The sequence below is a fragment of the Trematomus bernacchii genome, unplaced genomic scaffold (genome assembly GCF_902827165.1).
Source record: "Trematomus bernacchii unplaced genomic scaffold, fTreBer1.1, whole genome shotgun sequence".
Lineage (NCBI taxonomy): Eukaryota > Metazoa > Chordata > Actinopteri > Perciformes > Nototheniidae > Trematomus > Trematomus bernacchii.
Window position 1 is genome coordinate 13843234 of NW_022987727.1, and position 102842 is coordinate 13946075.

A 102842-nucleotide genomic window follows, 5' to 3' on the forward strand; every position below is an offset into this window, starting at 1 on the left:
CTTTTTTCTTATTCAAAAGAAGACCTTAACCTAAAGTATTCTTTAATGTTTAAATAAAGCCTAATTAGTTTGTCTGTTTTGCACATCCTCCTATTAATATCTTTGGACGTCCTGCACTAAACTGTTTTATTGTAGAGATCACTTACAGTATCTTATTGATATGTTCTATTCTATATTTCTATCATTGACCTTCTACTTTCCCCCTATGAAAGTATGTACTCTTAATATTTTTATGTTTTCATCAAATATAACGTATCAACAAAAAAATTCAATAACATGCTTTAACCACTAGACAGTTAAAGCAGGTTTACAGTGTTAACACAATAAAATATGCTGCTGTTTCCAGTTTAGTTTATGATGGATGTATTTTGTTATCCACACATACAGTATATTGTTTTTATATTTGTAACACCAAACCGACAGAAAAGATGGTCTTAACATGACCCAGTGGTCTAGTTAATAAAAAATATATTATCAAACATAATATTAAAATGAACTCTTATTTTGAAAATACAGCTTCCTGTGTTCGAATGAGCTGCTCCGACCCTTGGTCCTGACGGACTCCAACTTGTGTGTTTATTAATCAAACAAATAAATACACACAAGGATAATTGTGTTTTATTGTTGAGTAAATAACAGAGTGTAGTTTAGAAAAGAATACAAAATTAGAAGGAAAAAACGATGAAACAATACAGATTTCAGTATTCTGAGCCCGTACTCTCCCCATAACTGACGGCAACAAAAGTCCTACATTATTCAATTAAAATAAAGAAGTAAAAACAATAAGTTTGGCTTGATATTGAGTAAGAAAAAGGTTGATAAATGCTGTGAGAATGGATCTGCGGAGAGCATTTCGCCGCGATCACAACTCATCTATTACCAACGTTCAGGGAGCTCTATGCAAGTCAATGGGACTCCCTGATAGTTGAAACTCGACGCTAAAGGGCCCCCCCTTGCATTGGAAAGGGACAACAGGGACCCTGACATAACGTCAACATAGGCCGAGTTGGGAGTGAGAATGTGTTGAACAAGAAAAAGCAAAAAAAAGTGCAAGTTTCAGTATACAAATAAGGAACTCTAACATTTTGAATAATTAACTGTAGTACAAAGTTAAAAACAAACCACAAACAGTACCACACACACTCAGGTGGCCTTATTATCTATAATGACTGATGTCAAACAAAAAGGTTTCATCAAGCTGTAAAACTAAAAACAATGTCTTGAAAATATTACAAAATAAATCATAAGAAAGTGTTTCTAGGGCGCATAGCAATTGAAATATATATGCCAATAGCTTCCGTTATTTATTTTAGTCTCTCGGCTTTCATGTCTATTGGCTTCTTAAAAACAGCGGGGATAAGCTGTTGAACTGCTGTTGTCTTTTGCCGGGCTCCGGTGATTGGCAAATCTGGGTGATGCCATATGATTTAGCATGTTTGGCGTGTGTTACCATTAGCGTACCGCACCAACGCCGACACACCGTCCTCGTCCGATCCACCACTCACACTCCATCGTTATTGTAATCCACAGGGAACCCGAAATGTTCCCACACAGCTGATTTAAACGAAGCAGGTGGGTCTAGAGATGGGTGAGTCCTGATTCATCCGGATCATTAACCCGGATCCTAGTAATGAGCTGGTCGTAACGAGTCTCCCCTCTCCATTAACCCGAGTCTTTTGAGTCCTACACCTGGTGACGTACAAATTAAAACTATAAATTGCGTCACTCGCTACTCTCCTTATAACATGTAAAATCACATTACAACGTACCCCAGTCCATCTGCCTAGCCTTTAGCAAGTAGGATAGCTGCCAGAAGTTATCGTTTGGCTCAGGGGAAGCGGATCAGTGAAAATTCCTGCAGACTCGTGCGGACAGAGCCGTAACCGTAGCAGATCCAGAGATCCAGAGATCCAGGCAGACTCGTCATGCACGAGTCAACAGCAGACACAGATTCGCAAATCCTGACTCACTGAATCAAGGGAACTTCCTTTACTTCCTGCAGACTCGTGGGGACTCAGAGCCGTAACCGTATAGCAGATCCAGAGATCCAGACTCGTCATGCACGAGCATAGCCGCGGGAACTGGGAAGTCATTTTATTTAGGGGGTGCGGACAAAAGTGGGGAGAGATTTCAACAACAGTAACATGAAGTTTTTCAAATGACCATTCGCAGCCCCGCCTCCAGCACCCCTACTTCCCGCGGCTATTGTGCACGAGTCAACAGCAGACTCAGAGATTCGCAAATCCTGACTCACTATGCAAAACATAGCAGACTCGTGCGGACTTAGAGCCGTAACCGTATAGCAGCAGATCCAGAGATCCAGCAGACTCGTTGTTATGCACGATTCAACAGCAGACTCAGATTCGCTAAATCGCAAAATAACCCTTTTTGTTGTGATCAACATTTTTTATTAGGGCTGTCAGTCGATTAAAATATGTAATCGCGATTCATCGCATGATTGTCCATAGTTAATCGCGATTAATCGCAAATTAATCGCACATTTTTTATCTGTTCTAAATGTACCTTAGAGGGATATTTTTCAAGTTTTTAATACTCTTATCAACATATGAGTGGACAACTATGCTTTATATGTTTGTTTATTATCATTTGAACAATGACAAATATTCTCATGAATATTGAACACAACAACCTCTGAACATTACAAATATTCGCCTCAATTCAACCTGGAACCTCTCTCATACAATAATACAATACTGTGTGTGTGTGTGTGTGTGTGTGTGTGTGTGTGTGTGTGTGTGTGTGTGTGTGTGTGTGTGTGTGTGTGTGTGTGTGTGTGTGTGTGTGTGTGTGTGTGTGTGTGTGTGTGTGTGTGTGTGTGTGTGTGTGTGTGTGTGTGTGTGTGTGTGTGTGTGTGTGTGTGTGTGTGTGTGTGTGTGTGTGTGTGTGTGTGTGTGTGTGTGTGTGTGTGTGTGTGTGTGTGTGTGTGTGTGTGTGTGTGTGTGTGTGTGTGTGGACACTGTGATGGATCGTTGGAGCTATGTGCAGCTCAAGGCATATATGCTCGAACGGGAGCTGCCTGGACGCTGCAATCATGTTGCGCGCACTATCCGTGCTGAGTGTGCTGACTTTTCGTACAATGTCCCACTGTCTGGCTACCTGCATCAAGTCAAGTGCTCGGCGCAGTTGTCGGCGAAATGTCGCTCCTCTGTTTTCATTTGAAACTGCTCCTTATATCCGTTAGCGCAGCTAGCTAGCACCAGATGCTAACAACAACAACAACAACAACAACACGTAAGGTGTGCCTCGCTCGCCCCACACATACACACACCCTCCCGGTCCTCCCGATGGCCAGTCCGGGCCTGCCGGTGAGCGTGGAAGTGTGGTCTGCCACAAGCGGGCGGCAGGAGCGGGGCTGTCAGCATCAGCTTGTAGATGGTATTTTAAACTCGATGCGCTCTGAAACTACGGCGGCCGAGGACAAAAAATACACATGCGTTAATCGCGTTAATCTTTTTTTGCGTTAACGCGTTATTAACGCGTTAACTTGACAGCCCTATTTTTTATTAAAGCAAAAGACACTATGTAGCGGAGGTTAATGTTACGTTAGTTTAATATGCTCGTGAAATGCAACAAGTTTTCGGTTTCACCGGTAGGATTTCTACGCTCTTGGTGATGCTGACTCATATGACTCAAAGGACTCGTATGATGGTTACTTTGGTTGGTTATTGGCTAATGGTTGCCCATAAAGAGGCCAAAATCTGATCAGCCCATTTTCAGACATGTTTTTATATAAATGGATCAGGACAAAAAGTGAGTGAATCTTTGTTCCTGAAACTTTCAGAATCTCTTTACACAGAGGGGACACATGTTTATGTATAAAAGACATGAAAAAGTGGATTTTGCATAATAGGTGACCTTTAAAGTATATGAAACTATCAATGTGCATTTTGCTACAATGAATAGTGTCTCTTTGTTTCTCTGTCTGTTGCTGTTTTGCCTTATCTTTGCAAGTTTAACCAAATGAGTGTTGCAGTGATGATATATTTTTGTAGGCCGACCCGGAAGCTAGCATCGCAAGGGCTCCCTTGACAAAAAGCGATGGGATTTCCTCATTGGTTTTTCGGTATATTGCAGAAAATAAGCTTTGTGGCCTCCATACATATACAGTAGACCACTCAGTGATTTTTTTTAAGGGTAAATGCAATTGGCAGAGATAAAAAGCTAACGTAATGCTATAAATGAACTACATAACTGAAGCACGGCTGCGCGTCACCACTGCTAAGCTAAAGGCAGACTCATGTTGGTGCAAAAACGTTTAATCGTTTATTTAGCCACTTATTAGCAATCTCCGTTTTTACGACACAAAGAAGTGGAGTATTTACTGATGTAATTTATGTCGCAGAACAAAACATGAAAATGTCGTAATCTTGTTTTAACCACACTTTATTTCAGGCTTTACCACCACAAACACATTTTACAAAACGTTGACATGACGTTGACCGGAATTGGTAAAATGCTAAGTAATTTCCAGGTTTAAGCACCACTTAATTCAGCTGAGGAAATTAACCTATTCTGTTTTGTATTTTTGTGTATGTCTGTGAGCACAATGTATAACTGCTTTTATTGGCCGTATCACCTTCGAAAAGGGGATTTCATCATGATCACTGATTTTGACGATTATTCTGATTATTCTTGTCTGCGCTTAAGTGTGTAGATCTGGATTTAAACTGTTAGTACAATTTAACATAGCTTTGCTGACTTGTATGAATACGTTTTGTTGACAAATATGCTGTTGCTATATCTAACTTTGTGTCCAGATTTTAGAGGCGGCCTGACTGCATACAAGGAAGTTCAACAAAGAGATGCAGTGAGTCATGAAATGTATCTGCTCCCCAGGGGCTTTATGGATCTGCAACATACATGTACAGAGACTAGAAGGAAAAGGTGAGAGACTCGAGGGAAAAGACTGAGAATCGGTTTCAGTTGAGTTCTATCAGAGTATAAACTTACCACAAACACACAGTCACACTTCTTTAAACACCAGTTTTTACGGTGGCCGACAAGTGCAAACATGCACGCTACAATTGCCCAAAACACTTCCATAGGAGAAACATGCTGCACTTCCAAATTTGATGCAATTATCTTTATATTCATCTAAAGTAACAGACAGAGAATCAGCACTTTTGAAACAGGGCTGAAACAGAGGGGATTATGGGATGCTGCAATGATCTGTTTGGTATTTCGAGCCAAACACTTCAGAGACACGTTTGTATATATCTGAGAACTATAATATATTGATGAAAAACAGTATAATAGGGGACCTTTATGTAAAATGTGTGAATGTTTTCTAAATGCTGCGCAAGTCTTGTCAAGTTTGGCCCATTTGTGTTTTTTTCCCGCATTGTTTTTTAAACTGCTGCACGTTTCTCCTAATCGAAATGTTGTTGGCTGTTAAATCTGTTGTACCTGTTGGCCACCGTAAATGTGTCTGTTGCTAGCTACTGTAGCTTAAACATAAAAAAGCATTATCAAATCATGATTGCAGTCAGCCGTCTGAATGTTTACGCTGTGCTTTCCGAATAATCTAATAAATGCTTAATGAAGCTGTCATGTCATTTTATCGTACTCAACCATCTTTGCTTAATGTACATTGGTAGAGCATGACATGGAAAATAGCAAATGGAGGTTGTGTATTTCGCAAAAGTATCAGTGGTGAGCATATAGAAACACAATAGAGAAGTGCATAATGCTGCAAGAGGTAAATGCCTTATACAATCTACCTTTTAATTACATTTTAAGTGAAGACTAAAGTGTTGGCAGTATATCAACATTGTTTCAATATTTCTTAGAACAAAAGGTCCATTGGAACAGATGCTTCGAGGCACCATATGCTCCTCTCCTGTTCGATATAAGTTAACAAATCACAGTGCTGAAATGCCTGCGTATTCTTATACTCGTGCTCATACATTTGGTGTGTCCTAATTTGCCTTTGTTTCTCCTCAATGATTTGACAAATGATGCAAATTAACTGTAACAAATTCTCCACCTGTTCCAGTAAAACTATGCTTATATGGAAACTTTTTGATCGGGCATAATTAACTAAAACAAACAAACTAAATTAAATATGCAGAGGTAGCTTGTGAAAAATATGAGCAGGATTTGAGTTTTATTTCTAGGTGCCCTTGAGCAAGACACTGAATCCCACCAGACCTCTGGTTCAGGTTTGGTTGACCTGGACCTATGGCGTCCCTCCCTAGAGTCCACATGGCTAAACTTCAGCTAAAAATCCCACTTATACACATATCAACTTTGCCTACAACAGCAAATGTTTCTGCTTACCTGCAAAATGTGGAAACACAATAGGCATTTCATGTTCTGTAGTACAAAGCAGCTGAAAAAAGGCTGCGGGGTGGAAAAGTGTCAACAGAAACAATGAACAGTGAATATCACTTTACTTCATTACAGTACCTCTGCTCACTTGTTATTTACTTTGTGCCCAAAACAACATAAAATGTAATTCTGGAATTTGATTGTGCACGTTTTCCCATGTTATACTCTTTGCATCTTTATCAATGGATGATGTACATGCAAGCTTGAACCTCTTTCAAGCACCTGCAACCTTGTGGCACTTATTATTTAAGGCTTTTTCTGATTCTGCCATGGCTCGGAGTGTGCCTAATTTGTACTTCACTTTGGACAAAAGCACCTGACAAATTAGTAAATGTAAAATGTAATAGGGTCACAGAAACACTTAGTCATCTGCCCTGTTGTTCTTGTTTTTATTACTTGAAGTTGTTCAGTCCATTGTCACATGATAACTCCCCCTGAACTGCTGTCACCAAACTTACATTTGTCTTCATCCATCTGGAAGTGCTGCAGCCTAAAACTGCCTCACTTAATACTAGAATACAATTAAGCTTTGGCTTAAAAATTATGTTATGATGTATTTGTTTGCCTGTGTAGTACATGTATTCTAGGCCTCTCTAGAGTGGCTCTTCGCTTTGCCTGTCTCTCTGGAAGGCACACACCTGTAGGCCATTGTCTCATTAAGAGCTAACAGGTAGCAGACAGGATTTCACTCTTGGTGCATGATGTCCAGTGTGGAATGGAGAACAGGTATGTGTTAAAGCTGAGCTCATTTCCCCCTTATATATGTTTAAATATTTTAATGGAAAAGTTTTAAAGTTGAACTCTTAAAGCTTTTACCTAAAGTCAAGTCACACCCCCTCTCTGTGTATTGTTTAACCGGGACGGCTGCACGTCCATGTTAGCGCATGTCGCTAGTGAAGAAACACACTCCTCAATGTCAGTTTCAGTGTTTTAATGACAAAGATGACGACACCCTGAAACAGAGTAATACAGCGAGGTAAGCTGACAAAGTATTACATACATGCATGTCATCATTAACACAACACAAATATATGCTACGACACCACGTATATATACACCAACAATAGTGGGAACAGTCTTACATGTGTGAGTGGATGAACGTCTCGACACGAGGCGGAGTGAATGAACAATGTTTGAACTAAAATGGCTGCTCAGTTCTACCGGGTCAGAGCACGGCATATCCTGTGCGACAGCAGTGACACGCTGCCCTCTAGTGGCCGGCGATAAACTCTTCATCCCCCCCAGACCGGAAAGCTATAGGCTGGAATAGATTAACGGTCTAAATCCCGTATCCAGCTGCCGGACTCGGGCTCGTATCGTGCCGGCGGCTTCCTCACGCGGCCTGGCCGAGTGGGCTGGGGCAGCGCCGGCGGCGACTGCGGCACCGGGAGCGGTGCGCCCAGGAAGGCACCCGTAGGAACGGCGAGGTCAGAGGACGCCTCATCAGCAAGCGCCGGTGGGGAAGCGCCCATAGCCGAGTCGCGGGGACCATCAGCCGGCCGCTGAGCAAGCCCCTGGGGCGTCGCCCAGCCCGGGCGGATAGGTGGGGGCTGATGTCCCAGGGCAGCGGGCGGCGGCGACGGCGTGGCCGACTGCTCATGGGTGCAGGGTGTGGCCGGCGTGTAGGCACGGAGGAACCGCCGGTTGCGCAGTGTCAGACGTCCCGAACCGTCAACCCTGATCCGATACTGGTCATGGTCCAGCGACTCCACCACGATCCCTGACCTGTCCCATTTGCGGGGGCTCGGGCCTTGCTGGTTCTGGAGGAATACCCTTTCGCCGAGTGCCAATGGGCGGAGCGGTCTTGAGTGAGTCCCCAGAGACTCGGTGGTACGGGACATACGGGTCCGAAGGGCGTCCTCCTTCGCCGCCCATGCCTCGCGCCATAGCGGGCGGATATGCGGGTTCGAGAACTTCTCGAGGCGGTTCACGAAGGAGAGCGAGCCACGAAGGGGGCGGCCGAAGATGATCTGCGCCGGCGAGAGGTTGCAGTCGGGGTCAGGCGTGTTCCGCAACTGCAGCATAGCACGCAGGAAGCGGTCCTGATCAAGGCTGCCCGACGGGCCGGTGTTGGACATCAGGAGGCGCTTAGCAGTCTTAACCGCAACTTCCGCCCTCCCATTCGACTGCGGAAAGCTAACGGAGGACACACGGTGTTTGACGTGTCATAAGCGGAGGAAGTCCTCAGTGTGGCTCGCCTTGAATTCCGGACCACCGTCGCTCGAGAGCTCCTCCGGTACGCCGAAGGTAGCGAAGAACGAGCGGAGGTGTTGGACCAGGCCAGCTGAGCCCGCCAGGGCAGTACCCGCCGTAGAACTCAGGACCTCTACCCAGCCCGAAAGCCGATCCCCGACAACTAGGTAGTGGCGGCCCCCATAGTCGAAGAAGTCAGCAAACACCGCCTCGAATGGCATGGACGGGGGTGGTGACGGAAGGGGGGGTGTAGCCGCCTGTGACGGAGCATTGCGGTTGCAGTCTGCACACCCGTCCCTGGTGGCCTGAATGTCCCCGGACATCCCGGGCCAGTAAACTATGGCTCGGGCATGCTGCCCCATCGCTGAGGTCCCCTGGTGAGCGGCATGGAGATGCCGAAGGACTCTCCCACGGAGGGATGGGGGGACCACGACGCGGTCCCGATAGAGCAGGACGCCGTCCTGTGCGTAGACGGACTCACAGACCGATGACAGACTCGCCAGGGCAGGGTCGTTAACGTCAATCCCACCCTCCTGCTCGATGAGTTGGAGGAGGTGGCCGAGGCATCCGTCAGCCGCTGTCTCCCGTGCGAGGAGGGGCCAAGAGACGGCTCCGAGCTCCCATGCGTCGTCGCGGATGGAGGCCATGAGTGCTGACTCCACGGCGTCAGGCCCGCTCGGCAGCCCCAGTGAGAGGCCGTTCGCTGAGCCCGAGGGGGAAGGATGCCTTGACGTGGCATCAGCGGCATAGTTGCTCTTGCCAGGCAGATGCACAATGTCGAAGCGCCATGGGAGGGTGCGCTGCTTGAGTCTAAACAGACGCGAGTTTGTTATCTCATCCAGCGTACGGTCACGGCCAGCGTATCTTCACCAATGGCTTATGGTCGGTGACCACGACGAGGTTGTCGGACCCCTGCGTGAAGTACCGCGTCTGTTCCAGACCCCAGGCCACAGCTAGGGCCTCTCCTTCGACAGCCGCATAGCGCTGCTCCGCAGGGGACAGGAAACGCGAACCCGCGAGGGTGATCCTCCATCCTCCTGGACAGCAGTCCGGTATGCCCGAGGCACAGTGACAATGTTGCTGGAGCAGGAAGTAGCCAATGCCACGCATGGACCAGTCAGGGCGGAGGCAGGTACGCTTCTGCATGTCATAGATCTCCACGCCCTCGCGGATGGCCTCCATTATGGCTTGCTTGGACGTCTGGAAGGCCTCCTCCAGAACGGGGGACCATAGGAACACACAGCGCGGGCTGAGGAACGGCTTAAATGGGGCCATCGTGTCACGCAGCTGGGCGTAGTTAGCCACCTGGTTGACGAGGCCAAACCAACTCCTGATGTCCGTCGTGGAGCCTGGGGTGGGGAAGTCCCGGATGGCGTCCAAGTATTTCGGGAGCGATTCGATGGTAGATTCCGACACCCTGAAGCCGGCGAAGTCGACGCACCTCTCCGCGAACTGAAGCTTGTCCGGGTTCAACACGATGCCCGACCGGCCGACACGCGTCAGGAAGTCGATGGTCCTCCACCAGTGTTGCTCCAGGTCGGTGTCATAGTGGATGGTGTCATCCACACAACGTTCCTTGCGTTCATAGTCCGAGAGGACGGCGTCAAACCGACGGTTGTAGCCATCCCCTGATGACAGGAAACCCTGTGGTGCCCTGGTGTAGCGCCAACGGCCGAAGGGCGTGATGAAGGTAGTGAGGTGGCGATCCGACTCACGCAGGGGGACGCTGTGGTAGCCGTTCCAGGCATCCGTGACGGTCTTCCAGGTGCCCTTCGGGACGCGGCGTGCAAGGTGGAACGGGGACTCAGTGGCGAAGGTCTCACGTTGGCAGAACTTGTTGAGGGGGGAGAGGTCCACGGTCCTGCGGGGGGAACCGTCGTGCTTCCGAGTGACTACCATGCGATGGCACCACGCCACTGACTCGCCGTATGGTACGCGTTCAATGACCCCGAGGGCTTCGTCCCGCAGGAGGTCATCGTGGACCCTCCGCTGCCAGTGTAGAGGCACTGTAGCCGCGGTGTGGCATGCCTTAGGTGTAGCTGCGGGGTCCACGTGCATCTCGATAGGTGGCCCCTCCATGCATGGTAGTGCCCGATGGGGGCAAGTATTGAATGTCGACGAGGCATATCTCCCGAGCAGCCAACTTTTCATCCGGCTGTTGTTCTCTGGCGTACAAGGGAACGGCAGAGCTGCGGGGCGCGCCGGGGGGACCGTGCGCTGAGGACATGAGCACTGGGCGTCCTGGGGGTCACCTGGCCCCACGCAGCCGCCGTTGGTTGACCTCGTCGCATTGACGGATAAGGGCTGGTCTGGCGTGTCAGCCGTGTCAGGGCCACACCCGTCCTGGGGCCCCCCTGCAATGTCGTCCGACGGGAAGCCCACGGGCAAGAGGCCGAGGTTGAGCAACGACTCGTAGGATAGGTACATGGCCCGGACTGAGCTGCTCACGTATACCATGGAACGGCAGGATGTAACACGCCCCCCGCTGCAGGTCGTCGAGAGCCTGGCGAAGAACGCTCCCTCGATGGCTATAGGGGAGCGGTTGGCGGCCGACAGGCTGAGGCTGACGGGTCGCAAGTCGTCCCGCGCGAAACCGCAGGCCAGGAACTCCTCCAGAGACCAAAGGTCCGACTGCGCGCCAGTGTCCGCAACGGCGGATATCCGAGCTCCGTCGGCCGAGCCCCGGTTGCTGGTGCCATCCCTCAGCCCGACTGGCGAGTCCATCGAGATGGTGATCAATGCTCGGGGGTGGTCTCTCATCCTGGCTCGTCTCCATTCGCCTTTGGAGAAGATGTGGTGCTCGAGTCTGATAGGTGCAGGCTTGTTGAGACAGCCGTGCGACGTAGGGGCGCGGCGTCGGCGATGGCTCCCGTGACGTCGGCCAGGGCGGGCTCCAGCTCGCACCGACGAGACCTGGGAGACCAGCTCCGACCCCATGGCGGCATGTTGACTGTCGGATGACGGCTGTGGACGCCTCTGTCGTCGGCGGGCCCTGTAGCAGCCGATGCACACCAGGTGAGGCTTCGGATTCCACCCGCGAGGCCCCTCCGTGAAGACGTTGAAGACACTCTTACATTCCGGGCACGAGGCACGTTTAGCCCCGGCCGCAGGGCTCGGGGCGGGGCTCGTCTGTGGAGTCGTCTGCAGGCGCCGGAATGACAACATGGCTGATAGGGAGGACGACGGGAGAGCGTTACGGGCCATCTCTTTGTTCTCAACGAGTGCAATTACATCGTTAACTGGCTTGACCAGGACATCAGATGTCCCCAGCGTCTCGCGGCGTATGTCCGAGTCATAGATGCCATTGAGCAGAACATCACGGATAATGTGGTCGGTATAGTCCACGTCTTTACCACACTCGCATACCGCATTATATGCGCATGTCTCTGCTTTACCCCGCACTCTGGCAGCGAATGCGCGGAATGTCTCGTCGCGTTCCTGGCGTAACTGGAGTAGCTCGGTGCGCAGGACGCATGTAGCGACTGGGATGACAGCTAGGGAACGCATGACGGCGATCAGATCTGGCAAGGGTCCGGAAGCGGCGTCGGGGACGGCTTTCAACAGGCTGTCTCCAAGTACAGGCCCAGCGCACTGAAACAGCTGGAATGGGGCCTGGGCATTCCCTATGCCTGAGCCGGCGCGGAATACATTCCAACGGCGGATGAACACGTTCCATTCCTCTATCGATACGCCCACATCAACTTTGGGCCGATCGAGTCTCGGGCCGTGAGGGGCTGGGGCCTGGGCTGGCGCGGCCATGACAGGCGCTGCGTGCTGGTGGCTAAATCCATGAATCGTCAATAGGGCAATGACGAGTGCTTCAGATACGTCTTCGGATTTGAACTCGCAGCCGGGGGCAGGGCATCCAACAACGACCATGGTGTCGTCATGAAGAAACACACTCCTCAATGTCAGTTTCAGTGTTTTAATGACAAAGATGACGACACCCTGAAACAGAGTAATACAGCGAGGTAAGCTGACAAAGTATTACATACATGCATGTCATCATTAACACAACACAAATATATGCTACGACACCACGTATATATACACCAACAATAGTGGGAACAGTCTTACATGTGTGAGTGGATGAACGTCTCGACACGAGGCGGAGTGAATGAACAATGTTTGAACTAAAATGGCTGCTCAGTTCTACCGGGTCAGAGCACGGCATATCCTGTGCGACAGCAGTGACACGCTGCCCTCTAGTGGCCGGCGATAAACTCTTCAGCTAGCTAATGGCCACACTCTGCACTGCACTCATACGGCCTTTACTGCTGATAACTAACCTAAGTAACTGCAGCGTAGCAGAAAAGTGACGTCCATCCTCTACTACTCACACCGCAGGTTCTCTTTATACATCCAAAAAAGTCAACACTGTTAGCTGTTGTAGTTGTTAGCCCTGCTACAGTAGCTGCCAGCTAGGCCTTTACCATAGTGATAGCAGTGTGGCGGCAATGAATATGAATATCTAATTTACAAAACTTAAAGCAACATGTTGCACAGTTCATGTAGGCTTGATATAATATATTAGTTGTTGTCTTAATGCAGTGTTTCTCAAAGTGGGGGGGTGCCCCCCTGGGGGGAGCTGAGGCATGACAGGGGAGACCAGCAGGAAAAATGGTTATGACAAATCATAATTTGGAAAATTATTGATTCGAAAATAATATGATACAGTACAGTACAAGTACGTCTGGGTCTCTGTGTTTCATTAAAGCTCGGCTCTGTGTGTGTGTGGAACGAGCCATTTTGTGTGCGAGCGAGAGAGAGAGCGCACCGGTACCGGAGATCGTTGTTGTTAGCTTCTGGTGCTAGCGAGCTACGCTAACGGATATAAGGAGCTGTTTCCACAACAAGGTGGAGGAGAGTCCTCTCCTGTCAGTGAACTAAAGGACTCTCTGGGTGTTTAGATAGTTAACTTTAGTCTAAGTTATTTCAGTGGGTCTCAAACGGTTTGGTCACGATTTATGTAAACAATTTTTTCCGAGGCACACATTTATATGATCATTATAGTTATAAAAAAATAAGAGAATAAATGAAAAACAGGTATGAAATACTATATGACAGTAAAAAAAGAATAAAGTTTAAAAGGGTGATTTGTAAAATATCCATAAAGAAAAAGTTAATCTGTTTACAGTTCTGTTTCATATGGGTGTTGAGAGATGTATTCATAGATCTCTTCATTTTGCTCTCTAAGTGCACCAGATTGATGCTTTTAACTTCAATATTTAAAAAACAAATCTTCCCGGGGGAGCATGCCCCCGGATCCCCTATGTGAGGTCCACACACCACCTACTGTATAAAAATAGCACTTTACCTCTGCTTACACCTATATGCCGTGAGCTGATTATCGAGCCTTCATTGTAACTGTCACACTGTGTATTTGCGTGGGGATTGTTGCAGTAGAAGATTCCACTGTAGCGACCGGTACCTTAATGGGAAACCCTAAATGTTTGAGCACCCTCTATGAAACGTCAAGCTACCCCACAGCACCCCCAAAAGAAAAACTCTGCACCGCCACTGAGCCTGCAACCCCGTTTTGAAGAAATGTGCAGTGCAAAACAGGCTCATTGCAGCCACTAATGATAAGACACTCTTTTTTGCCAAATATCAGCATTTTCTTTCTTTTCATTTTTTTGCACAGATTGCAAAGTGGCAAAGTATTATAACTTATTGTTCTAGCAAAGGGATTGCACAATTGTATTATGTATTTATTTTTTTGACCACACAGACTTATGGAGCATTGTTTTATTATCACTGTTCTAGCAAAGTGATTTTTTTATTTTTTTGAAAGGAATGCTCACGTTCATATTGATGTATTTTAATAAATGTTAACTTGGCCCATTACGTGACTATTTGTGTTCAGCCTGACAGAAAAAGTTTGAGAATCACTGTCTTAATGGTAGCTTTGGGTGTATATAACATACATTTTAAAAATTTAGCCTAAATTGGCCACTATATTGGTAACTGTTGCTGGAGCGCACCCAGTGATACTGTTGCTATCTCTGTGTGTGTATATATATTGCCTTATTTGAGACAAATATACCTGCTCTTTTATTGTTGTTCTTAGTTTATATCTTTATTGTTTATTGCACTAATTCTAAGTTGCTTTGGATAAAAGCTTCAGCTAAATGTAATGTTATAAGGTAAGGTAATGTGATATATCATCTTACAACAGTTGCCTTGAATGTCCTGTGCTTGCTTACTGTAACATTGACTGTGAAGCCAGATATGGATTACTGGATATACTGCATTAGATTGGTTTTCATAGCCGTTGCTGTTTTGCTTGTTTTATATTGTACCGAATTCTGTTTGAACTTGCTTTCATACTAGACTCTCACTCTGTTAATATAACAGTTGGATGGGCCAGGTCTTGGTGCCAAGTGTTAGGGTTTGCTATGTTTTGCAGGTTTGTATTTGGTAATGCTACCTATGCCCTCTTGCCTTTTTTACTTTTGTTACATAAAAAGTTTTTAACTTTAGGCTCACTAGAAATACAACTTTATTTCGGTCACATATAATTTTTCAACCAAAAACGAAAAGCATTGACGCATAATTAATAAGCCATCAATAACTTTTGACAAGTTTCAAATATCTGGCCGAGCAGGATCACACACAAAGTAAAATTATTCACAAAACAAGGACTCTTTACTCAAAAAAAAAAAGATCACAAAATTGGCCTTTTGCCCGGAACACATTTGTCTTTTCATGGCAGGATAAACAAATGTTTTGATAACATTTAAGAATAGAATTCAGCCACCAGTGATCAACAATGAGTTTTTAGCTGTGCCCTTCCTACACAGTAAATTTCTCTGAGTAAAATTGACTCAAATTGAAGAAAATTTTACTCTAAAAATATAACATTTGGTCCCAACCTATATAGAGTAAAATGTACTCTTTGTTCAGAGTTGTATTTTTAGAGTTCATTTTACTCTATTATGTGCTTAGATTTGACTCTGCTTAATGGTTATTTACTCTATGTAGTGTATATTAAAAACAACTCTACTGCCATTTTACTCATAATAGAAGGTAATTTTACTCCCAATAGAAGGTCATTTTACTCAGAATAGAATAAATGAACCATAATGATCTTTACAATAAAAAAGGTCAATAAACCAAAGTGCTTAAGGAACATGAGTGGGCGTGTGTGAAGCTGACCATTGAGCGGCCCGACCAAGCAAGGAGGCAGAGAGTTCAAATACAACCCGGTGTGGGCATTTATTCCTCTTTGTGGTACAGGATACACAGCCTCAATATGACTGTCTCACGTGAACACAGTCACCAGCCACCAGGACCTCACACACACACTAACAGGAAAACAGAACCTAAATACACACAGGACTAATCAAACCAACAAGACACAGGTGAGGAGGGAGGAGAAACACAGGGCACTAGGTGAACGCAATCACCAGCAACAGACAAGACGGGAGGGGGAACACTTTTCAAACTAAAACAGGAAACAGAGACAGACAAACTAAAACATAGACAGATTGTGACAAATATATGCATAAATGACATATAATCACATGCTTCCTGTGCAATGTTTTAGCGTGGAACAAATGATTATACTTCGCCAATAATGAAGCTATATAATCCGTAACGGAGACCGAGATCAATGGCCCCAGAGATCACCTCCGTTACAGCGTGGTCATGGTTTAACTCCAATAGAATTGACTGCATTTTTGATCGCACTCTAGAAGCTATGAGTAATAAATACACTCCAAAATGATTAAATATCACTATTTCAGAGCAAAATAGTAATTACTCTGGAAAAAATACTGACCAATATTTCCTGTGTACTGTGGCACAACGCAATTACGTTTTTGCCAAAAACCCTCTTTCAAACAAGCACACTGAGGCACGACAGGAGTTAACAATCAACTTCACACCTGCAAAACCAAACAAGCAAGTCAATATGTATTTGTGAAAATGACTCAGTCCAGCTTCATGTTGAGTGCTGGAATTGAACAACTGTGCAGGCAGCCAATCGCACACGTTACCAGCATAGTGCACAAAACTACAATAAAAGAGCATATCACACAGAGCAATATTTTAAAGTAGAATAGCAATAAATCAGTGTAATAATAATCTTACCTAACCCGTAACAACTGTTTTTTGTTTGCCTATTTGATGCAGGAACAAGGTCATTACATATCCAACAGCTCAGGAGCAACATTGGTGCTGATTTGGATTATGTCCCTGGCACCCTGATGAATGCAAGTCATGTGTGCAAATATTCACCCTTTGTTTGCCAGTTTGTTTGGTTGTCAAAGATACCTCAGAATATATGTTTTTTTTCCTACTGGCTAGATACACCTTTACCAGCTAGTTGCCAACTAGTTTGGTCTGTTCCTTGGTGCTGGCCAGTTAGCAAAAGTAGAAACGATGCTATCAAGCTCTGTCCTGTAAAATATGTGCGTTCATGTGATCCCATGTTAATATACAAAATGCTCTACATTGCAGCATTAAGTCGAAAGTCATTTGTGTTGGATAGAAAAAGTGTATATAATATAGCCATGCTTTTTTTATAGGCTGATCATAATGTTTTGTATGTCAACATATTGTATAACAAAAAATGTAAGTAGGTGTGGAAAGTAAACATACTTCAAAATGTATCAAATCTGAAAAATAAGCAATGTGCCCATTTAGTTCCATACACTTGCGCAAATCCACACAGTGATAAATGATGAATGCCAAATAACACAGTCGCATTAATAATGACTACCGGTATCTTTAGTAAAACATAATAATCACATGTAGACAGTAATAGTGTGCATAATGAGTGAATCATAATTAATATTTTTTTCAATTATTTTGTTGTTACTGCAGAGCTTCTTCTAAAGTGCACACACTGGCATTATTATAGCGTAATAAAAAAACAAGTCTTTATATTATTGCTGAACATTAAAGTTTATTGTGTAAAAAATGTTAATAAATAAACTAGCAGAATTGTTCTCAACCCTGTCAGTCACAGTGATGGATTATGATTAATTACACTGCAACCCCTGCTGGGGCGCCACTCTGATAGACTGAAACGTGGTTCTCCAGACTCCGATAGCTGGCTGAGCCAAGCCGTAGACGCGAGAAGAAAACCAATCACACCCTCCCTGTTGTTGCTCAACGCCCAAGTAAAATAGGCTGCTACGGCTGGTTACAGAAATGCAGAAAAACATCCGCATGTTGGAAGAAGCTGCAAAAGTCCCCCTTTAATACTTGACTAATTCTGTGCAGTGTATGGCCCAGTCATTTGTCATACATTACAGTGATGATGTGACAGGCCATGGCCCGGGCCAATACGTCATCATAAAAGCCATTCAGTGAGAGGCTGATGGCAAAGCAGCACACAGGGGGAACTTCTCCATCTGCTAATAAAGTGCACATCCTGTGGTCTTGGAATGGTGTGTGTGTGTGTGTGTGTGTGTGTGTGTGTGTGTGTGTGTGTGTGTGTGTGTGTGTGTGTGTGTGTGTGTGTGTGTGTGTGTGTGTGTGTGTGTGTGTGTGTGTGTGTGTGTGTGTGTGTGTGTGTGTGTGTGTGTGTGTGTGTGTGTGTGTGTGTGTGTGTGTGTGTGTGTGTGTGTGTGTGTGTGTGTGTGTGTGTGTGTGTGTGTGTGTGTGGTTATAGTAATGATCCTCCAGTGGCGAGGGAGTCTTAAATCGTGCTCTTTCAGAAGATAGACTGGCATCTGGGCTTTAGCCAACACACACACACACACACACACACACACACACACACACACACACACACACACACTGGGGGAAGCATGTCCCCCTGCGTGTGCACACCCGATGTGATATTAGCCAGTATATCAAAATGTAACTTCTGCCTTAAAGAGCTCTAAGGCACTGCACATGTTCCTCTGCCATCCCGCTGAAGGAACAGACCTCTCCCATTTCCCCAGAATGCCAGTGTGTGTTAAATGTTAAGTGTAGTCTCTGTGCAACCCTCCAGGGCGTGTTCCACCTATGAAAGAGGGCATAAAGACGGGGAGAAAAGTAACATGTCGCACTGTGGGGGAGGCTGGTACTGCTTTGTGTCTCCCTGTGGGCTGAGACGGGACATCTAAATGTGTATAAATAAGCAGCATCATCTACAGATTGGGATTTATAGCCTGGGAGCTCAAAGTTTTTTGCGGAAGGAATTGGGACACTGTGTGTATTCGTGTGTGTGGAGGAGAGAGAGAGAGCATATGGAAACATTGTAACTCAAGGGGGGCAAGCAGCAGCGTTTTCTTCCATGGATTGAAGGGAGGAAATCCTCTTCTTGTTCTTGCGTCGCCTGCATGCAAATGTGGCCGGCTGGGGCAGAATGAGGCTGGGTTAAAACACTCACATCAGCATCCGACACTTGACTTTGCGAGGAGGGAGAGCTCTTTCTGGCAAATCTGAGGTGCAAGGCACTGTCCATCTTTGCAGATCATTCTCAAAGGCTCATACAGGTGACAAGTGTGACCAACTTCACTGCATTGACGCGCGCATATTGTCCATAGGCAGTGCGTAAACGCGCCAATCTTTTGACATTTCACCTGCAGTGTTGTGGTCGCATGTGACGCACCGACGCCTTCAGCTTTTTTTAGCCATATTTTTGGATAAAGGAGTGTTGCGTTTTTCGGACAAGTTTCTGCGCTGATTGCTATGTTCGTCATGTCCGCCTGGGTGAACTTGCGCGTTTTCTCCGTAGAGTCACACAGAGCCGCGCTGTGTGCAGAAGTTGGTTGGGAATCATCATAACAACAGTGCGGGGAGCAGAGGAGGGAAAAGGAAGGGACAGCGGTGTAGAGGGGATGATGAGAGGCTGAATTTATTTTTTAAGGTTCACTACCAGCTTCATCAGCATGAGGATCAAAACTGCGGAGGACTGCTGCTCTCCATCTACATAGTAACAGTTTTTGCAGAAGCCTGCCAGTGAGTCCTGCAACCACAGCTGCGTAAACTTGGCCAGATCTGGTGACATTGTACCCTCTGCGTGTGTGTGAGTGCGTGCCTGGATGGATATGCAGCTCACCGAGGGAATTTGAAAAGCACGGGGGGATTACTATCAGTCGCTCTCCCTATTATAACCTCAAAATGGATGCCGATTACAGGCTGTGGAGACGCCACTGGATTAGCCACTCTCCCGCTGATCTGCTTGACATCTGAGCGCCACGAGCTTTCAAAGTTTGGATAATCTACAAAAAAGGAAAAGGGGAAAGGGCTGAAGGTGTAGGATGCAGTCTGGGGCGAAGACACTCTCCGCAGGTGGAGGTGCGTCACTGTGCTGCCTGCTGCTCCTGTGGCTCATCTACTCCCATCTGCTCAGAGAGGGTAAGGACACTTCTGGCTGTGTGTCACTTTTGTCAGCATTGTCTCAGCGCTTCTTATTGGGATGCACATGGTGTGATCCCGTAATAAAACAGTCCCTATAATGTCCCATAAAACCCCCCTGCAGACTTGTAATGTGCCTCTGCTCATCTCCAGTCAATTCATGGTGACCTTGTTGTAAGGTATTATTTTCTAATCTGATTTCTATAATAATAGTCCTATACTAAGTGTATGATACTGGACAGCCAGTGTCTAGTGACATTACTGAACTTACTACAGTCTTTATTTCATATGGTAGCACTATAGGAGCGTTTAATGTATTGCAATGATCATATTCTCACAATAACATACAATATAACCTTGTTGATAAACTAACCTCATGGTTTTCCTTATTCTGATGTAGTCTCTCTGCACCCTTGTGAATTGACAATTTAGTGAAGCCATAATTAAGCTCCGGGTGAAAAAGAGACACATTGTCTGCTTGTTTTAATTCCCAGTGAAGGCCTGACTTCTGCCTTCTAAAGCTTTTATAATTTCACTCAGGTTAAGGCTATATCCATCCCTGCCATGCTTTCCTCTTGAATAATACATCTGCTGGTGCAATTACACCTTCACCCTGACACAAAATAGAAAGCAAAAGGATGTCATCCACGCACTCCATTGGCTGCTGTCCATGACAAAACATTTTGGATCCCAACGACACAGAGCGGGCTTAAAGCATGGGAACTTGTTGGGAGATGTTGAACACTAAATTTGCAGATTAGATCTTTTAATCAAGCATTGGCCAGCAGCATAATTACCGCTGTGGAGGAGGGATAGTGCCTACATAAATGTCTTTGGCAGCTTGCCGGGAACAAAAGTAGACACTGATGTGAAAAATGAACTGCCTGTACACTGAAATGTGCTCCCTTTGCCTCTAATTTGGAGTGTTTTCTCTCTAAAAGCTGTTTTCACCAGCCTCTTATTGCCGCCTCTGAAGCTTCTGTATATTATCTGAGGAGTTACAGCCATCCTCCTCTTCCCCTCAGCCATTTATCATTGACTCAATTTCATCTGAAAATGATCTCATTACAGTGTTATTGTACACAATTGTTCAATCAATCTCTTGTGAACTTTACTCCCCTTGAAATTCTTCCAGTAAATAGATCCTGGTGGATTTGGCCTAGTTAAAACCTCTAGATGTGAATTGAGCTTTGGCAGTCTTTGTATGTTGATCACTCGTTTTTCCAGCTCTGAGCTGAATTTTAAGAATGAATCCTCATTTGAAACTGGCAGCTGTGACTTGTCAGTGCTGTTGTTAGAGTATTTCTGACCACCACTGCTCTTTATCGTTTCATCAGCTACCTTACAGTATTATTTGACTGCTCACCACTGATGGAGTCAAAGTACTCACTTTGCATGACCATCTTCCTACCACTTGCACCCCGATGGCCCCTGACGGCCCCCTGGCGGCCCTTAAGCCTTGGCGGCCCGTAAGCCTTGACGAGTGTGGTTAAAGTGGTGGGCAGAGAGGTGAAGCCTTGTGGTGGTGAGAGGCTGCAACGCCTCCACCCTCTCCGTAGCTCATCTGTCATGGCGGCTTAGACAGGAAATCAAAGTGCAGCAGCCCTGTCCGCTCATGCCATTGGGCCAGCGCCCACCACGATGAATGGCCTGTCAGCCGCTCTCGACGTTGCCAGTTTATTCAACGATAAATTTGGAAATGTCTGGATTTCCTCGCTGGACAACATTCCGGTTCAGTGGTGCAGTCAGAGAGCGAGGGCAACTCCTCCTTGCTTTGTCAACCACATTGCTTTGGGTTACGGGGTGTGTGTGTGTGAAGAAGAGGAGGGAATGGAGCATTTTTATCCTCATCTGTAAGCTGGGGGTGGACAGACAGTTGGCCTTTTGCGCCAACGAAACTCAAGCAACTCAAAGGCCAAGAATACATTTCAACTTCAAATTGGAACATACAAATTCCCACTTCTAACATATTGTGATCAAATGAGGCCATTTTGCATCTTAGAAGTGGCAATCCTTGAGATCTTTGAGCATAAGGTAAGCACTCATTGCTCTGGTGTTTCTGCACTTCACTTAAACTTCCAAGAGTTTGCATCGAAGGGTCACTATTTTTTCCAGTTGAAGAAGTCGCAATGTGTGAAACTGCTGTGGCATCATCTTACCTACAGCACTTTGCAACATAGTGTACACCTTAGTTTGAGGGCAATTTAAAAATAGTATGTTTGTAAAGGATGACCTGTTGCAAAAGGACAGTTCTGAGAATACTCTTTGACCGATAAGTGGCTTAAGGTATTTTAACTCAACTCTTCTATCGGCTGAGCTTGCTTGGAACCACAACTGAGGTGATGCCAAATAAATACCTGTACTATTCACAATTTTTGCTAATGGAAAACCGCGGGACTTGTCTAGCTATGTGGTACCATGAATTGGAAATGTAGCATTAGATGTATTATGTGGGCATAAATCCAAATCCAAAATGATACTAATGTGCTCGTGTCTGCTGGTTGTGTAAGGCATTTGTTTGATATTGTAATATTTGTTACAAGTTTTTAATTGCAAAGGTGATTGTCTTTTTTCAGGCTGTTCTGCCCCCAAGTGGCCAAAAAAGTGGACCTATCATGCTATATTTGAATAATATATTGTAGGGCCATACCTATACAAAACATGTCTGTGAAGTTTTTTTTTCAAAATACCAAACAGATCATGCATTTTAGCCATGCCTCATTTCGCTCTATTTGCTGTATTTCAGCCCTGTTTTTGCAAGGGCTGATTCTGTGGCAAATGAGCTGCAGCTGACCACGCCCCCCTGCAAAGGAGGGGGGCAAGGCACAAGTGTCATATTACCATGCTGTTACCATGCCACGGCAACCTCTCATTCCCCTGATAGGTGGAGAGTTGCCCATATAGGCGGAGCTCCCTGTTTCTGACGTCAGAACAATTTCAAATCTGTATCAGTTTGTATCAGCTCCGTTGCAGCCCCGTTTTTAGAGATTTGGGTATGGAGGAAAAGAGAGAGGGTTGTGTTTTCTGACACTTGGTGAGTTCCCTGGAACACCGGGGACACATATTCATGTATAAAAGACGTACAAAAGTGCATTTTGCATGATAGGTACCCTTTAAGGTACCTTTCTGGTGGTTGGTGCCGTTTTGTTTGTAGTCTCAACTATCACTTCTTATGCCAACTACCTAGCGTTTTCTCTGCTTTTTACAATAACCTAGAATTTATGAATATTACTTAATTTTCATCAAAACAGATTTTATTAAACATTGCAAATTTGATAAAAATAACAAAGTACGTTTGATGAACCAAAGAGCTGAACACTAACCTGTATGTGTGCAGAGACCAGTGCTGCGTTTACAGCCAATGTCACATGTCAGTATTAACGTGTCACTTTGATTTGTTTGAATAATTAAATCAGTGCTCCTGAACACAAATAACAATAGTGTCCTGAAGCAACGATCTATCCAGGCTTGCTGCTCTGCAGTACAAACTGTCGATGGGAATGACGGCCCACATTTTATGAGATGCTTCTACAGGCTGTGTCACTACATTTTAAAGCGAGTCACTGTGGCTCTATCAGTACAGAGGTCCATTGATGACTGACTCTCACAGTCAGTCCACTCTTTGAGATGTGGACTCTATGATGTCTTATGTCCAAATGACATTCACAAACTAGACAAATTATTCCAGATGCTATTACGTTCTTTTTTCTTTTAAAACACCTCTTGTGTGGCAGACAGTGTGTGTTCATGGGGCACCAGAATGATGAATTTAGAAAGTCTTGGTTTTCTCTTTTAACTCAGGGAGCATGGCCTATCCATCCAAGCATTAAACTAATCAAAGTAGCAGAGAGTTACTGACTTTTTGAAGTGAAAAGGATGATTTCCATTCCGGTTTTCTTCAAGGCGGCATTAAGCATGCAAAAGGAGACCGGCTTTGATTACGACCTTGGCTGTGCATTCTAAGCAAATCATCAAGGCCTGCTTCTATAGGTGGCGGAGCTGTAAAAGTATGAGCATCTTTATGGAACAAAATGAAAATAATTTTTACAGCTAAATCAATTTGACAGCACACAAAGCTCATATTTCATAGCCCCCTGAATATGAATTATTTCTAGCCTTCAGCTTTGACCTCCCTTGTGGTTGAGTGTAGTGCTCCGCTCTGTGTGTTTCTGCATTGTTATTTTCTCTGCACAAAGCTCTGGGCTTGAAACTGCTCCATCATTGGCAGAGTGCTGTAGATGATTTGAGTTATGTTCCTTCAGTCTTTTGTCCCGTTCTATTTTCTGACTCATGTCATGAACGTATTTTATGAGAGGTCTGTTCTTGAATATTAAATCCGCAATCACACATTACCGCACAGTGCTTGTGAGGTCATAATAGCCTTCTGATGCTCACTATTTTCTCTGGGTTTGCATTAAAGAAGACTCTAGGACCTAGAGGGATATGAAATGTGACGTGACCCACTGTGGCTTTACCATCCTTTCTGCATTACATTCAGCAGAGCCACTGTTTACTGTTACTGCTTTTGTGAGGCATATTGTACACTCACTCTTTATGCCTCGAGCCTGTTTTCATCCACGGCCAATTGTCTGAGTGTACTCTACATTGTAATATCTCTGCAGCCCAGACTGTGCTGCATCGCTGCAACAGAAATGTATCAGAAGCCACCTCCATCATGTCTACTGTGCAGGACCGGAACCACAGTGTCAGTCTTAGCACTGGGCGTGTGCAAGGAGAATATTTTCAGCCCTCTGCAATGTCAAACAATACAGCACTGAATGTTAGAGAGTGTTAACTGTTTTGAAAAAGACAGCAAACACCTGGAAGTCCTTCCTTTCTACTACTTTCCAGTGAGAAAGGAAGCAATCTAATCTAATCTTACACTCGGGGCCGGCCCTGACCAATTTGCCCCCCCCCCCCTCCCGCAGCCGCTTGTATCACAGTAAATTCCAATGTTCATAAAAGCACACAGAAGCTGTATACGTTTTTTGGGAGTTTGATTTATTTTAAATTAACACAAATACAAAATTAAAACCTATAATTGCACACTAAAACCATTATTTCAAAAAAAGAACTATTTCACATAAACCTCTGGTTTTTACTGGGGCTGGGGCAGTTGATTTGGGGGGGGTGTGCCATAGTTTATGGGCGCTGTACGCAATATAGGCGTAGTTCTGTTAGTATAAGATAAGATGTACTTTGTTGATCCAAAATCGGGAAATTGTTTTGTTATGAAATTTAAATAAACATTTTTTATATTAATTTTTTATTTTACATTTTTACATTTTCGGCGCCCCCGATGGGTTGATGCGCCCTTAGCATTCGCCTATACTGCCTATGCCAAGGGCCGGCCCAACACTGTTGAGTCCGGCTTTATCCCGAGGGAGCTCCATCCTACTGCTGCTATACTAGAACTTTCAATTTGTCATTCCCCGTGGGGGAAAATGGAGCACATCTCCTGTTTCTCGGTTGGTGGGAATGCTTTTCTCTCTTTTTCCTGCGGCCTCACTGGATGCTTGTGAATGCGTGAAAAATCATGCTCGGTGCAGCTTAAAAAAAAAAATCCCACATTTTAATACAATGCAGGTACGCATTTGTGGATATGTAGAGTTTTCTGGAGTAGAAAATTCCAACATGTATTGTCACCAGGGTGTGAGAGCTGGAACTTCTCCCCAGAACATTAACTGGTGACCTGTCTGTGGGCCAACACTGTGCTTATTTGACTGCCTACAGATAAATGAGCTTCATGCTGTAATAGCATAACACACCCCTCATCTCCAGAAGTCACCCCGGCTGCTCCCACACTTCCCTTTGCCATCGTTCCTGATTAATTTCTGTAAGCCTCAGATTAAATTGCATACTTACGTACCATTACAGGTCCTCCGACTTCAGCACTGAGTTGTTCACTTGCATAAATATTGATCGGACTTGCTGTTGAGTATTCAAATAGCAGCGGCGATATTCCCTTTTAAACCGAGCACATTAATATAAAGCGCATGTTTCGCTCCACTGCTCTGCTGCCCTACTTGTTTAGCAGCAGAAGATCAGTGCGGTGTCAGGAAGCGTGTAGCACAGGGTCAGCCAAACATCTGCCTCTCACCTGGTGTCCCATTGCCGGCTACCTACTGTCCATCTCATTACCAAACTCTGTTGAGCTAATGAGATGCTCTTGGCTGTGTCTGGCTATATCAGCATATGCTCCTTCGATAGGATTTCTGTTTGATGTCATCTTGAGTTTTCAATTACAGAGCTGTGAGATCAGAACAGGACTGAAGGAAAGGTCAAGTCTTGGCACTGTTGAGTTAAAAAGATCAATTCCCTTACATGACGTTAATAAGCCTTTTTATTTAGCAAATGTAAAAGTAACAGTCGACTTGGTGAACTGATATATGTCATAATTATCTCTGAATTTCTCATTACATTAATTAATAGTTGATAGTCAGAAAATAAATTGTGAATAATTTTGTTTATTGGTAAACAATAAATCCAAACAATGGGCCTCATGTAGCAAATGATAGGTCGTCAACAGAAAATGGGAACGATTACTATAAGTAATGGGTTTATGTCATTTTAGGCAAATGTATTCTAGTAAACTTAATTTTTTTGGATTTGGTTGTTAAAAGAAAAAGTAATGTTAATATTATTCTCTTAGGATTTGGTGATCATGATGGCAATTTGTACCTGACATTTTAAAGATCATGCAACTCAATTGAAAAAAAAATTAACTATTAGTTGCAGTCCAAATTCTCAAAAACTAAAAGTCCTTTTTGCTTATAAAAGTAATCCAATCAAGTTCAGCAAACCCAAACCTGATATAAATTGCGAATTTTAACTCGAACACCACCTGTTCATGAGTGGGTGCCCATTTAGCTTATTCGACACCTACTCAAATTTGGCAAGCATGAACAGAATGTAACAGAATGTTTATTTTACAACTCAAAATGTATTAAAAGAAAGGCATTATATTGTTTAGATCAAAAAAGTATCACCGCCTGCAGAGAATGGACTTGTGAATTCAAAGTGGTTCTCATAACACATTTCCTGCAGACATGAACAAGAGAAAAGCATCAATCCAAGCAGTATGAGGTAGCTGTATGGATATAAGATTTGTGGTGGTGTGGGCCGGGGGTTTAGTCGGTGCTCATTACATTTACATTTTAGAGTAACTGCAGCCACCAAAGAATCAATTCTGACTGATTACCTGTCCCATTAATATTTAAAATGTGTCTCAAAATGCTTTAAATCTTCCATAAAAGATCAGTTGAATTCATATCTGATGTAATTCACTTTAACACGATTGTCATGCTCTCTAAATTAGCGCGTTGTTGGCAGCCCTATTTTCATCCTTGAGAACGGCACTTCTATCAAGAAAGGAACATACAATGGAATGAAGATAATCACTAGTATGCCCGTGTAGTGATTAGAGTCTGATTAGCTCTCTCAGGGAACACTGGTTAGATTCAATGCCAGGACGTTTGCTATAGCTGCGTATTTGCTGGGGATAATACCAAATACAATGCATATTGTCATGAATAATGAACTAAACTAGCTTTACAAGAAAAGGAATTTAAAATATATAATTCAAAACTGTAGTTTGCAGAGGCGCTTTGCAGTAAAACATTGTAACACCTCACTCCCATCCTAAGCAGACCACAAGTAATTACAATCTATAAAGGAATATTGTTTTAATATGGAAATGGAATCCTCGTCATAGTTCACTCAGTGCAGCCTGTCATATAATTTTATGGCAAAATTCCTGAGGGAGAAGCCGAGGCTTTCTCTCTGCTGGCAGCCTGGTTTCAGTTGAGTGGGAGCAGTGAGTCTGATGTGTTTGTCTGTTAAATCTGATAACAGTATTTGATCAGTTAGCACTAACTACTGATGTATCTGCACAGTCTTAATTAAAGAGACTACCATGGACAGATAAGCCAGAACGATGGGAATGTTTCATTGATAAGTACATCTGCCTAAATAAGGAACCAATTGTGATGTTAACAGGAAAGATAATTACTAGTTTTTGGCCAACGTTATGTATCTAGAGATTAATAACCTCATCATGCCCAACAGTTCTCAGTCCTGCAATGACGCACTTTGAATCAGGGTAACATTGTGGAAGCGTATAGACTCCTTGCAGTCTATTTCAGGCAGAGATACTAAGATATTTGTGCTCCAGTACTTTGTCTGATCAAAGTGCCGATATGTAGAGCACAGACTCGCGTCTCTGCTCTAAGCTGTGTGGGTTTGAGCCCCTGCGCTGCCACTTTGCACTAGTATAGTGTTGTGATTCAGTGATAAGGTCATCAGGCTGCCAGTCAGGGCCGAGAGCCATGTCTGTGTTCTGTATCGTCTTCCTGTAGCCCTCTAGATGTCTGACAGGATCCAGAGCCCGGACGGCAGTGTGGCACCATCCTTCACTTGGCAAGCTCGCCATATGCACATTTCATCATGTGAAATAGAGACGAGACCAAGAGTCTCCGAGCCGGCGGGTGACGGAAAGCCCCTGTCACATGAATTAACTCCTGTATGTATGATGGAGCGCTAGCCGTGGCTGAGGGCACTTTACAAACCCCACCTCCCCCCTACTTCGCCTTACTATTATCCTCCTTCAGGCTTATTGCATGGAGCCCATTCATCTGTTCAGTGTTGAAACATGGCAGAGAGCAATGATATCTGATGGCACCTCCGAGCATCCACCAAGTATACAAGGACCCGCCTCGGCAAAGAGAGAGAGTGGAGGGTGGGCTGAGTGGTGAGTGGTGGGTAGTGGGTGGGGGGACGGTGGGCAGCATGGCTAAAGCCTTGAATGTGCATAGCAGGTCTTTGTGGTGGTCATTGTGTTTTATGACTTCGAAGACAAGACTAGGTAATTATTTGATGTGGAAATACACCAATCTTAACAACGTAAATAGAAAAGTGAAGCAGCCACTGGGATAGAAAACCAATCCACCATGCCATTCATTGAGATGCAGATTTGATGTAGGTCCTGTAATATTATTGATAGGGAAAAATACATAAACAACAGTTTTATCCTAGAGGTTGCAATGTTGAGGTGGTAGGACTGGAAGAAAAGCTCATGAAGCGTTAAATGAAAATGGTTCATCGTCTGGGGACCTTGAAGGTGTCATTTCATGCCAATCAGATCTTTTGATTCGATTTACTACTTGGGTTAAAATGAGAAACTGCAACTAATTGAGTTGCTCGGTAAATGGCAAGGATTCTCCAGTCAGTATTTCTTATATTTGAACAGTGTAGTATATGTTGCTTTTTTCCTTACATTTCTTGTCATATGATGACATTCAGGAAGAATGTTATTGTCTTTCTTATCGTTTCAGCACTGCAATGAGCATTTAAGAGAAAAGTAGGCCTATTGGAAAGATAATTAGAGCAAAACAACTTTCTTTCTGGAGTAGAAAGTAAAATGCACATGAGCGGGAATCAGGTCAAAAATAAAATTTTGATTTGAAATATGCCCAGAATAGATACATAGCTTTGCAATTTGCCCAGGCAATCTGTGATATATATGAATTATTCAGTCTGCGACAACATTTTATCTGTCACTCTCTACTGCAAGAACAAAACACAATAAAAAAGGAATATTTTAATAAATAGTGCAACTGAGATTTATAGAGAAAGTCTAGCTTTATCTGTCATGACTTGACTATATTGTTACTTTCAGATGTTAGTTAAATGGCCATTTTCGTGCCATACCTCCCCTTGCCTGCCACTAATCTTGCACTCCCACTGTTAACTATAATGTTCTAGAGACCAAGGAAACTCAGCCTTAATACTGACCAAAGTGTTGGCCAAGGTAAAATGTGTCATAGCGGTGACACTGAAGTAAAGGCCACTAGATTACAGAAATGGGATCCATTATCTCCATTTTCCAATTGGCGGCAGTGCCCAGAAGATACTTTGACCCTATGATGTCGCTAAAAGAAAGGTCACGTGGGAACCATTATTAACAAAACTACACTCATCATCTAGAATATTTCCAAGATGTCCTCTGCTCCAAAAAAGAGTTTCTGGAACATCTCATCAGTCATTTGTGTTGATCAGCAACCCTTTTGAACCTTTTCCATTATTACCGTAATGTCATGGTACAGAGCAGTTAGCGTCTGACTGGATGAACCTTGACGGTGTAGGGAAGCGCCTGGAAGCAGCAGCGTAAAGGAGTGATGATTGGTGAACTCCAGGGGATTGACCTAACACGAACTGCAGCACACGTTCTTCTCTAATCTCCCTTAGCCGAGCTGCTCTTATTTCAGTGTCAGCCTGAATGGCTTTCACTGCAGCTTTCCATTCAAGAAAAGAAGCAAGAAACTATGTGACTTTTTCAGATCATCACAAAGGATCTTTCCCTGAACTTTACTATTCAGGCAGATAAGTTGATATCTGACTTCACGTGCATTTATATTGCACTTTATTATGAAATGTGCTCAGTTGAAGCCGAGTCCGATGTAATATTCTCAATCATTAATATTGTTCAGCCGCTTATTGATTGTTTTTTTATGTTCTTATTTGAGGCTGCAACAAACCTCCCTTTGATTCTAACTGACAAAGGTGCTATGGAAAATGTGTCTTCCACATACTGTATATTGAATTAGTTCTTCCAAATGAGTTTTTGAAAGCAGCAAACACCCTTGAGCACTTTACTGCATTTTTGTGTTATTAACAGTTAATAATTCCCTCAAACGCACCGGGATGGCCTCACTAAAAGACAATTAAATATGTTCCCTCTGGTTTCCAAATGATTTACCCAAACAAAACTGCTGCCTCAACATTAAGCGCTCAATGAGACTGTCAGCATACAAAAGGCCACACAGAGGGTTCATTTTTTAAATCATGACATTAAAACATCATTGTTACAGCTCTTTTGTTCGCCCATGGCTGCTGGGAAGGGTTCAATGTTATTCATTAACAACAATCATGGCAGCCATCAAAGAGCTACAGCTGCGCTTCTGGGAACAAAGCTCATCTCTTCCCTTTGACAATAGCTCGACACAGGTGTACTGTATGCTAACATTATACACCGCTCTTGCTGCTAGACATTCATTTACCTTTTAGTGTTGCAAATACTTGATTTCATCCAAACTCACTCACTGGAAATCTTTTCATTGACGTTCATCTCATATGAAGTAAAAAGGGATTACCTTCTTAACTTGCCTGACATGGAAAAGTTGAGATGATGAAGAACATTTATGTATTAATGATTTCCCCTCCCAAGTAGTCCATTTGCAGTGAAAAACACCCTGGTGGATTCTAAGTTTCCCCAGTTTGTGTAATTAATTTAGAGATCACATTCTGACAAACTTGAAAGTAAAAAAAAACTAGCTTAGCCGCAGCTCCCCGGCCATGGAGTCATCCATCAATTTGTAATGCCTGGAGAACTCTGAAGCAATTCTCTGTGCTTGAAAGAAAGTGTAAAAATAGCACGCACGCACGCACGCACACACACGCACGCGCACACAAACACACACACACACACGCACACGCACACGCACACGCACACGCACACACACACAGCACTGAGATTTCTGAGCAAGGTAATCATGACTTTAAGACATTCTCTCCATTTGTCGTTCAGTAGAGCTTAACTTGGCTTGAAAATGGGTCTGTTGAAGGACCACAGTGCCCAGCAGCTACTGCCATGTCGACTGAACGCACATTATTTCAGCCAGTGGTCCATGTTGCATTAACTAGTTCAACAGTCAAATCAGAAAATGTATCTTTTAATATTTTAAATATAATTGTGTAGCCTCTGGGACGAATGTATAACATATAGTACCTGATCTCAAACACTATTCTATTTCAGGGTATTAACTGTATTGTATTGGGTTTAACTAAATACAAATTCATTCTAACTAAGGTATCTTTCTACAATGCTGTTGTTTTTCTGTTGAACAGTTGTTGAACAGAAAATATATATCATAATGTCAGGGTCTAAATTCTATAAAATGTGACTACATCCATGCCAATAAAAAAAAAAACGGTCAGTATGTTTTTACTTCCCTTTCGCATTCATATCTTAGAGCTTTATACTTGTACTGTAGGCTTGTTAACTATGCAGTTATGATTCACAAAATAGAAAATGTGCTTTTAACAGATTCTTGAAGGACCTTTGTTTTCCACAGCATCACTGCAAGTCACTTTATAGTGCAGGCAGGCATACTGTATTTAAACTGAATAATCACTCCAACCTGCTGCTTTAAAAGCTTTGAAATCAGTTTCTCATATTTATATTTGAAAATGTAAATAAGCGTATTAAACTGGTCAGTGCTTTAAAACCGAGCCTTGTGTCACACTGCCTGTTTAAACCTTTAGAAGACCAGTTGCTCCTCTAATATGTTCATTACAGTCTCATCATACTTTGTTCCTGGCTGTTGTGTTTGGCAGGCCAGTTGGCGGTGGGAACCTGTGAGATCGTGATGCTCAACAGAGACAGCAGCGTTCCCAGACGGACCATCGCCAGGCAGACGGCCCGCTGCGCCTGCCGGAGAGGCCAGATCGCCGGGACCACCAGGGCCAGGCCGGCGTGTGTGGAAGGTGAGTTCAAAGACCTTTCTAGCCTAGGGGAAAGGAAATTGTTTTAACAGATTTTAGTTGTGAAGTCAAAACAAGATGCCCAATGGCATAAATCAAACCGGGTTGAGAGGGTTACTTTAACAAAACATCCTGTTACAGTTCTTAATTACCTGTAAAAAAATAAATAAAGAACCAATTCCAAATCATTTAACTTAATGTAGGTGTATGACAGAACCATGTAACCATAGAAAAGAAGAAACCAAGATATTACGTTTTAAAATAGTGTCCTCTGTGTCCTCCTTTTCCAAGAAACCAAATATGCTCTTCTTTTATAAAAGCCACTGAAATGTAAAAAAGAGAAGAAATCTCCAGCCAAAACAAGCCTATGGATTCCAGATTACATTTTAAGATAGGCTAACTAATGTATTGTATCATTTCACTAAGGTTGTTTTAGTCAAAGAAATAAAATATAAGTATACACAGTTTTTTTTTCAACTAATCCATTGTTCACCTATAGTGCATTTGATATAGCAATGGTGAATATGAAGTTGATGATGTACTGTGAAGTCAAGTTATGAATATTTAGTTAAGACATAGTTTAGCACATAAGCCCCTGTAAAATGGTAAATTGTATTTCTTAAACTCAAACAGACCTTAATAAGAGCTTCAGATGCTCATGGGCAAATTGGGCAATAGACAGAGCTACATTAGCTGTTTTTGCTTATTTCTTGTCTTTATGCTAAGCTTAGGTAATCAGCTGCTTACAGTCGCTTCATGTTAAACCAACAGAAATGAGCGTGGTAATTGGAAGCTCTTTAACATATAACATATAAACACATTTACCAACTCAAACAAAATCCAATCCCAGTTGGAGACACTTTTTGTTAATCCTCTTTATAATGTATTACATGAAATAACATTAAAGTTAAATACAGCAGGGACTAAAAATACACAAAATAAATAGTGGTAATGACATGTAGTATCATTAACTCTGCTACAACAGAATCCACAAGCCTTTTAGTCTGACATTTTGACGTAACGGGAACATTGTGAAAAATCCGAACAGGAAAAGCCCAGGTGTAACTATTACCATTATTGATGGATCTATTCCATTATATGTACCATTCTTCTGAACCTGTGTGCATAATACAAAGGCCCTACATTGGGCACAGCGGAGTGCAATGCAGTCGTTTTAAATTTCATATCAGTCGCAACCATTTATAGTCACCTATTATCCCTGCTCAAATACACACATAAATTTTTTTTTTTGTCTTACTTGAACAAAGAACATACATAACAATACTACTCCAAACGAGAAGAGATCATATAGCCAGACTTTAGCTAATTGCTCTTTTCAATCTGCAGGTACACACAAAACAATCACTTACACAAAACATTACTCAGAGTCGACCACACTATTATTAAGCCGATTACAGTTAGAAGTACAGATATATAAAATATTAATACCAGCACATTTATCTGTACCATTATAACATTTCAACTCATTTCAAAACACAAATCACACTCAAATTAGGGTTGGAAAGACTGATGGCTCAATATTCACTTTTTGGGAGAAAAGAGTGAAAGTCTGTGTGAAAAAGCAGATTGTGCCTCAGTGGGATGTTTAAATATACATATAGGACAGATCTTAAGGTTCTGCCCATTTGCTTGGCTGGAAAAAGCTCCTCAATGGCTGAGAAGCAGCGCTTTAAATGGTCTTGAATACCAATCATACTTATAAAACAGAGTGAGATTTTCAAAATGTAGGAGGTTGTATTGAGCAATATATTGGAATGATGGTGATTGAATGATTTCTTAACAAAAACGTTTAAGGCTTGTTTAAAAAGAACATCAATTGGTTTCAGCACAGTCTGACTTGCCTGGGACTTGCCTGGGACTGGCAGGTTATACAATACTGAAGATATGAGTGTCATGGCTTGCAAAAAAGGTTTTGGAGACTTCTATTGTCAACTAGTTCCTATTATGTTTGAGTTTAAAAATCGGATATTTCAATTTTCCGACTATGTTTTTAACATTTGGAATAAATAATAAATAATTTAAATCGACAAAAAAGATATATCCCATAAGGATGAGGCTGACACGATTGTCAAGCGTAACAGCGCTTAGTGTCTGAGCTGTACAGCTGCATGAATATGATTGGGTATAACTAGCTACACAACTTTGAATGAGCCGTCCATTGTAAAGCATGCTGCAAAGAGCTGATGAAATCAGCTAACACAGGCACAACTTCAGCCTTCTACCTGAACCAAGGCAACAATTCATCAATTACATGTGTGCTTTTCCTGCTGTGAGAAATATAAAATGTCCCTTGTCAGATGTTCCTTTCCTACCCATTCATGAATAGTGGGCCAGTAGTTGTATTATATTAGTCTGTTGATACTGGACCTTTCATTTGTAGGGAGTAGGGAGGTTACATGTGTTACATGATATCAGTGATTTTGTTACATACAATGTTTATGTAAGGACTACTCTTAATTGCAACAGGCTAAAAGTCATAGTAGCTTTGCTAAAGGCTCAAATAAATGCTCCACACTTTAAAAATGGAGCATCTTCAATAGTATGGAAGTTGTTTGGTAACAAAAGGATCCATCTAAAGCAGATCATGTAACGTGTACAGTTAGCAGTGTAATGAGATGGGAATAACAACACTTATTTCAACATTTTACAAAGGAGCATGATGTGGAGTATAACCAGAGCCAAAAACATGTGACGATAACCCTACATTCAAACACTGGCATGGCCCAGCATGGCCCAGCATGGCCCAGTTTGGCCCAGCATGGCCCAGCATAGCTGAACCTCTGACAGGCTGCTTTAATGATGCAGAGAATTAACAATAAAATCACAACGTTAAAGTACAAAATAATGACGTGCATCCAGGTCCTGATTCGGATCTACTTGGATACTCTTCCTCACTCGATGATGCTACACCTTTTCAAGTTCAGTGACAGTCTGGCTGGTACTTTTTCCGTTCTCCTTCTAACAAACAGACAAACAAACCTAGGAACAAACTGAACCGAAAACAAATGAAGTCTGGCAGAAGTCATCAGACTGTGATTTAAGAAATACCCTAATTTAAGGACATATCGCCTATCCCCATCCTAGACATCGAATAAAAGTCAGCCTCAAGGAAAGAGCTAAATGTATAGTCTTCCTTCTTTCTCCATTAAAAGCAACTGGCAATGTCATTTGGTAGTTTAACCAGCGAATCAATAGTCACTTTGCTTGTCTCCCTTCTTGATGCCGTTAAGACTCTTTGACTCCTAACTATGTGATTGGTGTTCTGTGTTAAAACTCCTCCAGTCAGCCAGGGTGGCATCAGCAGTTTAGTTATCTCTTTTACCTCTTTTGTTTCTTTCATGTTGAATGTTCCTCTTCCTGTGATGCTTTCATATAATCCAGGTGCATAAAGATCTCTTGTAATAGAGTAGTAGTCTGATTCTCATCCACTTTCTAAGATAAGAATGTAGACTTGAGAGCCCCCTCTGTGTTATTGGACAATATCTAAAGTAGGGTGATAAGACAGATGAGTCCATGTAGGACGCTGATTGGATCGCACAATCGCATGCATCAGATGCACTATTAGTTCCATCACGCCATGACTCATGTTAGCCTTAATCTAATAGCCCTGACATGAGAGCGCAGTCCCACAGCCGGTGTCACGCTCCCCCCCCACACTGCCTTCAACCAGCACTGCAGACGCCTCTCTGTAACACTCAACAGATGCTAATTAACTTACAGAGAGCTATGATTACAGCAGCATGGAAATTGATTATTACTGGCTTCCCGCCGCAGCACACCCTACACTCCATTAATAGCCAGTGCATTAAAGATGGAACCTGTTGCTCGCAGGCTCGTTGAAAGGCTTTCTGCTGACAAGTGAAAACGGTATCCATCATCACAAGGCTTTAAAGTGGAAGTTTTGCATATCACATTAAACGCAGTAGCGCTGCCTCTGTTCAGATATCCTCCATGACCTTAAGCTCGGGATATATTCACTTGCACTTGCTTTTCATGTGAATTCCAATAAATGCCTCTTTGCCCTTCTAAGCACATAAACTAATTTACTGACATGTTTATTCATTTGTATCTCCAACTGAGGCTCGGGCATACTCCAGTCTTTTGTATACTGAGCTGTTATTAACACAGCAAGGGCTCGATGTCCTCTGGGTCAATTTAATATAGCTCATCCACAGAAGCAGCGGGGATGGATCACTGCCTTTTTGAGACGAGTGGTGGTGGAGCGGTGACCTTTTAAGGAAAGTTGCACCATCGCTGACTGAATGTTGTGAGTAAGCAAAGGTCAGGAACTCTGTCCGAATGTTGAACTCTCTTGTTCCTCACTTTCAACACATCAGACGCAATATTGCTTTCCAGTGAGTTGATATTAATAAATTAGTTGAGAGTAAGATAATTACCATCACCTTGTTCTGGTCAATGGTCTGGTCATTTCAATGCTTTCGCTTTCACCCGATGATATCAATTATTGCTGTTCTTTCTGTACTTCCAGTCAAAAAAATAAAACCTGCACATTGGAGGTTTGTCTTGCTCCCCACATGAGAAAGTTCAAAGTCATGTACATTCACTGTGATGTGGGCGATGCCCCCTATCAAGACACATAAAAGGAGAAATCTCTCAGCAGTGTCTGACTGCCAGACACAAACAACCTGGTATTACACATGATTTTAGTGATTCATAGGATTCTAGATAAATATGTAACTGTTGTTTGGCGTTTTTCCTTAAAAGAGGTAGAAACAGGAATGCATAAAAAGAAATGGGAATGGAGAAAACGTTTCAGTTAAGAACCGGTTCCAAATGTTCCAATCCATCAGAACTGCACGTCTCTTAAGGTTGTAAATTCCTTTTAATTATGTTGGCATGTCTCTCAGAATGGCAGTGCAAGAGTCATAATTGAGTGTATTTTATTTTGGCTTATTGCCTTTGACAAGAAACATTGTGATTTATTTCAATATATCTAGGCATGCATGTCTTTTTTTTTCTTAAGAATTATTGAGTCACTTATATTTGTTATCCAAGTTTGATCCTTTAAAGAAAAGAAACCTTGTAATATATTATAACATTCTAATGTTATGAGGCCGACCTATTTACATTATGTTTAGATAATACACAGATAGGGAGAAGGGGTGGGATTAAATAAGTGTAAACTTCTTCCCACCCCATTTCGGATGTGTAATTAAGTAGATTATTTGTTTATATATAATTTAGAATCAGTAATGTTTTTGTATATAAATTTGACACTGATTAATTTTGTATTGTATAATAATTCTCATGTTACATTTTTGTATTATTGTTTTACACATTCTAAATAAATCTAATCAAATCAAATCCAAAGATCAATAATCAAACACCTGTGTTGATGCTAAAAACCTATGCAGGCCTCCTTTTTTTCCACGCAGAAAATGTATCATGAATCAATGAAGACCGATAAGAGTCAATGATGACATTTTAATCAGCAGCGTCCCTGGTTCAGTTCCGGGCGTTTTTCACTCTAACGGCCCGTCCACACAGCGGCATGCGTTGAAAGCTTCGCCATTCACTTTGAATGGGGTGACGTCACTTTTCGCCGAACTGCATTGTGGGAAGCGAAGCGGAGCTTTGCTGGCGTGGCTCGCTGCAAAAGTTGAGCAATGTTCAACTTTTGAAGCCTCGGCAGAAGCGTCAGCCAGTCGAATCATATGCCAGTACAAGCTCTAGCCAATCAAACCGCTGCTTGTGTGTCAGGGGCGGGAGATTCATGTGATTGGTTGTTGGTCGAGTTTCAGATACGCCCGCCGACGAGCTTCAACGCACGCCGCTGTGTGGACGGGCCGTAAATCTGTCCTGGCTGTGTTTACACATGTTGGACTTAAGGCAGTGTTTTTTACAAATGTAATTCACAGGTGAAGTGTCAGAAGTACGGCAGTACTACTACTACTAGTCAGTAGGGGCTTGGACTGGGAGCCGTAGGTTCGCCGGTTCAAGTCCCCGACCAGACCTAAATATGGAGTGTGGACTGCTACTTGGAGAGCTCCCAGTTCACCTCCTGCCCTGCCGTGGTGCCCTTGAGCAAGGCACCAGACAACCCCCCCAACCGTGGGCAGTGGGCGCTGTACAATAGCTGCCCACTGCTCCTACTACTAGGATGGGTTAAATGTGTGCTGTGTGCTCTGCATCAGTGTTCATTTTGGCAGCTGTTTTTGATTTAGTCTTAGTCTTAGTCTTTAGACGAAAATGGTAATTAGTTTTAGTCACATTTTAGTCATTTCTATCCTTCATAGTTTTAGTCTAGTTTTAGTCGACGAAAACTCAAAACGTGTTAGTCTAGTTTTAGTCGACGAAAACTCAAAACGTTTTAGTCTACTTTTAGTCGATGAAAAATTACATTTTAGTCAACTTTTAGTCAAAATGTTTTCTCTCTTTAAACCAATTCAGTTAGGCAAATACAGGTATCTGAAATTGTAATCAAGGTGACAGCATCAAGTGTTGAAATTCGTAAAGCAACATTTCACTCTCTTAACACTTTACTTGTGTAATATCTAGGGATGGGTATCATTAAGGTTTTCTACGGTACTGCTAGTCTTATCAATACTGCTTATCGATCCGGTACTTTAACGGTATTCTTGTATTTACTTTTTGTTATTTTTTAAAGGAAAAAACTAACAAATTGTTAACCGAATTAATAGCTTTATTTAAAATGTGAAATAAATTAAATATATATAATTATGTTAAAATATTGTACTGTACTTGAGTAAAATGTTGAGGTACTTGTACTTTACTGGAGTATTTAAATGTTTTGCTACTGTGTACTTCTACTCCACTACAGTTCATAGTTAAATGGTGTACTTCTACTCCACTACATGTATTTAATACCTTTAGTTACTTTACAGATGTGGATGAATGATGTGAAATATAATCAAGTGTTAACTCAGACTTTAGTAAATTCACAAGCTACCCTGCAGTATACAGATATATAATATATCATTCAAACTAGCTGCACCTTTACCAGCTTTGAGAACACTTTAATGATCAATCATTATAAAACATATCATATATATTATTCTGAAATGGAACAATCTGCACAATCACTACTTTTACTGTCGCTACTTTAAATATATTTTGATGATCATACTTTGACTTGAGGAACTCTTCCTACACTATGGTATTTTTTTACTTAGCTACAAGATCTGAGTACTTCTCCCACCTCTGCACACCTGATGTGATAACGTTACTCGTAATTGGGGCAACAGAGCTACGAGTTAAGGAAGTCGAAAATTGTGCATTTCTCCGACTGAATATGACGCCTTTTGGCCGGCTGTTTGGACAGACTACTCTACTCGTGTCAACGCGCTAACGCGAAAACATGGCAAACGAGCTTTGTCCACATCGAGCCTTGTAGAGTGTCTCTATACTCTCTGAACGCTCCGTCCCCGGCAGATCGAGAGAGAGAGGGAGATCGCTCTTCTGGAGTGAAGAGAGCGGAAATAATGATATTACAAGTTAGAAATGTAAGATGCATTTTGACAGACAAGACGGGCAATTGGGGGAAAATATGCTGCATTTTGAATGTCCGATAGTCCACCATTAATACCTTAGTCCCGTCTCGTCTCGTCAACGAAAACTAAATATACATTTCGTCAAATTTTCGTTATCAAGAATCTATTTTTAGCTCGTTATCGTCTCGTCTTAGTCATGTAAAAAAGGTCGTTGACGAACATTTTTCGTCATAGTTTTCGTTGACGAAATTAACAATGCTCTGCATGTGTGACCATTAAAGAGGAAAAGAGACAATAACAACTTCACAATCTGTTCTTAACTGCCCATCTTGGTTTGCAGTGTGTAGTGGGATGAATGATGATAATGACATCAGATTTTTGTATGGATGTGAAATCAGAGAAAGATACTGTTCCATTGCTAAATAGAACCCAGGAAGGTGAAGTAGAAGCTGCCAACGAGCTTCTGTTGGGGAAAAAACATCTTCCAGCTAAAAATCACAAAACTGTCAGATAATCTGCTTGGTGTGCCATCTTTAAGTCTCTGCCTCTAGAATCCTGATCAATAAGAGTTTAGCAGGTGAGGCAATATGCTGATGCTGATATGATATACTGTATTCAGCATTCCTCCACTTTAGTGGGATTGCAGCCTGCCAACACCCTCGACAGCTGCAGAATAAGCCCTGTGGACCGCGGTCAAGACATATTAGTTTGAAGTCATTTTCAAGGTAAAGGAGGATGTGTCCCACTAACATGTTACATACTCTAACTAGGTTTACTTGTGTTTTGAGGTAATGCTGGAAAAATTACACAATTACCTAAAGGTGTCAGTACATACAATCATTGTTTTTCTGAATGTAGTTTTAAAGGACACTTGGTCCACATTGTATATATATGTACAATGTAATACATTACAACACATTGTAAAAGGTTACCAGACAGCTCCAGCAACATCTTTTAAGAAGTATAAGTATTTAGCACTTCGGGATTTGAAATCAAATATGAAGTGCTTTATAAATGAAACCCATTATTATAAAGCTAGCCTGTCGATTTACAGGATAATAGAAAATTCATATAAACTAATTATAGAATGTAATATTACTGTTGCACAAGAAGACAAGACCCACATTATGTATTGAATTGATTGCCTTTTTTTAGATGTAAAAAAAAGGCCTCCCACATCAAGTCAGCTGCTAATTCCTTCTCCCTAAAGGACTTTGAGGATATATCGAGCCGGTCCTGTAACATTGTTGCACTTGATGATGTCATTTTACACAATTCTATCATTTCTGTGAGTACAAAAAGGAACATTAATGTCTAAAACGAACTGAGCTCTACTATATAGGTTGGTATGTAGTCTATCCCTGTAGTATTAGTAATGTGAGCTGGGATGCAGCATTAATTTGGCTCCTGGATGACTTTTCTGTATTATTAATTAAACGAGTGGGCAGTAATGGATGGGCCTGTTTGTGTGCCTGTTTATACATTAGTCACGTGCGGTATCTCAGGTGCTGCAGCCTGGATGTTTAACGATATCAACAGAAATTACACATCTTAACACGCTTCTCAAGCACTCCCACTGCCAGTTATTGTGATTGGCAGGGGGGATTACAACTTTGAATAACACCTTCTCCTACCCTGTAGGTTTGACTGAGTCATTCCTTCAATACAAACTTCAAAGACCATCAGTTAACTGTATGTTACTCTGGATTTTGCCCCATGCTAAGGTAGGGAACAGAACATAGGATATATACATGTTCATGTTCTTCTTCTCTGTGTACAGAACGGTGTTTGACCATGTGTGCAGTTGACCTTTCAGAGTGCATCCATGCAGCAAAGTTAAGATGGCAGAAACTCATCTGCACATTAACAATCAGCAGCAACATCTCATGGATTTGAATGACTTTGCTGTTTCCTGTAATGAATAGAAACAAAAATTCTGACGTAGCCTTTGGAACAACAGTCTGCAGCTGGAGCTTAAAGGGGACTATTGGCAGTATTTCCACACTTCCATAATGAAATACCAACAAGCTTATAAGCCCCTCAGTGAATAAAGTTTGTTATATGTGACTTACCTAGGAATCGGTTGACTGATTGGCACAGATGGTGGTTCTTGCGGCGTGACATGTTTACTCTGTTATTCCTTCTTTGTCTTAATTCACTGAACAATCCCCCACTATGCGACAACTGCAGCGTTTTTTTTCAACCAAAACTTCTTTTGTTAGCGTTTTTCAGGACATTTCAAGCTTTTCTGCCCTCTTTTTGTGCTGCTGTGTGTCACCGTTGTGCAGGTTTAGTCTGCTCACTGTACACAGGAGGATTATGTGCTTTTCCTTGCTTGTCTCCCTGCTCTCCCTCTCCCCTTCTCTCTGCTCGGCCTGTTGTTGCCATGCCACCACATCACACTGTAATCGTATGAGACTTGATGGCCACCCTGATAAGAGTCTGCAGGCTGCGGGGAGACTGTTTATTCACTGGCTGCAAGCTTCTGCTTTCACACCGTGATTATTGACACTAAATTAGCCACAATGTGATGATTGAAGGAGATTTAGCTTTCTTCAGATTTATAATTCAGACACACACTTGTTGTTGAACTTGTTATTTACCTCAGCTGCAGACCTTGATTTGAAAGAAGCTCTTTCATGACAAATAATAAATAAAAACCAATTACATTACATTTCCCTATTTGCTGGATCGGCTCTCATTTTATTTTGCTGTTGATGATGTTTGCTGGTAACAGAAACTCATCACACCAATGTTCACCTGTTGTTTTGATATATTATGCATCTAACAGAACACTGTCAGGTCATAACTACATGTAACTAACTTGTTGCTCTATTTCCTTTCTCTAACAGCAATAATGTTTTCATAGATTGATTTGTCTGTAATACTGTTAAGCCAATATCAATGACAACACTTGGTGACCATATGTAGAGTTCCATTGACAGTAGGCGACTTTGACTACTCAGAAAAGAGCTATATAAATGTAATGTATTATTAATAGTAGTAGCTAAAAAGCAATTACAATAAAGTGTAAAGGAAAAAATGATAACGGATATTTTATGGAAGTTATTTTAAATGATTCTTGTGAGTTCTCCTGCAACAGTTTGGTTAGTTTACTAACCCTAACCCTGTATGATCAGTTGGTTAAGTTTTGGTAAAATTACGTATATGACATGCAGTTAATTTGGAGGGGCCCTATTATGCTTTTTGGGGTTCCCTTTTCTCTGCAAAGTCTAAAATCCCAAAGTCCCCTCAGAGGGAGTTTCCCTCCCACACACTCCCCCCCTTGCCTGAAACGCTTCCATTGTAGTCCTTTGTTTTCTTTCGCAACAGTGTGACATCACAACGTAACACTCACGATTCTATTGGCTAGCGCTCCAACACATTGTATCTGTAATGCCAAGGGGCGGGACATCTCTAAGCAGTTGACCAATCAGAGCAAACTGGGCTCTGGTTTTCAGACAGAGGGTGAAAAGAGGTGCTGCAGAACAGGCAGTATGAAAATAAAACACTTTTTAAACATTAAAGCATGTAAAAATGCAGCAGCACAAATTATGAACCTGAACATTTGCTAAATAGGACCCTTTAATTAAATCAATGTTTACTTTTGGTATTGAATGGGACACAGCTTCTATTTCTCCTTAAATTATGACTCATCCATTTATCAAACACTGCCTCCAACCTATACTGACTTTATAACTATGTATACTACATCACCAGTTTTCCTTAGAGGCAGCCCTGCTTGTCCTAGCTTCCAATTACATGTGCTATAAACAAATTATAGGGAATCACTTTTTTGTAGGAATTAGTACAAACGGTGAATGAGAACAGTCTTATTACTTGAATACTGGCTTTAATTTGTGACTCTACAGAACAACTAAATGGCTTCTCAGTTTCTAATCAATGGAGCCAAAATGTTCTATCAAAGTCAGAAGCAGTAAAACCAAGCAATTACATATTTCAGATGAAAGTGGTAGGGTTTTTCAGCCCAAAACTCATTTCTGCAAACAGTTACATTTATTTGAAATATCAGAAAAATCAATATCTCTCGCAGGGTGTGTGTGAGTGGGATTGTGCATGTGTGTGTGTGTGTTTAGTTTTCCACAGCGCAACATTTTTAAGTCAGCTGCAAAATGAAAATGAATTACCTTGTTAGGATTTCGTTACTGGCAAACCTTACTACAGTATGACTGAATCGCTTGTTCGAGAGTCCGTTCTAGATTTAGCTTGTTGATGTAAAGATGCTGCCAGATGGGCGTTATTATATCTGGCTAACTTCTTGATGAACCAGCCAGAAGTACAGATAAAAGACAGTAATTTTGAAAACAAGTCTACAAAAAATGCAATATAGAAATCACAGCAATTGAACAGCCTGCTAAACTAAACACAGTTTGTCATGAAGGATTTATAGCTTGGCTGCTGGTTTAAAATGTGTTTAATGTGGGATCTTTCTGTTGTCCTAATTAGAACTGAATGACCATCAGGCATCTGGTAGCAGGTTGTGTTGCGTAGCAGGACAGAGGGCTGCAAATCTGGCCGCTACAATTTCATCCATTGTTGAAGCTTAATTAAGATCAGCCAGAAAGCCTGTAAAAACCTGTTGGTGTTTCTGGAGCCTGGCTAAGCTGGTTGGCTAATCTTGTTTTTGGGACCATTATCACATTTCCAGAAGATACTTTATTCTGTCTTTTAGTTCAATGAGCATACTTCTAGTGTGTCTTTCTGCTCTTTGTTCCTCATGTAAATGCATTTTACATGAGTGCCTGTGGCTTCAGTAAAAATTTGATGCTATTTTTTTGCTTCTGCAGAGGCAGAGTTACATCAGACAAGCAGTGTGTCTGCACGAGGACTCACTGTGGAGCCTCCTGCTCCGAGTCTCGTCTGGCAGCGCTGTGTTGTGCTGGGCAGGGCCGGGTTTGGCACTGTGCGCGGGGGGACAGATGGTGTTACATGTGATCTAGTTGGAGGTCCAGAACCGTAGCCCAGCAGGGACCCTGGCAGCTGACGAGCTTGGCCCGGGCCCCTGGGCTCCCAACAGGGCCGGCAACAGGACGGGGCCACCCAGGTGTCAAACCAGACGGACAGACGCCCGCTCCCTCTATCCACCATCACAGCCAGCTGTTTCACCTCTGCTGCTGCTGCACATCAGGAGAGCATTACACAACAGGCCTGAAATCATGTTCAAACAGAACATAATAAAACCGCAATAATTCTCAGCCATTCACATAATAGCAGCATGTAACAGGTACTGTAAAATGAAATATTGCAGCAGACAGCTTCAGCTCAGAAAATTGTGTGTGTGTGGGTGGTTCTACCAAATATGCTTTTTAATTGCGTCCACAATTTTGCGTGCCAGCATTTTAGACAGGACAGGTTTGACGGATGGAGACAAGCTCATAGCCAAAATGCATGGTTTTGTAGCTGCTCGTGTTATTCACAATGTCCTTGTTGATGAAGTTATCATGGCGATGCTCTAATCCCGACCAACTCTGTGAGACAGCCGCATGGCTTACCAGGAAATGCATCAAGTCATCATAGATCAAGTCACACTGTCATGGATGGCATTGAAGAAGTAACAAGGGCAAGCGATCGAGTGCCTGGATGCCATGGCAGCAGCTGAAAAATGCATTTATTTTAGCCAAGCTCCGCGACTTTCGGCTGGCTGGGTCTGATGCACTCCGCGGTTAGTCAGCACTCCTGCCGCTCTGCCAGCTCAGCTTTTATTCCGTGCCCTGAAAATTGAGTTTTGCTGGGCCTGTAATGTACTCAAAACTACATCTGCGACTGACTGATAAATCTACGCTTTGTCGCGCCTGAGGGATGGCTGTGAAAGTGAATATTCACCATGCCATGTGCCGTGTTGAGAGGAAGGTCACTTTAGATTTGCTCTAGCTCACAGAGGAACCTCTGCTCAGGGTGAAGTCAAAAATACCATTCTGTCTCAGATTGGGTATTTTCTTAAGCTTTCTTTGTTCAGTAACATGACAGATTCCTGGAGTGTTTATTCCACTGTGTTGTCTCCTGCTGCCTCACTACACTGTGAGGGGGAAAAAAACACTGCTCCTGTTGCGATGTGTCAACAATATCTATTATTTGCTGAGAGAATGGCTTTATGTCCACAGAGCGGTAATTGTGTATATGTTGCGTATAAAGGTGTCTTGATAAATACCAGAAGAAGACAGATCTTTATTGCAGAGCAGCAGTCGGGGTATGACACTCTGAAGACCAATTTCAGACTGTTAACAAGGCTTGGACCAGAAATACCTCTCAGCAATAATGTCATATACCTCCCTTTCTACACCTCCCTACTTCTCCCTCTCAGCTCTCCTGTGGACTTTCAACAAATTGTAGTTCCTCTCTTTCAATTTTCCGACCGTGTTGCGTGGTTCCACAATGTGCTGCCCCTGGGGGAATCACGGGGAGGCAGGAGCAGCGGCCCGGGCCAGGTCCGCAGAGAGCTGATAACCTTTCAGTGTTGCTTTAGCACACTGTGTAAAGAACAATCAGAGCTTATCAGCATCGACTACAGGCGAATGCTAATTCAATGTCATGCAGACAGACTGCAGACTCTGCAGAGGGAGAATGAGAGCAGCTCTGGCGTTCACTCTGCCACCCGGATTCCTCCAGCAGACACAAGTTTTAGTAATCTGAAGATTGTTGGCTTTGTATTGCGTTTCAAATCTGTGATCCACCTTTCTAATCTACATATAGAACTATAAATGAATCATGCCATAATAATTTGTACACTAGAATGAAGAGAATACAGGATTAAAGACTGTTATTTTATTTTATTTGACAGCAACAAATTATTAGGAATACTCATTAAAAAACTCATTTTATTTTGGCGGAGATGTTGACACCTGCCGGGCTCTGTACATGTTCATATCTAAATCTTAAAATTCAAACATTGGTAATTGAACATTTTCGGCAATTGTCACATGGGTGTAGTTTATTGTATTTCGGGCTGCTGTTGTGTGTCGGGGTTTTTCGGAAGGACAATGAAACTTAACTTTAGTACAGACTTTTATTATTGATACTCGTAACAGCTATGAGCCATGTGTAATCTCTTCTTAAGGAATTCAGTCACTATATCGCCATTAATGGTGCGTTAACTTTAGCATCTCCATTTTGCATCCAATGAAGGAGTTTTGATTCCCCATTTCTTGGTATTTTCTCATTTCCTCTTCTCCTTACTGACCCTGACATTTACTCTTCTTAAAAAGTACGTAACGTATATCTATATAATAAATGTTTTTATTGAATCCAATACTTTTGTAAATGTATCATTCATATAACATTGGAAATAGAAATACATGATCATTAGCAAACAAATGAACATTTCATGCAATCGTCTGTACGAATTCATTGCAATAACAATAACAGAAAAACTGAAAAGAAAAACACTTTTAAAACCCATTCCTTATAAGGTGTCTCTGGCTTTTACAGCCGTTGTTGCTAACCAACAATGAACCTGCACCTTTGCTATTCCTGCTATGTAACTCTATTGACCTTACAAGCTTCAAGAGGAGCGATGCTCAGGATTCTTTTGACTTACTGCACAATATAAGTGGCCTTGATGGTGAAAGGCAGCATCCAACTACTCGAAAACCATGCAGGTAAACTATTTGGTACATCGTCCATCGAGTGGAGCAAATGTTCTTTGCTGCTTAATGAAATGAAATCAAGCGTTATCTTGTAAAATGGTTCATCTTACTTTTAACCTAAAACCTTTTACATAGAATCACCTGAACTGAAAATGGAAGTAAAATGTCAACAACAAAAAAACACGATCTTTCTGTGCAGCTGCAGTGAAACTAGCATTATGAGAGAGTAATTTATGGACCGCCAGCTGGTCTGTAAAGGTTACAACTACAGGCAATTCCGACACAGTGGTTAAACAAGAGCCTAATTAAAAGTCTACAGGCTTGTAGATCCCAACATATGAAGATGCTTTTCTGTCTGGTGAGCATAAAATGGACAGTTTTGTTGTATGTGCAAGAAAATGTTGACATTTGGAAGTCTCTCTCTGGATCTGTGAATCTGTCGGTCTAATTTGCCCTCTTGTCTCTCGCCCTCTCAGCGCGGATCGTGCGGAGCCGTCAGTGGTGTGAGATGGCCCCCTGCCTGGAGGGGGAGGTCTGCAGCCTCCTGTTCAATCGCTCCGGCTGGACCTGCACCAGAGGCAGCGGGCGCATCAAGACTGTCACGGTAATGTACAAGACATGACATTAATATAGGCCATATGCACTTAACAGCATCACGTCGGTGGTTCAGCACGGGTAACCCCCCCACCCCCCCCCCCCCCCGTAAGCTGAGTGAGTGTGAAGCAAAGGCTAGAGGCAGAAGGTTTTAAGGACCGCCTCAATACTGGATCTCAAAGTGTACAAATGTCTCCCTAAAGGTTCACTACTACAATACTACTAATTACATCCACAAATTAACCGTGCGACATCCCATCGGGTCAAACTAAGGGCAACCAAACTTCTGGGTATAACTTCCTCAGTACTACAAAGTGTTCTGAAAATACGCTTTAATAGGTTTAACCAACCATACTGTTTTTGCTCTGCAGAAAAGCTGCTAAGGAGCTCTGCGCTACCAATATATCGTTGACAAAATCCATACCAAACCATTCTGGTTTCCAAACTTCTACTTCGTTTTTAGCTTCTTTATCATGAAATATATTTTACCAAGTAACCCTGAATACTAGGCCAAAATAACTGCCTCTTTCTAGGAATTAAAAGGTCCCCTAACACTAATGGACCTCCGCAAATGCCCTTCACATTATTGAAAAGTAATTTGGGTACCTTGGCTTTTGATTTTGATTTTTACAACATTTGATGGGTTTATTATTGGCTCATGTTTAACCCTTCCACCAAGTATCAAGAAATACGGGTAGTTATTTGTTCCGTTATCCTGACAAACATACAAATCAACAAACCAAACAGCAAACATAACTTTATTGGCGAAGGCGAATTGAAGTATCTCATCCCAAACAAAAAATAAATAATTTGAAAGCTTTCCTTGCAGAACCTCTTTGAGCCAAGTCACATCAAATACAGCTTGATCCCTAGCTATTGCTAATATGGATCATGTAAACAACTTGAAGGGTATTCAGAGAATGCAGACCTCTGCAAAGGCCAAATGTCTTATCTAGCACTTCTAACAAAAGTGAAAAATGATGTGTATATCTGACCTTTGATTCTGTAGACAAATAAACCCAAAACAGTAGCTTCTTGGCACAAGTAGCAAGCAGTAGCTAGGCAACATGCTTGAGCAGTTTAACCAAAAGGAAGAAGTTCAGCCGCTTGTCCCCTTTGATTCCATGTTTATTCACCCAACAAAACTAAGGTGGGTGGGCAATTATCAGATGTTTTACTTGAAACGTACTTTAATGCTAACACTGACAAATTGTTGTTTGAAATATGAATGAATGATGATTCAATAATTTGCTCAAACAAGAGATTAGACGTTCGAGGTATCAGTGTCGTGCTGAGAACAAAAATAGCCCATGACCTCTCCCTGACTTTGTGAGAGATTTAAATGAATACAAAACATGTTACATATTTAAAGCCTTCAATATGGTGTCATCTGGTCCTCTGTGGGCTCCTCTCCTCTCACAATGCAACATGCACTCATTGCCTCAGAGCTGCCAATGCTGCAGTGCTGACTGAGGCTTCGCTCTGTGATTAACTCTTACACCATTCACAATGAGCACAAAGCCAGTGAAGTGAAGATTAACATGATCTGTTTGTCTTTTGTGCCATTATAAAGAAAGAATCATTATGAGTGTTCGAAACCCATGTGAGAAAAAATAGGTCTGAATGTAACATCATGAAACATTATGTTCTCTGCAGGCTAGTTTTCTCACTAGGTGACCATCATCCTTCAATTATCTGACATACGTTTGCAATGTCCGCTAAACATAAATATACTATCTTTACAGTTCTACTGGCCTTATCCCTTAAAAGTGCAATGTGTACGATTTTACACATTGCGAATTGTACTTTTAGACAGTAATAAACGATGTCTCATTGTTGTTTCATAGGGGAGCTACTGTAATGAGCATGCTAACTAGCTAGCCCCGATCCACCCTGTCTTGAAATGCCACGTTTTCCTCAAGAGGAAATAGTGAGCAGCAGCTTCCCTGACAGGTTGTCAATAATATACTGTATCCTTATTCTGTGCACAGCTTGACACATATCGTCAGATTTTTGGACTAAATTCCGACACCTAGCCACACGATGGACCAGAAGAAGTTGCATGTCATTTACTCCACTTTGGATTCAGTCCAACAGACTACCTGCTTGCTAATGTTCACTATAGGCCGGAGACACAATTCATCGATAAGATAGCAGTGATATAAAAACCAGTTCTGTCAAATGATTTCGTATTCTTGCCCTATTGTTAGTATCTAGCATATTTTATTAACTTTTTATGGAACATTTAGATTGTATGGACCCAGTAGTACAGCTGTCCTCTATTTCTTTGGAGCAGGTGGCTGGGCACTACTCATTGCTCCTTTAACTGGCTTCACTAGTATTTGTATGTATACAGTATGTTTCCGTTCAGCTGTCGCCAGCCTTTTTCGATACCGGTCTAAACTCTTGTCCATTGAGGGATGTAATTTGCAGAGACAGGGCGAGTGAAACAGCACAATACAGCATGTTGATGTCAGCAAGAGATGACAGGACGGAGCGAGCAGGAGACACTGCTGTCCTCATCGTCAGGTACACAAGTCCAAAGGTCAAGCAGTGACTGGATCTCTTGGTTTTCTCTCTCTTTCTTTTATCCTCCTCACTTGCTGATCTCTCTCATCCCGCTCCCCTGCTCTCCTCCGTCCAGCAGCCCTGGGCAGCTGCGTCACATTTCATGCACGCATTCCCCATTGTGCTTTAATCTTCCCTGACAGCACGCTTAGGTTGGTGTTTTGCCTTTGTACATACATTAACAAAACAAATGCAGATTACGTGTTCCGATGCATATTCTTAATTAGCTGTTGCAGGGGAGAGTTTTAATGCAGAAGTGATGCTGGAGAAGGAGGGATAGGGAGGGATAGGGAGGATTTGGCAGCAGAAGAGAGCAGGGATCCAAAGGTATTTTGTTGTAAAACCTGAAATGGGAGGAAAGCACATTGTGGAAGATAAATGAAAATGAGAAATCTATAAAATGTATTGATCAGGCTTCAGCGTGGCGAGAAGAGAGGGATCGGGATAGAGGGCCGGGCTGAATCTCAGACACTGGCCAACCTCTGTGCAAGCGTCTGAGCATACAGAGGGAGTTTTAATTGTGAGAGAATTTTCCTTCACATGTTCATAATCATATTATATAGGAGCACTCTGTGTGACAATGTGCGCCTGTGAAAGCTGATAGTGGCTGCACTCATTATTCATGCAGCTGCGAGTAGGATTGACGTAGGTTGAGTTTGACGCTGAAATAAACGGACAAAATGCACCTGATAGTAGCAGACCATGCATCTAATATAACATATTATACTGCTAATATCAATTAAAGATAGGATGCAATAGCTTATTATCAAATATAGATCCAGTACTAAATTATGGCTTATTATTCACAAGTACGTCGGTACGCAAATGCGCTTTGTGACACAAGTGACGGTACGCATTTCAGATTGTTGCCGCGCAGTTATGTGCACCCCTGCTTATAACATCTATTGAAACGAATTCTTACCCACAAAATGATCATTCTTGTGCTGTTGATATTCTGGCCCCTGCTTACTTAAATTCATCAAGACTGTTCTATGTTTTTATCTTCCTTAACTGTGGAGGCAGGCAAGAATGCTTTTTACTATAATTCAAGGTTTCATGAGGTGAGTTACTAATGAACAAATTATAATGTTGTGGTTTAACTTTCAATAATTGTAATGTAACTAAACATACACATATCCTAATTAAAATCAGTTGTTGACTGGCAGCTTAATTAATGCTCACAACCTAAAGCTCCAACCTGACAATGAGACGTTGATCAAATGAAAAAAAGGATGTCGCCTACTCATGTTAACACCTTGTCTTTCCCAAGCTAATTCAGATGTATAAAATCAATTAAAAAGTATATATTTTTGAAAGTTCAGCTGGAAAAAATGAAACAGTAGACATCAAGTTAAAAGAAGTTCAGACTTTGAAAACATCTGAACATACTATTTAGTGTAAGAAGAGAGATGAAAAGATGTGCTTGTACATTCTTAAACAGCATTTCCTAATGTAGCAGCCATGGTTTTATACTGTATGTATCTTCCAGTGCAGGGATGGGCAAATGGGGGCCCACATTTATTTTTTACTTGTAGTACTGATACCGTCCACTAGACTCCTAGTTACGTCGCGAGCTGCGTACATGATTTCGTTCGGCAGCCAAATACCGCGAAATAATCTGTGACGCGTTTGTGTGTATTGTGTTTGTTTCCCAGGGAAACACTCACAAGAAACACCGGCTGTTGTTATGCCTGCTGTGACGTTAAGTTACCTCTTGTAATTATGCCTTTACAAGCTTAAAGGTTGTATTTATCATCTGAATTTGGCGAAACACGTTTAATATTCTAAAAACCAAGACTTTGTTTATTATACACTTTTCATTCATAATTTCAGCGGGAGGGAGGGGGAGCGGCGCTGAGGAACAGCAGAGTGCGGGTTGACAGGTGCCTGTGTTGACATTCCCTTATTGTGCGTCAGCAGAGGCTACAAGTGTCTTAGGTTCAAGTTAGACAACTAATGTCTGGGTTAGTGTTCATGACTTCATGTTTATGTCATCTTAATGGTTAATCTTAATGCACACACATTTTCCGTGCTTTCCAATCATTTAAAATAGTTTTATTCCACTGTTAAATAACCTGTTCAATACAAACATGCCACTTGTAAAAGTTAAATAACATCTCTGTGAACTGATATTTGTTTAGTGAGCTTATTAGAGGATGCTCCCTGAAAGATTGTAAAATGTCAATGAAGATGTCAGACTTAGTATATTTGTTAATAATTACATACAATACATGGAATTTGTGTGTGTGTGTGTTTTCCAAGTGAATCTGCGGCCCCCTGGTGGCCAGTACATACATTATGTGGCCCCCACCACCATCCAAGTTGCCCATCCCTATTCCAGTGTAGGCTGTGTTTGTGCTGCTGGACTCCAAGAGGGCATATTATGCTCATTTTCAGATTCACATTTGTATTTTGTTTCTCTACTGTGACATGTTTAAATGCTTTAATTTTAATTGGGCTCTGGTTTCAGACAGAAACCAGAGCCCAGTCTGCTCTGATTGGTTAGCTGGCCGGCCGTTGTAATTGGTCAACCGCTTAGATCTGTCCCGCCTTGTAGCCTTTCTCTTAAGTTGTGTTCGAACGCTAGCCAATAGAAGTGTGAGTGTTACAGTGTGATGTCACTATGTTACGGAAAACAAAGAGTCCAATGGTGGTGTTTCAGGTGGGGGGAGTGTGTGGGAGAGAAACTCCCTCCGGAGGGAAACTTGGGATTTTAGCCTTTGCAGACCATTTACATGCACACAAACCTATATAACACACTACAGGAAAGGGAAAACCCCAAAAAAGCCAAATAGGTGATTTTTAATGCCGACTCATATATCTTGAAAACAACTAGTTTCCATTACATTTTCTTTAAATATTCACACTCCTTTTTAAGGGTGATTCAGTTTTGTCCTTGACCCCCTCTCGTGACCTAGTCTAAAATGTTAATAGGAAATATAAAAATGTAAAAGACAGGCTGCCATGAGATTTACCAAGTGCAGTTTTTTCTCCTCAGACGAGAAACTCTTTGCATTTCAGAGACAGCATGAGCCACCCTCAGGCCATAAACACAAACTTTGCACACCAGGAATCTAAAAATCAAATAGGCAGATTTCCATGATTTTGATGAAGCACAGTCATGCCAGCAATGGGATGAACCCCTCTGATTTAAACAGCCCCATGACCTTTTTTCAATCATCACAGACTTTATTTTTTGCGGCCAACTTGCTGTGAGAATGGTAAGTAAAATTAGTAAGTCGTAGAGATCGTCCAACAATTGTTGCAAAATTGGCCTCACACTTAATGATTAGTTTTCGCTGCTGACTTACTTTTAACCTTTAACTGCCCACTACTTCACCCACTGGAAGTGAGAAATATGTATAACTTTCACAAGCTGCATGATTTAAAAAAAACATGAATATGAACGAGGAACTAAAGAGTCAATGGGTCAGGAGGCTCTGTTAAGAAATCCCAATTATAATATATGGCTAACTGTGCAACTGGAACTTTAACAAAATAGTGTTTGATTGCCTTGAAAGCACTGGCTATCAAACTATGTGAAATCCAAGATATGTAATAATAAAATCTGTTGTTTGACATATGGTGGATTGCGTTAAATGGTAAAACTGAGGCTGTGAATGATAAATGAAGTTGATTTTTTTTTTTTACAAGCTTTCTGAAGAAGGTATGTTTAAATATGCAAATGAGAGATCTTAAGCTAACTTTGGGTGAATATAAGATATTCTATTGATTAATGTCAATTGAAAAAAACACTCACTAACATTTTTGAAGATATAACTAATATTTGAGTACCTAATGATGAAGAGAACTCTGAACGTGAGTCAAGCTATAAGCTTGTTTTTTTACATGGAGGAGGAGGAAGACCGTTCATATATAAAAACGCCTACAGTATGGATACACCTGCTTTTTGTTCATATATTGTTTATAGAGGTTCAAGCTACCTCAATCAAACTTTTACATTATCATATAGACATCCCAGGTATATATTTCCAGCTTTCAAAATGTTTCGTCGTGCAAAGTTATGAATGCGGAATAGCCTAAACTCTCTAAAATGACCAGTGCATTCAAAACATTGATGTGTTTGCCTGTAGTGGCTTGCTTGCAGAATATTATAACAAATGTCTTAATAGAAACACCAACCAGTAGATTTACCTCATCTCACTCCACCAAACAAATAATCCCACTGTAGTCCTTTTCCACCTGCAACTCTTCCTCAACAAGCCCCCCCCCAACCCCCTCATCTGTGTGTGCAGCTCACGGTGGCACTGCCAGGTCACACACTCCAGCCTAACCTGCTAATGGAGTTTGCATATGCAACCCGCTCTCGGATGCCAGCTAGCCATTAATATGAATCACTCTCTAGAGGCCCCCCCCCAAACAAGCGGGCAATTTGTCTTCACTAGTGAGCCGCTGAAAGGTCTACATATGATATTCTCCGAGGTGGAAAGCTCAATTCGGGAGGGGCGGGGTGTTATGAGGTTGGTTTCATACACTTGACAGGAGGGGGTGTGAATGTGAATTTTTAGGTTACACAAGAGTGTGTGTGTGTGTGTGTGTGTGTGTGTGTGTGTGTGTGTGTGTGTGTGTGTGTGTGTGTGTGTGTGTGTGTGTGTGTGTGTGTGTGTGTGTGTGTGTGTGTGTGTGTGTGTGTGTGTGTGTGTGTGTGTGTGTGTGTGTGTGTGTGTGTGTGTGTGTGTGTGTGTGTGTGTGTGTGTGTGTGTGTGTGTGTGTGTGTGTGTGTGTGTGTGTGTGTGTGTGTGTGTGTGTGGGAAATGGCCGTCAGGTGGAAAATTGACAAGACAGACAGACTGAATTCAGGGCAGTTTAGTCGAGCAAGAGGCCTGCTGGATTGCATCACTTGCTCCCTGCTTGGTGAGAGCTCTGTTGAGAGCACTTCTGAGCTCTATTATCAGCCTTTGTTAATCAAGTAGTGGGCTCAAATTTAAATTGTGTATAGAAATGCTTTAACAGTGCGAAGAGAACAGAGTTTTCGACCAAATATTATGTTCTGGGTTTCAAATGTTACTTCACAATCTAGAGAGAGCTGATTTTCAAAAGTATAAGCACTTGATTTGATTATATTCAGACTGTGGTTTCATATGCGCGCCATCCTTCAGACAACACTACACAGTTGCAGCCAGGAAATAAATCTTCCTACTCCCACACAACAAATGCTCAGCTAGTGTGTGGCCTGGAGAGAAAGAAACAGAACAGTTTTTGAGCAGAGTTGTGAAATAAAAAACACAGATACAGAAGTATACACACATATACAGTAGGTCAGAAAGACTTGCATAATTTATTATTTTTTTTGCTCTGGTGGCCCTCCTCCAGCTATGTGCTCTTTGTTCAAGCATCAGCCAGGGTGAAGAGCTAGCGGTGTGTGTAGGCCATTTGAAAGGATGGCATATGACAACAAATCTTGATTTGTACAAAAAAATAAGATGTTAAAGCAGTACCTTTTCTGAGACGTAGAAAAAAGTAGAAAGAAAATGTGAAGCAAGCAAAAAGCAAATCTGATTAAGGGAGTACTATTCGACATGAGTTTTGTGTTTGGAGCAAAGTACATGTTAAGACAATGAATACAATATAAAAGTTTAAAAAAGAAAGACATTTTGAAGCAGATGGGCCAAACAAACAGAAAATGTTGATTTAGGACAACACAAATGTTCCTGTCCCATTATGAAGGAGTTATGAAATGTTTCTCACCTCTTTCATAAGAGGTGAGAAAGCTCCACAGTGTGGTTATGTAACTCTCGCTAGCACCTCCATTATAAAGGCTTCAATGTCTACGACAAACAAGCAGACCAGCCAAGTCATGTGTCGCCATGGTCACTGCCGTGCTGGCAACCCATCTGACCAGAGACAGACTTCTAATGAGCTCGCTCCTCAAAGGCTACACACTCGCAGGTTCTGTCGGCTGTGTGTGTGTGTGTTTGTGTGTGCGTGCGTGCGTGCGTGCGTGCGTGCGTGCGTGCGTGCGTGCGTGCGTGCGTGCGTGCGTGCGTGCGTGCGTGTCCTTGAAAACAATAGATCAGTTGGACAGCGCAGAAGACGGTTTCTGGTTGGCTTGAAATCATTAGTGTAAATGATGTATCTGCACTGTATCTGCCAAACAGAAGCATATATAGCTTTTTCAATATGCTGCTAAATATGATGCGAGAACTATCGCAATTCTCATACATATTGCTCACACAGTATGCTGCTGATGCAACACAAGCAGTTTAGACCAAATACAATATAAGTGAACCAGGAACAGAGAACCTTTGCTATGCTGAAATATTAACTTAGCTGCTCTGTCTCTGTAAAAGAATGCTCAGATGTTATATGAATCCACTGCATGGGTGGTTCTTGGAGGGGGCTAACCTGGGCCAGACCCCCTTTAACATTGAGCTCCCTGTGGCCCCCCTCCAAAAGAAGAGTCTATGATAATACCATTTGTGATTGTGTTGCAGCAAAGATTGTGCTGTAAATTGAGGCAAAGATAACGTTCCGCATTAAATGTGCCCCTCTCATTAAATAACTGGCGCCAGCACGGCCCCCTAATATATTTGGCCCCTTTGTGACAGTAAATAGCATTTCACACATACTTTTGTACAAAATACATGTTTTGATCATTAACTATAAGGCTAGTTATGTTTAGTTTTCAGGGTATTTTGTCAATGTTATTTGATGATGTGTTAGTATATTTGAAATACTTTCTGTCTTGTGTCTCGGTGCCTATTTTCAAGCTTCGTATAGCTTATGGGGGGTGTCCCATTTCCTATATCGCCACATCTCCACAGCTCTTAACCATTAAATGGTTTCTGTATCCTGAGGGATACAATAACAGTGTAATAACGATGTAATATTTGTGTTACATTGGTTTAACATGTGTCTAATAACAGTCTCTTATGTGTGTTACAACGTTGTAACATGGATATAATATGGGTGTAATATGGTTGAATTAATGGTGTAACAAGGTTATGAAATAGGGGTGTAATAATGTGTAATATTGGTATAATAACAGTGTAATTTGGGTGTAATGTAGAAAATAGCTTTTAATTTTCCAAAATATTTATATCTGAATCAAAACAACCTGTTACCATCGTGGATAAAAATAATCCTGCAGACGTACAAGCAGGTTCATCTGATTTAATTATTTTACAGAATTCCACCAAAGCTACATTATCCAACCAGCTCATCCCGCTAACAATATATAATGACAATATTAGAGGTCCCTCAGTGTCCTTCTGGCTTTCAGCCTAATTGACATTTGCATTAGCCTGTATGTGATTTTGCTCTTATCTTTTACGAGTACAATGTATGTTGTTAGGTTATGTAAATTGCTTTTTGTTCTTACAGCTCTTGTATCTGAAGAGCTGGCTTCTGAACCTCTTTACATGTATATGCTCACTGGGATGCCATCTTTAGATGAAGGGGGTCCATGATAGTGGAATCCTTCTCATTTGACAATGTGATCAGCAGCATTCATTAAGACGAGAACAAAATAATACCAACCACCTAAAGTATAGGATTTCTTGAATGGAAAGGTTCAAACGGTAAAAATGGGCAGTTAGTTCAAGGAAGTGTTACAATGGTTTTGTTTTAAACACAGCAGGAAAATATAAGCAAGGAAATTAGAGCTGAAAATCAGAGAAATGTTTGCATCTCCAACATGAATTTGGAAAAAAATAAGCCAGAGCAATTTCAAATATTAGATATGCTCGCTGTGCACAGTGTCCTTCAATGCTCTGCTGGCTTTCAGACTCTTTAATTCATGAAAATATTTAATTCTGCGCACCAGCAAGTACAATTCTTACATTATAATTACTATTTCATCAATGTTGGGTTAAAATAAATTCAAGCCAAGAAGAGAGATGCAAATCTGCAATTAACTGAGAATTCAATTTTTTGCTCGTTCTTAATTTAATGACTTGAATGCACCACCATTTTGTCTGATACATACATCAGACAAAAGAGCACAAGTCCAGCGTTTATGTTGAACTGGCTCACCTCCAGGCTTTCACTCACTGACGGTGCTCCTGTCATATCGCATGTGACAGCCTCTCTCCGGCTCCGCAGGGATAACATATTGTAGCTTCGCCTTTGGATGTACATTTATTAAATGACTGACGTTCGAACCAAACGCAAACCCCGGAATGACACAGAGGTTACGCCTGATAAGCAAATGTACTCGGTTTCATTTACAGGTCTTCTATTTATCAAGCAGAAAAAAGAGGGATGCACTCATTTGGTTTCGGCTCATGTGTTTGTCAGATGCTGCCGCGCGATCATCCGTCTTGGGGTGATAGCTTGTGGACTGATGCGGAAAATGTATTGAAAGATAGAGATGTTGGGAAAGAGGGAGAATCCAGCTTCCCCTGTTTTCATTGGTGTTATCATACAGTAGGTGTTACATGCATGGAGCCTAGTGATTACATTTACAGTGTCTTCCTCTGGGGCTCATTCACGGCACATAAAAGAAGCAACACATTGTTTTTGTTTCCTGCATCATCTATTAAAATACTTTTTTCTTCAGCTTGCCTTCCTGCACCTTTTTTCCCTCTGTGTCTGAGACCCAGTGAACGCGGTACCTTCTGCTGTCACTTTCCCCCGCTCCCTTTTTTGAAGTTCTGTCATCGGCAGGCTTTGAACTGCCATGTGAGTTTTACCCCGCACAATGCTCGTCTCCAGAGCTTCGCCTGGTGTGAAATCGTCAGAGCCATAGGCCACGTTTCTTGTACCCTGTATAATGCAGGAAGCCTGTCAATGGATTGGACACATTCGAACATGCTCAACATCGTCCCTTTCCATTGTTTAGTGCTGCTACCTTCAATCCAGCCAGCCACAACCTGCCTTTTTGTCCCATTTATGATGCCGCTGTCACCCTAAAAACATACAGTATATATCCAGCGATATAAAGCTAAATATAATTGTATGCTTATAATATAATACATATAATAATATACTCTGCATAATGAGCATTGCATTTTGCATATGTATTGACATTTTGCTGATAACAGTTTAATTTAAAATGACAATAGCAGGGATTGTGTATGATTTTAGCCACAAATCATTTACACAATTACAGCTAACCATTTTACAAACTATCCCACTGTTTTTTTCACATTTGATTGGTAGCGTTTCTACGGAGCCCCTAAAGGGTCATGGAAACAAAAAATTAAAGAGAGAAAAAAATAAAGTCAGTAAAACGTTTTCCTGACTTAATTTTTTTTCTCATATTTTTTTTTATGTCTCTTAAACCGTTATCCCGACTTTTATTTTTTTTTTATCTTCTTTTTTTTTCTCACAAGATACCTTCTCGTGCGCACGAGATACTAACCCGTTATCCTGACTTTTTTTTTCTCTCTCTGTTTTTTTTTCTTTTTTTTCCCATGTCCCTTTAGGGGCTCCGTACGTTTCTCTGCATTTTATGCATATTATATTTTCCATTCTTTTCTGTTGGTACAAAAATCAAGAAGCAGATTTTTGCCACTTGTTTGATTTATGTTGTTCAATGAACATCAAGTTGTCATAGATTTGTTATTGTCAAAGTTAAGTTGTTTTTTAGGGAAGCTCAATTATGCTTTTTGGATTTAGTCTGCACTTAACATGCATCATCATGCAGCAGCAACAATAACATTTGCAGACAAATGTAGTTTTTTAAGAGCCTGCTTTTTGATATTCAAACCGCACAGACATGATTGCAAACTAATGTTAGTCTGGAACAAAAACATCCTAAACAGAACAAAAATGATACATGTCTTATATTTGAAGCTGCACTACATACATCCCGATATATTACCAATGTATACCGTTTCACACAGCTATCACCTCTAGCCTTTTTAGGCAGCAATCTAATCCCTTGTTATTGTTAGAAAAGAGATCATGATTAAGGTTGAAATCAGTCATTCATTTAACTTGAGCTATAAAGGTAAGGTCATTGGCTCTTTTTATAAACACATAAATTATAAATATTTAGTTTCACACAGGTCATGGATGCTTATCCCCTGGGTCACGATTCAGTGTTCCAGCTTGTTGTGCTGTGGGTGTTTTCATAGCTATATATTCTTTTACTTCACTAAAGCATCATCATTTTGAACACTGTTTTATTCCTCTAGCGGGCTCCTTAAAAAGCAGCAGATACGACCCTATGATTTGTAACTAAAGTTGTTTTTGTTCCTCTGAGCTAGTTGTGCTTGTAAAACATGCTCGGGGCATGATGCACCCCCCCCCCTCCTCGGGGTCTTCAGCAGGCCGGAGCTGTGCTTGTTAGCCTAATAACAACAGTGGCTGGTAATGACCGGGACCTCGATGAGCCTCACGTTGATGAAGCTAACAAAAGCCCGCGCAGGAGCCCACTTGTTAGGAGAGACCTGGGGGAGAGATTTTTTGTTACTGCAGTCCTGGAACTATGCCTGTCTCTATAACGGCTGGGTGGGCTGCTGGTGAGGGTTTTGCATTTTAAAGTACCACTAAATATCTCTCCTTTGTTTCCCCCTGAGCAACGAGCAAACATGCTGTACTCTCTGTGGCTGTCCCTCCCGGCCCCACAGACGTGTGTAATGCTACCTTGGCTGAGGTTTTTATTTGTGTAATTTGAGGCATACTGTATCTTAAAAAATAATTTGATCCTAAAATATGCTGTGTTGATGATAAGGTAGGAAGTTAATTGAATCCCTTAATATTTGTTGCCAATCTCCGCTGGCACTCTCTCAAAGATCCAAGCTGCGCACCTCATTTGAACTGAGCAAACTTTATCATTCATGCACGGTGCTCATTGTTTACAAGTGGGCGATGAAACGAGGCACCCCGAGCTCACAGACGAGGTCCAAATGTTTGAATTTCTCTGCAACATGAGCAATTAGCCAAGCGCTTATTAGTGTGCTCCACTCTCTCTCTCTCCTTTATCTGTGGATCTCCCCAATCCCTCGTGCCAGCGGGAGATGAATGTGTCTTCAATGTCCTTGGTCTCCTGTCTTGTAAACACCAGAGGCACTGTTTACCGGTGTGCATGGCAGGCTAACAGTGGGCTCCGTCTCCGCCCGGGTTCCCCCCTCGGGCCGAACTCACCTTGTTACCCTTTTAATTAGTAGGAGCAGTTAATAGTGCTGGCCGCTCCTGCCGCCTCAGCACTCTGCTCCGACTTCAAGAATCCCTCCGATCGATAGCAAAGAGACCAACTGAGCCCAGGAGTCTAGAAGAGGGGTGGGGGCCTTATTGTGGGAGCAGATCAGGTGGATCATGATGGTTTTTGGAGAGAAATCAAGCAACATACTATTTTCTTTGAACAAACCTTCAGGGTGGGTGTATCAATATCTATTTTCACTTCTTTTCCCATGTACATTTGAAGGGATAACAAGGTCTCTGGGTTCCTGATATGCATTCCATCTCGTCCAGTTTCTCCTCTCCCACATTTCCTCTCTCTTGAAAATGAATGTAATCAAAAAGCTAAGAGTTTGCTCTGCACATTCCATTGTGCCCTTATAGGCTTTTATCCCTTCCAAGCGCTGGCCCCCCGCACTCGTTTCTTTTCTTGTTTTGATTTAAAGATGCAGTGGAAGTACTTAGCATTTAGATGACATGCTGCCGGAGAGGTGAGATGGATCAGCGCCTCTTCAGAAGGACTGAATTTCAGAGCGACAGATCGCGGGACGGCGGGCCGGGGGGGGGGGGCGCAGAATACCAAGTACAGCTCGCTGCAGCACACAGCCTGGCACAGAGAGCAGGGGCTGCTGGGAATGCCAATGTGCAGCCCAGACAGCCGTCTCGCCTTACCTCCACTGATTGGCTAAACAGACCATTAGCTTCGTGATTATGATTAGCCGAGTCATTATCTACACAAAAGTGGCTCATTCACCAATATTAAGAAGGCAAGGGAGCTGTTTCTCTTCCTCCGGTCAGGGGGAAAACAATGCGTTTTCACGTGTTCTACAGATGAATGTAGGAGGCAAGAAGTTATTGTTCACAGAGAAACAAAGTGGAACACTGTGTATCACCCTGCCCTACAGCTAATGTGATACAAATGTTCTGTCCGTGTGATGGCGTTGATGGTAGAAAAGAAAAGGTCTCTCAGTCGTTAGCGCGGATGATGAGGTGGCCATTACTCGCTCGTATTTTCTGGTCGGGGAGAGAAGCGGCGTCCTCAGAGGTCATAAAAACTGGGTAGGGAACAAAATAACCTTCAGTTTCCATCGTCTCGCCTTAGATATAATTGGAAGACAGGCCATCTGTGCTTTTGAACAGACATATGCTGCTCTGCATCCAAGGCCAGTACGCTGAGGCAAAGTTGAACAAACGTTAGTGAAGGCTGGCCCTCTGTTCCTCCGATGCTGACCTTGTACTTCTCTCTTGCAGCCTTTGCCCAAGGAGCCGTCGTAGGATGTGGAGAACACTGCAAGTACGTACTTTTTTCCCATTCTGTACTTTCATTTGCATAAAAAGTGTATAACCCTCACTTTGACATACAAGCCACGAAGACATTTTTGATTGTAATATCGCATAGAACCCTGAAATAATGACTCTTAAGGGAGACTGCAGAAGCCATGCCTAAATTGCAAGTTGTATAAATGTTCAGTGTAGCTCTGACCTGGAATGAGTCAGCCATTAGTGTGTGTTGATGTTATGTATATCGCATTACTGCTGAGCTCAAATAAAGATCATCCAGGAAATGGAGAAGGCATGTTTCTCAGGATGTCGTAACTTTGATGATGAAAAAGTCAAAAAAGGTCAATCAAAGGGGGTTGTTGAGTGTTTTCAAATGCGTAAGGATGGAAAGTAAAAAGCCCCACTGTGCTAACATCAAAGGGAGAGGTTACTTCAAGTGTCCAGGCCTTCTTTCAGGACAAAGGTGGAAAACTGATTTGAACTGGAGCATTCTTCACAAAAGCAAAAACCACAAGAAGGAGCCTTTTAAGAATCCTCTTCAACTGTATATGCCAATTCCAACAAATTCCTAAGATGTGTGCGTCTGCAGAAATCAATACTAAAAGTCGGCAGGTAATCTAGAATCAGGCTCGCTCTTCTGGCAACTTCCACAAACAATCTGTTCTCTAAAAAACAAGGAAATCTAAAGATGAAACTAAATTCCCCTCCCAAAAACATTGACTGAGTATCTGTTAAGCTTTTTATATTCTGCGAAACCACGGGCATTGGGAATCTGCATGCTATATGTCTCCTAGCCAATACTCTGAGATTGATTTTCCCTCTTCCACCGAGAAAACAAAATGAATCACGCACAATTACCAAGGATAGGGAGAAAGGGGGAATTGGGGGCGTCATAAATATTTATTTGCCAGCCCTGGGAATTTGTGCAATTCTGTGTGGATTTGCCAACTCATATTTAAGTGTCTGAATGATTTATATGGGCAGCCCTGGGTGTCACATTTGTCCACTGTCACCGTGAATCATTTATGGATTAACATTTATGGATTTGTCCATATAACATATTCATGGCAAAGTTCTATTATCATTCAAATGGATTTCTTGATCAAAAGATTGGTTAGATTAAGTCATTAGCTTCAGGATTTCATTGGAGGTGAAATGTATTCCATGTGGAAAGGAACCCAGTAGCACATACAGTTATAGACCAATCCTTTTGCAGAATCATTCATAACATTTGCGATAATGAAAGTCAAATAAAGCCATTTTCAGACTTGCAATATGTGGAATTGCTTGTTTTATACATCTGTTTAAGTCATGGCTTTTTGTCAATCAGATTGCCATTGTCCATTATGCAAATGTATTTCGGACCCTAGAGAAAGGGGCGCAACACTAGCTCCCTATTTGGCACTTCAACTGCAACTGGCAATCCAACAAACAGCGGTGAGACAAAAAACGAATATCAAAGAAGAAAATTGTTTATGCTCTCATCACCGCTGGATTTAAAAAGCTGTTTTGTGGCTGAAGTCTTAATTAATGACCTTCAAGAGTGTTAATGGCGTACAACCTTCCCTCAGTGAAGCTCTTCATAATATTTGTCGTTAATTTATGCATCTATTAGATAAAGTTCTGCTTGTTTTATAATCTCCAACAGTGCACAAGCAGAGAATCACAAAATGGTAATTTTGGGCTCTCATTTAATTCTTAATTAGCACACATGCTGTCTGTAAAGAGTTTTGCAGATGAAAATTGAAAATACAAAGAGGGGGTGCTGGGCTGGTTATTACTGTGTTGATGTTGTGTTTTCTCATCCTGCATCGTGAGCGTAAAAAAAAGATAATAGTATCCTCAACAGCTTCAAATTGGCTCCTTCAGTGTTTCATGGTTTATTAAACTGAATTTATTTTTGATTTCAAAAACAAGAGGAAGCGCTTCCTGGATCTGACGGTAATGTAACAAAACAGGTGCAGTTAGGCAATCGACGTCTACAAAACAACTCGCAAACAGACTTTATTACAGTGAATCATTGTCTTTTTTTTAATAAGAAATGATAAAGTGTCTCCCACAGGCTAGAGTGCATTAGATCTCTGTGCATATTTCACCTTGTTGTGTGTTGCAGTAGCAATCACGTTACCTTATGTGGTGGTTTTCAATGCAGAGTTATGCTACGGAAAGTGTTACCTAAGTTTGACTTGCTAAGATACCTATTGTGACTTTTACATAAAAATTACCTGTCATTGTTCAGATGTAAAAAAATGTACAATTGTGTAAACAACCTAGTCTGGAAGAGGTTTACAAAACATTATTCCATCTCATTATTGTCTTTTTTCTCCATTGTTCTGCAGGGTCATCGGCATCCTGCTACAAAAGGTACTGAGACCAATCACTAAACCAGAACATTGTGTCCATTCTCTTATGAGACTCTCAAACTTTACAACAGGTTTTAACCTTCAGTAAAAACAAATATGTATAAAAGAACTAGCAGACATTTCTCAGCATTCTGAGAAGTCTCCAGTGAGAGGCATGGTACACCATCGGCTTTGAATCTTCACCGCGAACCCTTGGACACGTCATAGAACAAAATCCCTGTGAGGAACTTTCATCAACGGGACGTGGAATAATTGACTCATTCATTACATTTACTTTTTGTTGCCCTTGATATCCAACATTAGGTCTGCAGGGGACGCCTCCTTGAAGATTTTTCGTACCTTTGTGGCTTGATCTGGACTTTTCAGAAGGTCTTTCAGAAGTCGGCCCCTTCTTCTTCTTAACTATCTCGATACGAAGCCGTCCAGTGTTATATTCCAGACAAGATTTGTCAATGACAGCTTGCTGCTAAAGACACTTTTATGAGGTTGAGCCAGACTGTATTGCCCACTGGATTCTCTCACTCACTTGGCTGGGTAAGACTTTGCACTGCATACACACAGGACGGAACATTGTGCAAAAAGCATGAAAGTCTATTGGAATGTCCCAGAAGAGACGACGGAGATGAGTTGACTGTCTTGAGTGCCAAATGTGGACATTTTGGACAACTTAGCGTATAACTTATGTTTTTTGTGTGGTGCCAACATAGAGTAGAATAGTAGTTTTTGTCAATGAACCTCACACATCCTGGACACACACCACCGGGAGCATTCAGCAGATGTGGACCCCTGGCTCGTTTTAATGGTCTAAACCTGCGTGTGTGCATGTTTGCATCTCTCAATGTGTGAATATGTATGTGTGAGTCTGCGTGCACATCCAGAGAAACACTGTTAAATAAGTCATATCCAATGCATTATTCATACTCTTGTATATTTTTGGGACACGCCCAGTCCAGAGCTCACCATCTGGCCGGAGAACAATGTGTGATTTTACAGATGCTGGATCTCATTTGAATGTTCAAGGTTGAATCCTGTTTTTGACTTTATTTTGTGTCTTTTCTTTAGTACATAGAGATATTTATGATGGGGGGGGGATATAATTGAAACTAGAGAAAGAGCTGCAGTATGTCACACAAATTAAATTCTGTAATTAAAATCAATTCATGCGTGATTAAATGTATTCAGAATCCTTGTCTAAATTGACTATATTTTGATATGAAATGTTTTGGCCAGCTGGACGTGCTATTTGCTGGTTTCAGATGCTTGATATACTTGAAAGGATTTGTGTAAATATATATATAGAGATTCAATTAATGTGTTTTATGTTCTGTGGGTCTCATCTCAGGAGCACAAGAGGCATTCTTCTGCAAGAGGTGGACACAATAACATGAACACCAGTAAGATATCTCAAAAATAAAACGCAATACTACAATGTATATGAAGATTGATGTACATCCTAAAGTAAAACAATATATCTGTTAGTCTAACAAAGATAACAATAGATTGCATAATATTTTACTGGTGTTTTTGTCAGTATGTCGCCACCCTGTTTTTCTTTTCCTTTTCTTTGTACTAAAACATTATGTATATCTCCATCTTAATGTATGCATTTGAGGATATAAAGAGAGCGTCCGCTCCCGAGAGCTGCAGAGTGTGTATTTAGTGTGTGAGTGTGTATGTGAGAGGGTTTTTCAGGTCAACAGTGGTTTGTGTGGTAAGAAAATGGCAATTTCCACCTGATCCCATACCTTTGATTTCATGTTTGCTTCTCTGGTTTGAACTCACCGTGAATGAATTGTCCCTTTTTGATTTGAGACACTTTAATGAAGTCACATTCAGCAGGGCAGTGGCAGATTAGTAACAACAAATATCTGGCCCTCTACTTGTGTTAAATATCAATATGATAGTGGATGTGATGATATGTGCTGTTATAAATGCAAACTAACTTCTGCAAGCACTGCACTGCTGACTCTCGGAGGGAGTGTCATGACTAAAAATGCCTTTTATGGTCCTCAAACGTCTATATAAATATTTTATACTTTTAAGCTTAGCTTGAACTACAATACCACAGGCCAATTATTTCCAAAACAGGGACAGAGCAAAAGTATCCGAGACAAACGAACAACGTTTTCTTGTGAAGAGTAAAAATGAAACAGGGTAACACTTTCTGTCAATCCCATGTGTATGATGTATTATAATGTAGACTACTGCATAATGCATGTAAACAGCATATTACATTGCATAGTTGCCTCATGCCTTCATGTAAGAGATAATCCACAATGTGGCGTGCAGTAATTGAAGAATAACACACAGAAGGCTGGAAGTAATACTGTATATCACACACAGTGTCTTGCATTATATTTTACAACTGCACAATGTATCGTGGATTTTACTACCACTTGTACCATTGCTGTACTTTTCAAAACTAAAATCTTGGTTCACCTTAAAATAATCTTGGAATAAACACAATTGTACTACTCTTAACATGAAGGAGAAGCCACTAGGAACCACTTCCAAACAGGCCAATTATACCTTCATTTTGTCTATAGCCATTTCATAAAAATGTGTTGTGATATTAATTTAATGATTATAATGTTTGCTTTACTCCATTTGCAATGACATTTAAATGTTTTCATTTAAATGGTGATCATGTTTGTGTTGTTTGGGAACACTTTTAACACTAGTTAATTAACCATAAGAGAAGATAGCATAACCTTTACTCATTCGGAGCAAAGCTGGCGGAATACATTTGAATTATAAATACATTCTTACTTTGGTTTAGATTAATCGACTTTCAAAGATATTCACTTGAAACCAACAAAAGAGGAAAAAACAAATGCCAACTATGCTTTTGTGTAACATTATCAATGCTTGCTACAGTTTTTTAAGAACATAACAGAAATATTTGATGTAAGAAAGGTGAAAATTCAGCCTGCATCATGGCTGGAGAACGTCTGTGTCCTGTGCCAGTATTCCCACTCACCTCCTACTTGGTTAGAGATGTTCTCTCAACGAGTCCCGGCTGCTGCCCCCTTTCATTTTGAATGTCTGTCTTGCTGTTCTCTGGGTTTTTAATGTGGGCTGCAGTCAGGATCAACAAATGCTACAAAGGTGGTGTGAGCTGAAAGGGCTGAGCTGTCATAGCACGCTATGAAAACACTTTAGGTACACAGTAAGAAACATCATTTTCTTTAGACCTCATTGTTATCTCTGATGCAAATACGGTGATTTACTAGCGGTAATACCTGAACTTATAAACATTATTTTTGTAATGCCTTATGACTTTATAGAAAACATACATTAGGTTGAAAACACTTAGAATGTCTGATGCATCATACATGAACAGATTTTAGGGGCATTATAGCACTTTTTTCCTTTTATTTACAAAAAAACTCCTCAAACGAAGTGTGAACTTACTGGTTAGAGAAGTAAACCCAATGTGGGAGTGCCTAAAACCTGCATTCTCTCTAATATCCAGCAGGTGGCGACTCCTTGGTCTAAGAACAAGTCTGTTTGCAAAGTATAGAAGTCTATGAGAAAATGCCCCTACCTTTCACTTGATTTATCACATTGGTTATTATTATAAAGCTAAGTTCATGGTCACAATCACTATCTTTTGGGTGCAGCGTATATGTAAGGAGTTACGTCACAAACAGCTGTTATGTCATTGGTTGCTCTTTGAAAGTATAGCAGCCTTAACCCTAACCCTAAATTATCTTCGGTGTTTGTTGTAATACACCCACTGGTTTCATGTATGGTCACACAAGAAAAACAGATGGCCACAGCTAAAACACCAAACTGATTATTCCTGGAGAAATAATTGAGAAAATGCAAAAATAACCAAGTAGCATTTGTGTTGTAAATGTTCATTAAAAGAGTACTGTTTGTTCTAATATGTTTTAGAATTGTGGATGGATAGACACAGCAAATTGTGGTATGGGAGCAGAATTTCAACTGAAAATACAGAGTCTGTATGAGAGCTACACGCCTCCTCAATTTTAACAGTTTGTGTCGGTGTCAATCCGACATAGCAACAACCATCATGCAACAAAATAACACCTGACATCCGATTGGCTCCTGTCTTACAGGGTGCTTTTCTGTTTTCAAGTAACTGTTGAAAAGTAATTGAGTCTGTTTACACGTCTACACCTGTGGGATGTCTTTGCCCTGTTCAATAAAACCTTCAGGTGCAGGATGGACAAGTGTTTTAGCACTGCCTTCATTGTATTTATGTTTTGCCACTGAGTCCCCCACATCCACAATAGATCCCTGGCTGGGCCTAATAAGACACAAACACCCCCCCGAGGCTCAGCCTGGCTTGCTAAACACAGCGTTGTCAAACAGCGTCACAGTGTAGCGCATTAGCATTTATGCCCACATAAAAATCAATTTACTGATCCATTAGCTTAGCATAGTGCTAATGAGTTGCCAGTGATGACCCGCAAGGGACTTTGGTTAGCAAGCGGATCGTCATTAAACGTAGACACATACAGGGCAACAGCTTATTCCATTTAAAGAGAAGATGCCTCATCTGTAGCTAGTACTAACTAAGTATTAACCCCTCTGTTTTCAATACGTGTCATTGATCATTTTTTGCATTTTATTTAATCTCTTCTCAAATTCAGCCCAGACATCTGCATGTTTGCCTTGTTGGAAAGCGAAGTGCTGCTGTCACATGAAATCTATTGTACCATCCTTCAAACTAACCATGAGGAGGCGGCTGCACTCAACAATTACAACCAGCCCCAGATAAGCAGAGCAGCACTGGCTTCAGAAAACACTTCATCCATGGTAAGTGAAAGGTAGAACACGATCAAAGGTACAAATGGACCGAGCCCTAAGCAGCAGCTTGTATCGACCGAGAGATTTCTGGAGAGACTTTTTAACTTTTATTTTCCTGGCCCTTGCTCTCTGCAACAAACCCTTCAATGTCAAATTCAGACCTGCTAAGCTGAAGGTATGCGCTATGCGGCACCGCGCTATACCCACTTGACACAGATGAATGTAAAGAGCAGACATTCAGCTGAATTAAATGTCATTCACACCGCTGAGAAATGTCCTTTGATAGAGGGAAGCAGGCAGTATGATGTCAGCGTCATCCGATAATGATTCCTTGCTGCCAAACGCTTTCAGTCCATGGAAGGGGAGTTAGCTCCGGGGGGAGATGAAGGTATAAAATGGTCGTTTTGCTAGAGCAACACAAGCTAATTTATCATTCTCCAGGGGTCAGGCGACGCTCCCCTGGTTGTGAATTTTAATGTTGTTTTTTATGGGTCTTAATAAACTCTATTTTGCTGCGAGCGTTTATGCAGAAGAGCACAACATCCTTCACTCGGCTCATTTAGTGAGTCAAGGAGAGAAGGGCCAGAGCCAAATTTAACCAATGGAGTCATCATTTTCTTACACTAATAGCACGCAGTGAGGTGAAATATTCAAGGTGATGGAAAGAAACGGTAGTTGTTCACATGTTTTTTGAGATCCTTGCTGCACAGTTCTAAGATCGTGCATGCTAGATAATACTAATTCATCAGAAGAAGAAATATTTCAACAGTGATATACCGGCTAGCATTATATACTGTATCAGAATTAGGCTTTATCTGCAGCATCAGCCTAACACTCCCAATGTTCTTGCTGTTTTTAGCCATGCTAGCTAACAGACATTGCCATCAAGCCAACATGTCTCGACTTCTTTGTTCTATACTAAATTATCTCAATAACTACTGTGTGGATGGCCAGGGAATATTGTACAGACTGTTATGGTCCCCAGAGGATAAACCCTAATCACTTTGATGGTCCCCTGACATATTCTCTTGATCAACCATGAAACTTTTGGATCATAGTGAAGTGTCTCGTCAATAGATTGGCGGAAATGATGTACAATCATTCATGTCTCCGTCAAGACGAATAGTAAAAAAGCTTTTGAACTTTTAGCCAGCTGCATGGCTGCATTTTAGGACTAGGCTTAATTTTTTTTAACAATTTACATTGCTTACTATTCCGTTTTACCAGAGAAAGGGTGTTACTAGGGCAGCTACCCAAAGCTAATGGTGAATTGTCTTAAAGTGCCACTGCCTCTCGGGAGGCCCTGAAAAGGGAAAGACAGGGGTCACATTTTACCATTTACCCATTTACGCAGCAGGAAATTCACTGTGATGAGGGTATGGATCTCCATGCTGGCCTACTGACTTGTTCATCGAATTTTTAAATGTTGATTGGCACAATTTAACACCAAGGTTAATTCATCACATGATTGCTTCCTGCCACATCTGTCTCACTGATCCCCAGCCCTGCATGAAGACAATTAACCCGCCTACTGCTGAGCAGCTGAGTTGTTTATGCAAACGCTTATTGCCTTTGGACTCAACAATGGCTACTCGTCTATGGTACCCTCACAAGAGAACGTCCAAATGTCACAGAGGACACTGGGTGTAAGGAAAAGGACAAATGTAGTTTTATTAGGGCAACAACAGACAGAAGTAACAGGCACAAAGTCAAGTGCAGAAACGAATTAGATGTCGGCACTCAGCATTTAATCAAATGTGATTCTTTAGGAGAAATGCGTCTCTTATGACTGAGGGAATACACGGCACTGGGGCTACAGAACATTGATTATGTTATTGTGTTGTTGATTGAAGAAGTGGTTGCGTAAACAATCTAAAAGGATAAGGATGGCAATATTCTATATTTTTCCATTTGACAAGGAATTACATAAAAATTCCAAAAAGCCAAGAATGAATTGATCATTTAAAGTGGACCTATCATGCTATATTTGAATAATATAGTGTAGGACCATACCTATATAAGGCATATTTATACTTTTTTTTTTTCAAAATACCAAACAGATCATGCATTTTAGCCATGCCTCATTTTGCTCAATTTGACATTTTTTAGCTCTGTTTTTGCAAGGGCAGATTCTGTGAGAACAGCACCATCTACAGGCCTGGCATATGTACTACAGCGTCTCCAGCGCTTTCGAACGGCAATGGCCGTGGCTGTCTCCTCCTGATTGGTGGAGTTGGCCCAATAGCCGTAGCGCCACTGTCCTGACGTCAGGACAGTGTTCAAATCTGGATCAGTTTTTATCAGATCCGTTGCAGCCCCTTTTTTAGAGATTTGGGTATGGAGGAAAATAGAGAGGGTTGTGTTTTCTGACACTTGGTGAGTTCCCTGGAACACCGGGGACACATATTCATGTATAAAAGACGTACAAAAGTGCATTTTGCATGATAGGTCCCCTTTAAGTAATTAGAGAGAGATTAATAGAGACTATTTAGTCACTAAGAGCCAATGGCAGACAGAGGGAATTCCAGAAACTATTGACATGGGTTTTTTGTGTTTTCATGGGATTTATTCTCAACAAAAGCTATATAACAATGTCAGCCTTGTGATTTAACTTGTTTGCAGAATAATGGTTAATAATTGTAAATAATTTATCATGGAATCTATTGTAACCATAGCTATTTCTGCTACCATTACAAAGTAGGTGGAGATTCAATGGGAGAAAAAAAAAAAGTTTTTATTCTCACCATTATAATCATTATCCCATGGTTTCAAAATAAATATATCCTCAATAAATGTCACGCTCACAGGTACAGATCAGAACCCAATAGCACGACACAGATACAACCAGTGTTCAGAATGTTCAGTTTAATCGGGTCAGGGACAGGCAGGGTCAAAACCAGGAAGGCAAACAAATCCGAGAAGGGGCAGGCAGAACAGGGCTCAGAACCAGGCGATCCGTCAAACAGGCAAACAAATCCAATCAGGGGGCAGGCAGGAAACTCGAGGTCCGATAACAGGCAGGGGTCAAAACCGGGCAGGACAGGTAACTAGGCAAGAGATAATCAAACGCTGGAGAGCTTGGCAGAATACACAAGACAATCTGGCAGAGGACAAGTGAGAGTGAGGTGGTATATATACTGTGGAGTTAATGAGGGAATGAGTAGCAGGTGAGGGGAAGGGCTGGGGAGACCAGGTGAGGGGAGTGAGCTGATTGCAAGAGCCTGGAGGAAGGCGGGATCTGAAATGACAGGAGAGTTAAGATGTGCCAAACCAGAAAACAACAATAAATGTGTCTAACTTGTGACAATAAATAAACTATATTTCACCATACTTTTTGAAATGATGTGGTCCTGGTACTGGCTCAAGGAGATTGTATATATATAATCATCTTTCCTTTTTGAATGTGTTATCATTGGCCTCCTGCTTTTATTTAACCCAAGGAAAGTATTTAAGTGATTAAAACCAATATTTTACATTTTTTTTATAAATCATTAAATTACTATTATAGCTCAAAGTGTTAAAAAAAAAAACTGTAGAAATCTTTTCTGAACCAGATAATTCAATTAACGGTAAAAGTCTTTATTGTTCATGTAATTATTGACAGTAAATATGGCTGAATAACCCCGAAGCTGTCAGAAGTGCGCCTCAATCCCATTACGCGTGATTACACACGATACATGTTCACTCACTAGGACAGACTCCCTTTTTCATGCCTCCAACCAAAGAAATGAGATATCCTCAACTGTGAAATATGTAAAAGTGAAAAAAAAATGTCTGTCATTGCAGGCAGTCTGTCATTGCCAGTCTTGATTAGCTCAAACTCTGCTGAGCTCAGTGTACGGTCCCGGCCCTCCTGACTAGAAGACGAGGTCCTCTGGGTTTCAGCTGTGACAGATTGAGGGTGTCAGGAGGGACTCCCAGGGGTGTGTGTTTGTGTGGGAATGTGCGCTTTTGTGCATGTGTGCGGGCATTTAAGTGTGGGTACGTGCATTTGTGCAACAGTGCATGATTTATTGTGTGTTCATTTGTGTGTGTATGCTTGCTGCCTACAGACTGTAAGTTCTTGTATGTATGTGAGCGTTTGTGTTTTGAGGCTGAGTGTACAGGGGCCAAGTTCTCGTCTGTGAATCACATGTCTCCCATCAGTCTGACAGCATTAAGTAGAGCCCAATCAATACCCTGAGGGCCTCCACTCCCTGCGACATAACGACACAGAGAGACAGACCAAAGGGTGACTTACAAAGGGGGAGAGGGGAGACAAAGATGGTGTGATGGAGAAATGACTTGTAAAGTGAAGGATAAGAGCATTGTATCCAAGGCTACATTCACATTGCAGCTAAAGTGTCCTTTGTCTCATTTGCTTGCTCACATTGGACTCACACAACTTATATATTACATTTAATCTTAACACACCTTTTATAGCCTGATAGGTGGATAGAACCCAACTGCAGACAACAGGTGGGCAGACGCATGCAAAAATAGGTCAATTTGCTTTAAAGGTCCCATGTCATGGCCATTTCTACTGATCATAATTCCATTGTTGAGGTCTACTAGAATAGATTTATATTGTGCAATTTTCCAAAATCGCATTGGTTTCTCATACAGCATCTCTGTATAGTATGTGTATTCACTCTCTGTCCTAAACGGCTTGTTGGAGCTCCTGCCCCCCCCTCCCTATGAGCCCAGTGGCCATATGCGAGACAGCGAGACTCAGCAAAACCCAGCCCGAACACACACACACACCCGCAGCCTGGCTGGGAGTTTGTGTGTGTGCTCACACACCGACTCACAGCCTCGCCACGTCCCGCCGTCTCAGGGAGGGGAAATTGGCGGAGCTGTAGCTGAGAAAAGATTGAGTGTGTGTGTGTGAGGAAGTCTGCGGATTCGTCAATTTGGACCAATCCATGGACTTAACGTAACGGCTCCACGGACGTAACGTAACGGCTCCACGGATTGGTCCATTTGGACTAATGGGTCCATTTGGGTATGGGCACGTCACTGTACCCAGGAAGAAAAATAGAAATCTCCAACGAGGCGTTCTGGGGCAGCATAGACAGGTATTTTCTGTGTTAGAGTTTTACTCGCTACAGGGTGTACTTTGAGGGTTTGTGACTTTGCAGACCATTTACATGCATACAAACCTTCATAACACACAAGGGGACGGGTAATAACCGGAAAAGCATAACATGGGACCTTTAAAAAAAAAAATCAGTAGGTGGATGTTTAAATCCGGAAAGCACAACTTTACACTACACCTGCTCAGCACCAAACAGCAGGCCAACTGACTAGACTACATGGTAAACATAATAATAAAAACACATAACACAAGCTGATGTTGCTCCTTATCTGCTCAATGTCAAAAGGACATCTGTTTCAATTTCCTATAAAAGAGGCCTATTGGTTTTATTTTGTAGGGTTCCCTTTCCTGTAGTGTGTCATATAGGTTTTTGTTTATGTAAATAGTTGCAAAGGCTAAAATCCCTGTGTTCTCTCCCACACACTACCCCCCCCCCCCCCCCCCCCCCCCTGGCTCTGGTTTCAGACAGAGGGTGAAAAGAGGTGCTGCAGCAAAAAATAAAGACTTTTTGAATATTAAAGCATGTAAACATGTAGACACAGTAGAGGCACAAAATATAAATATTAACCTGAAAATGAACATATGTCCTCTTTAAAGGTTGATGACAGATGTCAGTGTTGCAATATCAAAAATATGAACCTGAGTATTTGCATGCAACAGGTGAAAAAGTAAATATTAAATAGGATGATACATTTATTAGTTCATGATAACGGTATCCGTATTCGTCCCGAACCGTCACGGTTCGGACGTCACGGCTCGGTTTGTGCAGTCACACGACGAATACGCCTTTTTTTACGAGTGGGAAAAAAGTCTGTCACTTAGGGTAGTATCCACTACACTATATATAATCCAGGGGGCGATATTGCGCCTAAAAGCTGTTTGCCAGCCGCCCCCTTAAACAACAAATGAAGAACAAGAAGGAAACACAACAAAACGCAACAGTATCCAGCTGCAGCATGGATGTATAATAAGAACTGGATACAGCGTCGGAGGCGGGCTGGCGGGGGCTCGTTCTTTCCTATGAGAGCTGCTCATTGGCGCATGATGACAAAATGGCCCAACAACTCGGAGCCCAGCGCCGAGACGCTTCTGGGACGCTTCTGAGCCGTTACGCGGCGCGTCTGGTGGAATAGCACCCATTGACTAAAGTGGCCGCGATCTTTGCGAACGCCGCGGCGCAGCCGTAACGCGGCCGTAACGCGACGCAGAAGGACCCGGTGGAATCTAGGGGTAAGGCTGGAGCCATACGAGGACGATAACGCAAACGGACCGAAATCGATATCAAAAAAGTCTTCCGTCCACACGCAATAGGCACCTTTCGAACGAGACCGTTCGAAAGCGCTAGAGACGCTGTAGTACATATGCCGGGCCTGTAAGTGGCGCTGTAGTCTGCCACAAAAGCAGCGAAGAAGACTTCCCGCTCATGGTTGCCATGGTTGCCCTTCTGTTTATTCTCCGCTGTGGACGCTCTGGCTCTTTTTCTCCCTCCCCGAGGCAAGCGTGTGCTCCTGCTGTAAATCTCTCCAGTTAGTCCACCAGCAGATGACAAACACCCACCTCTCCGCCTCTTCCAAGGAACGAGGGGACCGTGCGGCAGAATTTCAGTTAGATTTTTTTCCGCCGGTCAACATGTCCGTTAAAGTTGAAATCTTCCGGACAAAATTTGAAAAGTGCCGGTCAAAGGTCTTCTTTGTTATTTATTGAGCTTTAAAACAAATTGATAACGACTCTATATAATAATATAAGAATAAAAAACGGAGCCTCTCTTTTCCTCCCCCTCTACTGACAGCCCAGCAGCTGATCTCTGAGCAGGAGAGGTGGGAGAGGCGGGGCTATTGCTTCTTCGTTATCAGGAAATGATCATATAGGCGTAAACACGGAGCCGTTTGCCCCCCCAGAGCGTTTCGTTCGCAGATCTACCCACCATGGGACCCGTTATCGTTATCGTTTTATGCGTTCCCATGTCGGCCTCGTGTGGCCGAACCGTCTATATGATAGAGAACTGTAGCGGATATGACCGTTATCGTCCTCGTGTGGCTAGGGCCTAACTCCCGCCTGCTCCAGCCTCCAAATAACAACAAACCTGGAATTATGCATTTGGGACTTTTTTTTGCTTTTTCTTGTTGTACCGAACCCGTACCGAACCGTGACCCCCAAACCGAGGTACGTACCGAACCGTGAATTATGTGAACCATTACACCCCTATGACTCGTGATAAAAATGTAAATGATTAAGGGATGGGTGGATGGATGGATAGATAGATAGATAGATGGAGAAGAGAGAGGCAGACAGATCAAGCCTGCTTTTGCTCTGTTTCCCCTGGGGGCCTGTGTCCAGATGGCTCATTGGAAAGTATCCTCCCCCCTCATCCACAAGAGTCCTGTCTTTAATGCAACACAGAGGGCTTGTTATTCCTCACTCTTCCTCCATACTGCGGTCTGTGCTCTATAATGTACAGGTCACCTCATGCATGTGATGCACTTTGCCCTGAACTCTGTCAGTTGCTGTGTTTATTACAATATAAGTCCATGCTCCTTTTGGTGTGTCGATAAGGTATATTTTATGTTTTAGCACAAAAGTCAGCCCTTAGAAAACTCAATGAAACATATTACTGCAAGTGTTTGCAAGGCAAAAAATTGGGGAATATTCATCTCTTTGTTTCACAAATGGCTGAATAATTTTCAGGATGTGAACGCTTGGGATATGAATTTAAATATTTGTTCAATTTGAAAAAATAGTCCTAGTCAGCAGTGCTGTGCTTTTCATTGGGGTTTCTAATGTGTACCTCTTTGACATGCAAATCAATGAGTTAGCAAAGCGGTGATTGGGATTCCACACATGTGGGCGTTTGATCGGAATTCGCACCAAGATCCATGGGGCAAGTCGATCAAGGGTAATTCACTATGAAATATCCAGAGTCACGCTTCGGCGGGCGCATCTGGCCCCCGCCATTCATTTTGTTTAGCCATTCCAATTGCCATTGGCAATCAAAAAGAATTAGCATGACAATTTTATTTCTGAAAAGGCTTAGGGCGGCCCATTTTTATTGATGAATTTCAATAAGGACTCGACAAAAGGTCCTTTGAAATGAACTGCCCCCCCCCCTCTTCTTCCACTTGACCTTCAGGTATCTGTGTCTCTTATGTGTATGAATGTGGGCACCGTACGTGTCCATATCAGCCGTAATCATTTTATATCACCGTCCAGAGCTGTATTAGTCGGGACTACAGAAGGGAAGCACCTGAGATGATTAAAAGGTCTGAATAGAAGGTAATAATAGTCATAAATCTCCCAATGTGTTGTGATAGAAAGCCGCACTGATCGTTCTAGTCCTTTTCTCAATTTGTCCTTGGCTTTAATGCATCGTAATTTGGATGATTAATGGTTAGTTTTCATCGGTATTTAAGTTGGTTAAGTGTAAAAAATATCACTTCAAGTTATACTATAAGACTCATTTTTGTCCTGGTATGGATAAGTTACAATATTTGAAAAGATGGAAGGAAATTATACAACCTGCTAATATTCACATCGTATATAGAGGATCCTAAAAAAGTTTAATATAATTAATCCACAAACTTTTACCAACAAAAAAATCAAACCATTTTTGAATATGAAACATTTCCACACTGTAGTCTCTTGTCCAAACTAGTACTGAAATGATTATTACAATTATTATTAATTCATATTATGTTTCATTGTGTGGAAGACATATGTAACACATGTCATGGCAAAACAATAAAAAAAGTTGAGACATTCCCCACAAGACCTACTGAATCTCAAAAGTTATGGGAACCCTAATGTCCTTTTGTCGGGGATGCATCGCAAGCATTTAGTAGATGTTGAGATATTTCACTGGATAGGTGAAAGGTTTGACCTGCAGTTGGCGCTAGACAATACATTAGGGCAGGGGTTTTCAAAGTGTGGGAAGGTGAGCCTCCCCTCAGAGAAAATAAGAACAGCCGCGCCCCCCCCTCCCAATTATTATAGCTATTATTATTATTATTATTATTATTGTTGTTGTTGCTATAATGCAGGGGTATTCAATTGCATTTCAAAGAGGTCCAGTAAGAGAAAATGTCATTATGCTCTGTTTTCGCTGTCTACCTTTCTCTTTTTTGAGCACGCCATTTGAAATTACTCCGACTGTTTATCTCTTCTTGTCTCGTCTCTGTGTGTGTGTTTGAATCTATCGTGCTCACCGATTTGATTGGCTGAGTAGCGTCACCTCCTTAAAACATTAAACAATAACTTTTTTAAACCTTTTTATCTTTATGTTTTAAACATATATTTTTAAAAATTTTAACATTTTCAACATCGTGGATAAATCCTTATGCTCCCGGCAACGCACTGAACGTCAACTTTGCCTCCTTATTACACTCACCCCTACTTTAGTGGGAACAATGAGTCTGCGTCTTTGATGCGCACAGGCGGATGATGCGGGGATGCAATGGAGACAGGAATAAACGCAGATCATCCTCTGGCTGCAGCCTTGACCGGTACTTGCTTTTGATCAAAGTCAATGCGGAAAACCCAGGTAGGTGGAGGTGAAGGGAATGAGCACTTTTACAGCCTTTTTGGCGAGGTGGGGGAACCCGGTCTCCACAGACAGCCAAAAGTGTGCAAGTGACACACGTTAACTAGCTAGATTTCACTGTTTCTCGTTATTTTTTTCTCACGCTGCGCCTCCCCTGAAGCTCTCTGGCACCCCCCCGGGGAGGCGCGCCTCACACTTTGAAAACCGCTGCATAGGGGATCACCAAAGTCACAGGATTCATTCTCCTTGTACTGTGATTGTTGTACCACATTTCTTGTCAATGTATTTGATAGTTGTTGAAATATTTAGTTACGGACCACAGCAGTTAGCAGACAGACATTGCCATCCTTATAGTTATACCATTAATGTGGCAATAAATAAAACCCATGCATGAATCGATAAGGAAAATAATTGTTTGTTGCAGCTATACTCATAATCTCCTGCTTTTCTTCTCTGTAATTCATTAGACAAACATACAAATCGCAACATAAATCGAGTGTGGAAGTCATTTTTCCCAGAATTACACACAGGACCTTTCAGAAGTGCTGCATTAGCCCGATCTTTCCAGTGAGAGCCTTTGTGGGTTGACCAAACCCTCTGTCACTTATCATGAATCATAAACTGCTTGACTCCACCACCTACATGACAGTGTATCCCAGCAGAGCAGCTCCTCAAACAGCCCTGGAAGTGTAACAGCCTGCAAAATGAACACCCACATCTTGCATCACCACAGCAAGGTAGCGGCCATTATTTATGTTGCCTCCCGCTACGAGCTGTCAACAGCATATCTGCAGGCCCGCTGCTACAGGTTGTTTGGGTTTTCTGCAGATAAACCAAAAGGGATCTGATCCTTAGCACGACCACCATTTCTGCTATCATCAAAGAGCAGCCGGTGTTTGATCTGGCCTGGATCAAAAGGTGCAGGACAGAACTGTCCTGCGGAGATACAAGACACATAGAGAAGTCATGCAGAGAGAGATAGAGACTGTAGAGAGGGAACCCTGTAGTTCCAAGCAGAGGCTGCTATAATTGAGACCAAAGGGAGTCCATCTTGGGTCCTGGGGGGGTTTCCCATAAGGCGTCATCTGTGCTTCTTCAAAGGCGAAAGCTACATGTCACTCTGCTCCCAGTTCTTTATCTTCCTCAACCCCATCTCCAATAGAGATACAAGCAGGATCACATCATTATCATAGGGAAGTAAAGAAGTCTTGAGGGGTAGAAGCTCTAACAAGTTGGCGACAGCCCATCATTGGTTTTTCACAAGAGGGTTCTTAACAGTCTTCTGAGTAGAACGTATTTCACTCTTCTTTGCAATCGCAACCCTGTTTGTGTCCAACTGGCTTTGTTCTATTGATGTCCAATGGCCAAGGAAGTAGCTTTTGGGCTTAATCATTTGGAACACGTCATCTTTCCCCGAAGGCGCATTCTCATTAGCTTCAAGAGTGCATCAAATAAAACAAAGTCGAGAGCATGTACAAGAAAGGAAGAAAGAGAAAAAGAAAGAAAAAAACGGAGCAAGAGAGATCTGGTTTGCCTCACCATTCATCATCATCCATCTGTCTTAAAGGCTTGGCTCAGATCCCACGTAGTAGAATATGTTGATGAGGAAGAAAGAAAGAAACGCAGCAAGGGAGAAGGAAGGAAGGAGTGATTAGCAAAGTGAAAGGAGGGAAAGATGAGGGGCATTAGATGAAAGAGAGAGAAAGGGAAATTAAGCAAGACGAATAGAGGACAGATAGATGAAAAAAGAGGGCAAGTAAGAGACAATGTTCTCCATCAGATCAATGCTGAGTGTTGGAGGCCGCAGCGGCAGCCCTGAATTCAGAGAGGCTGTCTACAGTCAATTAGAGGAGCTGCTTCACCTCCTCCTGTCAGGCGCTGCTTACAGCCTCCAGCAGTCATGGCAGGTCCTTCCTCTTCCTCCAGACTCAGACAAGCTTCCTATGCTCTGTGTTTGTGTCTACATGAGGTTGTGTGATGTGCGTCTGGGATTCAAGATGTTCAGGTGTGAGCACAAAAGTTAGTCCCAGAAAGTCTGTGTGGACCGTGTTGTCAATTAGGTTGGGGAAAGTTACTTGAACAAAATGAATGAGGACTTCCCTGAACTTATAAAAAGCTTAAATGGAATCTTGACAAGAGACAACATTTAATTAAAACAACTTTGGATATACCAATAAAGCGAATCTCTCTTTTGAAATGCAAACATTAATCCTATACCATCCCATCACTTGTTATTAAAACGTGTTCAACATAATGTGTTATATCCCATATTTGATTCCTACATCTTCTACTCTGTTATTCAAAGTGATCTCATCCCTACACCTCATTAGTGATGTAGACATCGTCAATACAAATAACTCAACTTTTGGATTCACACAGGACGCAAACACTGGTCCCCTAGGCTAAAGTTCTGTGTTTTAGGGGACTTTCTACTTCTTTAAAAACCTTATTAGGTCTGATGGCATAACATTGACGCGGATGGATATACAGTAAGTTGATAGCCCAATGCGTCTCCTACAGAAGCTAAAGGGGGCCTTGTGTGTTAGTATCAATGTGCCAAAAATCACGCATTTCAGGCACATTCAAATTGTTATTGAAAGTCACATTTTGTCAATACTTCCACTATATTCTGTTTTGTAGAGGTTTCTTTCCCACCTGTCTCTGCCTTTTCCACAGTCTGAAGGAACTTATTGGCATGTTTCACTTCTAGATGCTCACTGAGTAGATCTCTGCAGTGTGCGGCTTGTAAACACAGATTGCAAAGTGACCCATCTCTCTCCAACTCAACAAGACACGAAGGTCACGGCCCCCTGAATGCAGCTGCCAGAATTCAGCGGCGACTGTGCCTCCGACACCTCAGGGAACTGCTGTGGAAGGACGTACCTGAACAAGCCTGAGTGCTGAGGTGATAGTAACACTCTGCGTGCAATTCAGTGTTTTTATGGTGTCCAACCGTGCATTCTCACACAAAGAAGAAAGAGTACAGCACACTTACATAATTGGAAGAAGACATTTGTAAAATGAAGACAAACTTGCATATTGCCACTTGAAGAAAATGCAATTTCAAGATTAAATATTTAATTGCGTACTAAGATAGACATTTTTTGCCGCATGTTTTCACTCAGTGTGATTGTGTGTCTGTGTGGGCATACTACACCAGATAGGGCGAGCTGGGGGAAGTGTGTGTGATTGATCGCGAGAATGAGTGAGTCCGACTGAGTTTGAAGGAGTATGTACCCACCAGTAGCCTCTAATAAAGTATTAGCAGGACAAGCAATTTGCTTCATTGCCAGGCTCCTTGGCATGAAAAGAAGGACTTTAGCAATAATGAGTGAAGCAGAATAGGCAGTGGAAATGAACCCTTATCTCAACCAAAAAAGGAAAAGAGGAAGACTTAAATAGCATAATATATCAGCATGGCGCAGCAGGGGAGAGAGAGATAAATAGTGACGAAGAGAGCGGAAAAGGCTGATTATTCATGCGTTAGCCCTTTTTAACCTCTGGTAGGGATGAACCAATTATACTGCCTAAACACCTAAGGTAACACAGCTAGTGCAAAAACATTGATCATTAATTACATTTAAATTACATTTCTTTACTTGAGTGAACATTAAAAGATATACGTTTTAAAAATCAAACATATGATATGAGGCAATTGAATCATTTTAGAGGAAAAAAGAAGCGCCATAAACCAGATAAGCGATGTTATCACAAATGGAAATCAAGAGCTGCTCCACTTATAATAAATGTGAGTCTGTTTTATTCAAACCACAGAATATTTTAACAACTCACCAACTTCTAAATCAAAACATGTACTGGCCTACATTGAGGACACCCGTGGGTGCTCTGTTACCTTTTCCAATATACTATTATGGCTTTGGATTTTATATTTGAATGAACTGTGTTTAACTCACGTCTTAAGGGTTTTACAATGTAGTGCAATTAAGCTTGTGAGTACATATGGTACGTTTTACAGCTAGGAATAAAGGACAAAATGACAACAAAAGTCAGCAATGGCTTAGCAAGGCTGAACAGCTTAACATTTAGGGTAAACATCTAGCATCAGCATACTAATGTGCTCACAATAACAATGCTAACATGCCAGCAAATGATGTTCACCATGCTATAGTATAATATAAATGCAACAATTATTTGTTGAAATAAAAGATATAAGACTTTATTGTGTGCACACAAAGGGCTTGTTTCTCTCAAATGTACTAATTAGGTGTGGCATATCAAGATGCTGATTAAAAATATAAAAGATTATCACATAGGTGCGTCTTGGGCTGTTCACAATAAGATTCCACACTATAACGTGCTGTTTCATTGCACAACACTGCAGAAATGTCCACCAGAGCTGGATTGATTGTTCATTTCACTTTAACAAGCTGCCTGCAAAGTCTTTGTTGAGAAATGGCCAGCTTTACAACAGCAGTCCACATTCTACCGCGGGAGCGCAGGATCTCCACATCCTGCTTCTTCACCTACAGGAACTTCTGAGACCAGCCGCCCGGACACAACCAAAGAGTTTATGTTCAAACTGCAAGAAACCGTCTCAGGTAGGCTTTTGTGCTCTTTCCTAACCAGGGTTTTATCGCAGGTTGCTGTGACCATTTCTTCACAAGAATCTGACCAGAAAATGCATATTTGAAGCTCTGGTCATGAGAAACCCGTAGTTAACAATACATTTGTTGTGACTCAACAGTTATGTTAGGTTAAGTTAGGGCTGTGCAATTAATCGTATTTTAATCACAATTACGATTTTGGCCTGCCACAATTACGAAAACAACATAATCGGAAAAAACAATTATTTTGCTTTGCTAGGTTGTGACAGTGCACTGCAACATATTTGATCTAATTAATTTTGGTCTAATTTATTTGTATTTATCATATTTAAATATGTTTAGTAGCTTGTGGAAGTGCGCTCCAAAATATTTGTTGATCTTGTTTATTGGTATTTATTATTTTGATATTATTTATTTAAATGTAAATATAAATGTATCATTTATTTTATTTATTTTTGTATTGGTTTTTCAGTTGAATTATTGAAGTAATCAACAGTTAAAAAGATACTGTTCAAATTATTATTTGTATTTGTTTTAAAGTTCAATAAATAGATTTGTTCAAAGTCAATGAATAATCGTATTTAATAATCGTGATATCAATTATTGACCCAAATAATCGTGATTATGATTTTTGCCATAATCGCACAGCCCTAGGTTAAGTTATGTTTTACTCTAGTCTTGTGTTTTGATCTTGTCACTTCCTGTTTTTATTTTGAAAGTAATCCTTCCCTCTCATTCCAGATCCCACATTTCCTGCCTTTGTGTGTTTCCCGCCCTTGAGATTGCTTGGCCCTGCCCTGATAGTTTTTACCTGTGCCCATCCTCCTCACCTATAAATAGCCCTTGTGTTTCTTTGTTCCCTTGTCAGTTCGTTATGTTTCATGCCGTGAGAACCTGGGCCTTTTGACTCCTGAAACTTTACTTTGAGAAATATATCTTTTGTCAAGTGAGTTTTGTTTTGAAGTACGACTTAGTTTTTGTTATTAAACTACATTCTATTTTTGTCTCCGAGTCCTGCTTTTGGGTCCTGTGTCCTGTGTCTCAGTTCATAACAACATTTCTTTGTTCAAGATAAAACTGCACATTATGGAGTTGCCTTTTGTTTGGATTAGCCCCAGGCACACCACTTTTATCATGCTGTTGAATCAAAATCTTGATATGCCACACCTGTCAGCTGGATGATTCATCATGCCAAAAGAGAAAATGATCTCTAACATGCATTTACAATAATGTGTTACCAGAAATAAGCTTTTTGTATGCATAGAAAACATTCTTAGATCATTTCCTTCAAGCTAAGCCAAGTGTTGCATCTATATGTTCCATTAAGTTTAGTTTAGCGTGTTAGAATGCTATCATTTGCTGATTTGCAGTAAACATAAAGTACATCTGAGGCTAATGGAAAGGTTCAAGTTTTGCAGGAAAATGTTTAAAGACCAACTACCTGATGTATTTACAGTTGGTGGTGATGCTGCTAGATGAAAAGACGCTTGCCAAAGTTATTGAAATTCTTCCTGTGGAGGATAAGAAGAAGAAGAAACACTTTATTAATCCCTTACAGGGACATTTCTTTCCCCACTCTGTTGTGTTTACACACATTACACACATTACACACACAGGGGAGGATATACATGCACAAACACAGAGGATATACATGCACACACACAACCACATGCAGATAGGAGAGGTGGCAGAGCAGAGAGGCTGCCAGGTACCCGGCGCCAAGGGAGCAGTTTCAAGGCTCAAGGGCCCCTCGGCAGTGGCCTTGGAGGTGAACTGGCACCTCTCCAGCTACCAGCTCACTCCATCTTTTTTTGGTCCGATCGGGATGTGAACCGGCGACCCTTCGGTTCCAAGACCAAGTCCCTACAGACTGAGCCACTGCCGCCCCTGCATATATATCCATATATATGTGTGTATCAAATTCCATGGCATCCATCCAATCGTTTTTGAGACAGGTAACTTCAAACAACTCAGAAAAACAATGTAACCTAATGAGGGTGCGAGTGGAGTCTACATGATTCATCCTCTTGCGATCATGAATGGGAACTTCATGAAAATCCTTCAATATATTGATAAGATATTGATTGTAAAGTACAGGCGCTCCCTTCTAACTTTTTGTCAGATGGTTTCATGGGATTCAGAAATTCTAAGAAACACGCTGGCCTCATGTGTTTCTGGGCAAAGTTACTGTTAGCTCCTAACAAGCAAAGGCTTGACTCTCAGAGGCAGAGCCCTGTGTTCTCCGTTCATTTTATCAGTGTCTTGTGCTTAGAATTTTGATGCATTGAGGGACTGTGGAGTGGTGGGCGGTTGGACCAGAACAAACACTGGAAGTGACTCAGACGAGTTGGATGGCAGCCTGAATTCAGTAACAAACGGAGAACCACAGGCGTCCTCCAACACCAGGTACTGAAAGCCAGGGGGAGGGATGAGAGCAGGAAGCTTTGTCCCGGGTGTGAAGCCAAAAATAACTAAATGTGCAGCTTCAGCTTGCTGCTACTTGAGTCGTTTTGAAAACTGTGAAGTTGCAGGTGATTGGTGTTGGTTAGGAAATCAGAAGGGGGTATTTATCATTAGAATCGAGACGGACAAACACCGGTGCAGCATAGGCCTTAATATCTCTGATCTGATTTTATCTAACAATATAGCCGGGACGTATAGTCGAGCTTGTTCATAATAGAAACTCAACTCACAGTCTAACCATTGCGGATTCTGTTTGGTAGGCTTTAAACTATTGATTTTCTATCTCTGAACTCAATGCTGTTTAGTGTAACTTTCTAGTAGAGTTTTATATTTTTCGATTCTATAAATCATTCTATCAAATCCTCATTATTTATTTAAAGTTTAATTTTCTTTTGCCATTTTACTATTCCTTACATCCTTTTTTGTGAATCACTTGTAAAGCTCTTTAGGTGCATATGATTAGCTTGACATGTGCTTTATAAAGTTTAATTTGACGGAAAAATAATATTCAACGACAATTCAGCAGCTGAAGGGTTATGTTGATTTATTCCACAATCAATGTAATCAAGAAAAATGTATCATATCCGATGTGAAACGCACTGAATAGCAGATATCTGACGATTCATTCTTCACATGTCTGCGAGCATGTATAGGCTCAGAACTTTACATCCCATACTTTCTGCATCAAATATGTATTTCCTTGGCAGTCGAATGAAAATAAATCTTTGAAAGTCATATAAAAAACCGATGAGAGGTATGAGCAGCCTGTGTGACTGTGTACTCACGCAATATCTCATCTGAGCTCACTTTATTGTTCATTGTCATGGCAAGGATGGCTGGCAAAGAGAGGTCATCTTTCATGTCAATCATCCTGCCCCCTCTTTTCACACTTTTCTGTCTTTCTCTCCAACTTTGCAAATGTCACTATCTCTCATTTTCCTCCCTCCTCTCCTCCTCCTCTCATCTCTCCATCTCTGTCATCATCTCGCCCCTCCTGCTCCTGCTGATCTCCCCTCCCTCTCTCCTTTCCTTTTCCTTTCTCGGCGTGAAATGTGTAGCTCATTAGTTTGCTCACCACACCGTCTCACGTCAGTCTGTCCTTCACATCTCGCTGCACTGCTAAGAAGTCATTTACGCCGCTGTGTATAGCTCCCCCCATCTCCCTATATCCCCCCTCCCCTTACTGCAAACCCCACCACAGCTCCCTCCAGATGGTTTCATCATCATGTTGCAGTATAGCACAGAAAAAGAAAAAAAAGACATCCGACCTAGCCTCACATCCACCTCCTCCACCTCCTCCACCTCCTCCTCCTCCTCCACCTCCTCCACCTCACTCTAAACACCCTGTAAAACAGAAGCATTTGAAGTGAGGCTCAAGATTGTTGAAAGAGGAGGGAGGATCAGGATCAGGCGTAATGACACAGCACTTTGATAGAGCAGAATGGGGCAGGGAGAAGAAGGGGGGAAAGGAAAGGGGGAGACGGAGGACAGGGTGGGGGGGAGCTTATGCTGCTCCCCAAATCATGTAAATGCAGAGATAATAAAAGAACTGTTTGGCATTCATGGGAGTGGGTGGAGCATCAGTGGGGAGAGGTCTCTATGAGGATGTTGACTAATGCCAGCACTCTCTCTCTCCTCCTCTCCTCCTCTCCCTCTGCCCTGCTTCAGAGCCAGCGGGGAGTCTGGGTCTTTTCTGGGACTGAGTGTGTTTCAGGATAGAAAGTCCTGGAAGACACTTTTGCATAAAAGTTAGATCTGTCCTATGAAGAGTTGCAACATGTAACTGTACCTTAAAGGTTTACTGCTAAATGTACACAGTGGTGGAATGTGCAACTACTCTAACCGTATTTTAAGTACAACTTTGTTCTGCTTTTCTTCAATTATGTTATGTTCTTGCACTAAAGCTGTGTATACCATGTTTAGCCATGTTATACTGTATTCATTTATATTTTTTACGGCAAATCTTGTATATTTGTGCTGCATTACAATATAGTGGTAGGAGACCCCATTATATTAAAAAGATACTTAACTAACAATATGTTCATATTGCGTTTTTTAAACATTTTGCAAGTATTTTCCTATACTGTGATTTATTCTCTTTGGTTTAACTGCAAATTATTCAGTTTCATTCGAAGTTTCAACCAACTTCCCCCAATCCCGCTGGCTATATACTGTACTATACCCATGACTTAAAAAAAAAAAAAAAAACCTGTAGGCAGAAAAGGCAATTTTTGTTTATTTAATATTTGTATTTGTGCAGACTTTCCCATTGGTTGGGTTTTATTTATAAATCTCTGCTTGGGTTGGTTCCCTCCTACATTTGCACATATATGTGTCAAAGAGAAAGTCTATATGGCCTGCGCTCCCAAGATTTGATTCAGATGCTGGTTCCTACAGTGAGAACAAAACTGGGTAAAACAGCTTTTAAATATGCTGCTTGGAACAATGTACAGAAAGAGCTGAAACTCTCTTAAAGGACAGAGAACACGACACCATTGGTAGAAGTGAGTGCTCGTATATCCAAAAATCGTTTTAAATTTTGCCAGTTTTTAATGATTTTTAATAGTTTGTTTTATTTCGCATATTGACTGGCTAATGTGCCATTTTATTTGTGTTTTACAGCTGTATTTGTCTGCCTGTCTTGTCTGTGTTTTATCTGTTGTAACTTCGTTCATGCTGCCCTTCTTGGCCAGGTCACTCTTGGAAAAGAGATTTTAATCTCAATGAGTTCTTTACCTGGTTAAATAAAGGATATATATATATATTTGCATATTAACGGTTATTACAATAAAAAATCGATACTTGGCATCTGTGTATTAATACTATATTGCCAAGCAAAATATAGCTACGCTGTATCGACCCTTACCACACTAATATAATAATATTTTCCTCTGAAATGTAATGGATTACAGTAGAACATATCATTGAATAGAGACTAACTCAAATTTGTTCTTCAATTGAGAACTTAATTTGTCTCTAAAGTGACCACTTTCCTGTTATTATTAATTATTTTGAGACATTTATATAATAAAAAACACTGATGCAGTGCAGTTATACATAGCACTTCAAATGCAGGACATTTAGTTTATATGTTTTAATTGTGGTATTGTAAAGTGGTCATTTTAGTTTAGTCTGGATACTTCTTCCCCATCTGGTGACACCAATACCATCAACACCTGCCTCCATGGCCGAGTCCTGGCGGCCTAAAACATCAGTAGTGATTTTAGGTGAGAATGTGTTTCAAAATGACAAGAGGCCTCTCCTAAATCCCCCCCAAAAGCCTTAAGTCAAGTCAATGATCCTGCATTCAAAATAAAAAAGTTATTAATGCATTTAATTGTAAGCAGTAATTCTACAATCTGGTTTATTTGGAACAATGCAGCATAGGTTGGTCCTATGGTTAACATGTCTTCATTTGCAAATTAACTGTAGCTATCAAATGAATGTATTAAAATAAAATAAACAATATCGGACTCTGGTGCAGGGAAGTAAATTATAAAGTCACATAATAGAATACTCAAGAAACCTACAAGTTCTGAAAGATGCAAACCATTGAGCTTGTTTTGTTTGTTTGGTATCAGCTGTTTCATCAATGCTTCTCAAATGGCTCTGTTGCTCATTACATCCAATCCCATTACAGCAAAACCGTTTTAAGGAAGATCAATAACACTGTATGAAAAAGGGCTCAATGAGTCAGACTCTATAAACTGACCAATGTATGCGTATGCATCTGTTGTGATGCCTCTACAAACACTGGACTGGACCGCTAGAGGCCCCTAATTAAATGATATAGAGGACCTAGCAGTGCTAATGTAAAAAGGTTACATCGCTAAAAGAGTTATTGAACCTCTCAACCCTGCCTGCACTCTTTTGCTTTATTCATATGTGACTCAGTGTCTGGAGCAGGGCGTTAGTCTAAATGATGAGGTGCACCTATTAAAGGGGATACGCAGCATTTCACCAAATGTCAAGGGCAAGTTTGCCTTAATGTGAAAATGAACTAGCTGTGTACACGCATGGGGAAGTTGACATTTAAGTGACACAAGGTGACCATTCAACCCCAAACACACCCCTTTCATTGCCAGAACCAGGGTCTATTAAGTTACTTTGTATGCATTTATTACTTATATCCATAACCAGGAAACAATCTACAACAATATGACCCTAATACATGCATTCTTTATGATACAATGTTCTTTTGCTATTAGGTAATACCGCACCTTTTGCTTAGAAAAATGAACCTGAACCGCTCAATCTATCGCTGTCTTTCAAGGAGTTATCTTTCTGGTCGTTGACGAAGATAACTTAATGACAGCAGTGCTTACGGGCTAAAGAAACAGGGTTCATATATATTATATACAGGGTTTATGTGTAGGACAGCGTGTAGTCGAAATATTTTACCTTGACTGTGACAGATGACCATTATTCTGCTGTCTACCTGCTCAACAGAGAAATGATTACGAGTGTGTGTGTGTGTGTGTGTGTGTGTGTGTGTGTGTGTGTGTGTGTGTGTGTGTGTGTGTGTGTGTGTGTGTGTGTGTGCGCTCAGTCATGCGTGCATTCTCGCTACTGTTTGTGAGTCAATCAGAGCCAGTCTGCATTCCAGAGGTAGAGAACGCAGAAAGTAAAGAATAAGAAAAAAAAACACACAATAATGGGAAATCTGTCTGATGTGGAGTGTGTGCTGTATTTTATGTAAATCTTAACCTTTCCACCAGTGCTGGCTATCAGGCTTGTTGACAGCATGGTGTGTATCTGTCCTGTCGACAAGACGAGCAGGGAGACAGAGAGAGAGAACCAGAGAAAGAAAAGACCTGTCACCGCTGACTAATTACACCGCAAGCAAACAGTTGAGTCCTCTGTTTACATTTGGACAGCCAGGGGAGGCCCAGATGAGCATCATTAATCAGATTTTTCTGTTGCATGCTACCAACACACACACACACACACACACACACACACACACACACACACACACACACACACACACACACACACACACACACACACACACACACACACACACACACACACACACACACACACACACACACACACACACACACACACACACACACACACACACACACACACACATGCACTCGTGAGATTACAAACGGCCATCAGTCATGTTTTTGATTTGACATGAAGGACGGTCTTTGTAATTACCAAAGAGTTCGCAGCGATGAATCCCAATAAAGAGCGGGACCAGATGTGGTTAATCAAAACTCTTCTGGAAGCCAACAACGGGGACAAGGCCATTTCTCCCAAAATAATTTGGAAAATGTTACATTAGGTTGCATGAGATATCGTTGAATTAATAATAATGATAATGCATTCATTACAGATTCAAAGCAGTGCTGCAAAGGTGAGTTTTGATTTGTGATTTGAACATGCGAACGGTACAGTCACAGATGTGTTTGGGGAGTTCCTGTCCCCCCAGGTTTGGTGCTTGGTCCTATGAGGAAATGACAGGAGGTTGGCATCTGAGGAGCCGAGACTGAGGGGAGCAGTGTGGTGTTGGAGCAGGTCGGTGAGGTAGGAGGGGGCCTGGTGATGGAGGGCTTTGTGAGTGAGGAAAAGGATTTTGAAATAGATGCATTGTGGGAGCCAGTTGAGGTTCTGCAGGACAGGGGTGACCTGGTCACGGGCGGCAGAGTTCTGAATATACTGGAGTTTATTTAGGAGTTTGGATGGTGTACCAGAGGATGTTGTTAGTCTAGTCTGGATGAGATGAAGGCTCGGATGAGGGTTTCAGCAGCAGAAAAGGAGAGTGATGGGAGGAGACAGGATACATTTTCGAGATGGAAAAAGGCTGTGTTGGTGATGTGCTCTATATGGTTTTCAGAGGAGAGGTTACTGTCGAATATGACTCAGAGGTTGCAGATGTGAGGGGAGGGAGACAGAGTGGAATTGTCAATTGTGAGGGAGAGGTTGTTATTGTCAATGGGGAGGGATTTGGGACCGATGATGACCACGTCTGATTTATCACAGTTGAGTTGAGGAAGTTGTTTGGAGACAAAATAAGTATATTGACTTACATGGTTATTACAAGAGAAATACCAATCCGTTGACTGTCTTTCCAGATCATGCTGAGGAAATTATTATTGATTGATGTTTTCAAATTAGTCATAAAACCCTGAGAAGGTACTTGATGGGGGCTTCTAAATGTAAACAAAGAGGCAAATTAAAGGGATATTTATCATATTAATGCAATACTTGATAATTAAATACATTCCTTGGAAAAAGGAAAGGAAAGGACTCAATGTTGGGTTAAACAATTCTCAAGTATTTCAGGCTGTAAATATTAATAAAATGTTCTTTAATTTAAAGATTTTTATTGTATTATGTGTGTTTTCCTCATCAAATTAAGACAATAACTTTCTCTACCTTAACATCTTTAGACTCCTCCCAGTCCCTCGATCTTTACACTAGACAATATCCTCTGCTTCAATCAGCACACCGTGGACATTTACAAGCATTGTCAACCAAGACTTACAGCCATCCGTAAACTAAACCACCTGTACCGTAGCATTTTTGGGCCAGTTCTTTTTTATAGTGCCATCTGTTTTTTTCCATATGCTTACAGTCTCCAATAAGAACAAACCCTTAAAGATAATGTATTTAGTTAATAAACTTGTTTGTATTTTCCCCACTTATCCGGTTGTATCACCTTGTCCCTGATCGGCAAAGCACACACAACGCATATCTTCCACTCTGCCAGAACAACATTTTCTATAATCGTGTTTGTTCTGCTTTGTATGCACACAACTATGGACAGTAAGTTCCTCCTTGAAAGCAAAAAGGTATCTATCAATCTATCTAGTTCGACCCCAACCCCAGTGTGTTATATAATGCTGATGGCGGTCAGTTCTAAGAACGCTCTTGGTTTGAATGTATAAGCAAGAAAAGGTCAGGGAAGTAAAGGGGAAAAAAACAAAATCAAAGGTGATGAAGTAAGCGTAAAGGAGGTGCGGCAAGTAGCGTAGTCCCCTGCCTTATCATTTTAGCTGTGGACCGGTGGTCATGGGTGGCTTCGGGTCATCTGGCACTAACACACTATGGCTCAGAGTGAAACCCTTCGTGTGGACGAACCATCTATATACGATAAAGAACTTTCGCGGATACAACTGAAATCATCTCTGTGTGGACGGGGCCTTAGACAAGGGCCAGTGGATAGGAGGGAAAGGGTGCAATATGAGCAGGGGATCTGTGAGAGAGACTGAGCGAGTGTAGCCGGGCAGATGTGCTGCAGGGTTTAAGTTAGAGGTTTGGAACAGGGCCATCTGCAAGGACATGGTAGCAGAGGGCTCAGATGGAGAAGATAGGGAGTGATAAGATAAGATGAAAACTCAATAAGAACACAATGTTGTTTCAGATAACACAGCTGAATAGGACTACAATAGGGATAGTTTAAAATAGGGAATTGTAAAGAAGCTATAGATAGATAGATAGATAGATAGATAGATAGATAGATAGATAGATAGATAGATAGATAGATAGATAGATAGATAGATAGATAGATAGATAGATAGATAGATAGATAGATAGATAGATAGATAGATAGATAGATAGATAGATAGATAGATAGATAGATAGATAGATAGGTACTTTATTGACCCCAATTTGGGAAATGTTTGGTATAAGTTAAAGGTGTACATGCATGCAAGAGTTATGGGAGATTGGGAAAAGACATAAGCTTTGATTCCTAATTGTAAGGACAGGAGATTGTGTTGATATCTGCAGGCATAATGAATGTAAGTTCAGCTGAAGGAGCCAATGAGCAGCTTCAGATGTGATCAGCTCATTGAATGGGTGCTATCAGTTATCAGCCTCATAGATATGGGTTAGAAGGGGCCTGCTCTGCATACTAGAAGATTCAGAAAGCCTTTATTATCCAATCACACAGTGAATCACCAATATGAATAAAAGAAGCCGCCAACCTTTAGTTGCCGTGGTTATTAATCCCTTGTGTCGTTTTTGTCGTCAAATTGAACAGTTTTATATATTGACTAAAAGAATGATTCAAGAATATGTTGTACCACCTTAAACTCCTTGGCCTATTTTCTGCAAAGAACATGTGAAAGTTAAAAACCGGATCATGTATCATTTGGTTCCCATGCTGAAATGCACCGCACATTCATGTCCTTTAAACATAACACAATTCTAAACATAAATGAAAACTCATTTACATTTTCCTGGAGAAGAATACATATGCAACCCAAATCTTTATTATGCTGGATTGTTTTTAACAAAAAATATAACTTTATCACAAAAAACAAGTATTGCTAAATGTGATCTAAGAGAGCAAACTTGAATCATGTGTAATACAAGGTTTAAGAGGAGGACTATTTTCTGATGTTCATATCCCGTGTAAAACCAGTACTTAAAATGGGTTATTTTAAGATGCATTACATAACAAATACTTAATTTAACCCAAACCGTGGCCTAGTTTTCTTTTAATTCAAGCATATGCTTGAATCTAAAACAGTTAAGTTTAACTCAATGGATGATTGCACCGGATACAATCTCTCCACCCCAGTTTAGGTGTGTGTGTGTGTGTGTGTGTGTGTGTGTGTGTGTGTGTGTGTGTGTGTGTGTGTGTGTGTGTGTGTGTGTGTGTGTGTGTGTGTGTGTGTGTGTGTGTGTGTGTGTGTGTGTGTGTGTGTGTGTGTGTGTGTGTGTACAGGTCTTCTGGGCCAATGAACTGGACAGACACGACGCATCACTGTCACATCACGGCTGGACTGACAGGCAGCCAGGACGGCCATGACAGGCGTAAGTAACACGTTTTAGCCTGGACGCTAACACATTGTGACATATGCTCTGGAACACGCAGGCTTCCCACTCACCGCTTACACATACAGTTCCTACAGTAATTTACAGGCACCACAATATCTTCTGAATACCAGTGATTTGGATGGTGAATAGTAGCTCCACAATTCTATAGAATTCTTGCCTCTAATGTATTTGTTGCACCACTTATGAGATGACAAATGAAGTGTTTGGAATAGAAAGATGTTACAAGTCATTGGTTTCTCTTAATCAAGTTTCAATTCAAGAGCTTTACACGCTATATTGTTGGTGAACTCAATCAACGAGCATAATGAGAGCTAATGGCCTCTATCGTCATGCAAATGCTAACTAAGGAGATGGAAATATCAAGAAAATATACAACCTCACATTGTCTCATACAGTTATGTGTATCATCAATCTGTGATGTTTAAAATGCGCCACGAGTCATTTTGTGATTCACTGTGGTAATTCTCTTAGTTTCATATGTCTACATGCCTTGTCTACTCTCTCTTCTGGTTCCCCCAGAATAACTGATAGAAATGTTCACCACATCCCTGTTTACAGGGAAGATCGATTTCATAAAGGCCATATTGTTCATGTATAAAATAACCAAAACATTAACTATTGAATGAGTCCCCTCTTAGAAACAAGAATACAATCAATATTAAAAAACAATAACAAAACCTAACCAATAATAAAGTGGACCAAGGAATTCAAGGTCTAATACAAGGTGCTGCTGTGCAGAGTTCTCTAAAAAAACACCACATCACATCTCATGGACAAATGTGTTTGCTCAGGCTCTAAATATTATAATGGAAACATTCCTTTCTTTGTTACCACCAAGTATGAGAGTATTTATCAAAGTTAATAATTTCTCCAATAAATTGCTATAAAGTCAAACAGAGGATACTGGCATTACTTACACCTTTTTCTAAATAGTTTCGCGATTGGGACAAATAAACACTATACAGGAAAACATACCAATCGATGAAAACAATCTGACCTCTATAAGAGAATCCCAGTTGAGAAAAAATGCTATTTTACTTTAACACGCAGACCCTGAAGAACATAATGCCTGGTCTACTGTTGCAATCATGTTAGCTTCCAACCTCCTAGGGCCCATATGTGAATTATAATGGTATAATACAATATGAGTACACAATGGAAACATGTTTGATGTCTTCACATTTTGTACAACCCTGCATGTCACTGAAGCATCTGCCAGCACCTGTTTCTTTGTATAGATAGAGTTTGGTCAAAACAGCATATTGCACCATTTATGGAAGATATGTAACGTCCGTGTATGTTATTGAAAAGATCTAAAGTACATTTTATTTTGTAGGGAAAACACTCAGAAAAAGCATGTTCACAAGGGACATCCTGCTATGTGCAATGCAGTGTGAATAACACTGTACATAAACATAAGGATGCTACACATGGGAACACGAGAGCACACAGGGAGTGATGCAAAGTTCAACTATGTAGATTTGACACACACACACACACACACACACACACACACACACACACACACACACACACACACACACACACACACACACCACACACACACACACACACACACACACACACACACACACACACACACACACACACACCATATTTTGCTGTATTCTTTTTCCAGCTGCCTGTAAATATCATGGAAGTTGCAGATGCAGACTTTTAAAAGATAATGAGCATTTTGTTTGGGAGGAGGCTAAATTGCTTTACAGCCGTACAGCTGTTACAATCTCAAATCATCTTGGCATACATCTTGAAATTAGATTTACATTTTACACTCTATTGTGTGCCAGGACAAGGCCCATAAAACAACTGAAAACACTTATTCTGACCGTTTCATAGCCAGTCAGATTTTCTTTCTTTTATAACTGAAAAACCAACATATATTTGCTGTACTGATTCTTTACATATATTGTTTTGTAAAAGGTTGGAGCTGAGATCCATTCAGGGTTGTTTTCTATACAAACATTATTTTTTCATAATTGTGTAGTACAATTGTTTTGTTGATAATAGTTGAATGCAATAGTCTCTTTACCTAGAAAATACAGTGCGCAGCATGTCCATTTTTCTTACTTTTTCCTATATATTATTAATTATTTCCTATAGATTATTATGAATCCAAAATCCCGGTTATAAGACCCTATATTGTTCTAACCCTGCTGTCTCGTTATTTCTCACTGTAGAAAGGAAAAGTTTGTGAAACAAGAGCAACACAGCAAACCAGGACAAGCCTGTTGACAGAATCACCACACAACATGGCAGATACTGTCCTGTTCTGTCACTGATGGCGTCTCTTGTGATGACTGCAAGGGGACTAGGAAATGGCATCATGAAAAAATAAAATAACAAGATAAGCAGCAGAAAATCCTTCTTCTTAGTTGTATGTGTTGGACGGGAAAACCAACGTCAGTCAGCATGCACAAACATACTTTATTCCGAAAATGAATAACTTAATTAAAAGAGGGTTCTAGTCTATTACAACTTCATTGCTATGTTGTTGTTTGGCCATCATTTTAGGTTATACTAGTAAGATACACAGTCAAGTTAATTGCTAACACTTTGGGAACACTCAGTAGTCATCTACTGCATGTAATACACCGATTGTGGATAAGCACCTCATTCAGCCTTGCTTCAAAAAACCTCTCTAAATGCCTGATGTCTGAACAAACCCAGAATTAATTTCAAGTCTTATCCCAAATCAGAAAAAAACATTTGAAGGCAGCTGTGCTGTGTTTTCTATAACTTTACAACACCTGGGCTTTCATTGACTCACCCCTAAAACTGCAACCCAGGCTTCTCCTCCATTATGCCTCAAAGCTGTCGAACCCAGCAGATTATTTCCAGATACTCTGTCCACATTTCTGCAGCTGCTTTCCTGATGGGATCTTGGTGTAGAAGACAATCTTATACTCCATTTTAGCTTCACTTCATTGGCTACCAGGACGACTCTGGGTTGATTATAAAATGTTATTGATCATATCAAGCTGCACTACTCGTCTTTAAGTAGTCTAAAAACACCAAATTGTCACTGCTGCAATGAAATCTGCATTTAACCCTCATTGAATACATAGATAGGGACAGGCAACTTTATATCCTCTCTCACACATGGCTCTGTCACCTCTGACACTATTTGGGTCATCATTGTCACAAATGAATACACTAGCCTAATGCTCATTATTATCTCCTTCCTCCTCAGTCTCACACTCATGAATGAAAAGTCAATGTCCTGAATACTTTATAAGGCCTGAGTTGGGTCATTATGCTGAGGGTCACCCCAGTGACTACCTCCTATAGCACATAATTGGCGTAAGCTCCAGAAATGCTGCAATTACATACATGCTATTTACACTTTTTGTAAGATATTAGAATTGGTCTGTTTTTGCTACAGAGGGCCAGCAGACAAACTGTGGTAATGCTGAGGTCTGTCATGTGCGGCCTGCTAGCATCATTAATAAATGGGTGCGATGAAACGTGGCACAATGACTCTCATTTCTCTGAGGCTTGGTATAGTGGTACCTCAGGGACTTGCTGTACTGTATGAGGAGCTGTCATCGTCCGGGCACTGCACCAGCCTCCTGCAAGATGCTAATCGCTGTTTATATGAGCACTAGTGCGTTAGCTATTGCAGGCATTGTCTGTGTATTACCCATCTGTTGCCAAATGGTAATCTGTGAAGAAAAACAAATGCAACATCTGTAATACTCAGAGAGTTATTTTACCTGATGTGTTTTCCTCTTTATTCTCATTAGGAGATGATCCGTGCTGACTTGATGCTGGGTCAGACGGAAGGAGAGCCAGGTGGCCGACTGAATGGAATGGACAGATTTTGGATTGTCAAATGATCTGTTTGGAATCCTGGTCATTATATATTTATTGAGGAATGAGGATTGATCCTCCATGACAGTTCTATGCATGGCCAAGTCCAGCTGAACAGCACCACCTTCTCATGCTACCTGCAGGTCATTTAAAGGTACATAAAATGTCCTAACTCAAGGACTTGAAACTTTATTGACTATCTTATACAGTCATTGAACGGTGCCTCCTAAATCCTTAGTTGCAGATAGTGATCAACAACTACTTCAAGGCATTTCCGGCAATAGGTTATGCAAAAACTAGCCTTACCTCGTCTGGTGCAGGCCATATTTTGGCCTTTGTTGTCTTTGGAAATCCATAGAAAAGTGTGATCTAATTCTGAGCATCTTCCATGTATTATGATCCACTAAAGTTCGCTAAGTTATAATATTAACATGTCCATTTTATTGTTATCTTCGCTACCATCCTGACTGTAGGAAGCCTGGTGGGACAATTGAGTGAGATTAGACTCTTCTTTGGTTGGGAGGGGAAAGGGAGACACACCTGCCTGAGATATTCACTCCACTGAGTGCACTGATCTACATTTAACATAGAATCAGATGACAACTTGTAAATATGAAATGGGTTGCTTGTAGTGATGAACTCACAGAGAGCCCAGTTTCTGAAGTGCCTCTCGGCTCCACGGAGCTATTCCTGCCTTTTTAAGCTCATTGTCTCGGATCCCAGGTGTTTTGGTGTGTCAGAAATTGTTTTAAAAGTTTGTTTCACTCCCTCCCAATGGACTACTGAATTTGAGTATGCAGTTGAAGAGTTTGAGTCATAACTGGAAAGCAGGCTGAGAAATGTGCAGCTTCACCAAATTAACAGGGATTGCCAAGTGTTGGTTTAACTTACTTTTTTTTATTAACTTTTAATTAATGTATGACTGACATTATTCCTGGTTATCTCTATCTACCCTTGGTATAGCCTTATCAGACAGCTCTAATAGTGTTTATGAGGGTCACTAAATAAAGATGCTTATCTACTCCTTTCTCAACTTCTCTCAATCATCTCTGTGTCTTTGTAGAGTTCAAAAAGCAGTTCAAAAAAAGCACTGTGGCAGTAAAAGTTTAAAACACATCTCATTATCTCCCATTTTTGTGTCAGAACTCAATCCGAGCACTCTACATTTTCAACATCAAGATGCATATACACATGTCTAGCGGTTTACAGAAGAAGGTACATTTACTCAAGTACTGAACTTAAAAACAACTTTGAGGTATTTGTAATTTACTTCAGTATTTCCATTTAATCCTACTTCATACTCCATTTTGATTTGGGGGGAAAAAAAACGTTTTACTCCACTACATTTATGTTATAGCTAAAGTTACTTTGGAGAATCTGTTATAAATTCGAAGAAAATGTATGAATCATGATGTATTATTATTTCAGATCTAGCTTTACCAAGAGCAACATTAAAGTGATGAACACATTAATGCATGCAAGTTTATTTTGATGTTAATACTTTTGACGTTTTACTTGAGATCAATTTTTTATGCAGTACTGTTACTCGAAACAGAATATTTTAACAGTTTAACTGTTGTATCGATACTTTTACTTATGTAAAATATGCAATACTACTTCAACCTCTGATGTCTACAATGTAAAATTGTAAGAATGGTAAAACTCTTATCATTCTTACTATATATTTAAACAGATGGCGCATATTCTTAAATATTCCAAGTTTCTTTCTGTGCAGTGTATCCATAACTAGCCAAATAACAGTCACTTGTCTGCCCTGCATATTTGCTTTTACAAACAATACCACGCCTGCTTTGTGAACCTCTCCATGTGGAAAACACGGTTCTTGCCTCATGCTCTCTGTGCAATGTGAGGGTTGAATTTAGCCTACATGCTTGGCTCGTCCTGTTCTAGTGGGAATGGTACCAATATAAAAATGTTAATGCCATGCTCCACCAACCGAAGCCCATGGGACAAAATATGGAAATGTCCTAGTTGAAGTCTTTGAGCACCCATTAATATCATTATCATCACCACTTCTGCCACCATCAAATTTGCATGCCAGTGGATGGGCTGCTAAAGCGTTGAGGAATAATATCACTTGACTTAACTTTGCTGCAGTGAGGACACTCTTCCGTCACCATCAGCCGCATATTAAACTGACTGGAGGAGCCTCCTGACTCCTCGATCCTTTATTTCTAAACTTTTGAATCTCCACCTCCTCCTGGTCTTCATTATGTGTGTGCATGTGTGTGTTTTGTTGCATTTGGATGCAGAGTGTACGGGTGTTCCAAACAGCCATCCCCCCCAGGAGGTCACTTTGAAATGGAATAGATTTTTCTAGATCTCCGCCAAGGCTGTAGGGAAGGTCACTTCATTAATCACAGCTAAATGCCACTGTCTGCCCGTCACCCTTCTTAACCAAGTAACACCCGCAGATAACATCATTGATTGATACTAATAATTAATTCTCCTTCGGTACATAACGACAGTGAGTGTCATTCAGTGGGGAACCTTTAATTACTATGTAAAGACTCATTAGGTTCATGCCACCGTGTGCACCGGTGGCACGGGGGGGGTCAATGGATGTCTTCCTTTTTCCCGTGGCCTTTTGTGAAACAAGCTCCCCCCCTCTCTCTCACTACCCATGTCTCTCCGGTAGTACTCATCTATGTGTTAGCCTACTTTATCTGCTGATTCAGATTCGGAAAATGTCAAGTCAGATTTTGCTTGAGAGGATTTTGGCAGATGGGTTGAAGCACAGATGATGGGGGAAAGAACAGACAAGAGTGTGTGTCCGCACGACTGTATTCTGTCAGTATGCAGTGATGTATAGGTAAGTGTGTGTATGTGTCTGGCTTTGTCTTGAGTCACATATACGCCACCAGTCACCCAGTGTATCTGCACCACAAGCAGGAATAGAGGACATGCCATGTTATTTTATTATCTCCCGATCCGTGTTGTGTGAAGGAAGCTGATGCAATGTACCGCTCCAAGGCTTCTACTTTTCAAAAATAATACTCTGTGACATGCTCACATAAATAAATGTGTCATCTACTACTATCTCATTCATTGTTTTCTGTTGACAAAGCAGGGTAAAAGTAAGTCAACCTAGGCTTTTACATTTGCTGTTACTGTCTTCTTGGAATTAACCTCCTGCGTGTAGGCAGTGATGCATTTCAGATTCAGCATGAATAAACAAAATAACTTTAGCTTAGCTAATACTCAAGAAATAAACATAGAGTTGTAGATTACCACTAAACAACAACATACATAGATATGATGTTTTTTAACGGATTTAAAAGCTGCACTGTTCCCTGATCTTGTAAAAATGAACTGTATGCACCATTCAGCTCATCCCATGGCCCTCTGCTAGACTTTAGCTCCATCTTGTGGAATATGTTGTTTGTTTTTCAGA

General features: G+C 41.5%; 2 protein-coding genes across 3 annotated transcripts; one reads left to right on the plus strand and one right to left on the minus strand.

Annotated features, from left to right (window-relative positions):
- Positions 1 to 7622: 7622 nt before the first annotated feature.
- Positions 7623 to 8505, minus strand: LOC117494317 (atherin-like). Its single transcript, XM_034145162.1, has one exon. The coding sequence runs from the start codon at positions 8427 to 8429 to the stop codon at positions 7623 to 7625; it is 807 nt and encodes a 268-aa protein (XP_034001053.1). The 5' UTR covers positions 8430 to 8505.
- Positions 8506 to 18823: 10318 nt separating this feature from the next.
- tafa5l (TAFA chemokine like family member 5, like) lies at positions 18824 to 67024 on the plus strand. Of its 2 annotated transcripts, XM_034144676.1 has the most exons (6): positions 18824 to 19845; positions 32239 to 32388; positions 47959 to 48086; positions 62984 to 63026; positions 65353 to 65377; positions 65680 to 67024. In XM_034144676.1, the coding sequence occupies exons 1-4, from the start codon at positions 19749 to 19751 to the stop codon at positions 63005 to 63007; spliced, it is 399 nt and encodes a 132-aa protein (XP_034000567.1). In that variant the 5' UTR covers positions 18824 to 19748; the 3' UTR covers positions 63008 to 63026; positions 65353 to 65377; positions 65680 to 67024. The 2 variants fall into 2 exon arrangements, with proteins under 2 accessions (XP_034000567.1, XP_034000566.1); XM_034144675.1 differs by having other exon boundaries at positions 65353 to 67024.
- Positions 67025 to 102842: the final 35818 nt, after the last annotated feature.

Coding starts and splice junctions, on each gene's coding strand:
- LOC117494317 (XM_034145162.1), bottom strand. CDS start 8,429: ATGTCCAACACCGGCCCGTCGGGCAGCCTTGATCAGGACCGCTTCCTG.
- tafa5l (XM_034144675.1), top strand. CDS start 19,749: ATGCAGTCTGGGGCGAAGACACTCTCCGCAGGTGGAGGTGCGTCACTG. Junction 19,846..32,238: donor CTCCCATCTGCTCAGAGAGG/GTAAGGACACTT, acceptor TGTGTTTGGCAG/GCCAGTTGGCGGTGGGAACC. Junction 48,087..62,983: donor GGCGCATCAAGACTGTCACG/GTAATGTACAAG, acceptor TCTCTCTTGCAG/CCTTTGCCCAAGGAGCCGTC.